General features: G+C 39.6%; 3 protein-coding genes across 4 annotated transcripts; 1 reads left to right on the plus strand and 2 right to left on the minus strand.

The window, feature by feature from the left end:
- Positions 1 to 9,329: 9,329 nt before the first annotated feature.
- vstm2l (V-set and transmembrane domain containing 2 like) lies at positions 9,330 to 30,385 on the plus strand. The gene is made up of 4 exons (XM_063473120.1): positions 9,330 to 9,622; positions 27,873 to 28,042; positions 29,083 to 29,127; positions 29,318 to 30,385. The coding sequence occupies exons 1-4, from the start codon at positions 9,508 to 9,510 to the stop codon at positions 29,567 to 29,569; spliced, it is 582 nt and encodes a 193-aa protein (XP_063329190.1). The 5' UTR covers positions 9,330 to 9,507; the 3' UTR covers positions 29,570 to 30,385.
- A 1,580-nt stretch (positions 30,386 to 31,965) lies between these two features.
- Positions 31,966 to 42,820, minus strand: tgm2b (transglutaminase 2b). Its single transcript, XM_063473121.1, has 13 exons — positions 42,725 to 42,820; positions 39,639 to 39,818; positions 38,445 to 38,663; positions 37,819 to 37,937; positions 35,542 to 35,670; positions 35,271 to 35,448; positions 34,974 to 35,106; positions 34,578 to 34,681; positions 34,265 to 34,504; positions 33,471 to 33,746; positions 33,223 to 33,383; positions 32,924 to 33,060; positions 31,966 to 32,338 (listed from the first exon to the last, which is right to left on the minus strand). Exons 1-13 carry the CDS (start codon positions 42,732 to 42,734, stop codon positions 32,188 to 32,190), a joined length of 2,037 nt encoding a protein of 678 aa, XP_063329191.1. The 5' UTR covers positions 42,735 to 42,820; the 3' UTR covers positions 31,966 to 32,187.
- Positions 42,821 to 51,494: 8,674 nt separating this feature from the next.
- On the minus strand, positions 51,495 to 75,593 carry LOC134627954 (uncharacterized protein KIAA1755-like). Of its 2 annotated transcripts, XM_063474462.1 has the most exons (25): positions 75,276 to 75,593; positions 66,931 to 67,128; positions 64,942 to 66,490; positions 63,812 to 63,988; positions 63,242 to 63,365; positions 62,256 to 62,349; positions 61,916 to 62,002; positions 61,717 to 61,833; positions 60,686 to 60,784; positions 60,448 to 60,596; positions 58,826 to 58,964; positions 58,559 to 58,681; positions 58,240 to 58,437; positions 57,432 to 58,130; positions 57,193 to 57,344; positions 56,756 to 57,005; positions 56,317 to 56,406; positions 55,336 to 55,560; positions 54,520 to 54,690; positions 53,719 to 53,896; positions 53,406 to 53,522; positions 53,085 to 53,339; positions 52,366 to 52,604; positions 52,103 to 52,160; positions 51,495 to 51,952 (listed from the first exon to the last, which is right to left on the minus strand). In XM_063474462.1, exons 1-24 carry the CDS (start codon positions 75,276 to 75,278, stop codon positions 52,122 to 52,124), a joined length of 5,472 nt encoding a protein of 1,823 aa, XP_063330532.1. In that variant the 5' UTR covers positions 75,279 to 75,593; the 3' UTR covers positions 51,495 to 51,952; positions 52,103 to 52,121. The 2 variants fall into 2 exon arrangements, with proteins under 2 accessions (XP_063330532.1, XP_063330530.1); XM_063474460.1 differs by having other exon boundaries at positions 57,193 to 58,130.
- Between the last annotated feature and the right edge of the window lie 28,306 nt (positions 75,594 to 103,899).

Below are 103,899 nucleotides of genomic sequence, written 5' to 3' on the forward strand. Positions count from 1 at the left end.
AGTTCACTTAAGAAATGTTAGAGTTTAGATTAAAGACCCATATGCAGGACTAGGGCAAAAAGGGAGAACTTTAATTAAAGTTAGGAAGAAAGAACAAAGACTTGTAGGGGAGAAAGCCAAACACAAGATCACTTTAAAGTCTGTGCAGGTAAATCCATACCAAAGCCCAACAATGATCCAATATAAGAAGGAAACAACCTCTGCGGGGAAAGGAAAGAAAAGTAAAATAGGCGAGTAAAATGGCATTTTTCTACTCTGAGTACTCTTTACTGCGAGCCAGCATTCACACATTCACACAGTGCTTTGTTCTACGTGGCTTTCTAAGTATCATGCCTACTCATATCATCAACATGCAGCTTGGAGGAGCCAAGGGAATACAACCACTAACCTGATTAATAGACAACATGCTCTACCTCCTGAGCCACAATCACAGGGGTTGAAAAAAACTAAACAAAAAAAAAGACAAAGAAAGAACAACAAGCCAAGACAGAAAGAAAGTGATTAACATGATAAAAATTCTACGGTGGTAAATAAAATAAAAATAATTCCCCCGACATGAACCTTGGACAGGTTTACCTGCTCCACGCCTGGAGCAGGTAAACCTTGTGGAGGTCGAGGGAGAACATCTCAAGGGCCTTAGTCCATGGAGCCCACTAAGAGACAGTTGGAAGTGTAACAGTCAAGGGTGGAGGCCCCAGATGGTCCAATTAAGAGCCTGATCTGCCTAATCTGACCCCGAGCATTGTTGTTATTGAACTTCTGTGCCAATCAAGACTTGTCCATAACAACCACAGTGTTCAAGCATAACGGGGCTCATAAGTGTACGTGGGATCACAATACGCTAAATGGCAGGTCGATGATTGATTTTGTTATTGTTTTATCAAATCTGTGGTCACATGTCTTGGATGCTCAGGTAAAGGGAGGTGCTGAGCAGTCACTACGTGGTGATGACTTACATCACCAATCACTAATTCAGGCATCATCATAAATTTCTACACAAAACCAAACTAATGGCCTCTACTTTGGTGGTATCAGGGTCTTGTCTCTGCTTTTTGCAGATGATGTAGTTCTGTTAGCCTCATTCAGTGGCGGCCTGGGTAGTGACAGGAAGAATACTATCACGAATATGAACAGGTAAAATTAATTTCTTTGAATGGTGACTGGGCTCTCCCTCAGTGATGCGGTGAGGAGTTCAGTAATTTGGGAGGGACTCAGAGTAGAGCTGGTACTCCACACCAAAGTAGGAGGCTCTGAAGTAGATCCAGGACACAATGGAGAGAATGAATTTCCCAGCTGGCTTGGGAATGCTTCAGTGTATAAAGAGATGAGTTGGATGAAGTGGCTGGGGACAGGGAGGTCTGGGCATCTCAGCTTAGGCTGCTGCCCCCCTGGATAAGCAGATGTTGATGGATGGGATGAAAAATAATAAATGAACTATTATACACAATAAGTAACTATGTTTTTTCACTCTAGTTTGAATTTAGAAAATCCAACTTAGATCTTAACAAATCCCACTTATATTAAAACGAATTTGTGCTCCCCTTCTGTATAGTTCCAGTGGTTCCACTTAGCAGAGTTGTACCATTTATTGTAATTGTACTCAGACACTGTGACTACCTCTTAAAACAAGCATTGATTCCCTTTTTCCTTTTTTGTCATTTTTATTTCAGCAATCAATGCATGCTTGAAATGAGCTGAGTGTGTAACAAGTCACACATCTTACAGTAAATAATTAATATTTCCCCAATGCACAATGTTGCATGTATACAGTTTCCTGCTATATATGAACAAAGCCCAAACCTTTCTGTAAATGCAATCAGTAATCTGCTGCTTTCATCCCAAAGAGCAAAGCCGAATCCAACTGAAAAGAAGCAGTAATGCCAACTGTCAGGCTCCTGTAAGGGGACGGTCACCAGATGTGGCAGAAACATGAAACAGTGAGTAGTAAACCAGCAGGATTAGATTCACTGCTCTCGCACAAAGACAAAAACACTAACACAACAAACATCTATATATCTATCAATCTATTGTGAAGGTGTGATATCACTGTCTCTGGCTGAATGTACAATGAATATAAATAAATAATTTAAAAAAAACATCCACATCAATAAAACAGGACACACCTTTTTCTGGTGACTATGTGGTAAAAATGGGTGTTATTTGCATTTCAGACACTTCTAACAGAAAGTACAAAACTGTCATCTTTCATTCTTGGACAGAACAACCCCTGCCTCTTCTGCCTTTTATCATCACAATAAAGTTGGAGCCATACTGATGCCTTCCCAGTGCTGCTGTTAAGCTGATTTTTTTACAGCACTGGCACACTACACCAGAACCCTTGTTGTTCGTAAGACGCATGAATTCGCTAGAGGGGTGCTTTGGAGCACATGCCGGTTTATTGGGTGAGCATGGTCCCTCGGCACATGAAACTGTAATAAAAATCCATCTGTTAGAAGACTGATGGTAAGCCAGTCCACTGGAACAGAAGCTTGCCCTCTGGATGCTTGTGTCAGGCTTTGCTTGTGATTTTTTAGACACTTGTGGAAAAATCAAAAGTATGCTCTTTGTGTTTATGCACGTACACATGCACGTTAACCTTGATTCTCATAAAAATAAAAGGGAATGTGTTCATGAACCTTTGATAAAAGCCAAAGAAGACAACCTATTAAACACACTGTGATCTACAATGTTCTCACATGCTCTTAAGCTACATAGCTCTTGCATTTCAGAGACTGTGAATGCTTAACGATGAACCTCTCATCTCCTTTTGAAGGCGATGACAATGTATAATAATGTTGTCATGACAACAGGGCAGAGAGTTGGAATTAAGTAGGTATGCGCACACAAGAAAATGCAAAATTGATTGACTCTGCATAATGTACCCTGAATGTGCGCTCTGTCTTTGGGAATGCTGATGAACACGGGGTGAGTCTCGTTAGAAAGCAACATTCTGCAACACCTCAGGAATTATTAAGCGCATCTTTTATCTCTTTCTTCATGTGCCGTACACCTGTAAGTTCACTTTTTCACAAGCAGGTAGATGTATTAACATTACTAAAACATTTACCCATCTCAATAACGTATGATGGCAAACAAATGTGTTATCACGGTGTCTGGTTTCATGTCTGTGAACGTTCTTACAGTCAGGTCGGCTGGGGATTAATCTAAGCGAGGGAAACAGGATCTCTGTGATCTGAGGGAGCATATGTTCACATGATTTAAACAGAATGATTGAATCTGATGTACAGTGGGCTGTAAGGGACTCTATATGTGCCAAATGCTCAGGCTATTCAACATGTCAATGTGATAAAATGTTATCAAAATTCTCCCCCTTTCAGTGCTGTAGTAATGTTTGCCAGCTGAGGAGGACAAGAAGCATGACTCCCTGGGGAAATTTCCAAGTACAAGCTTTGTTTTGGAAATGTATTATTTCATTTTTTCTTGAAATATGAAGGCGCATAATAAATACAAGCGACAACAGGGCTCCCTGTTGGTTTCAAATAGTGACACGCTCCTTAAAAGATGTACAGCGGCTGCCAAAACAAATCACTGCCTTCTAGATAACTGTCTTTATTATGTTGTCTCTTCAGAAGGGGTACCCTGCAGGAACTTGTTGAAAGTGAAAGTGAAATTGAAACTTAGAGCTAAGCTGATGAGTTAATGAATTCATAAGATGACGCTAGGGGCCTAAAATGTCTCAGATATGTGGTCACGTGTCTAGTTCGTGTTGCTTTTGCTTGCCTGTCAAAACACGGGTCACTTAGCTGGCAGGTGGCAGGCTATTGTGAACTCTGGAAAACCAGACCCTGCAGTACTGATGAAAATTGGTAGAAGATTAAAAAGCAGTTGACTACAATCTCTGCCCACTGTGCTGAAATGCCAAGTGCTGCTGAGAGCAGGAGCGCAGACTATTGCATCACCTACTGTGCAAAAACCTTGCTCTAATGAGGGTGTATTAACACTGCATGGTTTAATAGGGAGAATAGATCTTGCTTGTCCAGCTCCCCATAGACTGCCAGTCATTGTGAGTCCACAGAAGTGGCATTTATATCCAGTGATTACAAAGCTGTTGGCTGAAGAGTCATTTGCTTATAAAGGGCATTTATTATGCAGGAAGTAATTTTCGATTATTGATTCTTTTTATGTCATGAAACATTAATGTTTTTAGTCTAATTACAACTGATGCTCATCCTCCATACTGTAACGTATATTATGCACAACATTCATCACTACCAAACCTATAGCTTTGCCTATGCCTGTTTCTGTCAAGCCACATTAGCCTCAGGAGGAAGGCGGTAAAGACAGAGGTGGTTAATGTTCTGCACCTGCACCTGCCGGGATACTAGCTGAGGCTTCTCTTCGACAGCCAGTTAAAATTGTACCAGAAATGAACAGTAAAGATTTACTGGAGCGCAAAGCCATATCCAGTGAACCAGGAAATGGTGCCGGGGTTCTTGCCATCATATAATTTTTCCTGAACATTCAGTGAGATGACAGGTAGAGACAGAGGAAAAGAGGCTGTCCAACAGTGTGCTTGACTGGTGATGAATTCTGTAGAGTGTGAAAACACTTTCCGTCTATTGAAAACTAGTGTCATGCTGTAATGTTTGTGAAGGGTCTTGTTGAGACAAATGAGAAAGGTTGGTGCTACAAAGGATGGGTTCGACAGTTTCCAGTCTGATAGCTTGGCAGCTGTAAAACGTGATGATTTAACCACAAAACAAATTCAGCATTTCATTTAATTTTAAAATTCTTGAACAAATATTTTTCACTGAATCTACTGAACCAGCGAAGGGATTAGTAAAGGAACGCTATATTTAAGAGCGATCGAAATGAACGTGTAATGTGTACTTTGAATGTCCAGTAATTACTGAGGGTTGAGAGATTTTACTTTTTTTGCTCACATCATTTTTCTCCTCCATTCGACCCCCAAGAGGTAGAGTTTTCTCTCTGTGTAAGCCCTGCACGTCTTCACAAGGGTACGGCAACATTTGACTCACAAAATTGTCTCGCTTTTAAAAGTAATACCTTCACCATCCACATGCTGAAAAGCTCAGACACTCAAAAACTGTGAGAGAGAGCAAGAGATGCCTCAGGATTTAAATATACATGCCGCAGCGTTAAATCCCTGGGATAGTGTAAAGAATCCAAAAGTGCTCGGATAAACAAAAATGATTGAGCATGTTAGCAAATGCACCCACATTTTAAATCCTCATCGTATTAAAGATGATGTTACGTAGCTCCCAAAGCTTGATGCTTTGTTTAATATTCATGAAGTGCTCAACACCTTGGGAGCTCCGCACAATCTAGAGTAAAAAGAAATATTGTTATGAAGCCTGGTAAACAGAACACTGAAGAAAGAGTGGAAAACCCCATTTATCACACACCCACTGTCATTTTCTCATCCTTTTTAAACTAGCAGCATGAGCTGCAATATATTATAGAGTTCAAAAAGCCTGGGGATAATGGACTAAGGTGTATTCCATGGACAAGAAAGTCAAAATGGCAATGACCACCAAGGATGGTCAGACACATGGACTGTCATTCTAATATGTAAAATAAAGGTACATTTTTCATCCAGTGCTGAACAGTAGACATGAAAGGATACAAAGGCAATGACAGCTCTGTGCAATGCAGTGCAAGGAAACACCTAAAAACACAAGTAAATAAAGAAACCTCACTGCCAGTTTGATCAACACATAAGTAAATATGCCACTAATTCACCTTCTTAACTTTGATTAAATAACATTTTAGGGTGAAAATAACTATTTATTTGAATAATTTAATTATTTATTTGCAAAACCCATCAAAATAAGTTACAGTTTTCACAGTATGAATATAAATTTAAAAAATGAGACTACTCAGATTAGTTGTGGGCTTAGCACATCTTGTCCAACCACTCATTACTTAGTTGCTACATTTGGACAACGGAAAATGTGTCTTAAATCATAATATAATAATATTTTAGTTGTTGTTATATGGTTCCAACTAAATAACAGGCTTAGTAGCTGGCTCTAACATGTTGGTTACATCTTGACTTGACTTAGACTTGACTATATATATATATATATATATATATATATATATATATATATATATATATGATGGGTGTGCCACAGTAATTGTACAGGAAAAAATCTAAATAGTAAAGATGGCAGGAATAATAAGAAACAGGAGTGATATATGTAAACTAGATATACAAAACAAGAGAAAGGCACACATTAGATAACAAAGATCGTGGAAGTCGTGCAAGGACTTGGTCTGAGTATAGAGTCCATGTGTGAGTGGCCTGAGTGATCTAAACTAAACACAGTCCTTCATGATTGTGATGTTATTACATTGACAAAATCCGTCAACCTAGAGATTTAAACACCTGGCAAAAGCTGCAAAGCCACCTTTGTATCTGCAATAGCAGACATTTACCAGGATTTTTTATTTTTTTTGCCTTGATGACACACGCAGACACAACTTGAAAACAATAATGCTATCTTTTATGGCTGGCAAAGATAAAGACCTAAAGACCTAAACACCACACAGCAGAAGCAAGATAAGAACTAAGAGGGCAGACAGCTGTCTTGAATCTGTTTGATCTGATTGACACAGCTGGGAGAAACCTGTGGAAAAGGCTGCGCTGAGGAGCACGCTAACAAAGCCACTTTGCTTAAATGTATCACTGGCTGATTACCTTTAGAGATTATATTTACTGGTAGTGATTCAGGAGTTGTCTAAAAGTGATGTAACACCATTTTTGAATGTTGGTAAAGTGCTTGGTACTGATGTGTTATATTTCTGTAACAGAAAACGTACAAAAAATTGGGGAATTTACATTTAGGAATTTTCTGTTCCTGTACAACAGCTGATGCACGCTGCACAATATTCAGTTTTATTGACTGTTTCAGCTTTACTGGCACAGTATCAATGAGTAGGTAGAACTAGAATATGAGATGGAGTCAGGACAAATTAATCAAAGTGAGCTGGAACTACTGTCTTTTTGTGCTTATTCTTTTAAAAATGAAAATGTAAAACTAATTTACCTGGCAGTTGTGCAAATTGCTGTACTTTTTCCTTCATGTACATCTATCCACATAAGAAAGACATAAAGGTAATTTTCTTTTGAAGGTAACTACAAAAAAGCAAGCATTTAAATATAATTAATGGCCTGAACATATTTAAATTTATCCCATTGAGAGCAAGTATTGTGCATTACAATCTCTGTTGATTATGATAGTTTGCTCATAAGGAGAAACAGGCTCCCTTTCTAAAAGCAGCAGGTAAAAAAGAAGGAACTGAATGTGTCAAAGTGAAGTGAATAAATAATGGATGTCATGAAGCTTCTGTGGAAGCTGTTGGCTTTGAAATCCACTCCCTGGTTGAGTCACACTCCCAGTTCGCTCCCTTCATTTTACATTTAACGGGCCCATCATCTCAAACGCGCGCACAGGCACAAGCACACACAGGCATTTTCTCCTCATCTCTAGCTGGGGCTGTCTGAGGCAGTTAGTGCTAGAGAGGTGCTGATCTCACAGCTACCAGGCAGGTGTTGTGTCCATCTTAGAGGCTCACGTCTGCATACATCAGCTTCAATTTCGCCCTCAGTTCTCGGGGCTTGTGAGCCAAGCTTACAGCCACAGGAGGAGACCAGAAGGCACCATCAGCCAAGAGCAAGAATAAATAGCTATATGAGCCTCTTTCGACCAGCTGGTGCATTGTGAAAATGGCAGGGTTTCTCAAAGACCTCTAAGGTTAACTGGTTTTCTTTTGTAGCGGCGAAATTATATCTAAGCTCCTCAAATGGTGCTGTCTGCTCGTGCTCATATTTTGAGGGAAAAGGGCTTTAAGCTGTGGATGTCCCAAATGTCTTAACAGCAAATAAATCATTTTCCAGTATTACTGACACCAGGAGAAGACAGAAGGTGCCTTGGTATTAAATACCTCATTAAAGTTGAAGCAGATGAAATTGATTTTACGTCCCCACATGACTCTATTACAACTCATACAATACGGAGTGATCAAAAATAACAGTTTAAATGTGCTCAAACTTTAATTTAAAGAAAAATATTCCACCCTCCGCAGAAAATTTAAAATGCATGCTGTGAGCTCCACATGTCAGGCTCTCGCGCAGATGGATCAAAGTAAGAGGGATAAAGGGCTCCCTTGCCTTTGATAATAATTAATTACACACTCGAGCAAAAACAAATGCATATGCATGTGTGACGCTAAATGTGAGGGGATTATACCTCTCAGAGTAATGCAGTGGCCTCTTAGCACCATATCATAATTTTCTTACTTTGCATTGTGCGCTTGTTTGTTGCTGAATCAAGTAAAATAAGAGCAGAATGGACTTTTTGGAGCAGATGGAAGATGTCCTCTTAATATGAAAAGCCCTGTGAAATATTAAAAGCGTTTGTGTCTTCGGCATGAAGGGGTGCATTTCTTGCTCATTCTGTTATTGTTAAAAAAAAAATATGGTAGCCTATATCATTGAAAACGGAACAGAATGTTCTTGTCTCTATGTCTCCAATATCAGAGCGTTGTCCTTCAGCTCTAATGTGACTCATCTGGCTATCAAACTGGGAAGGAAAGAAGACTGGCTAAAGGCCACTTGTCTCTTCACTGAGCCCAGACTGCGTTTGTTCTGTCAGCCCTGGACAGCTCAACACAGGCTCACATGCCATCTCTGTGTCATGTGTAGGTCAATCTAAAAGCACAGTCAGAAACACTGACATGACCACTAATGCAGACCATACGAACACAAAAATATTACAGAAACATATTACAAAATATTACAAAAACGTAGTTTCTTTGCAGTTTTCTGAGACAGTTAATAGCATGCTAGCTGGCATCACCCAGCTAGTAACAAAGCCTGTATACAAGCTTGTATGCAGAGTGTTTTATCAGTGTAAACAGTGAGCAAACATTACTCTTAGTGCATAAAGGAAACACTTATAGCATTTTTTAAAGCACCATTAATGTTAACGCCCTCCTAACTTGGACGTTTCTCAAAGTGGAACTACTTTTATTCCTTTAATTTCAATAGGTTAGCAAGGATACCCAGTTTAAAAACACACCAAACACCCTCAGCATACATAAAACACTTGGCATGAAACAATTAAATCCCACCTTCTCAACCGCCACGTTAAATATACATTAATGTGTTTACTGAGGGCAATTATCTAACCTGTGTGGATGAAATGAGTGAGGAGGGTGTCCAAAAAAGGGGGTGTGGGATAAACTTAAAACGACAGTAAGGGATCTGTCAGATCCCTCCGCCTAATTGACTGTCCCGGTGTGAGCCGCCTCACCTGTTTACACGCTGCTTCTCCCTCCGCCCGCGCTGGCCGCATCATCTCCTCCCTCTCACAGCCGAGCGGGTCTCCGAGTCTCTGTCCTCCAGCTCCAGCTGTATGTCTGCAAGGGCTGCTCTGCGCCGGTGGGGATATATCGTTACCGATGCTCTCCATCTAACGTGAAAATTTCATACAACTGTTTTAAATACCGGCCGAAGCAATGGGAGCTTTCGGAGTGATAATGGGGCTTTTACAGTACGCGGGACTTTACATTCAACTTAACGCAGCTCTCAACGACGGACACGGAGAGGTGGATAATCACATCTCTGGGAACGGTAAGTTGTGTTAATGCGTGTGTTTGTTGGAGTGGAAGAGTGAAGCTCTCATTGCATTGACTCTTAAGTGTTTGGGTGGGGTTTAGTGAACAACAACGTTTGATGTCAGTGATTAGTTCAAATACATTACGGATGGGGTGTGTGGGGCTAAATTAAACAATGAGTTGTGCACTTTCATCATGTTTTATTGTGTTTACACCAACGTGCTCGACCATGTTTGAGCATTTTAATATCCCTGTATATGAAACTTGTTTTTCATTACACATTAAAAGCGCAAACACACACACACACACACACACACACACACACACACTTAGGTTAACAACAAGCAGGGGCAGGACAAAGGCTTTTGAAGCCTGGGTACAAGCAGGTGTTTCATCATAATGTCTTCTTACTAAAGTGTCTTCAAAATGTTTGTGTGTATAATTATTTTAGCACAAACACACACTCACAAAACAGATGCTGCAACTTTGGTAAATGTTTACATATCCCTAAATGTCAACGGAAAATAAACATTTTTAATGTTTTTTTTTTTAATATCAGAGAAAATGTGAGACTAGTGTAAACTGTAATAAAGTCAGTCATCTTTCATTTCTTCATTTCTTAACCATGCATTGCTCTTGGTCTGACAAGTACATTTTTTTTGTTAAATTTTACTTTACACATAACTGACTCAGGTCTTTCCCCAAGGCACAACATCCCCAACCAAACGTCTTGTTTTTAGTAATTTCATACAGTATCCCTAATTATTTTAGGTAATGTCTTTTTTCCCAAGTCAATAGGCGATGGTAGAGACAGAGGGACAGAAAATGTGAGGAGAGATTGGATGGGATGATGTGCAGTGTAGGGCACCCTTCGAAAATCAGTTTTGCAGTGAGATGGTAGCCTGCCCATTACTGGGACCACTACAGTGGTGTATTAATGTTTCATTTTAAGACAGTTTAGAAAATCTGTGTCTCTGAAAACTTTATTTTGAGTTGTATTTCATCAAAAAGTATAAAATAATGTTAATTAATATTGCTAAACAAGAACTGTAGAGTTATGAAAAGGTAGATATGCATTACAAATCCAACAGCACACTGTGTGAGCTGTTCAAATTGACAAGGCTTACCAGAATAGTTCAACATACTGAAAAATTAAACCCAGGGTGGACTGAAGATTTAGTCTGATTTACAACAAAATGTAACACTATAAAGTAAAACACAAATGCAAAAGGATGTGCACATTATGTGTTTTCAAGGACAAAATACAGCTTTAGTATTCACCCAGAGGAGAATGAAGTTCTTGTACTGTGCTGTGTGCATTTTATGGATGTGGGTAGAGGCTTGAGATGCCCTGTTACTCAAGTAACTTGCCATATTTCATACTTAGAACTAGCTAAGAAATTGTAAGTTTGCAGTTGTCCGGTTGTCCTTCTAGGTTGGTATTTCACAGAATAACACATGACTTATTGTAGTTTCACTGGGATTGCTATTATTAGGGAGATTTATTGGTGACTGAGACATAAATTCTTTGTATTACATTGTCCACTTAATGTCATTCAACGCTGATGAACCTGTACTAACATAAAAATAGTATGTAAAAGCCTACATTAAAATTCCCTTCCCTTTAGATAAGTGTCTACCCTTGCACCTTCAACAGCAGGACCTGTTGGGCAACGATAAAACCTACTTCAGACTGAAACATTTAAAGTTTACCTGCACTTTAAAAAAATGCAAAGTCTTTTGAATGCATATTTTCAGGTCATAGTCACTGAAACCACTGTTTCATTATTTGTTATTATTATTTTACCAGCTCTAATAATTTATTTGAATGTGAAAAACAACTCTGTGTGTTTCTTTTTCTGTGGTTCATACATTGTGAAATTTTGAACAGAATTATCATTTACAGCTATTAGCAATCTCACCTTTCTCCTGCACCTCCTAACCTTATTGTTACATAATTAAATTGCGTGGTTTGCCTTCAGCTTGCTGTGTTTAGCATTTTAGCTTTGACTTGACAAACTATAAATTCTGCAGTGGCGTCACAAGGATGGACTGTACTGGACAGGTTAGAAAATCAGCAGCATTTTTCCCAAAGGAAGCAAATTAAAATCGACTGTAGTGTTGCCATTAATACTGTTTCCCAGGCAAAAAAAAAAGAAGGAACGCCTCCGTGTGTTTAACAAGAATGAAAAACTATATTGAGAAAACAACCTAGAAGCTTTCTACTGTCATATTTGTACATCAGCTTCACCACCAGAAAACAGAGTTGTACTATCCTTTGTGGTTAGATAATCCTCTGAAGAGTTTTTTCTTTTTAATCAGACTCTTTGATAAATGGCTCAAGCAGAGGGAAGCCGAGCCTTCATGCAGAGCAGAGAGGCTGGATGCACAGTTCTGGAGAGTGCTTGTTAGATTTAGCCCTGACTCATTTGTTTCAGATAAGTGCACCTGGCCCTTGCACCCCAGTTTCCACTTGAGCTGAAGTGTAGATTGAATCACCTACAATGCAAAATTATATGTTCTGTCTGAAGACAAACATGTTCAATGGATCAGTAGCTTCACCCCATTGTTTGCCACATGCATCAGAATAAGATTCTTACCTGCCACAAGTACTTGAAGGTCAAGTGTCAGCAGTAAGGAAAGCGACAGAAGCTGTAATAAGTGATGTTATGCATGGGGGAGGTCTCAGGGGTAACTTATAACACAAAGTGATGATAATGATGATGGGAAACATGTTGGAAGCCTTTCAATTTTAGCACAAGATGTGGCAGTGTTAGTGTTCTTTGCCAATGCTCATCCTGCTCTGTGAGTGCACTACCTTCACAGTGTGGGGGCGTGTACCAATTCATTAGGCTTCCAAAGTGGCTAGGATCCTCACCCAGTCCTCTGCTTGGTGTCCTCTTAATGAGGACAGCCAGCTCAGTCAGTTTGCATTGGCTTTTAATTTGATGGAGCTCTGACAGTGCAGGAGGTGGGGGGCAACAGATTGCACAGTCATGCTGTCACAGCAGAGGGTGCTGGTGGAGGCTTGGTAGGAAACAGAAGGGCAGTGAAACAAGATTGTGTGTAACACAACGTGACTTGAAGTGATGACTGGTGATACAGAAATCTCTGATCTGTAAGAAAAAAAATATCAATCAGTTGTCTTGATATTTCTGTGAAACCTACCTGGTTTTACGGACATTCAAGTGAAATAAAAAATAAGCTTTGAACAATCGACTTTCAGTACTTGTAGCTACATTAAAACATATTTTATTTAATAAATTAAGACTATTAATAAAAATTTAAATATAACAAAGAATTTCTCGTGAAAAAAAGCAGTTTTAATTATAGATTCATCTGCTGATAATTTTCCTCCAATAACCGACTGTGATTTGCTGAATTAAATGCTAACAACAGTGAAAAGTTTCATTTACGATGACAAGAGATTGATAATTGTATTGTATGTATAAGCGCTGTATTTGTATAGCGCTTTACTAGTCCCTAAGGACCCCAAACACATCCAGTCATCCACCCATTCACACACTGGTGATGGCAAGCTACATTGTAGCCACAGCCACCCTGGGGCGCACTGACAGAGGCGAGGCTGCCGGACACTGGTGCCACCAAGCCAGCATATGAGAAATTGTCTGTTTAGTAGGTGATGTTCATAACACTGAACAACACTTGAGGAGGAATTACGAGAGTTCAGAAAAGCTCCGTTTTCAACAACATTAAGCAGTGAACAGTTATCTCCTGAAATTGTACACTCCTGGTCTAACCTGAGGTCCTCAGCGAAGGCTAGTTACCCCACAATCTCCCTGAGAAGATCTGAATGGCTCACTTTTGTCTTTTAAATCTCTTAAAGACACATTTTCATAAGTAGGCTTTCTCTGATCCTCCATTCTGAGTTATTTCTATGTTGTCCTTTGTAATTGCTTTATCACCTTCTGCTAGGGATTTTTAAATTTATTTTATATTTGCTTTTAATTTACTTGTTTTTTAATTTTAATTGTCTTCATTCATCGCTTTTAATCTCCCTGTGCTGCCTGTATTGTTATACCTAATGTTTCATCTTTATCTCCTCTTAAATGTTTTATATGCTGTTTATTTCCTGTCTTGTCTCGTGAAGTACTTCCTAATGTTGTTTTTTAAAGGTGCTATATAAATAAAGTTTTTTATTATTATTATTACTAGCAAAAATCGGCCCTGCGGGCAGTTATTCTTTGCTTTGCTCATGCATTACAACACAGACATGAATATTAATTTGTCATGTTATTCTTTTTTCTGTTTGTTATATCACTGTATCTAGTCAGATGGCCAAAACAGCTGTTCATAAACACCGAACAAAAAATACATGTATTTCTTCTTCTTTGCGAGCTATATATTAAGACAACCGAATCACATTATTAGCATGATAATTTTATTGAACACTTATTTACAGTTGTGCATGAGAAAAGTTACCCCAATATGCACCTGCAAAATGTATTTGCATCCAGCCACGTACACGTAATGTTGGCATTCATTTTGAGAACAGCTACTACACATAATATATAATTTGTAAGGATTTGAGTGCTATAAAAATCATTTGTGTGTAGGAGCAGTTTGGGAACAGGCATGCATCATTATAATAAGATGTTGATGATGATAATTATTTACTATTTTTATTATTAATAATACATTTAGAACTTGCAATTATCAGTCAACTTAAACTAGTATTGTTATTCTTTGCTTTGTTCTAATCCTTATTTTAAAAAAAAGGGCTCTTAATTTTTTTGGATTTTATTTTGTCCCTGTTCTATCAAGTATATTTTCCTGGGTTGCTTTAAATATTAGTATTGTGACAATCCCAGTGTACCAAAGTGGACATTTAAGTTTGTTTGTTTTTTTATACAATTGTGAATATTCTACTTTAACAAGCTCTGTGTGTTATGATTCAGTTATTAAACAGATTATTATATGTCTACTTTCAATGCAAGAAAAACTAACGTGAAAATGTAGCAGCTTAATTCAATGTCCTGTTTAGTTCATTGAAACTGTGTAAACAGGACATGCCAAGCAAGGGATCCTGCACTCAACTCAAGGAAAACACTGACACCATTACTTAAAGGCTCTCAAGGGCGACATAGAAGAACATAATGTTGTCTTTCATTACTGTGGACTCCAGATGGAGTACGGTGAGCAATCTCGAAAATGCCTCAGAGCCCTGGTATGTGTTGTCAACAATACGTGATACTTCATGTAGCCACATACTGGGAGGAAACGCAGAAATAGCCTCCATGTCTCGCGTCCCAAGGGCTATGAAAAATTCAGTCCGTAAGCCCGGTGTATCAGTGGCAAAAGGTGGACAGCTGCTTGCTTGAATCCCGGCTCCATTCTTATTTCATTATTTTTAACTTCCACCTTGAATTCAGGCTGAAGGTCTCGCAGTAAATGATAATTTCCCAGAGGACATACCTTTCTGTTTGCCCCAGAGCTGATTCTGGACCAAATACAGCTTTATTGACTTTCTGGCAATTTTTTTGTGTATCAGTATAATTATTTCCCACACTTGGTTATTTGCTGTCACTTGTACTGTAACTGTTGTACAGAAATATCTTGACGTAATATCCTAGGTGATCCTAATATTTATTTTATATATGTATACAGGTTTAAGAAAAGTAGCTATTGACTACTTAAAAGAGGTTTGGAAAGTGCGATAATCTCTAAAGGTTGTCTTGTATTCATCGATCTAACAGAACTCTCAGTAGGCGTTTTTTGTATGCAGGATTAAAGCTTTCTAAGATCAAGATAAATATCTGTATCTGCAGCAGGTCTCTTTATTGCTGCTGCTTCTTGTTGTTTCACCCACTATTCCCTTGGGGCTTCCCTGATTATTAAACCCATTCATCAAATTAGTGAAATCCCTTCTCTCAGGGGGTTTCTGTTCACGGGCTATTTACATTCACCTTGGTCGAAGTTATGTTGTTTAGCTGGGTTTTTGTGTCTTGGTATTTACAGTTTCTTCTTCTTCTTAATGATTCGTTTCTTCTCTACAGTGCCCTATAGATGTGACTCAAATGGCACCATTGAGTTAATGAACCCGATTTTACTAGCTGTCCCTGTAAGGCAGCACCTTTTCAGGTGAAAAATGTTTGCACTTAACTTAGAAAAGGATTTCTACAATTCCTCCAGCTACCAGGCATCATTTCTCATATCTCTCTGTAGGACTGGACTGACACATGAAAGCAGCCCTGGAGATGGGCTCAGATGAGCCACATAACCACTGTGGTCTTTGGCCCAGTTTTCTCAACAGTCAAGTATAGCCTGCTGTCCATCATTATACTTTATCTCTCTAAATTCACAGACACATTTGAAGAAGGGAGAGCTTTCAGCCACACCAGTAAGGCCTCTTTAGATTGCATCATAATCTTATTTTTGTACTTACTTCCTGAAATACATATTTTACACTGATATTATTCTAAGATTTGCATTTAGGGTGATACAATTAGGAATTAGTATGTCAAGTCCCAGTTTAGGCACAGAGTAGGAAAGGTGAGATTGACTTGGTTTGGATATGGGAGAAATAAAGAGAGACTAAATCGATCGGGAGAAAGAAGCTGAAGAAGAAACAAGTCAAGATCAAAAGAGAAAGGCCTAAAAGGAGACTTAATCGGTGTGCTGTCAAAATGACATGCAGGTGGTTGCCGGGTTGGGAGAAATGGAAAACAGATGATCTGCTGTGGTGACCCCTAACGGGAGCAGCTGAAAAAGGAGAAGACTGACATGATACACAGTGACACTGTTTTTTCAGCAGCCTGAATTGTTGATACATGGCAGGATGGATCTATGCTTTCATATTGTTTGTGTCACTTTGTGACCCCAACATCTCAATGTTGCAGCAGAAATGCAGATTCATTGCAGCAGGCAGCATTTTTTAGTCCTCTATTGTCCAACTTTTGGCCCATCTGCTTCAAAATTCATGTCCCGTGTTCAGACTAACTTTCAAAGCAGATCCAAGTAAATATATAAATATTACAATTTGCTACAGGTGGCGCAATCAATCTTCCTTTGACTATATTGGTCCTGATTGAACTAAAAACTGCAGTTGCAAGCTGTTTTAGGCAAATATTTAAACGTTTCTTAGGTGGAACAACTGCTTATTGAGGAAGGAAAAGGAAAAAACAACTGATTGCTGGTTTTCGTCTCTTCAAGTAACTGGCAGTGAGAGGAATATAGAATAACATACACCCTATCCTTTAATGGTTTCACAAAGTAAAAACAGAAGCTTTCAGGGGTGCTGACAAGCTTACACTGCAAGCCTCTCTCTCTCTCTCTTGCTCACATAAGTACACAAGCATGGACAAGGAAAGATACGGCTGTCACACTTGCTTCTCATCCATGCTAATGAGGCGCCTGTAATTTAGTCATCCTCAAATAGCTCAAGCTCCTCCACAACAGGGAGGGAGAGAAAGAGAGGATCGATGCATTGACCTTACACTGCCACTCATACTGGATTTATCCCTGTTGTTTTGCCTTGGACCTGAAGATGAAAAATATTTACCATTACTGGAAAAGTATGGTCTCTATAGGGCATGAACAAAGTATTTGCCTTTGTTTATATATTTATGTCCTCCACTGGATTGTTTTCTTTCCTTATTTTCCCCCCTTTTCATTTTTAATGAGTCTTTGGTGGCTAGAGAGCAGCTGCTCCAGTGTTCTCATGGTCTCACTTCTATCATTGCTCTCTAAGCAATAAAGTAAAAAATGGCAAGGAGGGCCACTTTAAAAATGCATGTACTGTACTTTGCATCTTCAGACAAGCGTCCCCCTGCCTCTGCTTAAAAGATGGTTCTGACAGTACTGCCTTTATGAAAATCCATACTAAGACAAGGCCAGGCCAGACAAGCTCATTCCTTGCCAGCTATATAGCGTTATAAATGAGACAACCCAGTGTGCTTAAGATTTCCCTGGGAGTCAATATCCACTTCAGAAGTACACGCTCTCATTGTACTCTCAGCCAGTTCAGGGCCATGAAAGTCCACGAACGGAGTCAGCTTTTGTGTTGATTTAGCATTCTACCAAGGTTATTCGATTGATTTCTGGTGATGCTTGTGTGATTAAAGTCAGGAAACAGTTGGACGTCTGCTGAGCAGGCTTGTTACGGCCTGACACTGGCACAGTGCACACCAGCAGACAGTTTGTTTGTCAACAAGTCATGTTTCACAGGCAGAGCTGAGAAGGGCTCCTGCATAGCTAACTGGAAGGCAATTTGACAACTGTCAGATGGACAGTCAAACCCTGACAAAGGACCTGAGTTTATCGAATAGCAAACACTGTATATTGCTTATACTTTTGACAGCAATCATTTAAGTGAGAATGAAGGAAATTTACACATACAGGTGAAATATTCTCATGTATTGTGGTCAATTCCCTCTGTCCGCAAAGTTCATGATCTCTGTGACTCGTGTCTTTCTTGATGTTAAATTTTCCCCTCATACATTTGATCATCAGGCCTGCAGTCACAACAATTAAGGTTCATCATAAATTTTGAACATAAAGCAAAATGCGCACAATTGAGTTGCTGAGTCGGTTGAACTATAGTGTGAAATTAAATTTCCACCCAGATGCTTTTTCTAGTCCTTTGATTTCTTTTTTTTCTTGAGATTGGTGTGTAAAGTCAAATCTGTAAAAGCTGAATTCTGTGTTTCCAGTCCCTGCATTAAAAAAATGAAATTTCACTTACAAAAATATAGGAAAACGTCTTTATTCTCTGTAACTTATGGACTTAAGAAATGGTGATGTGGAAAAAGACTGACTGCACATACTCAGAAAGTGTCAGTATGCCAAAGTCAAGTAAAAAAGCTCTTTGTTAGAAAACTGAAGAAACACTATCCATTCGTTAGATGTGAAATTGGGGGAAGCATAATTATAACTCAGTAGTTAATGTAGATTTAATGTAGCAGCATAGAGGATCATATGCAAATAGACTGCACTCTCTCTTGTTCGAAACATTGTTGCTATGATACACAGCTGTACAGGTGTAATGTGTTTAAGTACACTGACAATGTGTGGACATGCATTGTTGAGTTGTGGCTCCTGTGTAAGCAGGGCACAGAGATAGTTTACATAGATCAGTAAACTATAACAGACTACATGGTCAAATATTAGAATGAACAGATCATAAAATCATCAGTATAACATCTGTCATTCTATCTTCCTCTTTAGAAAAAGGTACGACGGTCAGCCTCACTTATGCATCTTTGTCTCTCCTTCACATAGTCTCTGGTGTGGTGTAATAAGCAGTTGTCAAGGATTAATGCCACATTCATGGATAATCTTGTATACCATATGTCTTCAATAATCCTCATTATGAAATTGACAGTTTGTCCAGTGAAAATCTAGAGGACTCTTAAATTGAAATGGATAAAGAAATGTTGAGTGTGTATAAAAAATGTAATGCAGTAACAGAGTGGAAGATGAGATCCATCCATCTAACCATTCTGCTTATCCAGTTTAATGTGACGTGAGGGCTGGAGTCTATCCCAGCTGTCATAGGATGAGAAGCATGGTATGCCCTGCGCAAGAATTTATAGATATTTATATACACCTTTTGTGTGAAACACATTTTAGCTATGATTGAAATTCACCTGGATTAAATGCCAGTTATTCGATTTCCTCACTTAGAGAACGCAAAAACACTATACCTGCATGGACCACATATATAAAAATGGTATACAAGTAAATGTATTTGATTTATATGCACACTATAATATTTATACATATTGTATTTAAAATCAGTACTGCATATTGAGTTTATATTGGTGATAACGCCTGAATCTATGACCAATAGTTGTAATTCTTAGGCTGTTTGCTCAACAAACCCTTGAGAAAAGCTACTTTGAAACATCTCTTACATTATAGTGTAGGATTACTGTTTAGAAGCCATAATTACTCTCACCTTTTTCATGAGGTTTGAGTGGTAACTGAAGGATACTACTTAATTCAGAAATTATCTTTCTCGAAAGAGTGCCTGGGCTCAGCCTTAGAGGTTATGTGAGGACCTTGATCGTTTGGGAGGGGCTTTGCAGACAGCTGCTACTCCTCTGCTCTGAAAAGAGCCAGGTGAGGTAGTTTGAGGATCTCACCAGGATGCCTCCTGGATGTCTCCTAAATGAGGTGTTCCAGGCATAGGAGGAAGTCCTGGGCTAGACAAGACATTACATCTGTTGGTTGGTTTGGCCAGGGCAGAGTGAGGTCTGGACATATATGCATATATGAGACGGCTACCCTTGCAACCTGAACCTGGATAAGTAGCAGAAAATGGATGGATGAAAGGATGATATTTTTCTGTTTTTCTGCCAGCAGATAATGTGAGAAATTACTGATTTTTGTTTGTTTTTTTTATTTCCATTTGTCATTTTCCTCTCTTCTATCTAGTAAAGGATTTCTTACTTTATCCTTTTATCTTTTTTGAATTGTTGTGATTCTCTGGGCAATTAATGTGTGTGTGTGTGTTAATTAAAGACAACGCTTATGGATGTTAAATGCTGCAGGATGATTTAGAAGCCGCTCTGCTTGTTATTCTCTGCCTTTACCTCAGCTGGGATTTTGTTGTATTAGGAAAACGTGTGCATTGAAACATGCAGCAGAAACACGTAGCTGAACGTGGTCAACTTATGGCAAAGAAATAATGCGTTGCACCTTTTTAACGTGTTTCAATTTTACATAGCTACGTTCAGACAGAGACACACACACACACACACACAGTATGCTGAATTGAAGCCATAGGGCACCACACAGCGAGTTACACACAGGGTAATTCTCCCAGGATGCTGAACACCTGCCAAAGCCAGTGGGCAAGGCTCCAGGAGATGTAGTGAGCTACTCTTGAGACTGTTGGAAGAATCTCTTTATGCCAGACACCAGAACGCCAGCAGACACATATTGCCCACTCAGCGAGCGGAAAGTACGAAGGGGAACCGAATAAAAGGAGGAATGAAAGTGAGAAAGGATACTTAATAGGTTGAAAGTAAAAATGAAAGGGTAATAGGAACAGGGAGATAGGAGAGTAAAGATGCTATTGTTTTCAACAATAGGGGGTAGACTTTTAAGAAAGATGTCGGTGGGCTAGTGAGAGAGAAAAGCAGAGAGAAGACAAAGGATTTAAAAGAAAAGAAAGAGGTTAAAAATTGAAGGAAAAAAATCTTACCTTTACAGATTCAGGGTCTTATTGGCTGGCAGGGGAAGTGGAAAAGTGCAGGAATTACCTTGCAGGTATAAGCCTGTGCTGGTACTGTAGCTCTGGATGCGAGGACTACCCATGCAGCTTTCTCCTTGACTTGACTTTGACATCAGATGCTGTGGCTTCAAATGGCTGTGGACACTCAGAACTGGTCATTTTTCAAGAGTTCTCCTTTATTCTCTATTTTGATTTTAATTTTAAAGAACCCTTTCAATAAAAGGTTTAATCCGATGTAACCAGTTAGACTGTTAAAGCCAACACCAGTTCAGCATGAGTCTGATTGAAAGCTGACCTAAGTAGGTGTACTACTGTTTTGATACTCTGACTGGCTAATCATTAACTATTATTTAGATAAAAAGGGAAAAAGTATTAATTTTAGCATTTTTATGTAATCCTTTCACAATCAGTAGATGAGCAAACCAAGATACATCATTACAAACCATGTGAGAATTTCGAGTCCACTTGTTGGCCACATGTGGCTGAAGCAGGAGCAACAAAAGTAAATACAGGAAGAAGGTGACGTGTTACGGACCTCTGGACACCATGGAGAATCCATGTCCATTTCATAGCTAATTGCTAGCCTGTACTGACCTTTGGACATCTATGGTCAGTGTTGGGAGTAACGGAATACATGTACCGCTGTTACGTATTTAAAATACAAAATATGAGTAACTGTATTCCGTTACAGTTACCATTTAAAAAGGTGGTATTCAGAATACAGTTACTTTGTTGAAATAAAGGGATTACACGGTGGTATTTTCCTGTTTCATATGTTAGGCTATGCCCTCTCTATTTTTGGTAATTCCATGCCGGTGGAAACCCAAACAAAACACGCATTAAGAGGCTCAAATGCCTGTGTCTCAATCTCGCGTCTCATAATGACGTGAGGAAATATTTTTAAAATTACTGTTCAAAAATGATTTAATATAAAGGCAGAGTGTTAGAGGCATAGCCCTAAAGAATGCAGCCTCATGGGCAGTGTAGTCCGTGCTGCAGGGAGAATGGACTGCCATACCCATTATGTGTCTGTGAGCGCGAGGGAGGGAGAAAAAGGAGAGTCGAAAAATGAGCTGTCACTGAGCAGAAACGGGAGATAGAGCCATATAAATACAATAATAACCACTGCAGCCAAAAAGAGTGCCTGACGAGCCCAGTTGTAAGTAAGCTATTAAGACTCGACTGTACACTGTGTTCGTGTTTTCCTCCAAAACAATAAGTTCCGTTGGAGCAGCCTTTCAACGCCTCTCTCTGTCTCTCGCTAGCAAAGTTGACCCAGACAACAAAGTAAAGCTAGTTTTCAGCTACGAGCCCGACACGGAACCTGACATATTAGCCAGAGGTCCCTTTGCTACGGCTCGGAGCCGCGGACCTGTTTTATATATGCGCGGAATAGTTTTCTATACGAGATTGCTGCAAAAAGTGCAGCCTTAACTAATGTCCACCTACTGTTACTCATTTTATATTAAGATTTAAAAATCTAGTTGCTATTCGTATGGTGAGTAACCTTCAGTAATAGTAATAAATCACACAGCAATAGTACATTCATGTAGTTGTAAAAAGCATGATAATATATTAAGTAATCCAAAGTATTCAGAATACGTTACTCTCACTGAGTAACGTAACGGAATACATTACAGAATACATTTTAGGGCATGTATTCTGTAATCTGTAGTGGAATACATTTCAAAAGTAACCTTCCCAACACTGTCTATGGTGCCCTGCTGTATCCCAGAATGCTAAGCATACATGGCTACAGGAAGGTGTTTCGGGCAAACTTCCCTGGTAGTTGGGTCAGATTGTGGTTGAATCATGTTCACTCTGTAAATGATCTGCGAGTGTTGTGTTGTGGTTGTGTGTCCACACCAAGGGGGAAAACTAACCAGAGTTCAATTAAAACAGACCAAACACCACAAAATACAATGGTGTATCTAGGATTTTACAAAGTTGTTTACTTCAGCTAATATGTTTCTCATGCTCATTCAGCAATGTTATCATGCCGTGTCATGTAATAGAAGCGTTCCACATTTCACAGCTTATGCTCTTCATCAAAGACTTAAAATCTTGAAGATGTAAAAGTGTTTACGTCTTAATTAGACGTAAATACGGGCGACCGTGGTTCAGGGGGTTGGGAAGCTCATCTTGTAACCGGAAGGTTGCTGGTTCGATCCCCAGCTCTGTCTTTCTTGGTCGTTGTGTCCTTGGGTAAGACACTTCACTTACAGCCTACTACTGGTGTTGGCCAGAGGGGCCGATGGCGCGATATGACAGCCTCGCTTCTGTCTGTCTGCCCCAGGGCAGCTGTGGCTACAACTGTAGCTTGCCTCCACCAGTGTGTGAATGTGAGAGTGAATGAATAGTGGAATTGTAAAGCACTTTGAGGGCCCTGAAAAACGCTGTATAAATGCAATCCATCAATTATTATTAATTACTTGGGACACTTACTTTTTTATTACATTTTGGTTCCATTTGCCTTTGCAGTATATCTCTGTTGGATCATCTCCCCAAGTGCTTTTAACAGAAGGGTTTTGATGCTCCGGTATTGGTCAGTTAATAATTTATTATGTTGAAACATTTTATTATTTAAAGATATTCCATACCTTCCTTTTTGTGCTTACTTGCTTTGTGTTTTTTACTTTCTACAGTATGTCACACACAAACAGCCTTTTTTGGGGTTTTTTCCCGCAGTAGTGCAGTCTGTTCCAAGTGACAGATGCTGCAGTGCTGTGCCGCTGGCTGTTGATACTGTGTCTGGAGGACAGAAAAGTGTAAGAACCTGCACTGAGTAAGAAAACCCAGATGATTGAAATGCCACCCTTGGTTGTTTTGCTCTTATATTTTGTGCGTGGCGTACTTCTCTGCCTTTCCCGGCTTCAGTTGTAGCACCATATGTTGAAAGCGCAATATAACAAGACATTGTTATTAGTTTTGCCTGACATCTGTGCTCTTCGTCAGAGATCTGAGAGGCAAGATTGCCACTGCTGAATAATGAGACGTATACTGTTACAGAGTGCTTTTCATTGCAGAGCATCATATTGTAGTATTATGAAAAGTAGCTGCGTTGGCATAAAACCATAAAGAAAATGTCTTTTCTCAGAAATGTCAACCTTTGCACCGCCTTCTAGAGGGACAGTAAATAGGTTAGCTGTTCCTTTTCTCTTATTATTTGTTTAGTTTTATTAAAGCTGAATGAATAGAATATGTAGATGTGATGTCTCTAATTTCTGTAACTACTCTAACTTCATGCCTTGGCTGTAATATTTATTTATTTGTTTTGCCAGACGTTATCGGCCTTGTCATGTTACAAGGAACGTTTCACTTTATAACAATTGTCAGAACTTTCTCTCAGGTGCTATTTCTGAATGTCTTGATCTGTTCAAAATGAATTTGCTTTATTGTGGTTTCCTAGCAAGAAAGCCACGCACCATCAGATTACAGTTAATCTTTGTACCTGCTGTGATTACAGTCTGCACTGGCAGTGTAGGGGTAGTTAGCGCTACAGGAAATTGTCTCAGCAGATGCAGCTTACTGTGCAGAAAAATCAGAAGAAAATGTGCACATTTACAGTTTTTGTTTCCTTTTGCTTTACATAGATCTGCACTTCCTATTGTTTTTCTGTATAGCTGTCTGTGCACATCTGATCTGCCCCGAAATGTTCTATAAAGTCTGGCAGTTTAAAATAAAAGACACTCATGTCTGCAAAATGTTTCTTTTCTTATGGGGGCATTTTACTTTTGCATTACAATGAAAGTTTCTGATTGAAAATGTCAGGAGATAGAATTTGCTGTTGTCTAGTGAATCTTTTGTTAAGACTGTTATTTCTGCAATCCACAGTGACATTTCAACCTGAGCTAGGACCTTATGGTTTATTCATAGTTTCACTTTCATCATGTCATCATGTTTTGTATTGTTGTACTGTTTGTATTTTTAAACCCTGAACCTTTTGCATGTTCTCTGTTTTAACACGAAATATTGCGCGACGCATACATTAGAAAGTGTGGTTACTGCCCTTTTATCTGCCGGCATCTTAATTGTTAGATTGTTAGGCTGTGTTGAAACGTAGACAGTAGAGAAATATTTGGTTATTTGGTGACTGAAGTGTTATTTATTTTAGCATAAATAAAGTGTATTTGTAACTTATTAAGTACTTTAATGTTAAAGTGATTTCTTTCAGGAGATCTCTCAAAAGCTTAAAGGAAATGTGTCTATATGTATGATTTTGGTCTGCCAATGTAAAAGCAGTTTTTATCTGAGCAAATACTGACACCAGGATGTTAGGACCTTTTGGAAACGTCTCTATTGAATGTGTTGCATTCACAGCAGTGGCTGAAGGGGAGGGCAGTATAGAGAAAATCACTTGGGGCCATGCAACATAATATTATCTGTGGCAGTGTGAGACACAATACACGCTATTTTACCAATATGTTTGGTGTTGAGATAAGACATCCAAGGCTATGAAGCTACCAATACACTAATACATTAGTCCTGCAAGAAACCAGTCTTTGTAAGGATTGCAGTGCATTTTTTCAGTCCAGACTTCTTTAAATCAAACTGAAAGGTCTCCAAAACTATTGAATTGGTATGGCATTTAAAGTATTAATTCTGGTAAAGCAAAACTGAGGTGCTGAATGCCAGTATAACTGTTGAACATTAGCATAAAGTCTCTTTTTATTGTAATTTTTTCAATTGTCATTTTTGAAAATGAGCGTTGAAGTCGGAACTTCACTGTGCCAAAGAACAGCCTCTCAACACAGCTTCATTAGAAGTAGACTCTCTTAGGCGACCAAAACTGTTGTGCGTTGTTGCTGCACAGGGCTCTGCTGGCTGTTGTCTGCAAGTTGCCGCTGCGGATTGTCACCAGGGGGCAGTGTTAGAATATTTGGAAAAACTAGTAATGTTTTTGGCTCTTGTTTGTGTTTGTGCTGGTCCTTTAGCTTCGCCCCTGTTGCAGAGAAGACAGAACTAACGCATAAAGAGCTTTTTTGTAGTAAAATGAGCATTAAACAATGAAAATTCTCAGTTTCTCACATGTGCACTGTAAGTCTTTGCTTTTCTTGCTTCTCTCTGCAGTGAGCTCTTTCCTCTTTAAGTGACCATTTAAACCTTCTACTTATTCATAGCATCATTACTGTCAGAACACATGCTTTTCATTTATTTATTATTTATGTAGCTATTTTTCTTCTTTTTAAAGTGTATCAGATATCGAGATATTGTGTCCCTGTGAAAAAATGTTACAATTGTATGTAAATTGAATGCATAATTGGGGAAAATGGATAAAAAAGTGTTCAAGCAAGATTAAACTGTTACATGCACATTTGCATACAGACCAGATAACTTGGTCACAAAGTGTCCTGTGTCTATCCTACTTTTCTGCCTTTTTCTCTATTAGTCCCGGAAAACTACAGCAGGTCTCCTGCTGACAAATGAGGCCACTGCCTGGCTGCACCGCAGCAGTGCAAGGGCGCAGAGGCTTTAGGAGTCTGTTCAGTGGCACTAAAGCCTCTCTCTGCTTGCCTATTCTCAGCTTTTTTTTTTCATCAAGCCTACTTTTCATCTTTGCAGAAAGCAGAGTGAATATCAGTTTCAAATAATAAAAACTCCTCTCTTACTCACTTTTCTGAAAGATAGTTATTTTCTCGATAAGATTTAAAATATTACCTGATAGTCTAGATGGCTTCTGTCCTTATCGCTCTTCAAAGAGCGATGGGTTTTTCAGTACCTTTCCTTTTGTTTTACAGTTTTACTGATCAGTTGTCCTGGCGTTTCTAATTTCCAAGCTGTGCTGTCATCACACCTGTTTCAAACAGCTGCAGGCAACCTCTCCCTAATCATCAGAGAGTTGGTTAGCAACTAGCTAGCCCCCCCCAGGTGATGGCAGAAACCAAAACAGAGCTACAGGAAGAGTGAATGTTGAACTGTACATTAACATTCGATCAATACACATCACCTGTGATGCTTTATGCGCATTATACTTTTACTCTGGAGCATATTAATTATATTCTAATTTTAATGGCCAATGCACTGCCAGCACAACATTGAGCTGACTGAAATTAGATTACATTTCATGGTATGTAACCTCAAAATTGCATTGGTATTGATTTAATTTCTAAAGCTGCATAAATCTAATTTTGTGTTACACTGACTGGGTTCAGTATGTTTTTGTCTGCTCAGACCCTATACACAGTAATGTGTATAAGGTCTGAGTAATGTAGTAACTTCTAATAAGTCAAAGTTTTCAAATTAATGAATTTTATTTAATTGAAATTATCAGTCATTGATAATGACAGCCGAGTTCTTAAAATCCATCACTGCTGCAGTCAGCCTTCATTTGTCACATCTCAGACGTGTGTGGGCTTGTGATGCAAAAGGTATTCCCTAATTATTGTCTCCACAGCCTTTAGGTAGGTCAGCTTTACCTATAATATAATCAGTTTTATTATTGCACTCAAAACAACTGAAAAGCACACTGATATCTGAAGAAAAGCTAATTGAATTGTCAGTTTGCTGCATTGATTGCTTTTACTTTTGCCCAAACATAAGAGAGCATGATCCCTCTTCTGTATTTTTTCCTTGTCAGTTTAGAGCAGCTATAACCAGCTGAAAATATTTCACTTCTACACTCTTTTTTAGTATTCCTTGGTTAACTAACTGGTTTAATTTATTTAGTATTCAACTTTTTGCTGTATATGTGTTTTATTTTGTTTCATTTTTAGATTTTTATTTATGCCTCACGTTTGTTTCTGTGAGGATCCCAAGCAAACTGAGACAAATTCAGGAACTGATTGATTACCACCAACCTGATCACAACTATTATCATCCTGCAGTGCAAACAGACCTACAGTATAAAATCATTGCTTGGTTGGTTGAATACACCACTCTTCCCTGAATCCTTATTTTTATTTTTATTTAAGTTCCAACACCGTGTCCTTGGCTTACAGTTTTTCTCATGTATGAGTGTGATGCAGTAATGCCGCATTGTCACAAGGCTCTTTGAGAAATAATGTTTCTGTCATTTTGGGGACATCTTAAGCCCATCTCTCTCTCTCTCTCTGTCTCTCTGTTGCAGCACTGTTTACAGAGGTCCCACACGACATCACGACACACAGTGGTGAGGATGTAGAGATGGCCTGTTCCTTCCGTGGAGCGGGCTCTCCCTCCTACTCCCTGGAGATCCAGTGGTGGTATATCAAGGACTATAGAGAGTGGCAAGAGAAGTCTCCCTATATCACTAATAATGTAAGCAGCTGTAATGTAAGTTCCTTTATTGTACATGTACAGTGATTTCTTGATGGAGTCACCTGTAGCCCAGCGAAGGTGAAAAACTCCTGTAATACCTCAGCAAACTTAAACTTAACTCAGTCAACCATCCTATGTTTAACTTTAAACAAGAAGATATTTGTTAAAAATATATATCTTAATTCCAATTACAGATGAAACAGGGCTGCTTTAGCTTAAAAGTAGTGAATTAACAGCTGAAATAACTAGAAATTATTTCATGGCTCCAAAAAATACTAGATGGATCAAAATAGTACATATATAACTGATATTGCAACACATCCAGAACAAAGCAAACATTATAGAAATTATTTCTTGCGACCTTCATCACTGTACACTTTTTTATTGCTGAACATCAATTTTAACATTCACTTTTTCAGATTTTACACAGTTTCTTATGGCACGTCCACTTGGACTAAACCCAAAGCTTACTGTATATCAGTCAAAGGGAAATGCAGTGGCACAAACCCTCTGGCATGGAAACCAAGGTATAATTGCTGATTAGCATTTGCCAGCACTGGGGGAACAGGTTGACTCTCTCCCATCATGGGGGGACTCGGGCTCCCCTGTTGTGCCTCTAGACACTATAATTGGTGCTGAGAAAGAAATAGATTTTCAAAATCTCTTTCTGCTCCATGCATAATTCATACCTATGCCCAAAAGAATACCTCTGTGCCTCTGCATACCCAATCACGCAAACTCTCCTGCTCAGAGGCTTACATGCTTGGCACTGTGGAGTGTGTTCTTGTGCATGCACATTTGAACACACACACACGTATAAACCTCAGCTAGACGAGAACAAGGAGAACAAGGTAACCACATCAGAAAAGCAATCCAAACAAGTAATCCTTTGCTTTAAAAGAAAAAATACTGATACATCAGTCGTGTTTGTTCCTGTTCCTCCAGTGAGATGCTGCTGAGAATGAGATCTATTTATTTTTTTTGAAAAACCTGCCTCAGTCGCTTTCTGCTGCTAACTTTTCATCTGTATTTCCGTGCAGGTCGTACCCTTGGAGGAGACTGTCAGAGATGCCACTAAAATTAGTGTAAGTTTGATGTGGTATCAATCAGCTGTCACCTAGAAAAGTCATTTTTGATTAAAGGCATTATCAAATCACGATTATGGACATAAATACACACTTTTGTAACACTCATTTCCATTTCTTGATGGATGCTTTTTTGACATTTCACCAAACTAAACATAAACAAGAAAACTTGATCTTTTCTGCTCATTAGGTGGTGAAAGTGGCCGGTAGTAACATCTCCCACAAACTCCGTCTCTCCAGCGTCAAACCAACAGACGAGGGCACGTACGAGTGCCGCGTGATCGACTACAGCGGTGCTGTGGCGCAGCACCACCGTGTCCGGGCCTACCTCCAGGTGAAGCCCGAGAGGAGTCAGGGATCAGAGGGTGCCCAGTATAAGTCGCAGGGCAGTCACCCACACTTGCCCCATCAATCTGACTGTGACGAGACCTGTGTGCTTTAAAACGAGCCATGTGCCCGGCACTTTGCATGTTCATGACTTCACTCTGTAAAGAGGGACACTCATCAGCACACTAATTTATCACACGGCTGAGACCCTTTGTGTTTCATGGTTTGATTGTTCATCTTTAATATTGTTATTTGAATTCCATTGCTGCTCAGCGCCAGTGGAGTGGGCATGGTTTTGCTGACAGTACATCTGATTGACTTAATTAAGACTTGCATTAAGACTTGCATTAAGTTTACCATAATGTGACAGTAAGGCTGTAATGACAAAGAAGAAGTTTTATGTTATTATTGTAGGCCCAAGATACAGACAGACGATGCAGTGTGCCACTTCTATTGTCTTTTACCAAAACGTGTGCTGAAAGCTGCAGTATTCAGTACAAATGCTTTGTAAGAAAAACTGAATAATTTTACACTTTTTTCATTATCTGAAAACTTTTCCGTGCATTGGTTTTAAATTGTGTAGTCCTTGTTTTTTGGCGCCTTAAAGGCAAAGTGTATATTTAGCTTTCTAACCCATAACTAGTATGTCTGTAACAATGCAAGTGTACGCCCTCGTCACATCGAGATAAGATATCTGTTCTTGTGTATTCACTTATTTGCACTGTATACTTTTATTGTTTCACAAAGTTACTCAGTGCCAATCAAAGAAATATTACAACCTCAGCTAGTACGTAAATCACACTAAAATCTTGCCCTAGTTTTCTGAACAAAGATACCCTTTGTTTTGTTTTTTCCCCAAATCACTCCTTGACTGTGTTTGCCCCGTTGCTACTGTTGTGTTAAATGCTTTCATTTTAAATTATAAATTTGATTCTGTGATTCTGGTCTTCTGTCTTCTGTTTGATCAAATAAAGTTTTACGGTAATTTAAATACATTTCAAGGTGTGCAGGCTGACTACTCGTGAGATTCAGTGATGCTTTAAATTCTTTATATCAGTTATATGGTATGTTTACTGCACACTAATCACTCTGCATGTTTGTAAGATTATAGGTAAGTCGTGTTCTTGAGTGGTGAGTCGTGTTATGTGCTTTTGGGGCATACAGTCACGTTTTATGGTGTGTAAGCTGACACATTTGTAGACGGGATAAACAAAGGATTTTCCCCGTGCATTGTATTATATTCCGTGCTGCCACAAACGGCTGACAGATTGTGTTGTGCTGCCAGCTACTGTGCAACACAAACAGTGCATTCTTCAAAAGCTTTGCAGGCTTTCTTTTTCTTAACAGTTTATCTCCCTGACCAGCAGAGAGCACTGCTTCCTCCAAGCTTTGAAATGCAGTAAGTCACAAACATGCAGAGACACTTCCATGCACTCATGCCTTTAGAGGGAAGAAAAAACAGGAATACTGATGCTTTCTTTAAATGCACGGCACAAATTAAAGAGTTCAGCCTGCTCGTGATATGAGCTTGTAGCATATTTGAGATATATCTGTGGTATCTTGCACTGTTAAATGGTGAATAAGCTTTACAGGTCTGTGGCTGTGTTCCAGTTCCAGTTTGGCACTGTGATCTGCAGTTGTCTAATACAATGGTAATTGATAATTGAGTCATAAAGCTAGAGCCCTCTCTGGTCATTTAGAAGTATTTGGAGGACAGACACTGGAGCCACGAAAGGCAGATGAAAGGGAACAGGTGCCAGAGAGCTCTGCTACAGGAGCTAAAGTAGACATGGAAAAAGAGGTGCATGAGAAATGGGGCTGAAAAAGCAGATATGTGTGATTTTTTTTTAAAAAGTTAATCAACTGTCTTTTTTTTTTTGTCTCTCTGACTACAGAGGAATTGAGAAAAGAATATAAAGGAAACTGGCATGTAGTAACTTGCAGAATATTCCACAGCTCAGTCTGAGTATAATCAGTGATGAAGGATTTATAAGTGAGAGGAGATTATGATGATCTTTGTTTTAAGTAAAGCTTTCATTGCAATAATAACACAGGGTCGTTAAATGATGTAATGTGTTAGGAGACAAAAGATTAGCTTCCAAAGTGTGTTTGAAGTATTCATTTGTAATCTCAGTACATACGGGGAACTAATGCCGGCATATTTACTGGGGACAGAGACGCTACCATAAAAGGAACATTTGCAGAGTCACAGTGTGCATGTGGAAATGGATCCCATGAGTAAAATAAAATATTCAGGATTGGCTGTGATTAGCCAGGGAAATATTTACTGTATATAAACAACAAGAGAAAAAGCATCATAAACACAGCTCCTCCATATTGCCTTTGCTTTAGTTAGTCCAAATGTGTTGGCTGTCATATAATACGCAAACAAAAACCTACACATTGCATTCTTAGTCACGTGGAAACAAAGACTGTTACTAACTGGCAAACAAGATTTTTAATTTTGTCAAATAACACATAATACCTAAAATCATCAGATTGTGGCTGGTATCAGTGAGTACAAAGCATTCATAAATCACAGTAAAAAAAAATTGGGGCTCAGACTAAAGTATACATCCACATAGTAATCCCTAATAAACAAGAGAGGAGACAGTAAGAAAGCACTGGAGCAGAAAGGCACTAAACTCGATTCATTGTCTAATCTTTAAATGCCTCGTCTGAAAAAAAGAGTAAGAATAATTCCATTTAATGGATTACGGACATCGAAAGGCTTTATTTTCCAATAATCACGTTTCTGTAGCCCTTGACATGACACAGCTTGTTACTGTCAAAGTCAACCACCAGCTTTCTCAGTCCAGAATGGGTGGGTGTGAAGTAGATTTTCACCTTGGCATCTTCCCCAGGTCCCACTGGGGATCCCAGCCTGCAGGAAAAAGGTTTAAATATTACTTTTGAGGCAACACCAGAATGTTTATATCACAGTCCTGTGATTGCATACACATTTCAATAATTCCTGCTGTCAAACAAACCATGATACTTGTGACTATTTATGGCAATGGTGCAGTTGGAGTTGAAGTGTTTGAATTGCTCTGAAGAGTTTGGCCAAACATAGTCGTGGTAAAAAAAAACATAGCAGGCACATTGCTCATCAGTCATGGAGTCAGAAACGCAAAGCTGGATTTATGTAAAGTAAATTATTGGACACTGTTCAAACACTCAATGAGGAGATACTCCTCCTATCTTCTTCTGTTGAGCAATCATAAGGAATCCGTTTGGTAATTTATTTTCTCTCCTGCCTGCTCCAGTAACCTCCTGTCCTGACTAAACAGCAGCACATTCAGCCAGACATTCGGGTGCTGCACTGAGACTTGGCAGCAAAAGGTGAAACAATATGACACAAATCTCATAATTCATAATTCAAATTGGGAAGTAACATTTCCATTACAGACAGTAATAATTTTTAAAAGGTTGTCTTGAAAAAAGACAAATATCTTAATGGCTTAATGACCTCTCAGTAATGATGCCTCCCCCTGTCAGGTTGGCCCCTTCGATGCTGAAGCAGCAGTTCTCCAGTCTCTCTGGCAGAGGGTTTTGAAGGGTGATCTCTGCAGCCAGCTTCCGATTCTCCTTTGGTTCTCCCAGGATCTGTTCAGAAACAGGCCAAAAATTATGATCACTCTCAGATGAAGCTCATAATGCTGCTTATCTCATAACAATCATGCATGACATTGGTTATATTTGTTCAGGTCACTTCTGGGTTTTAAAGACCCCAAAGGTTTGTATTTTGTCACATATCTTGCTGCTCACCCTGACTTTGATTTCAGGGTTGTCCAGTACAACATTTCTCACTGCCAGTGTTGTATCTCCAGTGGTATAGTCCAGCAGCAGAGCTGCCAGACGGATTAAGTTGTCCTCAGTGATCTGACCACCGTATTTGGAGTAGTTCAGCCTTAGTGGAACTTTCCTCTCTGGAAGAACATAGACATTATATTTTAAACTTACAGTGAAAAGAAAAGTCTGTACTAACATTCTCTATCAGCGGTGAGCTTACTTACCTCCTCCAGGGGAAAGCTCAACATTGAGTAGATCTTTGAAGCCGCAGTTCCCTCCCATAAACCCATTATAGGACAGCGCGCAAGATCCAAACAACAGGCGGCACTTCTTCTCACTTTGTGTGTTGTTAGTAACCACGGCAAACACATCAAAGTCACAGCCCTTCCTCATATCTGATGTCACCTTGATATTGAGGTGCAGGCCTTGATTCTGCTGCTGCTGGAGCAGCTTGTTTTGGTGGTCAGCTTTCTTAAAAGCCTCCCGCTCTTCAGCAGATCCTGCGAGTATTGAAGCAACATCATGGCTTAAATAACAGAAACCTCAACCCATATGCCTTGCCATGCTGTATAATCAATTTCTACAGTATATTTGAACCAAAGTGATAAAGTGTGTATAGGAGTAAATGAGCCTAAGGGTGTTCTGAGTTGACTTTATGTACAATAGGGGGAATGCAAACACTGATAAGCAATTCAGGAATGTAGTTAGAAAGTGACCCTGATTTTACCTACAGGTATGAGGGAATGATTTCCATGCACACTTACGGTGTGTGTAAAAACTATACAATGCAGAATGAAAAGATATGTTACAGCTGGTGAAAAACTGGGCAAAAGTGCAATGAATGCAAACATGTGAGACCATGTGGGATGAGGCCTACATGGTAAATCCCTCTATGCATTGAAAACAAGTGTTTAAATAATACATCTTAGGTAAATATCAAATTTGTTCTATGACTTTTGCTCTTGATAAAGAGTTAGAACTTATTTGATTCAGCTGGAGTGCTAAAAGTTTGATCTACCTTCAGGGTATTTGTAGAGATGAGTGATGTCCTCTCTGGCATCACTGCCCACACTCTTGGTGCTGATCTTCTGGCCAACTAGTGCGTTGGAAGAAACTTTCGATGTGCTGCCATCCTTCTTCTTCATGAATGTGATCACATCAGCATTGACCTCAGCAAAGACAAAGGGTGCATCGTACTTGAATGTGAGCTCACCTTCCTTAATGGCTCTGACAGGGATGGGGCCACAGCAGAACACTCCTGAGGGAAACGTGGGGGGGGTGAGCACGTTACTTGATAAAACAACATGCTTTTGATGGACAGTTTTTCTTACCTTCACTCTTCTCCTGAGGCGTGGGGTCATAGGCCTGCCAACCATTAAAGTCAGGTTTAAGGTCGGGTCTAGTCATCCAGTTCTCTACCCAGCAGTGATAGTTCCTGTAGATACAATGCATACCATAAGCTGGATAGCAAAATAGAAACATACTGTACATACATGGTTATATGTATTATAACCATGCATCACATCCAGAAACATTATGGCCACCCTTGCCACACCTCTTCATTACTCCAGACCCAGCTGCCTGGCCCTAACCAAAGTAACTCAGGTCTTGCCCCATGACACAACAGATTCACGCTGAGTATAGCCTGTGGATTCTCTCATTTCAAGATAATCAGTGAATCTGTGAGCTGTCACACCATTTGTGAGTCAACTTAAAAGAGTTCTCACCAGATCATTTCTTTGGATTGAATGAGTTCTCCATTTTCATTGACATAGCGTTCAATCACCAGGTTGCTGTTGGTGTCATGTGCAGACAGATAGTTGGTCACAACTCGGCAGGGGATGCCCAGGGCTCTGGAAACTGACAGGGTTTAACAACAACTTAAGTGTTATAATATTTAAAAGATGAACAAAATGCATATCATAAATATGTGCTTATATGTAGGATATAATGTTTTGTCTGCTTGGGTCAAAGCAAGTGGTTTTTAGAGATAGGCTACCAAGCCTGGCTCTTTGCTATCTTACCTGAGCAGGCCACTGCAGCAAACACCCAGCACTGTCCATAGCGAACAGGCTGACAGGCTTGTGTGTCCCAGTTGCGCAGGATTTCCACACTTCCCCTCCATAACATGGGGCTGACGCCTCCTTCGTAGCCGCCTGACCATTTTCCCAGCAACACCCCTTTGTCATCATTACAATTCACCTGCCAGGCAAAAGAAATGTGTCTATGAAAATTAATAAAGAGAAACAATACTCTCTTAAAATGAAAGAATATCGAGAAGTCAAAAGGACAAACCATAGCACTTAGCACTCTGGACACGTAAATGGGATTTCTTCTCCCTGAGCAGTCCTTGCCAGGATTTTTCAGATATTTAGGATTCATATCGAGAATCCTCAAGCAGACATCCAGGATTCCACTTTCAAACTGTACCGCAACATAAGACACATAACTGCAGATTAAGTGTGAGCGGAAAAATAAGAAAACTAGGCATGCCATAGCAGGCACATGCTTTATAAAAATAAATAAATACAACAAATCTGAAAAACAATGCAAGTCAAAACTTTGAGCATACCCAATCATTCATATACAATACTGCATAATGTCTTGAGCCATCCTTTACCTGATTACGTATATTCTGATAGGAAAATTGAGCCGTTTATTGAAACATACATGTGAGTCCTCTGTTCGAGACTTGTCTGAGACCTCTAAACAAGCACAGTTTATACAATCTATAACCTATGTCTCACTGCACTGTCAAGAGGACATCTGGGCTTTCTAGTGAAGCCACATTTGTAAGGGACTGACCAAAGACAAACGTAGGTTTTCATTCAGAATGACGGGCATTAAGGCTTCCACATTTTATAACAAGGGAGGTTATGATCCTTTATTTCTACAGATATTGTGCTTCTGCTGCTAAAAATCACATTCACATTTACAGTGATTTAAAGTATACTTTGTAGTGGACAGCAGGACTTACTGCCTTCACATTCAACCTGTGTCCATACTTCAGGAAGCAGAGGACTAAAGGGACTTCACTCAGAATTTTAAAGGGGAATCAGACTGATTTCTGGCAGGGCATGATGTGGAGGATAGTCAGGCATTAAAGCAGGAAGGTAAAATCTCAGAGGAAGAGATACCAGCTTTTGAAGAGTCACGGCATGGAAAAAGTGATGGAACGCACCATCCATTAACCTCCTAACACTCAACAATTCATTCTTGCCCTCTGTGAGGGATGCAAGTTTGAGACCTATACATCAACCAAAGTATATGCGTTGTATCTCAGGTCTACTGCAGTGTAAAAAGGACATTCTGGGCTTTCTATTGATGCTGCATTTTATTGCCACAAGGGAGGTTAAGTGATCTGATATTATTATTCTTTTGTTAAAAATAAAAAATTTTCTTCAATATTACATTTTTGTCTTCATTTTACCAAGAGCTCAGAAATTTACAGTAATTTTAGCACTTTCAAAACAAAACTTTTATTCAGTGTCTTTGTAGTGGACAGCAGGACTTCCAGCTCTCATTTGTAGAAGGGGAGTCAGACGTATAGCTGTCTGGGGATGAGTTGCCAGGTGCAAGAGGCTGATATTATAACAGTAAAGTGAAAGCTCAAAGGAAATAACAGAATTCGAGTTCGCTGAGCAGGTACCAACCGTGCATTATGGATAAGAAGCTATGTGTAAGTTAGGGCAGCGGTCCCCAACCCCCAGGCCAGTACCAGTCAGTGAGTCGTTTGTTACCAGGCAGCAAGAGTTGAGGCTTGGGTGTGAAATTCATGATTTTCAGGGTTTTTATCGGTTTTTAGCGTTATGGTTTTTTTTATTGGTTTTATTGTTAACTCAGTTTCCCTGGGTCTTTCCCCCTGTGTTATGAATAAATCTTCTTCTTTTTGGTACCTCCACTGGTTTTATTTTGTTGTATTTATCCGCGACACCTTAAAGGCCGGACCATGAAAATATTGTCGGACACAAACCGGTCCGAGGCGCAAAAAAGGTTGGGGACCGCTGAGTTAGGGCTCTGAAGTTTTTCATTACAATATCTAGTAGGGGAAATAGGAGTCTTTTCACTAGAAATCAACTCTATTGAAACTGGGCTGAAATATCTGTGTTCATGGCATGATCCGAATACCCTAGCACCTGAATATACCAGGTCCCAGTTACAGCCAATTCATTAGGTTAAGAGAGATTCTTTAAGATTAGACAGTCCATCAAAGTAACAAATGATCCTAATTTGTCCGATAAGGGAAGAAGGAATAATGTCCTCTGGAAACTGAATTGTAGAAAGGGAGTGCTTAAAAAATCAGAATAGGAAAACATTTTCTTCTGGCTCTCAGGATCATACTGAAGAAAATACTACTTTATCATGCCGTCCACCCTCTTTATGTCTCCACTATCCAGAGTTATGTTTTTGTTGGTATGTACATTTCATTAATTCTTTCACAAGTAGATGTATTTTTCTGTTATCAGAATGAGTGCGGTTCACTCCCTCACCTCTCTGGCACTGTGTGAACTTATATAACTGACTGTGTGGATAATGTAGGCAGGCTGATTGTGTCAGTGTTATTGCTGGCACCTGTCCATAATTCCAGGGAGTAGGTATGGGATGTTTGTAGGCTCCTCGAAAGATGATCCCATCCTGAGCTAAGACATACTCTGCCAAATTCTCCTCGTTGTCCATGTATACTGCATCACCTGTTGCCAAGAAACATTACAAACATGAATACATTCCTTAATACATGTCCTAACTGGGGCGTAAATGATGTACTGCTGGTCTTTATTAAACTATTGGAAACTGCTTATTGAAAACACAAAAGTGTAAAATACAATTATGTACCAAAGGAAAGACTACAGGCTGCTGCTGGAAAGGTTAGTGCTAGCTCAGCTCAAAAGTAAACACAAGTGAAGTAGCTGACATGTTACAGCTGTCTTCTGTCTATAATCCTCTTTTTCAATCTTTCACTTTCAGTCACTTTCGATCCAGTGCTTCAAAACTATTCCAACAAAGGAATATTCAGCTCAAGGCTGAACTATTGCTTAAAAATCACAAAATAGTTGTTTGACTACGCAACCGTTCCCTTAAATGGTCTCTCCACCCATGCACCTGAAAAGTTCCTGCACCAACACCACTCTAGTGTGAAACATGATCATCAAAGTGAGTCTTAACAAGAGCCCCTTGCGTGACAGCTTCTGTTTACCCACCTGGACACCAGGGATTGAAGAGCAGGATGAACTCGATCCTCGCAGAGTGCCCCAGGGTCAGGGTGTAGCGGCCTATAGGCGCATCTGGTGCAGAGCAGATCGACAGGGTCACCATGTCTCCGGGTGGACTGGTGACAGCAGCACTCCAGCGGGAAGTGTCAATGCTGGCAGACAGACCAAAAGAGGCCCTGGTGCCATACTGTTCAGAGGGTTGAGGACCTGCATGAAACCCCAAATATAGTTAGAAGTCTGCGTCTGAAAGAAGAGGCCGAGAGATCCTAGTGAAACAATCGTAGCTAGGGAATGTAAACTTACAGTATTCTCAGCCCTTATCAAGTTTATTCTAGTAATCTTTGGTATGTCTTCTGATTTGTGGATATCATAATAGATTAGTAATTCATTCCTAAATTCTGCTGTGTTAAACGAATTTAAAATCATTTGTGTTCACTTTAATCCACAGAGCCAACTCTTTGACATCTCCAACTCAGCCAGCTAAAGCAAGGGCAAGCTTTTGGCTCACACACTGGGAGGGATGAACGGTGCCGCTCTTATCCATTAAAACACATTCGACTTTCAAAGGCTGATACCATTATCTGTTATTATACACACGCTTTCCTCTTGGCGAGCAACATTTCCTGTTTAAAGAGTTGCATTCAATGGTGTGCAACAAGTTGACTTATCATGCTCTTCATAAGAGACTTATCCAAATATTAGAAGAGGACAAGAGACAGAGAGCTTTCACTGTTTGCACTGCTAAAAAATTTAAGATACAGTATCTGGGGCTGCAAAGAATAACAACTTAGGTCATAGAGGATAGAAATGGAAACATCTTTCAGCTACTGTAACTGAGCCCAGTGTGAAAAGGGTGTTGCACTATTGCTGATCGCTGAAGACAGGAACATGACTTCCCTTTCCATAAACGTTATTGTTTCTTTCCCTTCTCATTCTTGAATAGGCAACAAAGAAAATAGTGACAGTATAAACACACGGTAGTAGGTGGTTTCAAGTTGCTGCTAACTTCCTGAATGAGAGGACACAATGCTTTTCCTATTCCAATTGTGTAGGGAAAGTTTTATTCATTCAATTTTCCAATATGTTTTGATACAGATCATATAAACTTTACAAAAGAACACATGTATATGGACCAAAACACTTAATATAAAATAAATATAATACAAGAATCAGGAGCAGTACCTGTTTCGGCAACACAATCAAGTGAGCTGACTCCTGGCTGGTAGCTTCCAGAGCGAAGGTACAGGCTGATTGAGAAAGGCTGGCCTCTCCTCACAATGAGACGATCAATGCCATTGAGATCGGTGCGATGGTCAGTGTTGTTGAACTCGCACTCCAAGTTCCAGCGATCGATGTCCAGAGCTAAAATGGAGAGAGGGAGGGAAAAAAAACATGAATAAAAAAAGAAAGTATTTAAGTAGTATTTCAAATATGCAGTATAGTCTATAAAGAACCATCTTGGTAATGAGAGTTTCTATTATTCTCTATAAAAATGCAGATCAAGAAAAAAAACACAAAGAGTAAAAGAGTATCTGCATATAATATATTTACAATATTCAAACACTGTCTGCAGCACATTTAGCTGAGTACACACACAGCTACTACACAACTACTGACAGAAACTATACAGTGTAAATGCTATTTATATTAAACAATACTGACATATCCATAATTACAATTTTTACTTCTAAAAACATCTCTTACCTAGTAATTTCTCTCAATGCTGACCCAAAAAGTTGGTTTTTAGTCCAGAATAATCATTTAGATTTGTGAAGCATAGACATGTTTTAGCTTATTAGTCATGTCCTTGTTTCTTATAATGATAGGAAAAAATATATCTCTATGCATATGGAGCACATGCAATGTCGCAAAAAAGTGGAAGCTTTATAAAACCTATTTGCTGTGCAGGACATCGGGAACTCTAATAAAATTAAAAATGTCCAACAATAACTTTTTTTAAAATGATCAATTAACTGAAAAAGTGCAGTTAACAAGGTCTGGATTTCCTGTGTCGCAGCTGTGAAAGTGGCACATAATCTAAAAAACTGAACTGCTTGTTCCTTCTGCTTGTGATGACTTCACTTTAAAATTTAACTGCAGACTGCAGGATGCTGTCTTTTCCAACATTCAAGGATGATATTATCTGACAGATCTTTCTGTATTAATTTACCAGAAGCTAAACTCAGACAGTCACTCCCTTCACGCTCCAGTGTCCTTTGTAACTTAAAGAATCCCACCCTTTGATTAAAGGCCCACCTATATGATGACTCAGAGATTCTCTTGCTGCTGTGTAACCACTGGTCATCTGCTCTGTGACATGTCATGTTAGCCTCTCCCTATGTATTATTCCTTGCAAACAAAATGCTTGAAACAGGCAAGAGGTGGCAGTCTCAGGGCTAGGAGAGACTTAAGTAAACAAAGGCTAGACTAGAAAAAGTTCCTGTGGTTTTACATGAAATCCATAGGGGTTCATTCCTCAGTATTTGGCATGCCTCTGATGTTTTACTGATCTTGAACTTAGTCCGGTCTTAACTGAAGACACGTTAGTGCAGTGTATTCTGACACAGCTGGAGAGTGTAGTCAGACCATAATAAGGGCTTTTCTGTTTAGTCTGTTCATGATCCCAAACCAATCAACACATATTTGAAAAAAAAAAATGTAAGCATTGCATTGAAGCACAATTATTATATCAAGTTATATAGGAGCCATCTGGAGACAAGAAAGTCCAATAAAACATGCCCTCAGCTTACACAATGTGAAAACAATTACTTAGATTAATAACACATGGATGTCTGTCACCTTAAACCTTTAGAGACAACAGGCTAATGGTGCAGTGGGGAACTGACATCATCCTCTCTGCAGGGCTTTGGAGGCTTGTTGTGGCTACATTGATAGTACAAAAAGCAAGTATTTTGATTTGCTCCCGTAATTGAACATAATGTTTGATTTAAAGGGGAGCAGCTTTGGTATGCCATATGGTATGCATGTGTGGTGTGAAGCCAAACTGGATGCATGTCACTGGGTTGCAGTTTATCCTGCAGGGTTGCGTAAATTATCATTACAGCACTCCATTTTGAACTGCATGGGCCAAAATTCCTAAGCTTCGACCCTCCCTTCTTCTCTAACCTTTACATACTGAACACACCCACTCTCCACTTCCAGTCTACCAACCATGAGCCACACGCCACAGTCCCCCCGGTGATGTGTGGATCATGGTTAGCATCACTGAAGCCACTATGAGCCTAATAAGGAAAATTACACAAAATCTAGCTGGGGACAAGTGTGCATGAGCTGGTACAGTCGACACTGTTTAGAATCCTGGAAAAATAAACAGGGAAAAACACTCTGAAGTTAAAGAACTTTTCAGTCTTCAAGGAGACACCCATGTTGACTGAGGTTCTCCTTCAAAAGTTCATTCAGATTTAAATAAATGCTCTGTGCACATTCAGCATATGGAAAACAAATGTTGCTTATTTATAAGAATATAAGTGTTAGTGTAAGCATGACCAACTACAATTTGTTCGGAGGTGCGCTGGCAGACGGTTAGGCTGCTATTAAAGTGTCCAGCTGCCCCCCACAGATATTTTTGGTATGTTGCGGTGTTTGACTTCACACACAGGTGGGCAGCTTTTTTTGTTTTTGAGTTATTGGGGATTCCTATTAAACAGACATGACATGCTGTTTCTGGAGTTATGAATTTCTTAGCAGCACCATCCGAATTCTTTCTCGGTCCTCTGTGAGCCTGTAAAGATAGCACTGGTTAAGTAGTGGAAGCACCAGCTGCTCTCAGCTGCTATTATTAAGTGTTAGGGACCTTGGAAGGCAATCATCTTCTCAAATATAAAGGTGAAACATTTTTTTAGGTCTTCAGATCCTTGATGAAAATGTGACATCACTATTTACTCCAGCAGTACGGTGCTGAAGTGAATAGTGATGACTTCAGATAGCAGTGAAAATCTTTGGCACCGCACCTGCAGCATCGTTAGTGAGAGCAAGAGGCTAAGAGTGAAAGTTTCACCTCCTAAACATGCACCAAGAATCTGTAACTAAACATCACAGTCACATTAACATAGAAATAGTGGGATAATAATGAACACCCATGCTGACCCGAATGAATGATTCAAAACAACACATGTAGCAATATTGATTTTTTTTTTTAATACTGAGTAAGTACTTAACTATTTCTAACAAATTCTATTTATTAAAGACCTCTTCGTGCAAAAGATAACATCACCATAAAATTAGTAAGGAGGCAAAATACAACTTACCTTGAGCCATGACTATTTTTGTGCTCGTTGACCAAACTGTGTATTCAGGCAGTCTTCAGCTGAGAGAGGAATTTTATGTGTCTCTCTGTTGCTCTCTGCCCTATTTGTAGTCCTCGTTGTGTTTGACAGTCTGGTAGTGGGTGTGACGTGACCCTCCCCTGGAGAGCGAGAGAGAGAGAGAGAGAGAGAGAGAGAGAGAGAGAGAGAGAGAGAGAGAGAGCTAAGCTAAGACCAATAGTGAGCGCCTGCTACAAAAACACACACGCACATGCACACACACGCACACACACACACACACACACACACACACACAGAGGAACTACTATACTTCTTCAGTGATTCATTACACACCCTATGTCAAGTAGGCTGAACGAGTGCTGTAGTGATAAAGTGCTGTAGTGATTTTGCAATGATCAGCATGGTTTACTGGAAAACAACAGCAGGCTACTGAGTGCACTACTAGCTATCGTATTTAAAAAGTTTCAAAAACAGTTAAAAAAGACAGAAAAATTAATACAGCTTGAGGCAGCATATATATAACAAAGAAGTTGAGCAGGTAACAGAGACCATGGCAGCTTCATCTAATCATTTTTTAAACAGGGTTGTAAGCCAATTGACTGAGAAAAACATGTTCCAGCAGACAAAAAGTTTGGGGAAACATGTTGTCATCATCTGTTTGTGAGATTTCCTCAGAAGATAACCTTTGCCAATTTAAACAAAGATTGTAGGTTGAAAAAAATACATCACAGCAGTTGAGTCAGCACGGTCAGACAAATTTGCGTTTTTTCCCCTTTAGGTCTTCTCAGAATTCTCTGGAATTTCCACAGAGAGGAGTTGTCATGTCAATGCATCATTTATTTTCTCCAGAATGCATTTTAGCACAATACACACGCTGTTTTTTTTTTTTTTTTTCAAAATTGCCAGCTTTTGTTTTTATACATCAAACAGCTTCTCCCTTTCCGTTTGCGCAGATTTTGTTTAACTGAGGTTGACTCAAACACATATTGATAAATAAGTCCATTGCTGTCCACAGTTGTAAACTAATTTGACCTGTGAACATTTTGTAGTGTTTTTCATAAAACTCGGGTTGCTTGAAATTGATATTTTGAATATTACCAATCCCCCTACACCCTCCCAGTTAAGCAACAGCCTCCGAAACCAGCTGAAAAATAAAGGTATTGAGGAAAAAATAAAGGTATTGAAGAAATGCCAGAAAACTGCAATTCCTATAAAGACCACCTGAAGCTAACAGCAAAACTGAATCAGTGCCTATAGATTCCTATGTTAAAATGTCTACATTTATAGCTTTAAAAGGCATATTTTACACACTTCTATGAAAACAGTTTAAGTCTAATTTCTCCCATCATAGGCTGGCTGGCTTTTCTAACGCTCCACATGGATGATAGTGTTAGGGACATGGCTGTTTTGATTGGCAGGTGTCTAGACACAGCAGTAAGTGTCACAGCTACAATTTGGGGTGGCAGATTTAGACTTTTTTGCCATGTTTGTAGTTTTGTCTGGAGCATTTGGGGCATGAATGTTCAGACTAAGAATATTGTGTTGAGGTTAGGAGTTACTAAGGTAAGAACTCACAGAAACACTTGAGCTTCAGGTGTCATGATAACCCCTGTGTTTAAGGTGGCATTAAGCAGTTCATGTGTTAATGCTAATTTTATACCATAGAACCCTACTCTAAAAAAATCATCATAGAGTTAACACTGTGAAGCTAGATTTAAGCTGCATTTTTTTTAGAGTTGCTCCGTGTTGTAAATTAGCCTTAATACATAAAGTGTTTCATGTACACTTTAACACTGCAGTTCTAAGGTGGTCATTAACCCTGCAAAAGCTTCACCGATGGTGCAACATCTCTTTTCAACAACACTTGTAAACCATAAAAGAGCACTGTAGTGTTGGCAGTAGCAAAACTATAACAGCTGCATAACTATAACAGGCACAGTAAACACAATTCCCTTAAACTCAACAACAAACTGTGTTCCAAGGCAGGAGATTACAACAAACTGTTCCCAACATGCCACGATATGGCTGGTTGTGTGGTTACCTGCTCTAACACAACCTCCAAGAAGTTTATGCTTCAGCTGTGATGAATGAAATTCAGGTATTTTTGATAATCTAAAACTCCACCGTTTTATCCAGTAAATAAAGCATTCATTTATTTATTTGCTTGTTTGTTTACTGTGTTTCCTACATCATCCAGATGGGGCGAGGACCAAGCAGGGAGAACGGGAGGTCACAGTGTTTTACATTTTGGTTGTAGGGGCTGCCTTAAACTTCATTAGCAGAAGAAAATAAGAGATGTTGGAAACACTTTCTTACACAGCTGGGAGTTCTGTGTTCCAACCTTTAAAAATTCACATGTGGCCTTGACATGTGTATCAATTTGGGAAAATTAATCACAGAATCAGGGAGGGAACACAAAAAGTAAGGGGATTACAGTCAGTATACACTTTGACAGATCCAAGATACACATCTCCGAATCAAATATTTCAACTGAAACACATTGAAAAGGGGAAAAAAAAATAAAAAATCACAAACTGGTCTTTACAAAGCCACATCATCTGTTTGCAGCAAGACAGCTCATGCCTCCACATGACTAGAACCTATTTGTAGTGAAAGAAGACATGTCATATCAGCTGCCAATATAGGTGAGGAATGCAAGAGAGCTTTGACATTTTCAAAAACCTTGACTTTTGAACTCAAGAGGTCATTGAGGGTCAATGCAATTTGCAGCTGCTGCAGAGAAGCTTTTAAAAAGCTTCTGCAGTACCCCACCATGCTAAGTTCTGTCTTTGAGGACTTTTGCTGCCACTAGACAAACAACTTATCCCAGACAGGTAACAGTAGCAATAGAAAACTCACATTTGGCCAAATTCACAGTCAAACAATACACATGCTGCCTGCAGATGTTTTTCCGTTAATCATATGACCATATCATCAAGTTACGCAGTACAATCAGAGAGAATAGTCACCACATGGTTCATAAGCCACTGGAATGTTGCTGGGATATTACGCGCAAACCAAAAGGCATCACTTTGTAGGAAGTGAGACTGGTTAATGTTATTAGAGCGGCTCGGCTCTAGGAAACAGAGGGACCTGCCAGCATCCTTAAATTTACTCACAAATTTGGCTAAGCCAACCTGGTCAACGCAATTGTCCATGAATGGCAACGGAAACACATCTGCTTTTGTAACAGTGTTTAGCTTTCTGAAATCTGTCTAAATGTGGAATTTGTTTTTTTTAACTAGTAAACTGAGAGATATCCAGCTGGATTTGGAGTTTTCTGTTCTGTTATCTAGCATGTGTTGTATCGCTTTCTCCCGCTGTTCTCTCTTATCAGGGAAAACACAGTAAAAGCGTTGCTTGATGTGTTGAGCATCTCTAACATCTATATATCTATGCTCAATGAGGTGTGATGAGCTATCAGAAAAAAAACTGTGATCAATGAAACCTGTTGTTGGCGCTTACCCTCATCTGAGCGGCAAAGAAACAACTGTTTGGTGGAAGCGCTCTAGAGCACCTTAGGTTTGTGGATGGTAATGTTTTGACCACTGATTTGGTTGCAATGAAATGCAAAGGTTAAGTTGCTTGACAGTGATAGCCTGGCACAAGTTACCAGACTTTGAGGGAGACAGCAAGCCAATGCAGTCCATGATTAAATACCCAAATGGCAGATCTATTATGTAATGCGACACATCAGGATTAGATCTTATGGACTGGTTTCACTTACCTGTCAACTGGGAAGGTCTTATAGAGACAAATCTCTTCAAATGAGACCAAAAGAAATAATGGTAGATCCATCTGCATGTCTGTCAGGCACCTATATGTAATGCTACACCCTCATAGGATACTTTCAAGAAACTTTCTCTGAATTTAACAGAGACCACAACTTAAATGACCAATATTCTCAAACAGTCATCTCCTTGCACAACTCATCTGCGCACCAGGACATTGGACTGCACAAAGTACCCTTGAGCTATACTTTTAAAAATGTTTGCAGGGGCAGGAGTCCAAAACAAACCTTAAGAGGGGGATCAGACTTCTGCTTCTGAACCAACTCACTACAAAAAAGATAGATAAGAGACAGAGGTAATGCTACATATTTTACTACAGTTTCTATGTCCTTTTATCACTTTGTTTTTTCAACACATAGCTCTAGTTACTGAACAAAGAGGAAACCTCTCAATCTCATGTTCAGACAGCACACACCTTCTTCAGCATGGTTGTTTCCCAGAATTATGCCGACTCCCTCCACAGGTAGTGCTGGACACATCCCAAAGTCAATTTTTCACATGAATCAAACTGTATGCGCAATTCATCTTTGTGCACTGGTACTGAAAAACACTCATACCCATTTCATACATCATCATTTATATTTGAATAGAACAGGAGAACGGATTCAAAGACAAAAGTAAGCAGTTCTCCAGTGCCTCTCAAGATCTTTACCACCATTTTCTTTTTACCAGGAAGGGACACAGCCATTGGAAATGAAAATATAGTCACCTTTGTGTCCAGACTCAAGCACAGTAGGACTCAGAGAAACAGGAACAACTGGAGGACATGTCTTTTTGAACACAATATGACCTGATAATAGGGTAGTAGGTTTTATTTGCAATTTACTAGAAACCTTATTTTTTCCTTTAAGAGCAGTACATTCATTCCTTTGCATTGGCAACTATTGCATGTACTAGAATAATTTCTTTTGAGAAAAACCAAACCTAGCACAGGCTTCACTGAAATTATTCTTATGAGTTTCAGCTTTACGTTCATTTACGTAATTTGCAATATTACCTAGTACACAATTTTAAAATTGCTCCATTGCTACTAAATTAGATAAATCTGATGAAACTGTACCAGCACAAAACAGATAAACTCCATGAGTCTGATATTCCTTCTTCCTTAAATTCTCTAAATATTGTCAATATGCTTCAGAAACAAGCTTATATGAAGGCAAAACTGTTTAACTTCATACTTCTGATGTGTATACACATATATATATATATATATTTATATATACACACACACATTTTATTTAAAAATAGCGCCTTTCAGAACACGCAAGGATATCATATCATATATATATGAAGCATAAGCCTCCTGAACTTTGTCAGTCAGCACACTGAAGAAAAAGAGTGCACTTATCATCACACCATCCTCTGTACTCCTGGATTTCCCATTTGTTCCCATTTTCTCATATTGCATTGTTAGTGACTCACTAGTTGTAGCAGTTGGCTCATGTTCCCCAACATTTTCCATGGCTCAGATATTTTCTACAGCTGATCTTATGTGCACTGATCAAGTAATTTCAATTATGAAGACTGGAGAAAATGGTCTACCAAAGACAGTCAAAAACAATTACCTATAAGCAATGAAACACTCAAGCAAAAAAGCCTAAACAGAAGCCGCAGGTACACCACCAACTCATTCATGTGTCTAAATGTTTTTCCTCACTTGGCGACACACCCTTTAAGGAACAAACTCTGGTAACTGGCAATTCTCTTCTGCAATATGTAAAGCAAGAGAAACCAGCAACCATTGTCAATTGTCTTCCGGGGACCAGAGCAGGTGACACTGGAAGGTTAAAGCTGCTCGCTAAACGTAAACATCAAGTTTTAACTCACATCAGCAGTAAAGACACCCGGTTACATCAATCTGAGGTCCCTAAAATTAATATTGAACCTGTGTGTAACTTTGTCAAAAAATGCCCAACTCTGTCATTTTTTCTGGTCCCCTCTCCAATCAGACCAGGAGTGACATGTTTAGCACTCCTTAAATTGCTGTCTGTGGTGTGTAAAAAAACGATGTGGGCTTCATAGATAATTAGCAAACTTTCTGGTGGAAACCTGGTCTTGTTAGGAGAGATGGCATCCATCCCACTTTGGATGGAGCAGCTCTCATTTCAAATGTTAGGATGCCTGGGTCGTTGACCCAGAGGTTTTGAGTTTATTATATTATTTATCATTTCTAGTCTTTGGTATCTTTGCTAGAGTTCTGTCTTTTGGTTTATGTCTCTGTGTTATCCTTAGTTGCTGTCTCCCCTGTCGGCTATATCCCCGTGTCCAGTCAGTGTCTGTGTCTGCCCTGGTCCCACGTCTCTGTTCCCTCTGTAGTGCCTGTCTGTGAGTCTGTGTCTGTAGTTCAGTCTGTGTTATGTTTCCTGTTTTACTTTGAAAGTCCGTGTCTCACGTAAATGCGTCTGGTTGTGCTTCCTTTGTCTCGTTAGGCCTGATTTGCCCCAGCTGTGTTTCCCTCCTGTTACTCATTCCCTGATTGCTCCCTCTGTGTATTTAAGCCCTGTGTTTCTCTGTGTCTGTGTTGCGATCTACCCTTATCTTGCTGTGTGTTCTGTTAGTCTTCCGGTGTAAGTTTATTTTGATATATCCAGTTATGTTACATTTGAGTTTAGCATTAAAGCTGTTTTGAGTTCAAGTTTTGCCTCCGAGTGTCTGCACCTTGGGTCCTCCTACTACCACTCCTGCCTGCACACAGCCTTCACATAACATCAAGAAATCTGGCCAAAGTGATTAAACCCTCCAAAACGTGACTATCCAGAGTTGAGACCAAGAAGCAGAGTTGCAGTCTTACACACCTCTTTGCAGCTTCTCTCCACCTGTTATCCCCCCAAAACCCCATCCCCTAAGAGACTGCGTCTGCTCCAAAACAACAAAAAACTAACTGAAAATCAGCAAAATGACTTAAACATTAAAAAGAAAAATCACAAAGAAAGAATAATACAGTTTCCACAACAGTATCAGATAGTTGGCATTCTTACACACTCTAAATCAGTGGCTTACAAAAGCAACTGGAAACAATGAGATGTTCCCACGTTCCCCATTACACTACACTAACACAGTGAATTCCTACAGGTTACCTATGAAACCCATTATATAAACTGCTAGCAGACGAATCTTATTCTAACACCAGACCATTCACAAAGAACCAACTGCTGTACAAGAAAATAAACCAGATGAGCAAAAAGACTGACCAAACTAGTGCGTTCTTCACCAACCCACAAATCGATATGGATCTCCCAGACTTGCTCTAGTGACAACAAATAAGCCTTTCTAAAAGTCACCCAAACCAGGCCGGAAACCCAATAAACAAGTTATTTTTACCAGTTTTAAAATGGACAAGCCCTCAGTTTCACAAACCAGGTCCAAGTTTAGAAAAAAAACAGGGAGACCACACAGATAATCAAGTGCAACAGTAATAAATAAATAAATAAATAAATCATGAATTTTATCTGAAAAGAAAGATACAGTGGCTAAACCCTTGAAATAAACCCAAATCAAACCTAAAAAAAACAAAACAAAAAATGAGCTTATCTGAAGAGAGCAAATGTTATTCATCAGGCCATCCTTAAATAATTAGCTGAATGGCAACAGCTGTGATTTCTCCTAGGACACAAACCAGAGAGTGGGAGAAATCGTCACAGACTAGTTTACAGTGTTTTATCTTTTGATTGTTAGAGTTGCCATAGACTTAAACACCAGCTAAAGTAGACAGATGTTAGAAACACTTTAGGTTTTTCACACAGCTGGGAGCTTTTCATAAGTGGTCTTGACATGAGCATCAGTTTGGGTAAATCTTTCTATGAGTCACAAGTACAGAGGGACCGATTAGTTCAACAGTAAATTTCAAAAGAATTTTTATGTGTCAAGTAGAATACACACTAGCAAGAGGGTGGTAGAAACACGGGAGAAAGGTAAATGTAATATTTATTGAGCACTAAAAAAAAAAAAATCTTTGAATGAACATAAAACAAATCATGGAAAATTTTTCCACGTGATTAAATTGCTTTATTTTAGTATTATGCAAATCTGTTATTCCAACTTAATATACTTGAGTTGTACTAACTTAATTAATTAATAAGGAATCAATTTATTTACTGTAGTTGAGCCCAACTAAATTTGATATAGTGGATCGAACCCATGCAAATTACGTTAGTCTGACAAAAATACTTAATGCTAATAGAGAGCAATTTATTATTGTGTGGAAATCCTTTCCACAATTATTTTAAGTTCATTTAAAGAGGTTTTTTTTTTTTTTTTGAGTGTTCAACAAAGTCTAGAATCGGGTTAACATAACATTTTAACGGATTTATAACAAATTCTACTCCATCTATCTCTCAACTTTATCAGGGTTGATAGTGCGGCAACAGTGCGGAAAGCTATGATTACAAGGCTTGATACAGAGTTCTCTTTACATTTTTGTCCTTGACAGGTTAAACAACAATAAATAGCAAAAGCATACACGTGGAGTGTGTGTATGCCTCTTATAACCCCAGTGGTTTTCCTGTGGTTTGAAATCTCATGGGATCTCGTGCATTTCGAGAGTCGAGGTAACTAACCACTCTTACTAGATTGTATCATGCCATCTTAACAAGAACAAATTAAGTTGTGGAATTTCTTGCAGATTCTACATGATTTAATTATGCTCACCATAGAAACATGAAATTATTTTGTTCAAATTACAAGTTAGACTTTTGTAAATTTAACAACCACTCAATTTCAGTTTTTTGAGTGAGGTACTCAAAACATGGTGGTGATGATGATGATGCCCTGATGGCTCATTTACTTTGTCCAGCTGGTGTAAGTTTGAACTGGCAGTTAATCTCCTAATGTCACCACTTTGGTCACCAAGTGTTTTCATATTGAGGTGTGAAAAAGGCCATGCAAAAGCAAACAGGCAACATCACTGTTTATATTGTGTATTTCAGTATGAAAGCCATGTAATAATATCTTCAGACCGGTAATATGTTAAATTATAAAAAAAAAAACTGTTAAAAGAAAAAGCAAATGATTTGTTTCCAGAGGAAATTAGTTGTGCTTTGAGTACTGCTGAGGCTTCCATCATTTGTACAACATTTGGCAATAGATTTGAAAAAGACGGCATTATGTTACGTTTTTATTTAACAATGATAAAATCCACATTTCAGAGTACACAATAATCTCACGTTGTATTATGAATAGCAAATACACATAGACACAGAGACTGCAGCTTAAGATATAAAACTAACCTAATATATAGTGCAAAAAAAGCCACGTCAGGTACGCATTTCAAATTGACATTAATCACCATTTATAGTGATGATTCTTGACCTACAGTTTTAGTGGTGATATCAAAAGAAGCTTTATTTACAGAGTTGTATAACATTACAGTAACAGCTGGAATAAAGTGATGACAGACTCTTGTCGCAGGCTGCTTAGACATCTGCAGAAAAATGAAGAAATGAAGAAGAAATGTAAAAATAATTGCTTTTCACAATAGAACAGTGGATTATTCACGTGCCTCCTTTTCATTAGTGTTTTATGCAACATTAAAAGATATAGGTGATGTAAAACTGCATTACTTTTACTATACCTTATATATATCTTAGCGCTCAAACATCAGTGGACTTTCCAAAAGCGGTGCTCTGTACCTGAGAGACAATAATTAAAAATGAATATTTAAGACTGGTCACAATAGAAGATTCATTACTGACATTCAAAATCACACATGTAAGCTACAAAGCAGCTTACAAGCAGAAATGAGAGTGACTTCACTGAGTGGTGAATACATCTGTGAGTGATTTATGACCAGGTTGGTTTTAACCAAATGACCTTTTACTCAGATTCGTACTGCACCTTTCTGCCAGGCAGATTCTTGCTGTGATCTTTTGGTTTGTGCTTGGGTTTGGGTGGAACTGGTGGTTGGGGTTTTTTCGTGGTTCCTGCAAGAATGCTGGAAGCCTCAGTTGGCTGAGCAATCACTGACTCCTTAACAGTGATTACGTCCTCCACCTCTCCTCCGATAGCAGAGTGGTAGCTGTGACTGGAACTGCTGAAGCCGCTTACGCTCTCGCCTGATGACTCTGAGCTGTCCACTGAAACAAAGAAAAGTTTCTTTGTTAACATGGTATGTGCATGATTGGTTGAACTGAGGAATGATCCAAGTCTGCCATCAATTATGTCACTGGACAAGCTTCTTCCACTACTACATAGCGGCGAGAGAAAGTTCCTAAATATAGCCAACAGCTGAGGGCCAAACAGCTTTTTAGGAATTAGCTTTGCTATTGAAATACCTTTGGCTCTCTTGAAAAAAAATCTGCCCTGATCTCTGACCTTTGGCCCCATAGCTTGTAGAGGAAATTCTCTGAGGCTTGAAACGCAATACCCTGATATCTCTAAACCTGTTCAGGGGTCATCAGAAACACTCTCATAGCAAGAGGAAGTTTTGGGGTACATCAAGGTATATACTTTCCTTCTGGTTCATTTAAAAATACCCTCTTCATTTGACTGGTCATGGGACTTTGTGTAATAAAAATGTATCACATACTTTTTACTCTGATCAAAGTTTCACTCACACAATAAATGCTGACTTCCACTCTCATGGTCAAGATCATCCTCCTCCAGGGCTCCTGGGGGCGATGCGTATCGTCCAAGGACCCCTGTAATCACCTTCTGCTTTGGTCCACACAAGTACCCCACAGGGGAGAGGGAGCCCCGTCCGGAGGACGAGGAGGAAGAAGAGCTGCTCCTTGAACCGGAGGACTTTGGCCGCCCTCCTGGAAGCTCGTCCCGTGATGCACATGATCCCACAGAGAACAGGCCTCTGTTTTCTGCAACAAGAAAGAGTGTAAGAGTCTGAGAAGTCACAAATTTATTTACAAACATCAAATACTCACCTCTCCCCATCAGTACATAGTCAATGGCTCGATCATTGATGGCTGCCTCACTGGGCTGAATGTCCATAAAAGGCTTGTTTCCAATACCCAGAAACACTCTCTCCTGCAAACGAACCTCTAAAAAATAAAATGTGATATCATTTGTGTAATTCTCAAATGGTACATTCATTGACTAATTGTGCAGCTAGATATGCTGTGCTGGGGTTTTTTTTCTTTAATGAAATGAGTCCTCCAAACACCCAGCTAGATGAATTTACATGCACGCTGCAAAGTACTCATTTAATTGGTGTGTGTTTATGTGTAAGTGCCATACCTCTGTTTTGTATAGCCTGTTCCCAGAGTATGCGTTCCAGGTCCCTGGCCCAGGCCTCCTTCACTTCACGGCTGGCTGCTTGCAGAGTGTATGTGTCCTGACTTTTCCTCTTTCTGAACCAGATCTCAAAACACAAACCGGTGTCACCTGTGTTTTGTGTCATTCCTATGTCAGAGGTCTGAATACAGAGAAAGATAATGTGTTTGTGTTAAATTATAGGTTTTTGTAAATACAGCAAGCAGTTTGGTACATTTGTAAAACCACAGGCAAATATCTTGAGGAGTATCAGTGTGCCAGACAGGACTTAAAATAAAGAGCTGAGTTGTGTTAAAATAGTGACTCTTAAGTAAGGGTACTTGCAAATTTTCACAAAAGGACTGTTTTTATAAGTTGCAGCTCAAGGTTTATGGGTATATTAACACATATTATTGAATTATTCAGAAAAACTTAGTCAAAATATTGTGACTGCTAATTGTTTTTGATATATACTACTGAGTATAGTTCTATATTATGTGTCAAATTGGATAAAGGTTCAGGTAAAGGCCAAGCTGGTTTGTGTGCATTGCATCAAGTCTTCCCCTGCATGTATGCAATGAGGAAATTGTCCTAAGTTATGACACCAAATGGAAAAGCTGTCACTATAACAGTCATTTGCAGTTTGCAATAAGTAATTTTCTAGCGACTTGTTATAAAGGGGAAGTTTCTTGAATGAACTTTGGTTTGCTGTGATGAGTCACAAAAAAATTCTGCATTTGAAGCACTTTGCATGCGTGCGTGTGTGTGTTTACGCAGTACGTGTACCTTGAATGACTGTTTGTAGATGTATGTGTCATTTCCAATGTCAGTCTTCCTTGTCTTGCTAAAGAGGATGAGTTCTTGAAAAAGAAAAATGTGACGGAAACATTTTTTCTTCCTAAAGGTTACCAAAAACTCATCCTGACGAATCAGCTGCCCTTGCTCCTTTAGATTAACCTGTAGTACACAAAAGAGTTATTAAGTGTGGCTCAGTAGGGTCATTTGCAGTGCTGTAGTCAGCACAGCAAAAATGCAAAAAACTACATTTTAAATGTACAATGCTTTTATTAATATCAGCCTTATAAATTCAGCTAAAGAACATATCAAATGAATATAAGCAGCAAACCAGAATCTGAACTTTTTAATTATTTTTGACAGGAGAGAGGTCATCAAGTTCACAAAATAACCCACAAAATTCCTGTGAATCTTCACCCCCTCTGTCTGGGCTCTCAGATAATGGAGCTCCAGACCACCACGTCCTCCACACACACACCACCTCACTTTGGATTCCTATGAATGAGGCTAATAAATTCTCCTTGTTAATCATATCCTAGCCTCTCCTATGCGTGTTCTGTCTTAACAGTGCTATTGCACAAAACCAAGAAATGATGAATATTTCTGAGTATTTATATTAACCTGCCTTTACCTGTTTCCCTACTTTGCTGCTTAAATTCCATAGATGTTGCACAACAGCATGACAAACCAGTGTACATTCATACTATATTGTGTAATATGCATATAACACTTAAAAACCTCACATCTTGTAATCATGATAATCAAATTACACAGAACTAAAGTTAAAGCTACTAGAGTCCTTCTTACATCACAGTGGTGGATGGCATCCATGGCCAGCAAGTTGTTGCCATGGCGAAGCTGGAAGTGGATGACCTCAAGGGCTGCCTTTAGCTCAGCTATCTCTCTGATTTGTCCCGGATCGCACTCCCTCACCATGTCCTGCAGCAGCAAGCTGTACTTACTAATGCGCTGCACAGGCTTCAACAGGTACGACCATAAGTCCATTTTATCCCCCAGCTTCAGCTGCTTTTGCTGGAAGGAGAAAAGAGGAAACAAAGGAGTATTGTTATAAAAGGTCTGGTGAATATCTGTACAGGCTAAAAAAGGTGTATGACATGGTTAAAATCATGCGTGTGTGTGATGGGACATTGGATGAGTGAGATTAGAAGAACATTTTTTGAATAAATGCCTTTTATAATGGCAAAATCTGTCAGTTTCAGTCAGTCAGTTTGTCCACCAACATAGCTATTAAAGGAATTCTCATAAAATCCTTATTACAGGATTTGTAATAACTATATCACTCTACAAACTTTTAATGAGGTGCAGTCAACACCTTAACTAATTTAAATATGACTACATGTGTACCTCTGAATTGCATCCAGCGCTCCTGATTACATCACTTCTTGCAAGTCCCATTCAGTCCACTAGCAATACAATACAATACAATATTGCAATCTAATTGGAATTTCAGCATAGTCTTGGAGGACAGATTTGTCATCTCTTCTCCAGAATTAGACTCGAAGGGTCTACGTTTTGACACGTCTTCTGCTCTAATCACACATGCGCGACTGCAAGTGGTCAGAATGAGGCATCTACTGGGCAATTTAAAAAAAACTAAATACAAATACAAAAAATAAATAAAATACAAAAACAATAGCACTAGAGAGGTCCAGAGGTATGCAAAGAGATGTTTTTATTCCTGAAACAACAGCGTTTTTTGATAGCATCCTACATAGCGACTACATATCTGTGGCATCCTGGAGAGAAGGTCCACCTTTGTGATCTCACCTTGAAAAAAGCCTGCCCGTGATTGATCAGGAGACTGTCAGACTGGGGCTTGTTCTTGCTGTAAAGGGCATACAAAGCAAAGCTTTCTCTCTAAAATGGAAAATAAATGCAGATGATTAGTCGGGACTCATTGTGGAAGTATGTCACAACATCACAAGCTGTGTACCATAATTCCAGTAAATTTTTCTCTTGGAAGCTAAAGACACCGGCATACAGTCAGGACACATTTGAAAGCAATTTTATTACACATCAACCGGGAAATTACTTGGTGTTTGAAAACCGTGAAGTAGTACTAAACATTAAACAGCTGCCAAAACTTACACCGATTGTGTCATGGAAAAACTAATGATTTAATGATTCAAGAAACAGTGTGTGTATATATATATATAAATATATATAATATTTTTCTTAAAGCTAGACTTTCACAAATGGCACCTACATGACGTAGAAAGCAGCGTCCTATTCTGAAGGGTTCATTCACACAGCCCTCCAGTTCATTCAGGAAGTAATGTCGATGGAAGTCGTGGAGCTTTTCTAAGTTACCAAAGATGCTCCCCCTTTGGCCCCTGAGATCCTGAGGGACATCTGCCCTCTCCAGCTCAGGGAAGTAGTGCTCTCGAACATAACCCAGAGCCTTCACATACTCCCTCTCTGTGGACAGTAGCTCCTCCATGATCCTCCGTACTTTCCTGTTCCGCATGCAGGAAATGGAACCCAGGTGAGCTCAGTTTTACATTGTGTGTGCGTGGGTAGCATTTCTTCATACGACATTATTGCTTACTGGGGAACATTTGGGTAAAACATTTTAATATAGTTTGCCATATGTTGGACAGCATCTTACTCTAGATTACAGGTGAGGGAGAGAGTGTTACTTACAAAACATTGCAGCCATTGATTTCTGCTGGTGTGAGTAATGTCTCTGGAGTCCTGACATCTTCAGGGTCCCGGGTGGAGTCTATACATCCTTCACCCTTCCCTTCATTGCTGTCTCTTGGTGATTTGCTGATCAGGTTTCCTGGCCGTAGTCTCTTGTTATGGGGAAAAGGGAGATTTTGGATGGGCTGCTGATTTTGTTCCAGTGACTGTCTCTTACTATGACAGTGCTTGTGACTCACATTTAAAGGTGAAAAGCCAGGAACGCTCGTCAGATAAGAGCAGACATGTGAGCCTTCACTTAGGGATCGACTTAAAGGTTGGTGTGAAGGAAAATCCTCGCTCCCTTTTATTGAGTTTACGTCTCTTAGATCTGTCTCACTGTGATGCTCTCTTGGCCTCAACTTGCTCTCTTGGTGGGAGTCAGTGTTTTGAGAGAAATCAGAAGTATTTTCTCCATTTTTATCAGGTATTTCTGGTAAATGCAGCTCTTTAGACTCTTTGTTTTTGCTCTCTTTGAAGTCGTTGCAGTTGAGGCACGCAGCACTGGTGCTAAGCTGTGGGGTCAAGGAATGCTCTGCCTCTGCTATCACACTCCCTTTCTCCTCTTTCTCCATTTCTCCATGTTCCCCTGGAGACTTTGCAGCTGTGGTCTTCTGGATCTGGTTCTTATCTATGTTTTTTTTCTTCTTCTGCATCTCCTTAAGATGCTGCCTGACTTCTCGGCACTGGGCCCAAGCTGCATTCCACACTCTCATTGCTGCCGAAGCCCCTGATCCCAAGGCGCAGGCTTTAGCTTTCACAGCCTGGAAGTGAGGGGTGGAGAATTCACCACCTAATCTCTGCTCATACATTTGGAGTGTACTTAAAGTCAGAGCTGGGTAACACCCCTGCTCTACCTGCTCCAAAGAATGACTGCATTCTTTGGCCAGGGCAGATGCCTAGACAGAGAGAGTAAGTGAAAGGAAATGGAAAGTAATCAGTAAAAATGTTTACAAGGGGAAAAAGGACGTTAATAAAAATTGTCAGGAGCAATGACAAAACGCAAACCTTTTCACAAAAGGCGTAAACGTGCACAAGCGCGTCCAGTTCTTTGTATCTCTGTTGTGCACGCAGCATGAAGTCTTCTACATTAGATCTGAAAGTGTTGACAAGAGTTTGAAAAACATCTCTTGCAGGGCTGCTGTCGCTGGACTCAAAAATTCCCTCTGCCTCTGCAGCTAGGATCAAGGCGTTCTGCTGTTTTTCCTGTGATAAATGATGAAAATGTTAAGTGAAATTACTGATATCACTGATATCAACTTTGATCAGCCAAATGAGGGCAAGTTTTCTTATCTCTAATTTCATTGCCGTTACATAGGGGTGATACCTTAGACTGAGTAAGGAACATGTGGAAGTGCTCCAAATCCTTTCCAGTGCAAGCCTGGGTATCATCAGTTGGGTAAGAGTCCTTCAGTCTCTGTTCACCTTCTGTGCTGAACCACAACCCAGCCTAGAAGACACAAAGCCCTGGTTATGCGGTTACACTTTGTACATGTGGCTACCAGCTGTGAGTTTATCATCACATAACTTTTAGATGTTTAAACACATATTGTAGATTCTAATATTGTAAACAGACTAAGATTACTAGACATACCGTGCTGATTTTGGCCTCCACCTCTCGAAGCCTGAAAAGGAACTCCAGCTGTTGGAGGGACTCATTTGATCTCATCACCAGTGTGTGGAGCTTCTCCTCCACTTGGTTATAGAGACTTGTCACCGACTCCAAAGCGTCTCTGCAACACGGGGAGAAAACATTTAACACTGACTGTGAGGTTGCATTTGTCATGCAGGGAGGGAAATGGCTTTTTAATCAGAATCGCGCCAGGCAGTTTTTGACAGCCATCATGTGACACTGTGCTTGTTTTATTGTTTTAATTGCAAACCCAGTTCTGAAACTGTTTTAACAATGTATAAAATGTAATGATTTGCAAACCTCATAAACCCATATTTGATCAAGAATAGAACACAGAAAAATGTTTACTCCCAGTTAGGAAAAAAAGCAAGATCATTTTGAATTTGATGGCAGTTTCAAAAAAATTTGAGAACAGGCCATGTTTAAAACTGGGTAACATCCTCTCTTCTTTTAACAACAGTCTGTAAACATCTGAGAACATCAAACTGAGGACACCAGCTGCTGGACTTTTGGGAGAGGAATGTTGACCCATTCTTATCTGATATAAAATACTTGGTTGCACAACAGTCCTCGATCTTCTTTAGCGCATTTTTCATTTACAGCTGGCAGAAAGGCTGAACTGCAGGCAGGGCTCTTCGACAATGACAGACATGCAGCATGCAGTTTTTTATTGTCTTGCTAAAATACAAAAGGCCTTCCCTGAAAAAGACTTACTTATTCTTTGTTGCTCTAATACATGTGCATACCTTTCAGCGTGGATGGTGCCTTTATAGATGTGCTGTCTCAACGTTTGCTTTTTTGTTTGTTTTAGATGGGTCACTGCTAATCAATTCAAAATGTTCAATATACATCTCAGTTCAAACATTTCATGTTTTCGGTGTTCTCTTGCGAAAATCACCAGATTTTTGGAATTTGTTCGTATAAAAGAAACACGCTAGCTGCACATCTCTTTTTGGGCCTTTAAGTTAAGACAAATAAAATCTGTTTGCTCTTTAATTCTAGTTTAAAACCACAAATAAGATTCATGCAGTTTTTACTGGGGTTTGTTTCTTATTTTTTTAACAAGGCAAAAAGCAATTAAAATAAATAAGTTTAATAGTCATTTTTCTATGATTTATGGTAACATTTCATAGATAACTTACTATGCCTCCTGCTGGTAAGTAAAATAAATGAAACTAGTTGTTAATATTTAATATAAACAACATTTTACAGCCACCCACACAGCCATGCAGCCAGCAGTTTTTTTGGGGTTTTTTTTCACTTAGTTGGAATAATTACAGTAGAGATATTCCCAGGACTGTGTAGGCATCTGCAAATTGTCATTGATTTACTTCTACCTCACATGCATGTTGTTTTTTCCCCATTAGGGAGGAGAAATCCTACACGTTATCATTCCTATTAGTAAAGTTTGGTGATTCCCAGGATGGCTTCACCCATTACCCTTCCAAATGTAATGTACACATAAATTTGCCAAGTATGGCAAGTGCAAATAAAACAGCCCTTAGATTCTCTATAGCATGTTATATAGATTAATACAAGTTAAAAAAGAAGAACATCATTCAGTGACAAATCATATCTGACACCTGTAGTCCTCAGATTGTGGAAATCTGAACTCTTCTTTTTTCATCCTGGCCAGAAAAGCCCCTCCTTCCCTTTGCAAAGTCACCAGTCTAGCATCTTCCAGCATCTCTTTCATTGAAATCCTCTGTTCTTCAATGCATTGCTGCACTTCCTGTTTTATGCAAAAAACAAAGCCAAAATGTAAGCATGTGGTGCATACACCAATTTAATAACAATACAGTATAAATATATATATGTTACCTGAGCTGTGTCCATTTGGTTTCTGTTATCCACCCTCTTAATGGCCTTTTGCAACAAACTGTCAGCTCCTCGCAGGTCAGTCATAAATGAAACCAGCCTCTGAAATGAAACATGTTCCACTGTATTGAACTGAGAAGCTTTGTGGAAGAGGCAACGCCGTGTGGATGCAAAAGGAGACAAACTGAGTTAATTTTTTTAAAATCTGCAGACACTGGAGACCAATATCAGTGTGCTGCTGGTTAATTTAGACACTTTCAACTATATTACTGTAGGGTACATGACTAGAGCATCAAGTCTAATATCTCGCATTATAATATTTTTTCTACTTATATAAGAAACTTTAAGCTATCAGCAGCTTACTGATCTAAAACAAATATTGAATATGTTTTGCATGTATTTACTAGTCCACATTGTGGTTAAATGCTGTATTACTTTAACATTCAATTTGCTCTAAGTATTAGATTTTTTAAGAAATATAAATGGTTTAAAAATAACTGTATTTAAAAAAATATCTATAACTGTCTACAGGCAGTTCAATTCTTTATTTTTTTCTTCTTGGGCTGGCATACTCCTCCTTCCCCTCATTTGCACACTAGTATAGTGAAATATTATGTAATTTATGGTATTGTATATGCTACACAAAGTAACTGACCTGTGTGTTAAAGCAGAATGCAGTTTCAAAATGAGATAATGGGCTTGGTTGAGACTCAGTGTTCCGTAACCAGGTTAAAATATCAGTCCCTACTTAATGTGAGCAATTAACATTATAATAAATAATCAAATTCATCATTCAGATAAGACTTTGCCCTTTCCCATGTGACCACACCCTTCCTGCACTCAAAGTATATCACATCATGTATCATGCATGCTCCGGGTGGTTGGCTGGGTGGGAGCCTAATTTCAACTGTGTTGAATTATGGTTGAGCAAGTTTAGTCACCAGAGACCACTCCACAGGTTTTCAGAGTGAAGTAGTTAGGATTCAATACCACCAGTAGAGCAGTTGTGTAGACTTAGCGTGCATTTTTAGTACCTGATGGAACTGCAGCCATTCGGTGTGACTGTAAGTGAAGGTACCTCCAAAATCAGAGGTTAGTTGGGAAGCTTCCACTGTCTTGTTTAGGGCTTTCATAGTGGTCACCAAATCCATCTAAGAGACAAAGGCAAACACTTTGTGAATAAAAGTTACACTTTTATACTGAATAGGGAAATGAAATGTTTTGATGTCTGACCTGCAGACCAGGCTGTTTTTCAGGACGCTGACAAGTGTCTTTATCCATCAGCATGACGATACTGTGAACAGCATGGAGAGCTTGTTCCTGAAGCAGAAAGAGAACTGGTTAGGGGAAGGCTGCTGAGGGTTATTAAGTGGTACATGTCTATGTATCCTGCCTTTTTTTTCTCACTTACGGTAAAACCTTAATGACCACAGACCTACAGTGCAATTTGTACTGTACACAAGGCCAGTAGACTACACCCCCAGGCCTGTTTTTTTTCCAGTAAACCAAACACTCCCCATAATCTTTGCATCAACTTTTTTCTGGCATGTGCATGTAGGATTACTGTTTTAACCTGGGCCATCAATAGAGCCTTGTAGAGGTGAAGAGGGGGAGGCTTCTTCCTGGCATTGATGACCAAAGTCATTCCCAGCTCTCGAACATCTTTCCTATGAAAACAAGTCATGTTAGAGCACATTAGGAACCCAAATGCAGTATTTCATCACACTGCTCTTTTAGCAATAAAGACCAGATTTAAGAGCTTTGGGTCTTTAATTAATCCACATCTCAGATTTACCTTAACCTCTTCATCTGACACTCACATACACTTTTTTTTTCAAAGACCTTATTTTTACATCTTAAACTTTTTCACAAATTCACAAAAAAAAAAAAAAAACAAAGAAAAAAGAAACCTCTTCTTTGCTTATCCCTATGTGAGCCTACATCAAGCATGGCTGTTATTTCTGTCAATGCGCTGCATACCAGACAGCTGGCAGCGAGCCTGGCTGCAGACTGTTGTGGTGTGACTCTTTGCTGGGGACAGCACAAGGTCAGCTTTCTGGTAGAACAGCTTTGCATCAAAACCTTTAGTTAGTGTAAACAAATAAGTCTGGTAATTTGCCCTTTACAAGACCAGTAACATGGCTAATGTTTACTGGCCACCGGTCAGTACTGTTACTGCCACATGATCTTAAGGTGCTATATGCAGAGGTCAGATCTGTGCTATATTAGTTGTAGAACTGTAGCTATACAAACTAATTACCCATAGGAGAACAGTTGGTGTGGATATGAGGTCATGCATAATACTATTCACAGCTTCCTTCTGACCAATGGAAATATTTAAAATGATATGCTGCTGCCCTCTTGTGGTAAAACCTTTTCATAACATAATAATCACAGGCGCTAAATGAAAAGCCAGCAAATATTTTCCTCTTCTGGCTCACTGAAGACATCAGCTTCCCATATGTTGCAAAGCACAAACTTCATTCTCGCAGGTTTGTTAACTGCAAAAATGTTATCTTTTTTTCTCTAGAGATACATCTAAGTCTTTCAGCACTGTACCTTGGTATAGAATGTAAGTAGAGCAGTAATTCACAAATGCTTTGTGCTGACACAAGAGGGGACGTCCACCCCATCCTGTCACCATGGACCTCCACAACTGCCCTGCCAGTCTTGTCCCTGCTGCCTGCGGATGGACATGATGTAGAAGATGCTTTTAATAAATCCATTAAGTGTTAAAAGTTTTCTTTATATGAATTTTCAGTCACAGGAATTCAGGGCGACATTAAATTTAACCTTTTATGTTTAACACTGAAAACTGAGGCTTTACTCACTTCTGCTGAGCTTTTTGAGGCACATAATAATTATAACATCTGATCCATCACAACTTACAATGACACAGAAGCTGCTGATGTCATACTCTGATGAAAAAAGTTTAATAGGAATCAAAACTGTTTTTAACCTGTTAAAAAGTCGTCATGTTCTGTTCAGTATTTGATTTCTTAGGTACAAAAAAGAAATTTGAAGCATACAGTAACATGTACTGTATGCCAGAAATGGTTATTTTGCAGTGAAAAATCACATTGCAAAATAATCTATTCTCATGCCATACACTAATAAGTGCAAAATTACCTGGTAAACACACGATCCCCAGTTCAAGCAGGCCACTGATCCTCCTGAAAGCTGACTCTTCAGTTTGCGAGGAATGCTGAGTGTCAGAAGAGGATATACTTTCTGTCTTTAAGTTGTGGAGTTTGGTACCCGGTCCCTCTGCAGTGGACAAAGCTTCACTTCTGCTCGGCTGAGAATCTGACAAAGCAAAAAATATATTTATATATTTTGAATGTTTTATAAATGTGACAACTCAAAACATGATTTTTGGCAGCAAGCATGAAAAATGATCATATATTTTTAATTATCCATTAGACTGTTTTTATTGAGGGACTTTATTCTAAGACAGTGCAACGCCTTCCTGTAAATTGTCAGCTTCATTTTCTGTCCAGTAACCTTTGCCCTTTTATAACAACAGCAATTAATAATTTTCAGAGCCATAACTTTAACATGTTTAAAGTTACACAGCTGCGCAGACATTCACAGACCACTTCTAAATACTGGACATGGTCTTTATAACAAAACACAGCGGCGGTCTGACTACTAAATCTTGCTTTTACTAGTTGGCCTCCTCTTGGAGCCAACAAGGCCTCATCTGTCCTCTCTCTCTTTGCCACTTTAACAGCCCGTGACAAGCATGTCTTCAGTCAAGATCTCAACTTGCCCCTCTGAGGGCTTGCGGGCACATGCCACTGGGTGCAGAGGATAGAGAAACTGCCTTCTTGCACGTTATGCTGTCTCTCTACATTACAAGAATGCTCTGCTTTTTTCTTTTTACCCAGTGGGTTCAGGCCCTCTCTTTCACTGGGGTGCAGCATGCTATTTCCTTTCACTCCCTTGATAATGGGAATGACATAAATGTGGCTGTACTGCCAGAGAACCCAGACAGCATTGGGAGATTCCCTAGAGGAAGATCATACTCAAACCTGATCTTTAACCTTTGAACCCTCTTTTAAAGAGCCTTCGCGAACTGTGACCTTTAATGGAGCACATTCCTTCAAACACACGAGTTCACAGCGGCATTTCACTCCGTCTATTAAGCTCAAATGTTCTGAGCCCCTTTGAACAGGGAGCAACCGATCATTTTAATGGCTGTGTGCACAAAATAATAACAATGTGGTTGAGTCGCATGGATGTTATCCCTCACTTACCTTTTTTTAGACACTTCTCTGTTTCCAGTTTCAGAGTTTCCTCATCAAGTTGAACTTCTTTCTTACAGTGCATTAAGTTCGTGACTGTTTCAGGGCAAATATCACTATGGCTCCTGTTGTTGAGCTTATAGAGAAGTGGCCTCCCTGTAGGAGTTTCTGAGACAGCGGACAAAGACCTCACTTTAACTTTGTGTTTGCCTGATGGTTTCACATCCTTCCCCCTCTGGTGCGACTCCAGGTCACCATCAGGGGTCCCCGAAGACACATCTGATACTGGGTGCATAAAAGCACTATGTCCTGATGGGTGGGAAATAAGTTTTGTCTGAACTCTCTGACTTTGGCTCAAACCAGGGGTTGATTTCAAAATTATGGGCGACTCCTTCATGAGGTTTTCCGGCTCACATTTACTAGGAAGGTGGGGCTTAAAGTTTGCTGGTGTTGGCTCATGGCAGTGTTTGCAAGGGAAGGGCTCATTACCAAACACAGGTTCCTTACAGTGGTTACAATAGTTTCCTACTTGGTCTTTTTGAGCACCAATTTTAGCCTTAGATTTTAACTCCCCATCTTCAGTTAGGCCAACCTCCTCCAAGGCAGCCAGGAGGTCTACACTCCCTTTCTCAAAAGGCACTGGATTTGTCAGTGCCGCCAGGTATGAATCTCTGTACCTGCACTTCATGTCTTCATCAGTGAGGTCCTGCTCTAGCTTCCCCTGGCCGCATGGTGTAAAATGCTCCTCTGTATATTGAAGCGTGCGTCCACAGGGAACGCTATTCCCAAGCGGCACAGGTGGGGGTGGTCTAACAGGTTTGAACAAAACTGAATTGGTTGGATTTGGAAGCCTGTCTCTCTGTTTATCCACAAGCTCTTTCCCTTTGTCGATATCCACCAGGTCTACATAATCACCCTCAATCTCTTGATAGTTATGACTGTCCCAGGTATTAGGAGAAACCCAACCCACGGGCTTGATTAATGGTTTGGAGCAGGATTTCGGGGCCCCTCTTTTATCTTCCATTTTGACAAGTTTGGAAGAACAGGCTGCGGGTCTTAAGGATGCTGACATCCTGTCATTTGCTGAAAGAATCGTGGCTTCAACTGGTAGGGTGGAGGAGTTGAAATGGACGGGAACTGAAATCTGCTTTGGCTCAGGGTGAGATTTCTGACAGGTGGGCATGATTTTAGGCTTGTCTAAAAACTCTGGAATTGCGATTTTGGCCCACGGCAACTTAATTACACCTTGGTCTGTGCAAAGCAAACACCGTGACAAAGGAGTTCCATCACGTCCTTCGTTGATGTCCCGCAGCCAGTCTTCGGTGAAGATGCAGGGATAAGACGTTTCAGGGATGGGGGTCTCCTCCACTTCTCGACATCCTTCCTCCAGAAGACATTTGAAGACGATGCGTGCCGCTTGTTCCCCAAAAGGCTCCACTTGAAGATAGAAGTCTCCAGGACGCAACAGCAAGGGGTTAACGGGCGCTAACTGGATGACCGTTTTGTCATGGAGACAGAGAGGCCAGCCCTCACAGCGGAAAACCACATCAGAGTATCCAGCCTAGGAAAAAATCAAATAAGGTTTCTTACAATGCAGTTTTGTTTCTAAATTACTGTCTACTTAATTCACTGCATTGCTGTATTGATTGTTTGGTTCTGTGTTTCCTGCTTATAAGTTTGGACATCTACAGTAAATCTTCTGATCATACTGTAAAACTGAATTTATCACTGGTGTAATTTGAGGCATTTATATTCATGTGGGCATTTGATGCTCTGAGTGAGCCTAAGTTTTCTATACAAAACAAAACCATATCTACAGTATGCTGTAGCTTATAAATCACAATTTTTATTAATCATTTCTATACAGTGAAAAAGACCTTTGCAGCAGCACAAGTTTGCAGGGTAGTCTTTATCACTCGGACAGTTGACACTATTTGAACCCCTCAACCTTTTAACATATGGAAGATTTCATAAAGACACAAAGATATGATTTCTACTCACACATGCTGCCTGTTGGACACTTTCCAGCACATGTTTGGAAGGAATTAGGAAGTCCAGTAAACACTGCAGAGCATCACCGTGATAACGTTCCTCAATAGTGCGAAACAGCTGGCAGAGGACGATGGGCGCTGTGGCCTCAAACGGTGGGAAGAGGGCCGACAGCACACTCTGGATGGACGAGTCCAGAGACTCTGGGTTCTGTAGGAGAAAAAGAGATGAAGGGCAGTCAGATGAAGTTTGGACATCTACAGTAATGCAGATGTCACTCAGTCTGTCACTGTGGATTCAATTTTTATCCAATTTTCTGGTATTTTCAGCCTTTTCACAAACATTGCTATTTTCAGTTCCACGTGTGGAAAACGAGTACACCGTGACCATGAATTACAAACTATGTCTATTTAGACACAACTTTCTTCAAATAAGGTATTTGAAAGGAAAAAGTCTCAAAAGCCAAAACAGGTCGACAACAATTACTGTGCAAATGCCAAATTACGAGACAGATGATTTTCCAGACCTGCTCACCTTCACTGTGCTGGGTTTGAAATCAGTTTTAAAAGTTTTTGCTGTCATAAAGAAACAGATATATTATTTTCTTTATGAGTTCACTGCTGGGTCAGTGAATTTTTATTCAGTCTACTTGGATGATTAAAGGCAAGATCGGCACAGAAGAAAGCATGAACAAGCCTGTTCAAAAGGATTTCAATTTTATTATGGAGATAATTAAGTCTGTCCTGTATGAGTATGTGCAACTTGTTTCATGTCTAGCCAGGATACACTTCATTTGAGCTGGTATATTAGCAGCAGACCTGGGTCAGCATCTGATGTAATTGAAAATGACAAAGAAGCATATGGTTTCATAAAGATGCCACTGCATATGACACCATCTTATGTCAGAAGGTAAAGTAGCAGCCTGTAGGCAGACGTCTGCTTTTAGTAATCTTGCGAATGCTTGCATGGGCATTCTACTAGGACCAGCTGTGCCACAAGTGAAGTCCATCTAAACACATGGAAACTATTCAGATGAAAAGATAATGTCTTCAAAGCAGTTTTGGTGCACCAACCGGACTAGAAGGTTTTGAGGTGGTGATGACTAGAGACGTGAGGCCTGTCAACATGGCTTAGTACAACAGTCAAGTATTTTAACACAGTGTTTGGTACTGCAGATATTCTACTGTTGGTTTGATGTATAGTACACCAGCTGCATGAAAATGAATCCAGAGTTTTGTGCACAGATGTAACATTTACATGTAGCACAATATATAAACAAAGTAAAATAAGTTTGAAAAAGAAAAGACTATTATTTTATATTATATATTATTATATTATGCTATTATTATATTATTATATTATTATATACAGAGCAGCTGAGGCTGATCACCTGGTCATTAACCAGAGTACTGGACAAAACTGAAGTTCCTCTAGCATGTGATAAAAGGTGCAGCAATGTGAACCTCTATGAGATGAAAGAAGAAAAGTCATGTGATTGCCAAATTCTTGGGAATCATCGAGGGAACACTTTGGATACACTGACATATGCATCTGACTGAAAAATGAGAACTTCAAAAGTGAAAACCACTTGGGGAGACTGACCGGCATTGATTTCCACATTGCTAACTTGGCTGGAAATCCAATTTCCTTACATGAAATACAATGTAATATTTTTATAGTGTCTCAAGATGATTAAATATAGTGCTCTTCACAGTCTTATCTCATGCCAGATAGAGGTGAAATGTACAATTATTCTTCTCTCCGGATATCCTAGAACCAAATCAATGTTTCGTAATGAAAAGGAAAGCCATAATATTCATACCGAGTTGATGTTTGAATATAAGGACTTGACACTTCTTTTGAATCTGGATAGATATCGGTCGCTAATCACAGCAGGTATGTTATTCACGCAATCACTTGTCAGTAGCCTGCTGTGTTAATCTCCCAGCCTACAAAGGACTCTGTTTTTTAGCCCCTTCCTCATTTAGGTTGATGGCCTGACCAAGACCAGAGCGGCTCAGTGTAAACACAAGTGCAGGAGCTTCAAAGACCTCACACTGGCTTACACTGGGACCATTTGGCAGATGCAGATACTTGCGAGCAACTTGGACATTAAACATGCAAAACAAATGTCATAAAATTCCAGCTGTTTATAATCCATTTGGTATTTCAGTAAATCTTTCAACTCTGTTTAGTCTTTGCATTCACAAAACAGGATTGCACATACATAGTGAATACAAAGTGACTGAAATGTCTGTGAAATGAGCTAATGTTGATCTACTGGACTCATGACAAGATTTCTGGATGTAAATCAATACCAATATTTGACCATTCACAGTGCTCTGAGTCTATGGACCCTTTGCATTCCCTAAGTAGAAAAGAATGCTTTTCTGATTGTGCACATCTGTCACAAAATCACAAAATGGAGCGCAGGATACCTCTTAGGAAGGCTCTTAAATGGTAATGCATCACAGCTGTTTTAGACTGACTGCAGCCACTACTGTATTTCTGTTAGTTAACAGTAAACCTGTGGTCATGTCTAATAAAGCACAGCTCTGTGAACTTACTTTGCAGAGTTGAGGACTTCAGGTTCTCAGGGAGGGCTTTATTTGAATTGGTGCAGTTTTTCACGTGTGCTCTTTCTTATGTAGATGACAGATTTCAGGTTATATTCCACAAATTTAATAGAGTTCATCCACTGTTGTGTAATGCGACTTTAAATCATTTCCTCACTGCAACTGAATCATTCCAAGTCCCTTCTGTAGAATTGAGAAATAAACCTCTGTTTTTGTTAACACTAGCTAAAAAAGAAAACTTCCCTGACTGGAAGTCATCTCTATGGGTGGTTTGGCTAGCAATATTTGCATGAGAGAGACAATTTTAAGATTTACTAAGCATAGCTCAGCTGGAACCAGTTCAGACTGGCTAGCGAGTCAAATCACTTCTAGTGCTGTGTTGCTCCTACTGGTATGTGTGCCTACCAGTGCCAGAAATGTTCTAAACAGGTCTGAACTGTGAAAGATTCAGCATTAATACCTGTCAAACAAAGCAAAATGTGTCTGTGTGTGGTATTGGAAAACATTTTTTTTTCAAAATTGTAATAAATAATAATGAAGTCACAATCGTAAGTTGCAGTCACAGCAGCATGTGCTAGTGTAATCTTTTTCAGTATAATGATAGTTAAACATCCATCGATCCATGCATCCAAAGGTGTGGTGGGTCAAACCTCAATAGAGGGACAGCCATTCATTTTCTATGTTGCACCAACTCACTGAATTGCATTATTGAACATGCTTGTGTATCTGTTGCTTTAGTTTACATAGAAGCCAGTTTTCAGCTACACTGCTTTTAATCAACATCCTCATGTTTCGGGTTTATTTTCTGCTGTCTCTTTCCTGTTTAGTGGGCTCTTTGTGTCACCTTCCTGGCGTTACAATAGACTCATATCTGTTCTTTCAGTCTGTTTTAAATATCCAGGCAGAGTGACTTTCATGCATCATTATGGCATTTTTCTTTCTCTCCACCATCTCTCAGTGTGCAGTAACCAGCTCATATGACCATAAAGCGTCTTTGCTTTTCCACCAAGATATATTTTATTTCCAGAATCAGCCAGTGAAGGGTATTCAGTCAAGCTTAAATCCTGAACTTTCATTTTGAGATTGTTGTTTTTGGTCCGTGGCCAGCTGAAAACATTCCAACACTGCCTCTCCTGCATTTTCTAGACAAGGGGATTTCCTATCTTGTGATAATTGTCCATTGCAGCCTGAGATTTAACTCTAGAAAGAGCTTCAGTCTACAACAAAGGTCATTGTTTGACCTGAGCTGACCTAACCACATGGACAAGAGGCATTTGTTATAAAGGTTAGCTCTTTCTTTGTCTTGTCTACTGCCCCTTAGGAGTTTTTTTTTCAGTGTTTTGTATAGAGAATGGCAAGCATTATGGCAGGTTTCACCATATTGCCTCAGGCTGGGGCTAACAAAAGTCTTGATCGAGAACTGAGCTACTGCATAAACAAACTGTCAAGGTGAGTACTGCATTGTCATCAGCTATATGGGTCAAAAGATGTAATTGTGATGGAGATTAACCTTTGCTAAACTGGTGCAGCTTTTGATGCGACATGTTGAAAGAGTTTGGTTTATGTTTCTTTTCTGACTGTTCATCACATTTTCTTGAACTCCTCATAAGAGATAGGCCGTCACTGCACCTCCAGGGTAATCCCAAAACATAACCAAAAGTGACAGTTAAGACTGGCCAGTATTTCCTGACAACTGCCTGAATTCTGCACGTTTAGTCTTGCACCTGAGAGCCTCGGATGACACACCACCAACTCAGCCATGAGAAAAGACAAAAACAGCGTGGACACAGTAGGCTGAGCGCCTGTGACATGTCAACTGAAGAAATGTTGTCATGGAAAGAAAAAACACAGCACATAGTAGAGCTAAAGTGAGTCAGCTTCATATGCAGGTGTCATCTTCCTTTCTCTTTATTTCACGGTTCAAAAACAATTGCGTTTTGCAGTGTACGCTTTACTCTGACTAGTTTCACACGGAACCCAAAATAAAAACGATTTTTTTTTACTTCGAGCCATCATCATCAAAATGAGTGTTAGTCATGTCATAATGAAAACCATGTTCCCAGTGTCTCTGAGTTACTCCCCCTCCTTTTCTACTATTTCCTTCTGTCTGTTTGGTGATGACACAGAACTGCCTCTGTGTGTGCTCCAAGCCTTTCTAACTCAGCAGAGGGGCTCCCACGGATAAGCCATCTTAAAGCCTTTTAAGATGAAAAATCCCATATGAGACAAAATTACTACATCGCTTTGTTTCTTCCGCTAAGAGTAATGTAGAGTCCCATAAATACATTTGTTCATTTTGTAGTTCAATAAAGAGTGTATCAGATTTCCAGTCGTTACTCATGGTGCTGTAGTATTGAACACTGGCAAGTTTCCACAGAACGTGGGTGAGCTTTCACAGATAATCCATTAATTGAACCTTAATCTGTAAATAATATAAGAATGAACAAGTCCAACAGCTTATAACTTGAAGTGTCAAAACAGCACTGCTGCAGGCCGTCATGCTGAAAATATTTGCTTATATCGTAGGACAATGAACCAAGTGTGTTTGAATCCTACGTAAATCTATGCTGTCATCTCTTCTTAAATCACAAATCTGACTCACGGCCGCGTTTCAAAATCCTTATCTGATCTAAGGATAAACCTGGATGCTTTAAAGTGCGCCATATAACATAGTTTCTCTTTTTCTTTCATGCCACCACAAGATCAGACAGGACAGACTTCCCATGATCAGTAAAGACATACAGCCGTGACGGCCCTGTGTAAAAACAAGCAAACCAAAAAATATATCTATGATTGAAAGGTTCACACAGGGACTTTTTTTCTGGCACAATGTCACCACAGCTGATTCATTCATGAACCGCTCCCATTTAACATGACTAAACAAAACCTTCTGGATCTGAGCCTTCTTCCCGAAGCCGGATCCTGGCTTCAAAATATCGAACATAAGATTCAACTTATTTAGTATTTAGGCAGTGCAACACAACATACTGGCTCCCAGTGTGGAAAAGGTACTTGTACTGTTAGAAGAAGTGTTGTAAAATGTATTAAGCCATATGACAATTTGGATTTCGATGTCTGCTGCTCTTCATTCTTGCAAGGTAATATGAGGATCTTCTGCGAGTTCAAAGAAGTGCAAGTCAAACAGAGGAAGTGCAATCTGTGTTTTTTTTCTGTACCGTTAACAAACATTTAAAATTAATTCATGCAACTGGAAAGCCACCGTTTGGGGAGGAAATGGCAATGTTGCAAAAACAAACTTTTCTAGAGACAATGCGTGATGAAAGCTGGCCTGCAAACAGCCGAGGCACCGACATTTCTCCTTGAACACTTGGCTGGGGCTCTGTTTTGGAAATACAAGTGCAAAGCCTCTGTTGCATCTGACCCACTTTTGTGATACAGAGATAATAGACGCACTGAAAGTTCAGTCCACAGCTTCACGACAACTCTCAGAGCCTTAACGCGCTGACTGAAGCAAAATGAAATCTGTTTGGATCATACAGTTCCAAATGGCAGATGTCTGTGATTATCCATAATTTCTTCATAAATCAAATGAGTTCATTTTCCCAGTCAGCCTCAGCAGAGACTTGGCAAAAATTAAAATCAAGAGGAGCATTGTGCAGTATTAGCTAAATTAAAAGGGGGGAGTGACCCAGGAAATCCAAGTCCAGTTTTCTGCCAATCAATCAAAATCTGGACACTCTCGCATCGCATTTCCACAGGGTTTGAGATGATGTAAATGCATGTGGCACTCTGATAAATCAGCACTTTTGAGTATCCTGAAAATCTGAAAGTTGTGGATATATTATATAGACTTAAACGCCTGGAGCAAATCCAGTAACTTGTGGTTGTTTATTTTGCCAAACCAACAGTGAATAAACACCAAATTCTGCAGTTTCCTGTAGGTTTATGGAACATTGCAATGAGCATCATTCATTGCACTGTTATATTTTTAATAGTCCACAATGGAACTATTTCCTTCCAGTATAAATGCCCTCGTGAGTATTTGATCGGTTTAACGCCCCCAAAATAAAATAAAAAACATAAGAACTCAGATAAATCAATTGTCTCTACCAGCACAGCACAACAGCAACGGCAGACAACTAAAGCAACTATATTAATAAAATATTTAGTGAAGAAAGACATAATTATTTTTCTCTTGTAAAAGCTAAACCTGTCATTGTTTGCTTATTCTTGTTAGCTAATCTTCTGCAACTGTTACTGTTTTGTAGAAAGTCTGCTCGCCTCCTGCCTCTAAATATGTTTTTATAAGATGAGAGCAAGTCCAAAGCCCAAGTGGAACTCTCATGTGCACTTTCATAATTTGCATATATTTTAAATACAATTTTATCACTTCAACTGACAATTGAAAATATTGTCTGTCCCGCAGTAGGTAACTGTGTTTACTGTACACTAAAGGAACACATAACACATGATTCTGTGAGGCCTCAAGAGGAAAGTTCTTGACCTTGATAGTTAATAAGTGACTCTTGGTTGTGCTTTTCATGAGTAACTAAATGCAAATACATTGCACACCAGCGTGCCACGAGTTGGGCTTTTGTGATATTGTAGAGAGTTTAAACACAATAGGTCTTGCACAGTGCAGCAGTCTAATAAGTGAGACTCTGCAGGCTCATGGCATCAGTCAGGCATTAAGTAAAACAAACAGTTATGTCTTTGAAAGCTGGTCAAACTAGCGCTGCAGTGGAAGTGAAGTGGGGGCAAAGTACAGTGGTGGCCGCCATTCGCAGTCAAGTTTGTACTTCTTTAAACATCCTTCCTTCCTGCTGTAAAGCTATCACTTACGCTTGGACAGATGTTATGGGTCAGACTGACTCCCATGTAAGAAATAAAAGTATATTCCATAAATATAAAGGATAAATGTGAGATTGACTAAATATATTCCAGTTTACCAAAAAAAGCCATGCTCCAAGCAAGCATTTTGGGATTTTTCTTTCCTTTTTTTAAAACAAGTTTAATAGCAACAGCAATACGTAAATAAAAGTTCAAAGAAACCACATCCTCCCACAAATCCACCATCAGTGTTCCCCATCTTGTGGCTTACTCATTGTAATTAATTACATTCTGTTGTGACTGGGATTAGATTAGTCCCCTCCTTTCTTTAAAAGCTCTACGGTTTGAACTTTTTAAAGAGCCGACCGCTGAACTGGAGAATTCCATTTTGTGCGCATGCAAAGCAGTAAAATAATTTATACATCGAAACACTCTCCACTCACTCAAGTATGTGTGCCATCCGCATCAATTAAGTCCGAATCAAAGGACTTAAGGATGCGAGACAAACGACAATGCGCCTCTCTCTGTCACTCTCTCTTTGTTGGTGTGCACACACTTAAAAAGCTTGAGATGCTGTTGGCTGTTGATGTGAAACGGTCCCACCAACTGTGCTCAGGATTACAAAAAGCTTTGGAGAGAGCACTCACATTGGGTTTTGTACTCCCTTTGTGTGTTACAAAGATTAAGTTTCATAAAAGACGAGAGCAAAAAGTGTGCATCATTACCGTGCACAGAACTCTCCAACTAGAAAACAAAAGTTAAAAGAAGGTAAAATGATGCCCTGCATGTAAACTAATGTATCGGGCTTCCAGTAGCCCACACACACGTACACATTGCTGGCAAAGTCACAGAAAGAAATTCACTTGTTCACTTGTCCAGACCAGAAATCACACTCTGAGTTACTGGGTCAGTGGAGCAGTTTAAATCTTAAACCAGAAAGTAACAATGGACAATAAGGATACCCGGGAGGGAAACTTGGTGTTACTTTACCATGTTTGCAGGAGCTTCTCCTCTACAAAGCAGAAGGTTTTGTCATTTTTTGGCCCCGGTAATCCTCTCCAGACAGCCTCCTTTGGCTTTGTGCAGAAGAACTTGCCATGTTTAGTTCATCAGCAGTAGAAGTTGGCTGAAGTACATCCACATGACAGTGAGTTGCCTTGTTTGAAAAGTAAGTAAAGTCAGTTCCATTCTTCGCAGACCTTCCCCAAGTCTGAGTGTGTGGCACAGAGAGACGCAAATTGTCGAGCTGCCCGTTGATTCTTTTTCTCTTCTTTTAAGTCTGTTTCGCTTCTACGGCTACTCTGAGTGTTTGGGAGTGAGACAGAGAAAGAGAGAGAGAGAGATCGAAGTAGAGGGTGTCTGTGAGGGGGTGGAGAAAAGCATTCCCTTTCAGAGGAAAACCCCCTCGAGGCTATTCAGAGTTTCTTTGCTCTTTCTCAAACACTCAGGGTTTTTTTTCTCTTTTTTCACACAACCAAGCACACCCACAGACACAATGTGTCACAAACGGAGACACAAAGCGTTCAGGAAAACATTTTCTGAATGTACAGTATCTGCTAATGAATTTTAAAGTTTGAGCCATCCCACTTCCTACTCTGTCATGCACATAAACATACGCACAGATACTAGCACACTTTTATGACCCAGAATCGGAGAGCTGCAGAAATCCAGCCCCCTCATCTTTGGCCCCTTCCTTTCTATTTTAACCACTGGAAGGTTTTAGGAGACTACGTCTGTCTTTCACCTTTCTTCTTTCCCTCCCTGACTTACACTGTCTCCTCCAGGCTTTCTCATTTCCTTTCTTCCTCAATTGTCTTCTGTCAGGCTGCCCAGTGTTTAACCCATATCAAAGGAAAATGGAGAGCAGGAGGGATTCTCTGCAGAGGTCCAAACCAAGAAGCAGCAGGCATGTGAAGGGTTCAGCTATACCTCTGCTTTAGGTCTGAGGAATGTAATACTACACCCTCCGCACTACATTGTACATCTGGAATCAGAAGATGTATTCTGTCTGAAACTCTGGACCTGCTGTAGGACTGAGAAATGTCTTGAGGAAAAATGAAAGGAAACTGTTTATTTCTGCCGGCTGAAGGCCAGGGAGAGCATGTGAGTGTGGTGGTTTGTGCAAGTACCTCACAGCTGGCCTTGACCACTGTCTGTTTATTCATCGAGATTCCAGACATTACATGAATATCTGCTTCATATGAAGAAGGGGTAGAATATATCTTTTAATCAAGTGTTCAGGTGAAGTTAGCCAGTTAGTCAGTAGCTGCAATTATGAAAGCAAAGGCTCTCTCCAGCTCTCTCTGTGGTGTGGTTTTCCACTCTGTAGAAACTGCAGTCTCCTAAACATTCCTCACATGTTTTTCTTTCATAAAGAGAAAGCCATGCTAATTTGTCTTTCACTCTAAACCACAAAAAACTATCTTGGCAACATTTACGATTCCATTCTAGCCTCATTGCTCCGTTCTCTTCCACTTCCCTGTTTTCTTCCCAGAGATTTTGAGTTGAATGATCAAGAACAATATGCAAATGGTGTAACAGAATCTTTCAGAAGAAACAAGGAAATCTATCCAAGTACCTGGAGGATAAGTGTGTCTGGACCTGTAAGAACTAAATGTGACTGAGTATCAGTTCCTAACTTTTCTATAAACAACATGTCATTAAATTACTGGTAGGCAATATTGCTTTTCTTAATTTTCTTTCTTAATTGCTCACTCTTCTTGGCAGACTTGGTAGAGCTCATTTAAATTGGATGGTTGGTTTCCTGGAATGAACCTGGCTTTTAAGCTTAATCTATATATTTCAGAGGGGTTGAGGTTCAGTCTTTGGATAGACCTTTCCAGAAGCTTTTTGTTAGCCTGCTTTATTGTTTCCAAAACCAGGTTTGATGTGTGTTCGGGATCATTATCCTGCTGGAACACTCATTTGTGTCCAAGGTTCAACTATCTAGTTCGTTTGAGGTGAAGTTGAAGAGTTTGAAGGTAGTATCCTTCCTCATTATTCTATCCACTTTGTGCAGTGTACCAGTACCTACCAGTGGTAACAAAACAGCCCCAGAGCATGATGCTACCACCATGCTTGGCAGATGGTGTGTAGAGCAGATCACCTACTAATTGAAAGGTTGCTGGTTCGATCCCCGTCTACTCCAGTCTGCATGCCAAATATCCTTGAGCAAGACACTAAACCCAAGATGCTGTGTGTGTGTGAATGGGTGAATGAGGCAAGTTGAACCAGTCCATTTACCATGGTACAGTGCTCTTAGGACTGAAAGTCTCACCTATAATCCTTCAAAGATATCTCTTGTCACTGTGGTCAAATAGCTCAGTGTTTGTCTCATCTGACCATAAAACTTTTTTCCAGAAGGTATTTGGCTTGTCCATGTGAGGAAAGTTCAGTCAAGCCCAAAGGTGTCCATTTTGGAGCAAGGGCTTCTTTCTTGGCCGACACCGTCTCAGTACATACCTATGTAGAACTTGCTTCACTATAGAAAGTGACGCTGGTGTCACAACACTTTCTAGTTGATGGCTGGCTTGAGCCTTGGTGGTTCCTGAGTTTTTTCTAAACATCCTAACTGGTTTCCTTTTATCTGAGGATAAGAGTTTGATTCTTCTTCCCGACCTCAGCAAGGTACTGCCACGTCTGAATACCGTGCACTTACGCACAGTTGTTTGAACTGATGATTTTGGAATCTGAAGTCATTTAGAAATGGCTTCCTAATTTGCGTAAATTTACAATCCTCCTTAAATATTCACTGTGCTCCCTGACTTTCCCAATCCAATAAGTGCTGCCTTTTTATGCCAGCAAAGACAGACTACCAGTTGTAGTCAGTGATGATCACTGACAAATACTTAATAGGGTTTAGTCGTAAAATGTTAAAACCTTTAGCACAACAAGTGGCTGCAGGCATGTTTATGTATTTTTGCTAGCAGGGAGCAAGAAAACAAACTTGCATGGTATGAATGGTGACCCAAAATTGCCCTCAGTAAACTGGCTAGATTCTGTGTGCTTAAAGTGAAGTCTGTCTGTATGTTTCTTGCTTTTAGGTTGCCACAGTAGAACAACAATAGCTCCAAATTCAGCTAAATGTGCCAACCATCAGTCCAAACTTGTCTAAACACAACAACTATCCAAATCTGGCAACCATTGCTTGGCTTGAGTCAGCCTAATTTTGGTGAGCCACTGAGCATGCAAACACTGAGCCTCAGTCAGCCAGATTCAGCTGACTACCTGGGAAAAGTTGCAGACTATAAAGCAAGCAAAACTGAGCTAAAAGCTAAAATGCTCCATGCTGCTAAGAGCAACTGTATTGTCACCAAAGTCAACACTTTGATGCAGTCATTGTTGATATGTTAGTAGTGAAATGCTGTTTAAAAAAAAATCTGAAAAATCAGTCATTTCTTCATCAGGATGAAAGCAGACCACAGCAGATTGATGCTGATTTTGTACTCCTCTTCCTTCATGAAAACCAGATGGGCTGTCCAAACACCAGTGGTGGAGTGGGGGTGGGTTTGCTCAGTGCTTTTATGAGTCAGCAAATACGACGGCCATCATAGCGTATCCATAACACACACACACATATATATATACACACAGTGGACCAGACAAAACTAGACAGAGAAATATACACAAAGATACACATAGATAGACTGTCAGACTTCCTGAGATAATGCTGTCGGGAAGTCTGGAGCACACACCCACACAGGTTCATTAAGCAACCATATAAACATACACATGTGCTGCAATTTTTTAAATATAGACATACACACATTTATATACACAAACACAGCAGGACAGGGCTCTCAGTGCCCGCTCACCACTTCTCCCCAGTGTGTGTAATTCCTTGCTAGTGAGCTGGAGATCCCTGAGGCAAGTGAGCAGAACCCCAGCAGTGATTTACTTCAAACCAGCAGTTGCCCACATAACCTCCCATGAACACTCAGACACTGCAGCACAGTCTTCAGTCTATAAAGCATGACTCACACTAAGTATACTCACTAATATCGTCATTAAAGAATAGAAAAGCAGCCACTCTCCCCTCAGCAATCTATCCCTAAGCCTCGGTCCTTGAATCAATTACCTGACTTCATTTGCTCTCCAAATTCGTTAACTTTATGTCACATGTTGTTTTCATTTAACACAAGGGAAAAGCTTCTTTTCAGCACACTGCATCCTGCTTTTTGGAGCACACCCAAATACCCAAAGCGTGTCTCAGGGACATTAATATAAGTGTTCTGTCTCAGTAAACAGTGTCTCAATAGTCTCCTCTTGTAATCGCTCCTGTCTTGATGGGACAAGATGAAAAGGGGAAGGAGAAAGACAAAGAAGCAATCTGTCTCTCACTTGTTTCACTTTCCCAGGAGGAGCGACCTTATCAGTGTCTGGAGATTTGCTGCTGTGTCTGTGACATAATTTCCTGCTCGACCCCAGCTTGTCAGGATTTGGGGGGGGGGGGGGGGGGGGGGGGGGGGGGGGGGTTTGATTTGGACACTTGTGTTCTCTCAGCAAGCAAGAAGGAACTTCTCCCTCACTATCTGTCTGCGCCACAGACGTGTTTTTGTGTCAGGTATTTGTGGGTCTCTGAAGAGTGGATTTAATGCATGTTTTGAGTAGCGTGTGGCACTAAGGGCAAAATAAGCATCTTGTGAAGTAAAACTGTGCATTCAAGGACACTCCAGTCGTCGTGGGAATCTGTGCACGTGTATGCTTGTTTTTCACTGTTCGTTCAGGTGCCATTAATGATACATTTTGACATTATATGTCCCCAAATGTTCATCTCCTGCGATACTGCAAATCCATCAGCCTGTGGAGTTCCACATATCACGCTCCATTTTTATAGCTAATAAAAGACAGGACAGAGGCGCCTCTAACACTTTAAATTGCTCTCCATCTGTCCCACTTTAATAGATTTGTTCCCACCGAGATTTTATAATGAGACATCACATTTTTAATATTATGAGAAGGTCTCAGTGGGACACAAATACATCGTTTTTGTAGCAAACTTCCATTCTCCTGGTTCCTACAGACAGACAACGCGATGACAATGTGACAATAGCCTTAACACACCAAACAAATGTAAATGGTGGGATTTCTTTTTTTAAAAAGTGATTTATATACACAGTACATTCACTATAACCCAGTGGCAAAGCTTAAAGTGCATCAGCTCAGATGCTCTCTTGTTCTCTCCACTTCTAAATGATGCTGTCTGCATGTCAGTTTCACAAAATCCTTTTTATAGCAAATCCGCAATATGAGCTAGAATCCCTTTTGGAAAACAATCTGCTTTGGCAGTGAATGTCCCTCAGCTGCAATCTACAATGTAGCCTGGATATGTCTGTGTGAGAGCTTAGTAGATCAAATGCTGGGAATAATGGGCCATGCATGTGCTGCAGGAGAAGAATGATACATTAAAGACTTCTCTAAATGGAAACATTTTCAAAATGAAAGCCCAAATTTGGTCCATATTCTTTCTATATGCCTTAAAAAGATGTTCAAGTAAATATAATTATGTGTGAAGGGGGTTTGTGTTTTAGTGATCGCATCATGTCACGGGTGCAGTAATTGAGGACAGTATAATAATCTTCTTCAGGTTATTGTTTTGCCAGATGTGTTTTTTTTTTAAATAAATCAAAATGTTTCCATCACTGTGGAGTGTGTTCAAGGTTTTGGTTCCCAGACTGTTATCATATGTGAAATTCTCACGGAAGACCCACAGAGCAGTCCCACATGTTTTAGCTGATCTCTCTCTGTCCTGGTGTTTTCCTGAGATCCACAGTGCCGAGTGACTTTAACCTCAGCTGGCCACTGCTGGGTGCTAGTCCAGCGTAGGAAGCAGGTGTTAAATTCACAACAGTACGGGGAGAATATTCAGAGGAAAAAGAAAATAGGGCAAGCTGAGAAAAATGTGGCAAGCTTGAGAGTTTGGCTCGAGTCCCCTCTTCTCCCCCTTTTTCCATTCAGACTAGAACAATATTAACAGTCACCCTATTCAGACATGTCACCCTGCGAGATTAGAATGCTTTTTCTGCAGCAGAAAACAAAATTGCTAGACAGAAAGTAACTGCGGACAGCGTCATTATTCTCAAATCTGGAGTCGCTGAAGGTTGGCATTCTAACTGCAGACGAAATGCTCATTCGAAGGGCTTTACAGCTGAAATGTGCTTCTTTTAAAATCTATTTGTATTCGCAGCAAAAAGGGAACCAAATTCCAGAATTCCTCCAACATGAATCAAAACTACCTGGATGTAAAAAAACAAAAACAAAAAACTAACTTTGTTTTCTTTTCCTTTTTTTCTTTTTAACTGAGCAGCCCATCATTAAAGTAGACAAAAACTCAGGTTGCACTCAGGTATATTTATCTGGTTTTTGAGGTAGCACACTATACTATGCAAACCTGCATTTAACTGCATGTCTGCATCCTAACTGGTATTCAGTACCAGGATGCTGTTAGGCTATTAATACAGCCATTTATAAACAAACTGCATGTTTGCAGGTTGAAGGTAGTTTGTAATTATTATGTTAATCAGACTGCTAATTTTACTTTGATTCCACATCCTTATACACAAATGTGAATCATGGTAAGTGAAGCTATGTACTTTTTATATTCTAGCAAAAATATTCTGCTCTAAATTCTAGGTAACCTGTTTTGCACTCTATTTGATACCAGCCATGTACTTTGTTGGGCCAATAGACAATTATATGGTTGTGTTCAAACAAACAATGTACTGTAATGTAATACATTAATATTATTATTTCATACTATATAATATATTGCAGTGCTTAAATGTTAAAACTTCATGTAAAGAATAAGGACAGCCAGGATGCACAAATCATTAAAACAGAGAAAAGTATTAAATAATTGAAATACCCACCTAATGGTAAATAAACGGGTTCTTATATAGGGCTTTTGCACTGCAGCGCTAAAGACAACATTCTCATGAGCACTTTTTCAACATCTAAGTGCTTTCAATTGAACATTTACGTTCTGATGAACACATTAGGAGGAACTCCCAAGGATACGTTGACACACAGATTGGTCCAGCCAGGAATTAAACCACCAACCTACTGATTAGTAGATGAGCTGCCCTACCTCAGGAGCCAGGCACTACAATGCTTAAAAAGACAGCTGAACCTGATTGTTTTTAAAAGTGTAATAAGCATTTGAAATATCATGAATAGTAGCAAAAACTATTGATTCTAAATGGAAACACGTCCAGACACGTTTTTTTTAAGTTGGCAGAACTTAAATAAAAAGCTCAATGAGGTAAAATTGTTTAAAGCAACACATAAACTGAAGGAAAAATCTTAACAAATGTTGAGCATCTATTTTTGTCCTTTTTCTTTTATCCCTGTAATCTACAAGACCTAAATGTTGACCTTCTGAGTGGATGAAGAATTATTTTAACAGCATCCATTTTTATATAATTAAAAGCTTATTAGGGTTGATTTTAAAAAGACTTGGGTCCATTTCACAGGCCTGTGGGGTAAATCAGATAAAAAAGCTTGGGAACCACTGGGAAGTAACCAGGTGCACATAACAGGGACATTACCGTATGTGTAAAAGCTAAGCCATAACTTACTCTACCTTTATAGTCCCTATAATCTTTAAGTCTTTCACATCAACAAGTAGTAAAGCTTTCTGAGGAAGCCACCGGACACAAGCAGTCATTAGCACGCTCATAAAGACTACATGACGACAGCATTTAATGGTTAATTTTCAGCTCTTCTTGCGTGTCTAAGCAAAGCTGTTGACACAATGGTGTTTTGGGAGAGCGGCATATGAAAACACTGCCTGCTGCCAGGCCATGGGAAACAGAGAGACCCAAACATGCAGCTGAGTCACACTGCTGCGAACACACACATTGTTGTTTCAGGTGAAGACCATGGCAACAGGTGTGAGTCTGCGTGTGTGTGAGAAAAGAGCTGATATCTTCATGCTTCTCCTCTTAACTGGTAATGTGTTTAACATTACCAGTTAAGAGTGAACATACGTTAGTACAGCGAGACTGCGATGTCTGGCTCAAACTGGGCCAAAAAGGAGAGGAAAAACAATTGGCATTAAGAGGAGGGCTAAAGTTTTTTTGTTCAGATGAAGTGGGAAGCACAGAGACGTGTTGCAGCTCTGGATTTATGGTGTGATTCACAGAGCTTGACATGTGAGCAAACAGCAATGTTGTGAAAGACAGAGCTAATAAAACAATATGTGAGGTTTATTAAAAAAAAAAACAAAAAAAACAATGAGTCACCACAAGTCTGTGTAAATCTAATCTGCAGACTATCTCCACCCCTCTTTTCCCCCGGCTTCCACAGTATCTGTCTCATCAACTGTCTCCTCCTTGTCTCCTGGGATCATCTCTCTCTGATCACCTCTAACAGCTTCACCTCTTCTTATTTCTTAGCGTTCTTCTGCCAGCCCTTTGCTTTATTCCACTAAACATCTTGTTTTTTTTCTTTTCTTAATCTCTCCAGTCACTCTCTTTTCCCTATTAGCTGAACTTGCTTTTTAGCTTGCTTTTAGCTCTCTCCCCCTCTGCAGATATTTTTTTTCTACAGTAAGCAGTCCAGAAGCAGCTGGTGGGAGTGGGCTGCCTCTGAGTGCAGCTAATCTGTCTGATTTATCACTTTGTAATTGGAACTCTGACTGGACAGAGTTACTAATTCACTACTGAGGGACTGAGCATGAGCAAACGACCTCACCCATGTTTTTCTCTCCCTTACTTGTCACTTATGCTCTTGAATTTACTTCCAGCCATTTATTACTGCTTCATTTTCCAATAACATTCTTTCAATATTTCCTTTCTTTTGACTCCTCCTATTTAATTTCACTCAGGCGTGTCTCCTTACTTAAAAACTGTGTTTACAGTTTTTAAGTCCAATTTAAGTTCGTTTGCGCTTGCTTCCTTGTTGTCTGTAGGTTGTGGTTGTGAGTGCAGCAGATGTTTTGGCTAACCATAGAGTCAAACCTCAAAGCAGTGGGTTCAGAGCTGAACGGAGCCGTCCAGTGAAAGACGGGAGCAAGATTTACTGTGCTGGTGATTGCAATCAACAAACACGAGCCAAGGGAGTGTATGAAAATTATTATCAGAGGGAGGCAGTCAAAAAAGGGAGCGGTATTGTCAGCTGGCATTTGGGTAGCTCAATTTCCCACTCCTTTTTTCTCCTGTAAGATGTATGTGTACAGGCTATTTATCTTAGATGCTAATGTATTAACATTTACTATGTTGTGGTTGTTGAACACCATAGTAAATATTAATATACCAAAGAGGAACCATCAAAGGACAACCCTGGGGAAGGCCCTGCTTGCTTGGATCAAACAACTTGCAGAGTCTGCCTCCCTGACTTGTTTGGGTTTTCTTCTGTATCTAAGCCTGCAGTGTAAGTGTTATACCACTAGGTGTCATGTCTCATCAACTGTCACAGTTGTGTAATGACTGTAATTTGAGATGGACAAAGGAAAAGTCTCTTGCTTCTCAGCAAGATCAGAAGGAAAAAAAATAAGTTTTTTTTGCTCTTAGCGCTCTCTCTGGCATCTCTCGTCCACATATCATCCGTTGACTTCAAAGTGCCTGACCATACACTTTAAGCGCTGTAGCAGCCTCTCCTAAAAAGGACAAGATGATTCACTAAAATAAGCTTGAACCGAACGGGGACTAATGATAAGTGTTTTTCCCCCTGCAGCCAGGTGAAGGTAGTTATTTCCACTAACAGGATAAACTGATCCAGATGGCACGAGGACTCGACTCCAGCAGCACTGCGACCCTGTCCTCAACTACCTCCACGAAAGGTATTATTACCAGCAGACCAGAAAACATCTGCTTGGAAGAGCAAGCAAAGGTCACTGTTGCACATCTGTCTCCAGAAAGATCTTCCTACTTTGATAAGATGCTGGCTGGCTTTAAATATGGGTTCAGTCAAACTTCTCGGATGGCTAAAGTGGAACTGCCAGTGTCATGGTGTTAATCATCTGAGCATGAAGATGGGCTCGTTGTGAAGCGAAGCTGAATGTATTAGCTAGTGAAGCACAACGACACGATGTGCGAACTCCACATTGGTTCAGCACAACAGAAAAAAAGAGAAAACAGATGAAGTTCTGCAGACAAAGCATCTCTCAGACACAAGTTTCGCAAAATCGGGTGTGGCTAAAGCATTGTGCACAAAAAGTGTGTACATCTCTTTGTGTGTGTGTGTGTGTGTGTGTGTGTGCGTGTGTGTGTGTGTGTGTGTGTGTGTGTGTGTGTGTGTGTGTGTGTGTGTGTGTGTAAGAGAGAGAGAGGGAGAGAGAGAGAGAGAGAAGTGAATGTGGATCTACAAGTGTGCAGCTGTGTAAGCAACTGACCGGACATTCACATTAGCAAAGAGCCGGGTCATTAAATGCATCCACATACACACAGCATACACACCACACACACAAAGGCTGTGTGCAGAACAACATACATGTTACGCGTGCAGAGCAGCAAAGTGCATGTAAACACATGGCAACATAATTTGAAACTAATAATAAGAATAGCATAACATAATCAAAAGCTGTGGTAACCAAATGACGGGATGAGTGGTGACATTAAAACTGGAAAAATTAAAGGACAACTTATTTCTCATTCACTGCTGTTCTCACTTGATTTATCCAAACTTTTATTTATTTATTTATTCATGTTTTTTTACTGCTGCTGCTTGAGCATCTGTGTGTGCATGTGTGTTTTTCAGCAGTTTTACAGACACACCTGTCAGTCTGTGCCTGTGTTTGTCCAGGATTGAAAGGCTTTCCATCTTAGGAAATAAATAAAGTTTTTGAGTTTTTTTCACTCTTTTTTCTTTTCTTTTCTTCAGGTCAAGCATTGTTGTGCATCTGCTGCTGCTGCAGCAAAAAAGAAACCTAATAATAGCACTAAGTGAATTAATATTCTCAATGCTATGAAAACAAGACAAGCTGGACTACGCAACCTCAGCAGCTGGTCGTTTTCACCTCAACAATCGTTTAGATTTTTTCTTTTAATTTATTTTGTGACTTTCTTTCTTATACTTAAATTGTGACACGTATACCCTGATACTTTTCTCCTTTTTCAACACAATTTATTGTTTGAAAAAAGCAGATCAGTTTCAAGTCCTTATCAAGATATTTCCTATGGACTTTTCTTTCCCCAGAAAATTGCTATTTGAAGACAGCAAATAGATACGTTTCATTCCTCAAGGTTGACAACTTGATCCAGTAAGTAACAAAAATAAAGATCCAGGCATCTTTACAAACAACAGGCAGCTGACCCTGGAGAAGGCCACGGGAAGCTACTAGGTTATGACCTTTGGTCTCCAAACCTCGAAACATCCCACAATTCCAGAAAGAAAATAACAGATACACACGCTCATGTCAATGTCTGCAACAGACAGGTGGGATTTCTTGATGGGAGACGGATTCCTGAACAGAATAGTTAGTGAAACTTTTTTGTTTCTGTATTTCTTGAAAGGCTGTGGCGATCCTATGTGAAGTAAGAAGCACCTAAAAGTAGCTTTTTGTTTGAAAGACCTACTGTTGGAAATTTGACCTCCTGTGTCATAAGAATGGATTTTTATAACCTAGAAAATGCATTGACCTACTTTGCTCACCTGGCCTTTGTCTAAAACTCAATCAGAATCAGGTCTGTGGTCCATCCCACTACTATTCTTCTAAAATGAATACTTGTATCACCTTTCTCACAGGTTTTCGGGGCGGGTGAGGCTCAGGAGGTGAAGCAGGTCATCTAACCCGTCACCAGCTACTCCAGCTTGCATGCAGAAGTATCCTTGGGCTAAACCATAAGTTGCCCTCTGTGCATCCATCAGAGTGGGTGCTTGTATTAATGTGTAATAATAACTTGTTTTTTGTTTTTTATAATGTGACCGAAATAAAATATACTAAAATAAATGCTAAGCTACACAGAAAATGTCACTGTGGTACCGAGATTTTATTTATTTCTATCTGTATGTGACCATCCATCATTTTTCCATAAACACATCCCTCTTTTTCCTTCCTTCGAAACCTAAAAGAACGGGAAAGCACGAGTTTCATGTGTGCAGACAGACCCTGAGGCAAAGTGTTTTGCACATTTACATACCTGGAGGCCAAAATCAACCTCTTTTAGTCACTCTAAACTGGTGCCGTGCATCTTAAATTACTACTCATTCCCAATTATTTCCTAATTTAAGCATCATAAAAGCTTGATTGTTCTATTTGAGCCACACAATTTTTTAAAAAGCATACAAAAAGAAAGATACAGTTGAAGAAAGAAAATAGAGAGAAAAGGGGGGATTTGAACATACCTTTGACGCCTTTATGTGACTTGCCCAACTACCACGGGAAAATCATTTGTGCTCTGTGCTGTGTAACAGCGCTGCAGGCTGGAAAGGTTGGTGAGCAAGCCTTAACAACAGCCTTGACCCATGCAACAGGTGTACCCTGCAAGGAAGGGTGGAGGAAAGGAAAGGAGGAGGGCCTAAACAAGAAAGTGATGGTAGTTTATATGAGATGAATGAAATGCTGTGGTCATGCTACAACAAGCCCAGATATCCTTTAGTTCACTCTCTCTGATTGTCTGTATCTGTATTTGTAAAGAGGTATGATTGTAAAAACACTGCTGTCATGTTTGGGGTTTTTTGTCTGAGCGAGAAATCCATCTTAACACTTAATTTCCGGTCTTTTAACACTGTTTTTAATGAGTGCAACACTCGAAACAGAGAAATTCTGTCCTTGTTGTAGACACAGAACACAGTGGCCTTCATAAGAGTTCAGCTGGTGGTTGCTGGAGGTAACCTCTTTTGAATAAATATAGCTGTGTACATGGACAGCCCAACCCTGTTCTCACTGTACTGTACCCAGTGTGCCTGCTTTCCTCCCCCGTCACAGAAAATGGAGCTTAAAATGTGGGTCAAGCAGCCCCAGGAGTCAAGAGGCCATCTTATTCCGATTGCAGCATCGTTGCATATAAAATAGTGTGTCTGCATCATTTATCATAATCACAAGCTTCCTTTTTTCCTTTATGCAACATCCCTGAAATCGAAACCATTAAAAACTGTTGCGTGTAAATGCAAAAGTGGATTTGTGGCTTAAAACAGTGAGAGAACAGAACAGACTGAGACATCTACATTAAATAAATTTAAATAAAGCACAACCACCAAAATGTTTTGCATTTCTAAGGCAGTGTTTTGGTTTCTTGAAGAACTGAGAAGAATTGTTTCAGCTCCAACAATGACATACAATACACAATTACTTCTTTTACACTGTCAACAAGATGCTGTGCTTTTCTGCTGAGCTGCTTGATTTCAGGTCCAAAAAATCTGTAAAAGACTATTTTATCTGTTTGTGATACATGACAAGCTGTGTCTCACTAGAAATGAATCCTATCCTCTCATCTAGATCTATGAAATAAAAGAACTGATGAAATATGTGTAAATATAACTGTATTTCAATGCCTTGGCAATATTTAGCATTACCATTTTTATCTGGTATCTTATTTCACTACAAAAGAACTATGAATCATTAGGTAATATTTTATTATTCTGACACAGTTCAATTCATGCAAATAAAACTTGAATTAGTCCCTATATACATTTTTTTTTTCATTTTAAAATATCACTATTTCACATTTTTGCTCTTCTTTAAACATTTTTTGTCTCACTATCTACAATAATTACTTTCCCCTGTAGCTCCCAGGACTGCTCCCTGCTCACACTCTACTGAAATGTGTTGACTGTTCTCTACTGTATAAAACCACTGACCTGCAGCCTTCAACATACTCTTCAGAAATGACTCTCCACCAGCCTCAGGAATGTGTCAGATACGTTTATTATTGTCATCATCTAGTTGTATTCTGAAGGTTAGGGTTTAGCAATTTGTTCCATTTCTGACAGAAATGGGCCTCTGTACATATATAATCTTTGTCCAGAGAAAATAGTGTGATGTCAGAGACAGATGGCATGCTTTTAGACAATGAACTGGATTTACTGACTGCTGCCTCGTGTGCTCAACTGCACAGCCACTGCAGTCACTGTGCAGTATACCGCATACAGAGCCTTCCCACTCGTAAGACTGCCTCAGTGTGAGCATACCTCCTCCTATAGAAACGATGTTATCTCCAGCTTCTTGCTGTGATGTTCATGCAGAGATGTAGGCCAGTGTAAGTCTGAGCACTAATCCTTCCTTCTTCAACTCTTTAATTATTGACAATGGTTCAGAGACAGGGCACAGACCTGATGTCGTTTTACTCTACATGCTATGCCTTCATGTTGGTGATGCACTGAAGCTCAGATACACCAGAACAAAAAATATATATTTCCAAAATGAGAGGTGAGTTATCATCTCTGACTAGAAAGCAAAAACCAACATTACAAACTGCTTTCAGGGTGAGAATTTAAAATTTGGCACCAAAATAAAAAATCTGTTAGAGGATTACACAGACTAATATTAGGAAATATCTTCAGAAGGAGGAAGCTTTATGTTCTTAAAATGTTTCATGCTGCAGAATTAAAACATATACAGCACAGCTGTTTAATAAAACAGAGAAAAATTCTGTACATACTATGTCCAGCGCTACATCTCATGTCCCATAGGGCTTCACCATGCACGGCATCGTTAATCCACAGATCCTGACTTTGGTCAAAGCCCTCAGGAAGTTTAACAGAGGGCTCTTATGGGACACAGAAGCATGCAATAGGTGTCAAGATACACAAAACCAACTGAGTTGTTTGATTACAACAAGGCAAATCTTGTTACTTTTTCTTCCTGTTTTCCGGCACGGCTGTTTTTAATGGCGCTCTGTTGCCACACACATTTGATTGAATACCCAATAGTAAGCTGCCTTTTCTCTATATTTCAAGCTTTGCTTCCAGTTCACTGATGCTAGGTTTCACTGCGTAAAATTTAGCTGCAATCAGCTGGTTGTTCTCTGTTAAGCTTACATTTCAGTGTTCACAGCTAAATTTACCCTCGCTACCTCTTACTCACAGATAGAAAAGATCTCGCTCCAGGCAATCCAGATCTATGCAACAAAACTGCTAATGAAAGCACTTGATATGCAATGCTGAAAGTGCGTGTGCTGCTTCAAAAAACAGCTTGTAACACAAACAGAAACACTAATGAGTTGGGTTTTGATCTGCTGTAGGAGTTGCAGGTCTGAGACCAAAGTAAAATATTTGAAATTCAGCATTTGTTTGTGTTGCTTTTCAGATCTTATCAATGATATACGTGGTGATTGCGTACCCAAACATGACTACACTTGCAGGAATACTGCGCGTCCTTAGGTTAACTCAGACTTCAAAGATGTGTATTTTTGGCAAATATGACTCATTTCCTCCTGTCAAGACCCGAGCATACATTTAAACAGACATGTTGTTGGAAGCGCAGATATTTTTATGCACTGTATCAGTGAAAGATGAACTGTAGGCCTTAACTTGCTGAGGAAAAAAAATATATAAGAAAAACTCTTCAAATCCATGTTGACGATATTCTGTTGATCATGATCACAGTTGATTATGTTTAAAAAAAAACTTCAAAGGATGCTATAACTTGCTTACAAATCTTCAGCTGGTCTTAAGACAGCATTTCGTGATAGATTTTAGTGTTTTCATTGAGGGCGATCTTGCCTCCAACTTGGATGTCATTAAAAAGCCTCACCATAGGCCCAATCAAAAGAGACAGTCCTGCTGTGCAGCTGCTTGGAGAGTAATTTAAACTGCATATGAACAGCTAAGCAATCAGCACTGCTCTCATGATGCCAAACTAGAATACAAATTATCAGAGCAAAAACAAGTCTAATAGCTCAATAGCATGCTTTCCTTAATATGAATGTCATTTTCAATTAAACGTTGCAACCTGATAACTAATTTTAAACACACAGTAACACCCCCCCACCCTCGTTAGTGTAGCTACAATGCCTTCATTTCAACAACAGACATTTCAGCTGTCTAGTTGAATACTTTGCTTTTCAAAAAATGCTAAATGTTTGCCATCATTCACAGGTGACCCACTAAAACGTTGCCGTCCTACAAAGGCGTGCATGAGCAACAGCAACCTCTAGTGGATCACGCCGTCTTGGTGTAGGGTGTCCACTGATTGAGAGACTGCCTTGACTGCGGTGAGTTTGCGTCTGTGTGTCTGTGGGCGTGAGACAAATGAGTAAGTGAAGGGGGTTGACGGGGTGAGCATACATCAACAGTGTAGCGTCTGCAGATACTGTAAAAGTGTGGGTGTGCGCCTGCAGAGCTCAGGAAGTTTTTAACACAGAAATGTAGCTGCAAGCAAAAGTCTCTGTGTCCGTGTGTCTGTCTGTGTGTGTGTGTGTGTGTGTGTTGGCTCAAAGTGTGGTTATTGCTGTCTTGCTGTGTGTGTGAAATTTCTATTTAATTTCCAGTTGCTCTCATTAACGAGAGGATGTTGTTTAATGATGGCAACATGCAGCACTGCGCTGCAGTTGCGCAGTGTTAATGAAAAACTAGCCTGTTGATACCCACACAACATCAGAACAGAGCTGCCATTGACATCTGCAGGTGTGAGATTCTAGGAACAGGCAGATTCAACATGTTAAAGTCCTCTGCCATGCAAATGCACTGTCATATATGTGTGCGTGTTTGATCATCGCACCTCTGCAGCACAGACTGATGAGAGCTGAATGCACTCATCTACAGAGACTGCCAGCTGTGATGCCATGTGAAGGGATGAATGATGCCTGGAAATTTTACTTCAATCAGATGCCGCTGCTTCCCCCTTTTCATCTTTTTAGCCGATCTTTCTCAGGGAAGCTATAGAAGGAGATAAAAAACAAAAATAGGTGCCAGGCAAGGCAATTTTAAAGTATATGGCGCATATTATTATAAGTAAATCTAGTATTCTTTATATTCAAAGGCATGAAGCAAAAATGAACATGCAAAGCAGACAGCATTATAGAGGAGATGATACGTCAAAAAAAAAGGGTGGGTGAACAAGAAAAACAGCACCCACCCACACCTAAGACAGTGCAGAAGTCCACATCGACCCTGCAGGCACATACAGAAGCAATAAACAGTATCTAATCTTAAGCCCGATAAAAGAACAGTTTATTTTTAAACGCAAATGAACACGTCTGAGTTTCTTTCTGATAAAATACTGAACATATTTATGTGCTAGGGCACATGAAGAATTTCAATGAACTCCTTCACCCTAAGGTTTTATGGTGACATTGTGCTATTGATACAAATAACTTTTTGTTAAGGGTTCACACCTGAAAATACAGTTTGGTTTACTAGCTTAGTTTCCAGCACAGTTACAAAATTCTTAAACAACTGGTTACATTCGAATAAAGTAAGAAGATTCTAATCATTTTCTAGCATCGCACACACTGCCAGGCTTAACTTACATGTGATTAAAGGTGATACAGATTCATGATGGAGAATGTAATTTTACTTTCATTTGGATATAATGACCATATGTCAGTTTAAAATGAAGAACCGAGGATGACCTAATGAGGAGAAAAAACAGATAGAAAAGTATGAATAATTGAATTTCTGCTTCACATGAGGCTAAATAAAGACACTAAAGTCATTAACACCTGGGCCTCATAATTGAACAAAACCAGACATTATAGGTAGCTAATTGTCAGGTATGAACTTCACAAGCAGTGACACCCGGCTCCCTGCAGCTTCCTGTGCAAGAAGGTATGCTATTTTTCCTATTAGCATCCAAGCACAGATGGGCTTCTTGAGACTACTCAGTGTTATAGAGGTTGTAAACCGGTGGTTTAACAGGGCACCTCTGATCAGAATGGATACAGAGTGAGACATCAAACTTTGAAAGCTATTCCACCATCAAAACCTGAGCCAAGGTAGAGGCACACTGATCACAGGTGGGTACAGCTATTGAGTACTTGCTTAAAACATTTTTCATCATTAAAATACTCTCCAGTCCATTTCAAGAAGCTTCCAGCATGACGCAATCGCCAAAGTTTGTTTCTAGGATCCTAAGATCACACTTCCGCTTCCAGAGCGCCAAAACTTCTTGCATATCTGGATCTGCCTGTTGGAGGGTATAAATGGGACCACTGATCAAGGTTTTTACATCCTGTGGACTGCGTAGATGCTGACTTAATAAGACAACTGGATTCTTCTCATCCCAGACTGACTTTTAACTCACAGTCAGAGGAGATAAAGTGAGCTGCCTGGCACTGTGAAGCATTCCCAATTTTGGATAAAGAGAAAAGACTAACAAGTGCAAGCTGTACACCTACGGCCCAACAGGTAATTGCCAAATCCAACAGGGCCCACTTAACCCTTAGTGGATCCCAATGTATTTGATCCCAAGGACAATATTTTTTTTTCAAACTGTTTAAACAATGCAGTATAAGAAAAACAATCCCCCATAATGATAAAATAAAAGCAAAGCAAGGCCAATCATTGCCCATGAGGCAAAACATGGGCCCATAGATATATAGGTCGTCATCGTACAAAATCAAAATCAAATCGTCGTACAAAATCAACACTATCCAAAATTGACAGTTTTTCCTTAGTCACTGACAGTTAATCTGTCTCCCCGTCCTCACAGGTTAAGAGTCTATGTGTCTATAGTACTCTGTCCTTCCATTCCGTTATTATTAATATTACCTGGTGAGCATATTTTCTTATATGTAACATCAAACCTTATTCGCCACATCCTCACTCCCCATACCACTGCTATCCTTGTTCAGAGCCTTCTTACTTCTCACTTGGATTACTGCAACTCCCTCTTCTTTGGCCTTCCTCACAAATGCCTTCTTAAGCTTCAGCTAGTCCAGAATTTAGCTGCCATATTATCACGAGAACCCCCTCTACTCACCACATCACTCCTGTTCTGCAACAGCTTGACTGTCTTCCAATTAAATTAAAACCTTTTGTTCATTTATTGTACAATGTCCTTGGGTGATTTGAAAGGTGCCTATAAATAAATTGTAATATTATCATCATCATTATTAATATTATTATAGGTCAAAGTATACACATAAACGTTAAAGATTACAAAGCACAGCTATGACACAAGCAGCATCGTATGGTATGAGATAAAATTTGGGCCTGCAAAGCATATGAGGCAAAAATAATAAAGCCCACTTCCTGCTTGTAGGCAAGACAAGCAATAGAATTAGCTGCAGTGACATGAGGGTAAGGCTATTAGCCACCAACACAGCTCCAAAGTCCCAATCAAACAGTGTATTGTAATTAAGGTAAAAGTCAGCCTATACAGTGATTATCCAGCTACAGCCATCAGTCCACAAGATTGAGAATTTGGAGGGAAGGAAAATCCACAGATGGATCTGGACAGCTAAAGAAGTCAGGAGGGAGCAGGAAACAGGATGGACATGAGTGCACCGTTTGATTAATGCCGTTTAAGTTTTTATAAATAATGTCCTCGGTGTTCTGGGAAGTAGTGAATACTGTGTCTGTCTACAGTATGCATGTATGTGAAAACGTGTTATGTCTAAACTTCTTAACACACAGTGTTATGCCTATGACACAACAGCTAACATGTCATGTCATACCTAACACTGCAGAATGTTTTAGAGATAACTTTTAAGGTGACACAGTTGAAAGAGGCAGCGTATACAGTCTGAGAACTGTCCCGTTCACCTCCTCGTCTGTGCGTTTGCTGTAAAGTTAACAATCAGCAGTGTCGCTACTCCGTTTGTGTCTAATACAGTATTCCACAAAGGAACAGAAACACTTTCCATGATTGCACTAAATGTTTAGTAGTCCTGACTAATACATCAATGCAGTGGTGCAGAATAAATACAAAGTATCCTACATATTTATAATGCATGACAGACAGTTCAGAGAATGAACAAGCAGCTGTTGCTTATTTTTCCCAGAAGAATCATGACTTGTCATTTCACATTCATGAGGATTTTCTGCACTTTGTACTCAAAGAAGTATTATGTATTCCATATGTTCTTTTGTGACTAGTCCCAAATTTGCTGAAAGGCTTACACAAAGTTTTTGCTCTCTAAGCCGAGCTGCTAAGATCCTGAAATACACTGAATATATTATCTTCCAAAACATGTCACTCTGTGGATAAGAATTTTTATGACATAAATGCACGCCTGTGAAGTCCCCACCCTAATGTGGATACTTAAGCTCTTCACTTATGATCTTCATTTTCAGACATACCATTGGCAGCGTTAGATAATGGCCACCATGCTGGACAGAATTGTTCTCATCTGCTCATAAATCCTTCCAATAATCTTTGCCTAAACCACAGCTAATCTTGCACATGCCCGGCTGCAGTTGACAAACAATGACGACAGGAGCACTCAAGAAGAGGAATTCCATGTTACTATTATTTAAAAGGCACAAACATTTGAGCTTTGATCGCTTTGCACTCAAGCACTCATCCTAATCCTCCAGTCTCTTTTCCGCCTTTGTTGGAAAACAGCTTCTGCTCCCATTTGGCTGATTTCATGCACCCCCACCCCCCCACCCACATCTCTAAATGTCCATGCTAGCATTAAGGAACCATCTGTGGCTGTGTTTCATTGGACACTGGCTCAAGGCTCTGATTTTTAAATAGAAGCAAAGGAAGACTTAGCCCTAAATGGAGCATAGTTAGGCGTTGGTAATATTTGTGGATATATAAGCATGAATGTTTGAATGCATTACAGGATAAACATATTTTAAATGAATACACACTAAGCATCAGTAAAGAGAAAAGAGGATGAGCTGTGAATTGGGAGAGCTTCTTTTACAGCAGGTCAGGTCATGTCAGGCTTAAACCAAACACAAGTACAGTATTTTCATACACAGAAAAGGTGGACTGGGACCTTGAGACCTCCTAACATTACTTACTGCCTTTTTAATTGCAGTTTGTCTTTGCACCCTGGGGAAGACATTTCAGAGCCCATAAAACCACAGAGAGAACATGCAAACTGTGTCCAGAAGACTGCAGGGTCGCACTACTTTATTTCTTCTCCCAGCTGCTCTTAAATTTACTCTGTATTACCTGATCGTCGTTTGGTGAAAAGGACTTTAGGACACAGGAGTCATTTAGCAAATGTAAAAACCTCTTTATACGCCATGAACTGAACGGTTTGTGTTCGCGTGTGAAAGAGTTCAGAGAAATAAGCCCATTTCTTCTAGTGAGTGAGAGACGGCACATTTTTTCTGACATTTCTTATGATGACATTTCCAGTCCGACTGCGAGGAAAGGGAATATAGAGACAAAGAAATGTAAAAACAACACAATGTAGCAATTTGGCTGCTCGTCTCACAATGGGCTTAGGTAGCTGGTCTTGCTTTGCTCCACTTTCACACGGGAAATAATTGGTGTGACCTGTGGGAATCCAGCATAGATCAATTATCTGTGTTTTTTGTGTCAGAGCGGTCCTGCTGCAGCCTGACAGGGGAAAAGGTCAGAGAGGCAGCTAATTGAGCAGGTACTCATTCGGTGGAAGATGGCGAGGCAGGGAGTCTGGGCACTAGGTGAAATTGAAAAAGGAATTACAATTTTTACACCAATATATTTTGAATAGAACAATGTCTCTGTAAACACAACAGATCTTTGGTTTCATTTCAGAAAGAATGAGGAACTTGCTGATTGTGGAGGAAAGTCTTCTACAGATGCACAGATACTGCTGGAAGATGAATTGTGTAATAAAATTCTGTAAGGAAATAGAAAAAGGAGCTAGAAGTGACATTTGAGAACAAACAAAATGAGTTATATTAAAGATGGTGTGAAACTGTATTTGTATAATCATTGGGGGGAAAAAATGGTCTAGAGCAGAGTGCAATAAAAAATACTGTATATATACATATATAAAACAATATATCATCTGCTGTTTGTTTCCATTTATTTTTAATCAAAAAGAAAATAGCTTACTCTGACTACTTCGGAGAGACAGAGATAAATACATTTCATTTTCACTCAGTGTGGGATAAAGAATACAGCTCACGGTCCATTATAATAATGTAGGGCATCGTTACCATTACCTAAACAGGTTACTTTTAATGGGATGCGATAATAATTCTCAGAGCACTTTCTTCTGATTGCACAAAGATAAAAGTTCTCCTTCCACTGACAAAGTTAAAAAAAATCCTGAGCTACAATGCAGTCCTGATTGCTAAAAGCCAAGGCAGCAACCTCTGCTGGCATAATCAACCAACAGCTTCTCCCAGTGCCCCATAAATCCGCCTTTGTTCCTGCCTCCGAATTTAAGTCTCATTTTTCAGCATTCACTTCAAGGACCAGAGTTATGGAAGGAAACCTGCCTAAAACCAAAAACAAGCTCTGCACGGTCCTGCTGTGACCTACTGTTAAAACTGTGAGCTCTGAAAGGCTTATCCATTGAGCTTTGGAAAATGTTGAATCTTAATCATCTGTATAATTAATGCTGATTGCATTTATTCTGCTATATTTCAGGTGTTTGCTGTCAAAATTGCTGTTGATGTGACGGGAGAGATGTGAACAACTCCAATTGTTGGCACAGGTTAAAAAAGGAAAATGTACAAAGGCACAGCTCTCATTGTATGAATGGCACAAAAAGATTTCTAGTATTAAAAGGAGGGACTTGTGCTCTTGAGAAGAGCAGCAGTGTGTGTTCCTGACTTGCAATGCCAGTCTGATGGTCTGTGTGTCAGTAGTAAGCCCACAACTGAAGTCCAGATACCTCTCAAATAGGTTGAATTAGGATGAATTGAATAAGGATGCTTTATAAGGATGAATTATGGCCACTCTGATGATGATTTTTAATCAGATATGGTATAGATTTCAGTGTAAATGTTATTGTTAGTTATGTGGAATTATCTTGTAGACCCACATGAGAGACACGGAAAGCGGAAATAAGTGGAGAACACGGCTGAAGACAACATACCAGAAATGGGAAAGGTGGAATTAATGCAAGACATAGAAAACAATTGGTACCAAAATAAAACAAGTACACAGACACAACTGAATGTAACAAGATCAACTTGACACAGGAGACACCGAAGGACAAAAACCGAGAGTAGAGATGCAAATGGGAACTTTTAGAACTTCCAGAAAGATGCAGTAACTAAGCCTAAGAGCAGAAGAATCAAATAACAAGACTACAAGGAAAACCAGAGTCAAAGTACAAGAAGTGGGTGTCAGTGAGAAAAATGCGCGCCAACTGTAGCTGGCAGCCATGTCTAATTCTGGAGCAGAGTTAACCACACCCATGCTCACACATGATAGAGAGGAGGAATAGATTTTCTTCTGCCTTCATGTTAGTATTAGTAGAAACATTGCTGTGCATGTATATAGCCACATAACATCTCTATTGTGTTCTTAGTCATGTCAATTTGGAGGAACTTAAACTACGACACACATCAGATGGCCCCGCCCTCCCTGAGCCTGGTTCTGCCAGAGGTTTCTTCCTGTTAAAAGGGAGTTTTTCCTTCCCACTGTCGCCAAAGCCCTTCCTCATAGGGGGTCATATGATTGTTGGGTTTTTCTCTGGATGTATTATTGTAGAGTCTACCTTACAATATAAAGCGCCTTGAGGCAGCTGTTGTTGTGATTTGACGCTATATAAATAAAACTGAATTGAACTGAATAACAGACACAACAACAAAGATAACTTACTGTTATTTAAGATTTGGTGACCCTTCATAACAACATGCATTTTTATCAACATTTAGACTTAAAATGTTTAACTCGGTCTTAAACAATGAACTACATTCTACACATGTGCATACATTACTGACTGGAGAAGCTACACCCAGAATTTACACGTTTATCCTCATCTGTAAGCACAGCACCCGAGGTGGTAGTCAGTTAGATCGTATTTGTATCATGTTGACATGGCATCAATATGTAGCACATAATTCTGAGTCTGCAGAAATCTCACATATAGTATAGAGTTGTACTTTGCACATTCTGTAAAACTGTATAATGTGTTCATTGCAGGCAGTGAGTCCTCATTAGATGCGCTAAGAAATTCTCATACATAACTATTTTTCCTAAAAACCATTTAATCAACATGAACTGAGTGAGTACGTGTGCAGAGGACCAAAGCAGCATGCCCTAAAATTGCTCTCAGATTCTCTGCATATTTTTTACTACATGACAATCTGGCATAAATGCAGCATTTACCAGTGTCAGCAATCGAAGCAATACATTCATCAGGCAGCCTCTACCTCATAGTTGAGTAGTGCATATGAAGGACAAGGCTGCGCAATTAATCAAAGTTTAAACTCAATCATGGTTTTGGGTCCCCACAATTAAATGAGCACGCTCCGCTATTTAAAATTCAAAGCAAAAGCAAATCAGCACTTGACCATATGCCACATGTTACAGCTGGTCCTTGCACGGTGTAGCTCAAAGTTTCCTCGACTAGCCTGAATGAGTAAGAAAATGTTGAAGGACAGATATACAACACAATTCAGATGTATGACACAGCAGAAGGTGAAGAGCTTGTTCCTCAAGCTGTTTGGAAATACTTTGGATTTAGAGCAAGTGAAGTTAACCAAGAAGCAATTATACGCAAAGAGTGTCTTTCATAACAAAGCAACACAGCAAAATGATTCAACCACCTGTAAACCCATCACTAAATGCAATATAATGGATAAGCAGTGCAGTGGTTGCACATCCAACATCAGCTCAGACGTCCACAAAAATTAGTCTGTACAGGCATCATGGTAGCCATTCAGCTCGCAAAGACAAACTGAAATCACCAACCAATCCATCTGATCAAAGATAATTGTCCACAAAACATGATGAGTAATGAAGGTTCAGGAAAAATGGGCTAAAGATATGATATCCCTTCACACAGTTATTTTTCCAAAGCGGCAATATCTGCGCAGCCATCGAGTACTTTGCTACGAGTTTTATTTAACACTCATTGCGGAGGTACACACAATAGAGTGAAAAACTTTATATTAATTGTATTAATCAAGCACAATGTAAAGATGAACGCAATGTCCTGTTAATTTCACATATTTCATACATATATCATATGCATATACACATGTGAGCGCCATTATTTTTTTCTGTTTCCGTTTTGCAACATTTTCCTATTTGTTGCTGTTTCCTTAAGTTGCAGAGTGTTAACTTCTCAGGGCCACAATATGAATAAGGGTGACCAATTTTATTTTGAAGCAAAATCAAAGCTCTGTTTACATGAAAATAAAATTTTAAAAAAATGTCTCTGAAATCAATGAATATTCATTAGAAATAACTGTGATCTCAATATTGAACAAAATAATTGGCCATTTTGGCCACGAGCCCTATGAAGGACAAACAGGTAGCAGCTGCATTTTTATTAAACCAACTGAAGGATCCTTAACAGAAACAAATTTAATATCTCTGCTTACATCCTCTTCAGCAGTGCTGCCACCAACACATTGGGCCAGAGTGTGTTGATTAGTTGACCATGCCCTCTCTGCGGTGCAGAAAGCTCTAAATCTGGAATTAAATTACCCAATGAGCAAAAAGATGTGCAACTGACACCAGCTGCCTGTTCAGATGGGAACATTTAGCAGAGGTGGACAGGTGCCTCAGTGTGACTGCATGCATGTGGATGTGAGTGTGTGGGCACGTGTGTGTGTTTGAGCAATCATGGAGGAGGACGGGTGTTTGGCATGGATAGATTCTCGCAAGTGGTTGGTCACAGCATTTCCAAACTGAGAGTCAGTAGGGAAAATCTTAAACTGCAGGCATTGTTTACATTGTCGGCATCCCCACTGAGAGCTTCTTCGTATGCAGGCTTTTGTTTTTAATTAAAGTGATATGATTCCAAAATAACTAAATAAACAAACAAACCAATATTGTTATTAAACAGCTTTTAAGATGCACTTCAAACCAAAAGAATTTCTGAATGAATGTTTAATTAATCTATTTACTACCAACAAATATGTGCTTTCATTCATTTTTATGTAGGTTATGTGATCCTGGTGACGCCTTCTGTACAATGGCAAAATGCTTTAAGTATTTTGGCAGGTGCTTGTCTGTCTGTCTGTCTGTGGGTAGATTTTGTGAGAACAAAAGTGCAAGGGGGTGGAGCTGACATCAAAATGAAGGTCATATTTTAATTATTAACGGGTCCAACAAAAATCCCCAAACTGCTTTTAAATTAAGAAGATGCACTGTGAAGCTCAACATTCAGTGACGAAAAGCTCAGATCTGCAGCACAGCTTCAATTTTTGTTCCCAATTGTTAATATGCTGTCAAATTCTATTCTTACACCACATGCAGTTAATCGGTGTTGTCAGGGACGTTGATGAGCAGGTGCAGACATCATGCATAAACAGAACTATTTCCTTAATTAGTCACACCAGTGTTCGTGGAACAGAGTGAAAGGTCCTGAAAGGTCCCTTGGTTTCTGTGAAATGCCACTACTAATTCCCATATGCGACTTGAACCAGCAACGTACTGACTTTTTGTGACTGTGTCAAACTTTATGTTAAAGAAGAATCGGTGTGTGTGTGTGTGTGTGTGTGTGTGTGTGTGTGTGTGTGTGTGTGTGTGTGTGTGTGTGTGTGTGTGTGTGTGTGTGTGTGTGTGTGTGTGTGAGAGAGAGAGAGCGAGAGAGAGAGACCATCTGTTTATTAGTTGGACTATGACTTGGCATTACTAGTCTTCCAGAGTGACGTTCTTATATCTCATTTTAATCCATTAACAAATTGCAAACAGACATGTTTCCCTCAAACATTGACATGGAGCTTAAATGTACTGTAGTGTATGTAATGTATCAAATCATTCAATCATATGGCAGAAGCCACTAGATTTAGGCATTTAGACAGTGGTTAGGATGTCTTCCTGCTGAAGTTCAAACTGAGCATCAGAAGGGGGAAGAAAGGTAAGTTAAGTGACTGAATGTGGTGTGGTGGACAAAAAAAACCTGACAGGCTGGTATGAATATTCTGAATATTTCAGAAACGGCTGATCCACTGGGATTTTCCCACACAAGCATCTGTAGGATTTAGAGAGAATGGTTTAAAAAGAAAATATCCACTGAGTAGCACTTTCCCTGGACAAAGATTTCTTATTGATGTTAGAGGTCAGAGGAGAAGAACCAGACTCCTTCCACCTAACAGGAAGGCAGTGTTAACTTGAATAACAACTCGATACAACTAGAAAAAGCAGACGGGCTACAGACCACAGCAGGTGCCAACTGGTGTGCAACTCCAATTCACCAGCACAGCACAACAGATCTAGGACTGATGAATTTTGATTTCTACTTCGACATTTGGATGGTTAAACAACATGAAACATGGATCCATCCTGTCTTGTTTCAGCAGTTCATCCTGATGGTAGCAATTAAATAATGTGAGGGGTTGTTTTCTTGGCACACTTAGGGTCCTTAGTACCAGCTGAGCATCTTTTAAATGATACAGTCTGCATGAGTATTTCTGCTGATCACCCTTTATGACCACAGTGTAAACATCTTCCTATGGATGCTTCCAGGAAGTCAATAACACAAAGCTCATTGATGTGAAGCTGGCTTCTGTCATGTGTGATGCTATCATGTCAATATGAACCACTTTTAAAAGGCAAAAGAGAGTCCAGAGAGTCTAGAAATGCACTCATAATAAAATGTCTGGTGAGTGTATGTGTTTATAGGGTCTAATAGAAGTTGCAATTACTCACTGTGCTTTGGGAAAGATTAAATAAATGGTGTTTGATTACTTATGATTACACTCCTGATGTATTGCCCTCACACTAACATACAAAGCCTAAGTTACCTAATTAAGCAGGTAATCCTCCCTCACATTGCCTTCTCACAGCACAGATGCTGCTGAAGTACACGCTTAGAGAGAAAGGCAGCAGAAGGGAGTTGCTTTAATTTTAATGCACATGAACCAGGATTATGCAGGCTTCGTGTTGCAGCAGACATAACAAGAACACATGTAGAAATGCCTGCCATGTGTTGCAAGGAAAGGTCTGGATCTTGAGAGTTTTTACCGTCAGAAAACATCCCTTTAGCTTCGTTGTATAAGGCAGCAGAAATGCCAAGACGCAGAGCCAATCATTTGTGCACCCTAGTGTATAGACTGTGTTCTTGCTCCAGGAGAAAGGTGTCAAGTGAACAGTGGCTGAGGCTTCACCTCATTACCAGTTCAGTTCAAAAATTTTGCTCAGAAGAAAGTGTAGAGATCTCTAATGGAAAAGTGATCAATAAGCAACAACACTGTCCTGTTTTGGAGAAAATTGCTTTCTGTAGTTTGTAGAAATGGTCTGAGAGAGACTGATGAGTTGGAATAGAACCACGTTCTTCTATCACCCCAGTGTTCTTCTATCAGTTTAACACATTGATTTTTGTACTTCAAATACAAGAAAACTAAAATCATCACCGTTGGCAAAAAAAATTAAAAAAAAGTGAGACTAAAATAGAAGTCAAGTGGTATTTTGTAATCATATTGCTAATGAGAAAACTAATGAGCTAATTATAATTGGGGCTAATCTACCTGTGTGAGTGTAGGTGTGTGAGCGAGAGAGAGAGAGACAGAGAGAGAGAAAGTGATCTTGCGTGTGTAAAAGGTAAAAAGTCAACCTTTTAACAAACACTTGTATTTTTCAGCAGCTTTAACCTCCTGGGGGACAAGAGCAATCAAACGTGACAAGTGGAAACAGGCCTACAATAAAGCCATAAACATGTAGTGCTCTCGGTGCATTAGCTTGACTAAATCTTCACTGATGTCTCGCCAC

The sequence above is a fragment of the Pelmatolapia mariae genome, linkage group LG5, assembly GCF_036321145.2.
Source record: "Pelmatolapia mariae isolate MD_Pm_ZW linkage group LG5, Pm_UMD_F_2, whole genome shotgun sequence".
NCBI classification, from domain to species: domain Eukaryota; kingdom Metazoa; phylum Chordata; class Actinopteri; order Cichliformes; family Cichlidae; genus Pelmatolapia; species Pelmatolapia mariae.

Bases quoted from the DNA above. Each gene is read 5' to 3' on its own strand.
- vstm2l (XM_063473120.1), top strand. From the start codon at position 9,508: ATGGGAGCTTTCGGAGTGATAATGGGGCTTTTACAGTACGCGGGACTT. The intron at 9,623-27,872 runs GTAAGTTGTGTT...TCTCTGTTGCAG, and splicing joins TAATCACATCTCTGGGAACG to CACTGTTTACAGAGGTCCCA. The intron at 29,128-29,317 runs GTAAGTTTGATG...TCTGCTCATTAG, and splicing joins GAGATGCCACTAAAATTAGT to GTGGTGAAAGTGGCCGGTAG.
- LOC134627954 (XM_063474460.1), bottom strand. The intron at 62,003-62,255 runs GTTAAAACAGTA...TTTCTGCTTCAG, and splicing joins AGGCTCTATTGATGGCCCAG to GAACAAGCTCTCCATGCTGT. The intron at 60,785-61,716 runs GTACTAAAAATG...GTTTCATTTCAG, and splicing joins AATGGCTGCAGTTCCATCAG to AGGCTGGTTTCATTTATGAC.
- tgm2b (XM_063473121.1), bottom strand. The intron at 33,747-34,264 runs GTAGATCAAACT...CAATACTCGCAG, and splicing joins TCTCTACAAATACCCTGAAG to GATCTGCTGAAGAGCGGGAG. The intron at 33,384-33,470 runs GTAAGTAAGCTC...ATGTTCTTCCAG, and splicing joins TGAGCTTTCCCCTGGAGGAG to AGAGGAAAGTTCCACTAAGG.